Genomic DNA, 144,179 nt, shown 5'->3' with positions numbered 1-144,179 from the left:
TTTTATTGAGAAAATATTCCTATGTTTCCATTTGCGATCGACGGCACGTCCACTATGTGGCATTCCTTTTCTGGTCATCTTCAGCTGCCTGGCTCCACCTTCACTCTTTCTACAGTTTATTGCAGCGCTGCATAAAGATCTGAGCTACTTCGAGACCCTTTATTGCTACACTTGCATTTTCAACAGCCTTTCGGTTTGTTAAAATTCCCTGAATGCTTACTTCTCTCGGACCCTCATGTAGCCCCGACATAAAACTAGACTTATATCATTGAGCAGTTTTCTCATTATTAAATGGGCAGACGTTTGTGGACACAACCATTCAGGTGATTATAAAAACGTAATTGGATTTGCGGAAACGAATCTTTAGATAGTGTTTCTGTGATGGTGCATTAGAACATAGGCAGACGTGATTTCAACGTAGCATTTGATAATCTTCAATGAAGAGTAGTGATTAGAAAGAACCTCAACCAAGGGGCTGGAAGCGAGAGCTTTGACACTCAGCTCTGATTCTTATTCCTTTGAAAACTTTTAGAAAGGTAAGGAAGCCCTCGAGCCTCAGTTTCCCTATCTGTGAAATGAGCGGTGATGAAGATGAAATGAGTTAAGCAACTAAAATTTTTGGTTCTTAAGAGAATTTACTTTGTGAATATAAGGCATTGCTAAGAGAGAGCGTTTGGATCATTGGAAAGAAATCTAAGGTCTAGCACGAATTTTATGACTGACCGTTTAAAAAATTATCCCTGAGTCTCAGTTTTCTTATCTATAAAATGAAGACAATTATGATATTGGAAGCTGTTGTGAGAATTAAAGGAAATAATGTATGTGAATACTGTAAGATAATATCAGCTACTCCAAAATGGTAGCTGTTATGTCCTTGTGATTATTACTATTTGCTTTACTTTCTCAGGGGTAGATGTGGCTTGTTAACATGTAGATTAGGTAAGTGGTTGAACAATACTGAAAAAAGTTATTAGTAATGTATTATCAACCTAAAAGAGCATATTAGGTGCAAAAATGCACGCTCAGCCAATATTTTTTACTAAGGTATACGTGAAGATAAATTGTGATTATTATATTTGACGGTTGACAGAATGGAGCAATAGAACCCATTGAGTGAAATAATGTAAAGAACATTGGTTTGGATGACTGATGATTTTGCTTAGAGAAGAAATACGATGACTCATTGTCCTCATTTGTAAAATGACAACTCTAACAAGAATACCAAGCAGATACATTTTATGGGATTATATGTTTAAGAGATCTGATATAATTCCTGACTCACTCTGAGAAATGAGGAGTGTGCTTGATTGTGATCTAAAGTAGTCTCCAAGTGTGGCAATTGGATAAGCATGGTTCAGCGTTACACAATCATTGTGTAAGTAGATTCAACATTGTGCAATGATTGCAATCTCTTTAAAAACTGGGGACATTTTCAATTATTTCTAATTTCATGAACAAAGTCTTCCTTCACCCACATTTCAAATTAACATAATTAAACGCTACACATGAAGTTTCATAGATGCAAATAAATTAATGTGGGCTACAATCTAGGAGGGGCTCCCTGGTGGTACAGTGGTCGGCCACTGGGCTGCGACCCGCATGGTCATCAGTCGGAAACCCCAGCAGCTCCGCGGAGAAAGACAGAGCTATCTACTCACGCCAACAGTCGCAGGCTCTGAACCCGCAGCGGGTCGCTCTGAGTCACCATGGACTTGATGCTTAGTGAAAGTGAAAGCCATTCTGAGAGGTTGGCTCTTTGAGAAGACCCGAGAAGATCAATTTGAGGCAAACCCCAAGAAGAAGCCTCCTATAAAGAGTACTGATCATAAAAGCCTGCTGCCAGTCAGCCCCTCTCTCTGAGACTAGGGGCCGGGCCACTGTGAGGGCGAAGCAGGCTGCAAGGGGCTCTCTCCCTGCTGCCGAGTTGATTCTGACTCTTGGCCACCCCGATTCTTACAGGACAGGGTCAAAGCGGTCCTGTAGGTATCTGCGAAGATAACTCTTTATGACCGTAGCCAGACCCATCTTTTTCCTGTGGAGTGGCTGCTGGTTCCGAACAGCTGGTTTTGCAGTTAGCGGCCCAACATGTCATCCCAAGTCATCAGGACTCCTTTACAACTGATTAGAAAGACGTGTTTTGTTAGCGGCTAGTGAGTCCGTACAAGAAAACGGAACACTGTCTGGTCCTATGCTTCCTTCACAATCTTCCCTATGCTTGTGCTCAGTGTGGTAGACACCGTGTCAGTGCAACTTGTTGGGGGTCTTTGGGGTACATGACACAACTTAGGAGTGTCTAGGAGTAAACGCCTAATAAAGCAGGCCAGTTTTCTGATGAGTAGAAGCTGGGAGTAAGGAAGGAAGACAGAGCATTTCTTTCTTTCCCTTTAATGGACTGCTCTGACTCCTGGTTTTTCCAAATCGTCTTCCCGGACCTGCTTGTGGGAATGTCAGTCAAGTGATGGCTGTGTCTTCTAGTGGCTTACCAGAGAAATGGCTTACCTCGCACTTGCTTCTCCTCCTCTCATGCCTCCAGTTGTCTTTTCCCTCACTCTTGCTGCGGTGGAACTGCATGGCCAATAACAGCCTGGCATCAGACCGTGAATCCAGGGAACTCCAACTAAGGCACCACCTCTGGGCAGTGAATTGAACTAGGCTTTAAAGGTCCATATTTGGGGCTACAATTTAGGTCAAGAAACATAAAGCGAAGCATGAACTACAACACAAAACTATACATGATAAGTGTTCACAAACTCCTGTAGGAGGAGGTCCTCCAATACTTGGGTAGTTATATCTAATTCTTTTTTTTTCTTAGTCATATCTAATTCTAATGACTTGTTTTTCTGCTCTTTGTCTCGAACATCTTGATTTACTTATAACATTGTGGTTAGTCTTCCATTATTAATTCACCATATATGGAGGCAGCATTTTCCTTGCATTTCCAGTAAGATAAGAGGATTTTGAATAAGCTCATGTTTCTGTACACATTTTGGTTTTGAAAATTCAGTTTTTCTTTAATAAGAACATTTTATCATAATTTTCTTCTCCTAAAATCAAATTACTGCTACATTACTTTTTGCCTCCTCTTGCCAGTCAGATAATTGAATATAATGATGTTGTTTATTCATAGATACTGTCTAGACTGAGTTTTTGCCTGCTTGTTTGAAATCCATTTAGCAGACTTTGCAGCCTAGCTGGCTACCTACGTGTTCCTCTAGTGGGTGTTTTGCACATAAATCTAAATGTTTTAGAAAAATATATTGCCTGTAAGTGGTGACAAAGAGGTGACTGAAGTTGAAAAGTGCCAGACATTTGCCTTAGTAGAGTCTAAAGGTAGAAGGTGATTTTTAAAAAATGAGTATTTTCTTTCTGTTTTGCTGATTTGCATTGTTCATGTGGATATAAATTAAATATATGAGTTGGCAATTTCTGTCTAATAGTTATTCTGTTTCCAAAGCAATGTTGTTGACATATGCCAGTGCATTGATGGAGACGCATCGTTCCCCTTCAGCAACCTTACAGGACAGTGTAAAATCTAGATTGTAATCTTTATGGGAGAAGATTACGAGGCCTTTTCTCTTACGAAGCCGGACTATCTGGTTATCAGCTAAGCACGTAACCACTGCACCACCAGAGCGTGTTTCCAAAAATAACACTAATTTACTACTTCATAGGATTTCTCGGGGGGGGGGGGGGAAAGAGCTGGTACCAAGGGCTCAATAGAAAGTAAATGTCTAGAAGAGAATGAGGGCAACATATGGACAAACATGCCTGATTCAGTTGATGAATGGCTTGTGATAAGAGTTGTACGAAGCCCCAATAAATTATTACCAAATATAAAAAAAAGAGATTTCTGAAAGTTAGGAATTTGGGAGCAGCCTATCTAGGTGGTTCTGGCTGCAGAATGCTAGTGCGTTTGCAGTCAAATGGCTGGTGCTCCATTTTCCAGATTACTTCCATGGGGCAGAAAGGTAAACATTCAAGGTGTTCCTATTAGGCACCATTGAGTTGCTTCTGACTCAGAGTGTTCCTATGCACAACAGACACACCACCGCCGGGTCCTGCACATCCTCAATTGTGCCTATGGCTGAGCCCATTGCTACAGCCAGGATGCCAATCCATCATATCAAGGACCTGCCTCTTTGTTGCAGTCCCTCTGCTTTCCCAACCTTGATGTCCTTTTCCAGGGACTGGAGCCCCTGACAACTTGCCCAAAGCATGTAAGGCGAATCTCACTCTCTTAACCCCTAAGAGCATTCTGTTCACACTTCTTCTAAGACAAGTGTCTGTCCTCTAGGCAGTCCATGGCACTTTCAACCTTCTTCTCCAGCACCACAGTTCAAATGCACCAGTACTTCTTCAGTCTTCCTTATTCAATGCTCGACTTTCTTTTTTTTAAAAAAACATTTTATTAGGGGCTCATACAACTCTTATCACAATCCACACATACACATACATCAGTTGTATAAAGCACATCCGTACATTCTTTGCCCTAATCACTCTCAAAGCATTTGCTCTCCACTTAAGCCCTCTGCATCAGGTCCTCTTTTTTTCCCCCCTCCCTCCCCGCTACCCCCTCCCTCATGAGCCCTTGATAATCCACAGATTGTTATTTTGCCATATCTTGCCCTATCCGGAGTCTCCCTCCCCCCCCCCCCCTTCTCTGCTGTCCATCTCCCTGGAAGGAGGTCACATGTGGATCCTTGTAATCAGTTCCCCCTTTCCAACCCACTCACCCTCCACTCTCCCAGCATCACCCCTCACACCCATGGTCCTGAAGGTATTGTCCACCCTGGGTTCCCTGTGCCTCCAGCTCCCATACGCACCAGTGTACAACCTCTGCCCTATCCAGTCTTGTGAGTTAGAATTCAGATCATGGTAGTTGGGGGGAGGAAGCATCCAGGATCTGGGGGAAAGCTGTGTTCTTCATCGGTACTACCTCGCACCCTAATTAACCCATCTCCTCTCCTAAACCCCTCTATGAGGGGATCTCCAGTGGTTGACATTTGGGCCTCAGGTCTCCACACTGCACTTCCCCCTTTATTCACTATGGTATATATATATATATATATATATATATATATATATATATATATATATATATATATATATATATATATATATATATATATTTTTTTGCATGATGCCTTATACCTGGTCCCTTTGGCACCTCGTGATCGCACCGGCTGGTGTGCTTCTTCCACATGGGCTTTGTTGCTTCTGAGCTAGATGGCCACTTGTTCACCTTCAAGCCTTTAAGACCCCAGACACTCTCTTTCGATAGCCGGGCACCATCAGCTTTCTTCGCCACATTTGCTTATGCACCCGTTTGTCTTCGGCGATTGTATCATGGAGGTGTGCAGCCAATGATATGATTTTTTGTTCTTTGATGCCTGATAACTGATCCCTTTGGGACCACACGATCACACAGGTTGGTGTGTTCCTCCATGTGGGCTTTGTTGCTTCTGAGGTAGATGGCCGCTTGTTTATCTTCAAGCCTTTAAGACCCCAGTCACTATCTCTTTTGATAGCCGGGCACCATCAGCTTTCTTCACCATATTCACTTGTTCACCCACTTTGGCTTCAGCAGTTGTGTCGGGAGAGTGAGCATCATAGAGTGCCAATTTAATAAAAGAAAGTATTCATGCATTGAGGGAGTGCTTGAGTAGAGGCCCAAGGTCCTTCTGCCACCTTAATATTACACCTATAAATATAGACATATAGATCTATTTCCCCATCCTCATATATATATATTTGCAATGCCCAACTTTCACAAGCATATGAGGCAACTGAAAACACCACGACTTGGGTCAAGTGTTCTTTAATACTCTAACGAGGTCTTGGGCAGTAGATTGACCTAATTCAGCACACTCATAGGTGGCACACTCATGTGACTAGCACATTGTTGCTGTTGCCAGAGACCTCACTTCCTCACCACTTGGGCCTCTCTCATGGGTGCACTGGTGTTCTCATGGTTGGGCTCCCCTGTTGTAGTGGTTGTAAGGTACTGTTGAGTTGGTTTTGACTCATGGTGACACTAATTACAACAGAAGAAATCACTCTCTGGTCCTGCACCATCCTCACAATTGCTCTTATTTTTTAGCCCATTGTTGTAGCCACTGTGTCAATCCATATTGTCGAGGGATGATTCAAGAGAAAAAAATGAGGAAGTGCTAGTATTTTTTATAGCAGAATTTTGGAAGTCCCACACCATCACTTCTATTCTATTCCATTGGTTACAAGATCACCCCTGACTCACTGTTGGAGCAGACTATCCAAAGGCATCCATAGAAGGAAGTGAGAATCATTTAGGGAGTCAGTTTGTATGCTGATCACCACATTAAGGAGTATTAGTTATTTTCTTGAAAGCCTTTAAAGTGTGGAGTAAACCAAATGTAAACATGCCAGACGGAGATAAAGGATATTTTATTTAAGAATAAAATTCTAAAAACTAAAAGTGATTAGATATCAGCATGATAGATAGGTCTGCGGAAATTAAGTTTGGGGGACAGACCAGCTACAGTGGGAACTGAAGACCTGAAATGGGAGCTGCTCATTGGAAGGACTCATGGAGGTGGGGAAAGACCTTAACTTCTTTAACTCAAAGTTTCAGTAGCTCGTTCTTCTGGCACGGCTCCCCACAGAAAGCTCAATACCCTTACATGTGCCTACAAGCCAACTCATAATGCAGAATCACTGTACATATGACTTTGTCTTTCTCCTCTGCCAGTTTCGGCAGCCTCCTCTTGGCCTATGCTGATAGAGCCCATCATAAGAATAGCAGTCTCTCTGGAATATAATTTTACCTCTTAGATAAAAATACTCTAGGAACTAGACAGATGCTGCACCAAGTGCAGAGATGGGGAACAGTGACTCTCTCCCTAACTCTGTGCCCACTTTATTGCGAGGGCCCTGGCGCTGCACACTCTGTGGCCATGTCGTTACAAAGGCTCTCAGAGACATTCAAGTGGAAGCAAAGGTGTTTGGCATAGTTCACTCTAAAAGCACAACCGCCAAAGAAATAGTCCTCTTACGGAAATGAAGATTATGGAATATTATCTCCTCCCGTAGCACTGACAACCTTTTCTCTTTCCATTCGAGCATTTCTATTTCCTTTGAAAGGCAGTGCCGGTCTTAATTATGTAGTGTGGCTGCAACAGAAATAGCCTAAGTGTATGATTTTAACAAAAGGAGACTTATTCTCTCACAGCTAGCAGGTGAGAATTCTGAATTCAGGGGCCGGCTTTAGGGAAAGGCTTACTTTCTCCGTTGCCTTTGGAGGAAGGTCAAGTCTGAGCTTCTGCTCCTGGATGATCTTCCCGTGGCATGCCAATGCTCTTCTCTCAGCTCTACAATTTAGTTTACTTGTTTAACCTCTTTTAGATCTTAAAAGAGACGGACTCATCAGGGGCCTTAAAAGTTTTGAGTGGACACTTAAGTTTCAGCTATTGGTTTCTCTGACTTAGAGAAAACAAAGATGAATGAAATGAAAGATCATGGAAACAATGAGTCCAATGGCCTAATTGGGCTAACTAGTCCAACCTCCATGACTGTGACATCAGAAGAAGTAAAGGGAGCCCAGCCCCGATGAACAATTACATGGAAAGGGACCACATTAGAGGGTCCTAGATAGAGTGAGAGAAAAATGTGGGACAAGATCCCAAATTATAACAAAGACCAGGCATAATGATCACATAGACACTGTTAGAACTCCCTGACTTGCCACACATCAGGCACTGAGCTCACTCTATGGCTGACCGGTAATTTTCAGCCAAACAATAGACCTTTAAGGGGAATAATACTGCCAGGGAGGTATGAACCCTTCAGCATAATCAGTCCTGTGACATAAAAAGGGCTGCATTTGGGAGGAAGTGAGATGATATTGCATTGTGGGGATTGCAATGAATGAGGTGAAATAAAATGTGTATGAATTTTTGGATGTAAAACTGATGATGTGCTCTGTAAACCTTCATTCAATTCACAATAAGAAGTTGAGAAAAATAAAGAGATTGATTCAAGATGCAACCTAACCTTGCCACTTTAACATAGCAAACAACCCACTCATAATAATTTTCTAACCATAGACAGGGGTTAGATTTATAGTATGCCAAACAGCAGAGGATAGTTACATCAGATGACAAAAATGATGAGAAACACAATTCTGAAGATAAATGCTTAGCCAAGTTGACACAAATTTGGGGAGACACAAATCAGTCCATAACAGTGTCTCAAATGTTTTGTCTTTTAAAAAAAAACATTTTATTAGGAACTCATACAACTCTTATCACAATCCATGCATACATCAATCGTGTAAAACACATCTGTACATTCTTTGCCCTCGTCATTTTCAAAGCATTTGCTCTCCACTTAAGCCCTTTGCATCAGGTCCTCTTCCCCCCCCCCTCCCTTCCCGCTCCTTCCTCCCTCATGAGCCCTCAATAATTTATAAATTATTATTTTGTCATATCTTTCCATGTCCGACATCTCCCTTCACCCCCTTTTGTTTTCCGTCCCCCAGGGAGGAGGTCACATGTAGATCCTTGTAATCAGTTCCCTCTTTCCAAACCACTCACCCTCTACTCTCCCAGTATCGCCACTCACACCCCTGGTCCTGAAGGTATCATCCACCCTGAATTCCCTGTGTTTCCAGTTCCTATCTGCACCAGTGTACATCCTCTGCTCTATCCAGACTTGCAAGGTAGAATTCGGATCATGATAGTGGGGGTGGGGGTTGGGGAGGAAGCATTTAGGAACTGGAGGGAAGCTGTATTCTTCCTTGGTGCTACATCGCATCCTGACTGACTCATCTCCTCCCCTAGATCCCTCTGTGAGGGGGTCTCCAGTGGCTGACAAATGGGCTTTGCGCCTCCACTCTGCACTTCCCCCTTCATTCACTATGGTAAGATTTTTTTTTTCTGATGATGCCTTACACCTGATCCTTTCGACTCCTCATGATCGCACAGGCTGGTGTGCTTCTTCCATGTGGGCTTTGTTGCTTCTGAGCTAGATGGCCGCTTGTTTACCTTCAAGCCTTTAAGATCCCAGACACTATCTCTTTTGAGCCGGGCACCATCAGCTTTCTTTCCCACATTTGCTTATGCACCCGTTTGTCCGCAGCAATCGTATCATGGAGGTGTGCACCCAATGATATGATTTTTTGTCCTTTGATGCCTGATAACTGATCCCTTCGGAATCACGTGATCACACAGGCTGGTGTATTCTTCCATGTGGGCTTTGTTGCTTCTGAGCTAGATGGCTGCTTGTTTATCTTCAAGCCTTTAAGACCCCAGATGCTATATCTTTTGATAGCTGGGCACCATCAGCTTTCTTCACCACATTTGCTTGTTTACCCGCTTTGGCTTCAGCGGTTGTGTCTGGAGGGTGAGCATCATAGAATGCCAATTTAATAGAAGAAAGTATTCATGCATTGAGGGAGTGCTTGAGTAGAGGCCCAAGGTCCTTCCACCACCTTAATGCAAAACCTATAAATATAGGCATATAGATCTATTTCCCCATCCTCATATATATTTGCATATGTACATGTCTTTGTCTAGACTTCTATAAATGCCCTTTGTCTTCCAGCTCTTTCCTCTATTTCCCTTGACTTTCCTCCTGTCCCACTGTCATGTTCCGTCCCCACATGGTTTACAGCTATACCTCTTTGTTACTTTACCCTCGATTATTCCCTACCAGGCCTGCGACACCCACCTCACCACCAATTTAGATCCCTTATTGTTCCCTTGTTCCTGGGTTTGTTAACACCACTTCCTTACCCCCCACCTCCCCCTATCCCATGACCCCTCAGGTACTCTCGGTGCTGTTGTTTTTCCTCCAGATAGTTCATCCAGCCTATCTTATTTAGACAGACCTGTGGAGATAATAACATGCACGAAAACAAGACAGAGGAAAACAAAGCAACAGTATACAATAAAACAATAACAACAAACCACTGACAAAGAACAAAACAAAACACATCAAGAAAGAAAAGCTTGTGGTTAGTTCAAGGATCGTTTGTTGGCCTTTAGGAGTGTTTTCCAGTCCAATCTGTTGGGGCACCACACCCTGGCCCCAAAGTCCACTTTCAGCATTCCCTGGGGACCTTGCCGCTCCATTCCCTTGCTGTTGCGCTGCACTCCCCCAGTGCTTTGCCTCGGTGTGGTGGGATCATGTCAGGCGCAATTCCCACACTGTGTCTCCGGTGCTGCACCCTGCAGGGCCATAGGTCAGTGAGGGATGTCATGTCTCATAGTGGGGCTGGCCATGTGGATGTTTTGTCTTTCATCATGGCTTGCACCTTGTGAACCCAAAGACCCAATCTGGTAGGCTAAAGAGCAAGTCTTCTGAAAAGGCCTATCAAAACCTCTGTTTCTTGCAAGTCATAAGCTTTTGCATATCTGGATTAAAACCCACTTGCTCATGGTATTTTCTCTTTAAGTCATTTTATTGGGGCCTCGTACAATTCTTATCATAATCCATACATCCATCCATTGTATCAAGCACCTATGTACATTTGTTGCCATCATCATTCTCAAAACATTTGCCATTTACTTGAGCCCTTAATATCGGCTCCTCATTTTCCTCCCTTCCTCACCACTCCCCCTCCCAGTATTTTCATATATTGTTGGATTTGATTCAATATTATCAATTTGTTGAGAATTTTGTATCTAAATTCTTGAAAGATATTAGCTTATAGTTTCTCATTTCTTCTTTGCTTTCTTCATCCTTTCTTCCCTTCATACTTTCCTCCCTCCCTTCCTTTCTCCCTCCCTCCCTACATTTTTTGTGCTGTCTTTGTCTAGTTTGGGTGTCAGGGTAATACCTCATAAAATGAACTGGGAAGTGACCTCTCCTCTTCTGTTTTCTGGAATAGATTTTGTAAAATTGGTGCTAGTTTAGCTATTTGGTAGAACTTGCCAATGAAACCATCTGGGTCTGAAGATATTTTTTCCAGAGTTTTAAAACTATGAACTCTATTTATTTGAATGATTATAGGTTTATTTAAATTATACATGTCAGCTGGGTCCAATTTTGGAAGTTTGTGACTTTCAAGGAACTGGCCTATTTCTCTTCAATTGCTAATCATAGGTGCATGAAGTTGTTTGTTATTGTTGAGTGCCCTCAAGTTGATTTGGGGTCAAAGCTATTCCATAAGGCAGAGTAGAGCTGCCCCATCTTCCTGGGAGGCTTTCCTAGGCTGTCGTCCTCAGAGGAGCAAGTCATCAGGCCTAACTCCCTTGCCGCTGCTGGATGGATTCAAGCTGTCAACCTTCTGTAGTCTTCCTTTATAATCCACTTAAGTGGGTTCTGAATATGTGTGGAATCTTCTGTTTGTTGACACTGCTAATTTGTGCTTTTTCTTTTTGGCAGTCTTACTAGAGGTGTATTAAGTTTATTGATTCAACTGGTTTTTTATTTAATTGATTTTCTCTACTTCCCTGTTTAAATTTCATTGATTTCTGTTTTTATTTTTTTATAATTTCTTTCATTTTGCTTATTTTGGGTTCATTTTGATGTCATTTCGTTTAGTTTCTTGAGGAGCAAATGAAAAATATTTATTGACGATTTTCCTCTCTTCTAGTGTAAGCATTCAAGTGCTTCTAAATTCCCCCTCAGTGTTGTTGTAATTGTGTACCACATATTTTGATATGTTTTGTCTAATTTTATGCAGCCCTAGTGTTTAAATTTTTAAAAAATTCAAGTTTGTCTTTGACACATGGATTCTCTAGAAATGTGTTGTCTAATTTCTATATGCTTAGGGATTTTTTTTAATCCTTCTGATTTTATTATTTAAATTATTTTAAATTTGTTGAGGTTTGTTTCATGGTTCAAGATATGGTTGGCGTGTTAGACTGGGTTACCTGGAGAAAAAAACCCAGTGATTCTTATACATCACTGTATATATAGAAAGAAACATGTTGAGAACATGGCTCACACAGTTGTAGAAGTGGGTAAGTCCAGTCAGGTTTCAAGACCATGGGGCAGATATTAAGCTTGAGGCTTCTCCTGACTTGCGTAGCTTTGAGGACTGATGAATCCAGGGTATCAGGAATACTGCTGACTGCAGAATTGGATATATCCAAGGTCAGCAGGTTAGCTGGCAGGTCAAATGGCAAGTTAGATGACAAGCTGCAGATGGTTCCCAGAATTGGCGGGCAGACAATATGGCAGGCTATTGGCTCAAATACAAAAGACAGAGGTTGATGAGCCAGGTGCAGGATCCAGACCCAGCAGAAAGCAAGCAACCTTCCTCACAGTATCCATTTACATAGGAATTAGGCTATGCCCCTGAGGAAACCTTTCAATTGTATCACACTGGGGACTTGAGCACTCCACCCCAGGGCTCCTCAACTGCTTGGCTACTCATATTAGATCCTATCACAGAACTGATTACATTGTGCTGGGTCACATAATGGGGGATTGCTAGGGCTTGATTGCCAAACCACTGAGAACTGTCCAGCCAAATTGACATCACACTGAAGTATGACAGTGATTTCAGTGAGTGTTTCACGTATTTAAAAAAAAATAAAACATATATTGTAGGTTGTTGAGTGTAATGCATTCTATACTCATCTCTGTCAATGTGATGTTCATCTCTATATCATTAATAATTTTCTGCCTAGGAGATCTATCAGGTGCCCTGGTGGCATAATGGCATCATGGGTACAAGTTGTACTGCAAACCATAGGTCAGCAACTTGAAGGCACCAGCCAGCGGCTTTCCACTCCTAAAGAGAGTTATGATCTTGGAACCTCACAGGGTCTATTCTAACCTGTGCTATAGGGTCATTATAGACTCGGTGGCACTGAGTTTGCTCTTTTGAGGTTTTTGAACAATTAAAACGAAAATTGAAACGAGTGGTTTTTTTTGTTTTTTTTTGCAGAACCATCATTCCCAATAAGCTTTCAGCTGATGCCCTATTTCAAGGTGACACATGCATCTCCTCCTTCTAGGAACTTGGTGTTGTTTCCCAACACAGGCTGGAATCAAGCAGCAGTCACTCTCATTTTGCTGACAACCCAAATTATTTTTTCAAGACTCTTTTCATCTTGTATGAAATTGCCTTACATCCCACCCTCACATATTTCCAGGCTGCTACATCCTTCCTATATATTTATATAGCCCATTTGTTTCTGCTCAGACTGCCAAATGTCTTCTGAAACAATCAGCTGTCAGCACTATAAAAATCTTTCAGCACATGATGTGTCGCGTAGCACAGAGTTGTGATAAGAATTAATTTCAAGTATTACAAATTCAAGCTTCCCTTTTCTATCTAAGCTTTGAACAAGTGCTAATCATCTGCCCCAAAGTCATTCCTGCCAGATACGGCACTGTCAGCCCTCCTGTAGTACCTCTCACTCAGATGCCATTTACACAGGCCTCTTCCCTGCTGTCTATAATCTATGTGAAAGGGCTAAGTCTCATATCTTGCCTTTGTCCATTGTTGCCCGAGCCAGAACCTTGGAAATCTCTAGTTGGTTACTGTTCTACTACTGTGTATATTGCACCTATGGCCTGTGGATTCTGCCACGTGCATCCCTTTGAGACCGGTCCGTCCTATCCTCCTCAACTCCACCGCTACAGGATTGGTTCAGGCCCTAGCAGTTCTTTTCTGGCTCACTCCATTAGTATTCAAACTGAACGTGTCCCCCTCTAATTCCTCTTTCATGTTACCCATGGAATTGTTTTTCTAACTAGAAATGAAATCAAAGTTTTCTCCTGCTTAAAGTCTTCCCATAGGTCTCCCTGTAGGCTGTCTTGCTGCTCTCGTCAGTTCTGACTCAGAGCGACTGACTGTATGTACAACTGAACCAAACACCATCCATCCTGCGCCGTCTTCACAATTGTTTTCATGTTCAGTCCATGGTTGCAGGCTCTGTGTTAATCCATCTAATTCAGAGATCTTCCTCTTTTTTCACAGCCCTCTACTTTACCAGGCACGATGTCTTTCTCCAGGGACCGGTCTCTCCTAAAAATTGCCCAAAATCTGCCATGTGAGATATGCTAGCCTCTATGGAGCTTTCTGACTGCACTTCTAAGACAGATCTGTTTACATAGGGACTTTGGATAAAATTCAATCCAAAAGTCGACCAACAGAGTTTTCCTTCTCCGATCTCATCTTCTACCTTCTGTCTTATTTGTTGGCAGCCACAAACCTTACAATGACATTGACATTATGCAGTTTAATGCCCTGCACTTCATCAAATAGTGCTCATTCTGATTGAGATTTATTTCCTCTCTTTTAGTTCCTGTGCTACATTGTTAATCATCCTTCCAGACTGAAGTCAGGTGCATCTCCTTTACGAAGTGTTTGTGATCTGAGGAAGATGTCTCTCCCATGTTCCATAGTCTGGTCTACATGGTTTCCTACATGTGAAGCACAGCTTTACATTGTGATTTAAATTGTGGGCTCAAGCCAGAATATGTAAGTCCAAATACCTGCATTTGAATTACTGTTTGATCTCTAAAAAGTTTCTTTCCTTTTTCTTTTTTTAATGCATTAGCTTCCCTGACTATAAATTCATAAGAATACCACCTCATTGATGTGGTCTTGAAGCAGTCCCTGGGTGATGAATATCTGACTTAACAGATAGAGTTCAACTCATAATTACAAACTCACCTCTGTAAATTCTATTATATTAAACATTTGTGGTAAAGACAATGGTTTATAATAATAGCTGCCACTCGGACATGGTATAAAACCATCATTAGTGTACTATTATTTTACAACTATTTTAAAGGAGCCCTGGTGGTGCCATTGGGTTGTTGGTTCAAATCTATCAGCTATTTCTTGGAAGAAAGTGATGCTGTCTGTTCCCATAAAAGTTCACAAAGCCTCAGAAACTCTATATATGATTGCACTTTGAGTCAAAATCCACTTGATGACAGTAGGCTTATGACGCTAAAGATGTTTTCATGTATCTGGAAATATTTAATGATTTTTATGCACAGAGAAGTGTATACTATATATAATATACTAAGAGAAACACTTGGCTGAATTTAGATATAAATTGTACTTACCTGTTCTGACTTCTATACCAATCTGCCTTAAAGAGAGTTTTAGTTAATGAAACTGGTTTATAATCTGGGAATTGCTTGTATGGAGTTTTGGAAATATTGTCTACCTCAGAGTAAACATTCAAATGCATGCCAGCTGTTCTTAATAACTTATTTTATTTTTAGTTGTTCTCTAAGTGCCTACACTTTTAAAGGGTTGATTTTTCTCACCTCATCTCTTTTTTCTGAGCAACAAGGGTAAAGAAGTCATTCAGTGTTCTATGAGTGTATAAGCAATCTATAAGCTGCTAATATATTTCATGGTAGTTCCAGACACATTTAGTTCACAGAGGAGCAAGATAATGGTTTGTATAGCATGTCTTCAGAAAATTATACTAAATGATAGTATGTACTTCTACATTATGTAAGAGATTACACAATTTGCTAATTTTCAAAGTAAGGTTTCTAAACTCTCATTGCTATTCAGTTGATGCTGACTCATAGTGACTCTATCGGACAGGGTGTGTTTCTGGGACCGTAACTCACGAATTGTGTAGAAAGTCCCATCTCTCTCCTGAAGAGAAGGTAGTGGTTTCAAACCGCTGATCTTGCAGCTAGCAGCCCAAGAATAACCACTATGCTACCAGGGCTCTATCATCTCAACTTCCTAGAATTTTGGTGATGTGTATTACAAAATTAGAATGATTGCTTTCTTATTGGCGTGTAACAAGCTTTATATCACCATGGTCTACCAGCATGAAAATGTCCACAAAATTCACATGTTGGTCATGTTGTGGACTCAGATGAAAATTATCTTTCTGGTCTTCTTTGACTCACTCCAATATTTGTAGTCTCCTATTTTAAATAGTGTTTCAAAATTACATCATGCGGCCAGTAGACTACTAGCAAGAAGCTCTTGCCCTCTCTGCATTATCTGTCTCTGGGAAAGAGCTGCAAAAGATCATGAGAGGTCATTTTGCAGCTCCTTGTCTGGGCATTCGTCACCCTCCACTTCTAGACTGTTACATTTTTATTTACTAAATGTGCTAGCATGTTGAGACTAACTGCAATGTTTAGTTGTAAATAATCATTTGGATAGCTATATTAAATTAGGTTTAATCCTGAATAATAGAAACCTCAAATAACAAGAGATTAAAGAAAAGTTTGTTTCTCTGTCCTGTAAACATAGGCATCCATCAGCTGGAATGGCAGTCCAGTCGTCGGCAATCAAGGATCCTTCGAGCTGGCTGTCCCCCACCCCACTGAACATGTAGCTTTCAACTCCCAGTTTCAAGATGCCTGCTGCAGCTCCAGGCTTCACAGCCTCAGTCTAGTCAGAAAGAAAGAGGAAAAGGAGAAATACGTATTAATTCATCAGAATTTGGTTACACGCTGATAGAGAGGTCTGAGGGACCAGGCCTAATTCCCCCCCCCCACACACACACACTCCTTGCAGAAGAATTTACTTCAGAGGACAGCATTGAAGCTACAGCTCAGGGAGAGGGACATGTCTGATCAGAGCACACGGGAACAAATGAAGAGGGAGAGAGAGTGGAGCACATCCTGGCCCACCAAGCCCCGAGGACTATATTCCTGCTCAGAGCAGTCAATGCACAGAGAAGATCATGGGGCCAGCCCCACCATGAGACACGAAGTCCCTCATTGACCTATAGTGCTATGGGGACAACACTGGAGACACGGTGTGGGAATTGTGCCCCATCTGATCCCACCACATTGAGGGGAAACACTAAGGGTGTGCAACAAAGCAGCAAGAGGAGCAGAACAATGAAGTCCTGGGGAATACCAAAAATAGACTTTGGGGCTAGTGTGTGGCACCCTATCAGACTCGACCAGAAAACACTTCTAAAGGTCAACAAACAGACCTTGAACTATTTACAGACTTTTTTTGTGTCATTTTTTGTTGTTTTGCTTTTTGTTGCTTTGTTTTGCTCTGTCCTGTTTTTGTGCATATTATTATTTCTGCATGTCTATCTAGATAAAATAGGTGGAATAAACAATCTGGAGAAGAAAACAGGACCAATGGTTGGCGAGGAAATGAGAGAGGGGGAGATGTGGGAAAGGAAATGGGTGTTAACAAACCCAGGGACAAGGGAATAACAGGTGATCTAAAATCAATGGTGTAAAGGGTGTAGGAGGTCTAGTAGAGCTTGATCAAGGGCAATGTAACTGAGAGGAATTACTGAAACCCAAATGAAGGCTGAACATGATAGTGGGACAAGAGGAAAGTCAAAAGAAATAGAGGAAAGAACTAGGAAGGAAAGGGCATTTATAGAGGACTAAATATAAGCATGTACATATATACATATTTATGTATGATAAGGAGGAAATAGATCTATGTACATATATTTGTAGGCTTAGTATTAAGGTAGCAGATGGATATTGGGCCTCTACTCAAGTACTCCCTCAATTCAAGAACACTTTGTTCTACTAACCTGGTATTCCATGATGCTCACCTTCCCAGCACGATCACTGAAGACAAAGTGGGTGCATAAGCAAATGTGGTAAAGAAAGCTGATGGTGCCTGGCTATCAAAAAAATATAGCCTCTGGAGTCTTAAAGGATTGAACATAAACAAGTGGCCATCTAGTTGATAAGCAACAAAGCCCACATGGAAGAAGCGCACCAGCCTGTGTGATCATGAGGAGTCAATAGGATCAGGTATCAGACATCAAAGACCCAGAACAAAAAAATCATATAATTGTGAATGAGGTGGAGTGCAGAGTGGAGACCCAAAGCCCATCTGTAGGCAACTGAACATCCCCTTACAGAAAGGTCGCGGGGAGGAGATGAGATAATCAGGGTGCAATATAGCATCAATAAAACATATAACTTTCCCCTAGTTCTTTAATGCTTCGCCCCCTGCCCCCATCACTATCATGATCCCAATTCCACTTTACAAATCCAGCTAGAGCATAGCATGTATGCTGGTACAGATAAGAGTTCACAATACAGGGAATTCAGGTCAGATTCATAAGGGGAAGCTGGGGGGAGAAAGGTGGAACTGATCACAATGAGCTACATATAACTCCCTCCCACGGCATGGACCAGAAAGTGGGTGAAGGGAGACATTGATCAGTGTAAGACATGAAAAAATAATATTTATAAATTATCAAGTTTTCGTGAGGGAGGGAGGGGAAAAATGAGAAGCTGATACCACATGTTCAGGTAGAAAGAAGATGTTTTGAAAATGATGGCAACAAATGTAGAAATGTGATTGACACAATGGATGGATGTATGGATTGTGAAAAGAGTTGTATGAGCCCCCAATAAAATGAATAATAAAAAAAAAAGAAGTTGGTTACACGGTTGCTGCTCCTTCCAAGGAAGGTTTGGGAGTCTCCTCTTTCCTCTGGCTAGTGTGCACACACGTCAAAGGTAGGGGTTCTGTTTATGAAGAGGGATAGATGCACATCAAAGAACTCCTGCCAGTCTGTGTTGCTTCACCTAGCAACTGGTACAGTAATAGATATGAAGACCAATGGATTAGCATTGACAACCCAGAAACACAACCAAGTACCGACAGGCACCAAATTTTGATAAAGGACCAAAACACATGGAGTGGCGGAAAGACATTGCTTTTTCAGTCATTACTATTTTGTCTTTGACATTGAACTGTCTCAGGTTGCTAATGACTAAGGCTGAAAAACAGAAGAGTTACTAAACGAGTCCTACTGACACAGAAAAATGCATTGACACAATTTTGATCCTTTCCAAATGTGTAGCAGGCCACAATATTTAAATCGCAAAAGCGATGCTGATTTCATAAATGGATTCCAAAGTATTTAAAAAAATTACAAATAAATTTTAGTGTAGCAATAAAAGAATTAAGTATTTTTACATAAATGCACTTATATCATCATACTTCATACTAATTCTAGAGAATATTTCCCAGGAATCTGGGTCTTATTTTGAAGTCTTACAATTCGATTACTTTAAAATTTACCAAAGCACACATAAAAAATAGAGAATTTGCCATTTCCTTCACCCAAATTTAATACTTCAATTTACAACTTTTTGTGTGTGGTTAGTTGTCCAATTGTTGAGTACATCCATATTAAGTATTCTTATACCATTGATTCTAAAAAGTAACTATGGATTTTCCATCTTTGTGAACTCTGTGTAGACATTGAGTCGATTCTGATCCATTATAACCCTGTAGGATTCACAGGCTGGCCAGCAGCTTCCATCTGAACCAGACTTGAATCAGATGAAAGGAGCCTATTTGGCCTTTTCCTGAAATAATAAGAAGCAAGAGGGAGCATGAATGGAAAACAGAAAGCGGATCTTAATTAGAGACAAAAGGAGTAGGAGTTTGGTCCTGGTTTGTGGTTTGAACTGTGGTAAGCAGCCCAACAGGTAACCCATTTCTTCAGCAGAGCTCCTTAAGTAATACACTTATCAGAAGAACCTAAATTATTCAAGCCACTGCTCATAGGTAAGTATATTATCACCAACATTTTGGAAGACAAGCTGGCATTATTTAGCTGAATGTGGGCCTACCAATGACCCAGAAATTACACTCTTGAATACTTTTCCTAGAGCAATCCTGGCACGTGTGATCCAGAGTGATGTACGGGGCCATGAACAGCATGCAGCATAGTGGACCCGTGGGCTGTGCTATCCAGCTGCAACCTTGCCTTAGCCATTCACCTTCACTATGTGATCTTAGATGAGTTACTCCTTTTCTTCTGTGGTGCATGTCCCTCCTCCATGGATGGGGAAAATGACTTAACCTATACAAGGTCCTTGGGATGGTTATATAAATTAACCTATGTAAAGTGTGGGGTGCATGCCAACCAGTCAATTAAATCTTAGCTAATACACTACTCTCATTATTATAGAAACATTGTTTATGAGAACAAAGAAAACCCCAAACCATATCAAATCAGGCAAACCTGAAGTCAAAGCTCCCTAACAACAGAGGCCAGATAAATGTCGGGGGCATGAACCACTCTCCAGGCATATTTTGATCGATTCTTCTCCGCAGATAGTGCACATTTTAATGAATTGCAGGGTGTGCAACCTGGCTATAAACAAGCCTATTGGTGCTACTTTTCCAACAGCATGTGCGACATGTCTCCACATAACTTATATGCGCACTGCGAAACTAAAAATAATATAAAAAATCATGGTGTGGTTCATCTTATTGTGGTGCTCTGGAACCAAAGCTGCAATCGCTCAGAATTGCCCTGGTGAAATAGAGGAAAGAGCTGGGAGGCAAAGGGCATTTATACAGAGGTCTAGCTAAAGACATGTACATAGGCAAACATATTTATATATGAGGAAGGGGAAATAGATCTATGTGCCTATATTTATAGATTTAGTATTAAGCTAGCAGAAGGACATTGGGCCTCCACTTAAGTACTTCCTCAATGCAAGAATACTTTCTTCTATTAAATTGACATTCTATGATGCTCACCTTCCCAACACAACTGCTGAAGACAAAGCGGGTGCATAAGCAAATGTGGTGAAGAAAGCTGATGGTGCCCGGCTATTAAAAGATATAGCGTCTGGGTTCTTAAAGGCTTGAAGGTAAACAAGTGGCCATCTAGCTCAGAAGCAACAAAACCCACATGGAAGAAGCACACCAGCCTGTGCGATCATGAGGTGTTGAAGGGATCAGGTATAAGGCATCATCAGAACAAAAAAAATCTTACCATAGTGAATGAGGAGTGCAGAGTGGAGACCCAAAGCCCATTTGTCAGCCAGTGGGGTCTAGGGGAGGAGATGAGCCAGTCAAGGTGAGATGTAGCACCGATGAAAAATATAACTTTCCTCTAGTTCCTAAATGCTCCCCTGGCCCTACTATCATGATCCCAATTCTTTCTTGCAAGTCTGGCTAGACCCGAGAATGTACACTGGTACAGATAGGTACTGGAAACACAGGGAATCTGGGGCGGATGATCCCTTCAGGACCAGTGGTGTGAGTGGCAATACTGGGAGGGTAGAGGGAGAGAGGGAACCGATTACCTGGATCTATATGTGACCTCCTCCCTGGGGGACGGACAACAGAAAAGTAGGTGAAGGGAGACATCGGACAGGGCAAGATTTGACAAAGTAATAATTTATAAATTATCAAGGGCTCATGAGGGAGTGGGGAGAGGGGAGGGAGGGGAAAAATGAGGACCTGATGCCAGGGACTTAAGTGGAGAGCAAATGTTTTGAGAATGATGAGGGCAATGAATGTACAAATGTGCTTTATACAATTGATGTATATGTGGATTGTGATGAGTTGTATGAGACCCTAATAAAATGATTTTAAAAAATTTTCCCTGGAACACACACAGCTGTGCAACGAGCATACTAGAGCCACACCACCACACCTCCAAGCATAACGTGAAAAGTGCAAGTGCAGATCACCCCACGCATGACGATCGCTGGATGGTGGAATAAGCACACTCTTTCGACACACATGGTGGCACAGTGGTTAAGTGCTAACCAAAACGTTGGTGACTTGAATTAGCCTGAAGCTCCTCAGGCGAAAGATGTGGCAGTCTGCTCCCACAAAGGTTATATTATAGCCTTGTAAGCCCGTCAGGTAGTTTAACTCCATCTTCTAAGGCACACGACAGCAGCGTCACCCAGGTAGCCACAGTGCAAAGGGAAGCAAGTAAATAAGAAACAAAACACAGATAGCAGTCAGGGAGATAGATGGTTTGGGCAAAGACTTTCCGTGAAATTTGTGAAATACCTTTTAAAAACTCTGTAGCAGATTCCTGGGATTCTTCTGATTATAAATGTAGAAAAAGAAAGGAAACCTTGAAGATAAAAATTACATGGAGAACTGAAATGATCTTGCTGACAGTAAAGTTAGGAAATTCAACTAGAGCCATCAAAGGAATTAGTCAAAGTGCCTTATAGATATCCTTCAGTAAGGATTGGTTGAGTGGAGTTTGCTCTTGGAAACACATTTGCGATAAAACAGATTGTGCGCCCAGGGAGCTACAAAAAGTTCATGGGGAAGATGCCATTATCTTTTAATTCCATTTTTCCACACGCTTTTTGAAGCTCTTAGATATCTTGTGTTCCCATGGAGTCAATTCCAACTCATACCCACCCTACAGGACAGGGTCTAGTGCCCCGTGGGAGTCTGAGACTGTAGCTCTTGACCGGGGTAGAGAACCTCATCTTTCTCCCTTGAAGATTACTGGTGGTTTCAAACTGCTGCCTCTGGCTGGCGGTCAACCATCAGGGATCCTCCACATATTACAATCCTGATTAAAATGTTTATTTCCATAAAGTCAGAGTCAATGCGACCGATGGGTCAAGTGAACTGCCTCAAATCACCCTGGACACAGTTCACCATACCTTTAACTACACAATAAACATTGAATTTATATAGTAAAATTTACATATCTATAGGAAAAACAAAGGAGGGAGTCTGGACTGGCAGTGGACTTACACAGTGAAACAATTAAAAGGTAAACTAGCAAGCAAGTAAATCAGCTCTCGAAATGAGAGAAGTAGAAAAATATCAGGAAATACCGCTAGGTTATAAAAACAAGACAATTCAATCTTCAGGTGATGGTTTGTAAGTTTAATCACTTTCCACCCGATTCAGGTAAGTTGGTGCATGGAATTTAGGAGTGGACATATCTGTTGACCGCTTCACTTCCAAAACCCACCGCATTCTTCGCTAGTTTCCCAGGAACCAGTAAATACACTGCCCTCTGGATATCTTCTGGAGTGAGGGTACAGCGATTTCTGTAATACATCATGTTGCAGGCCTCTGTAGCGATGCGCTCGAAGATGTCGTTGATCAGAGAGTTCATGATGCCCAAGGTGCGAGATGATATGCCCCTTTGTGGGACCACTTCCTTTAAGACCCTGTTCACATAGAGAGAGTAATTTCTGTGGCCAATGGTACTGAAAAGCGAATTCTTTCTGGAGATTGTGTTTAGATGTCCTTTGGAACATTTAAGGTTTTTGACGGTGGATCTGGCCATCGTAGATGTTGTTCCCCTGGTCAGTTCTGAGTGGAGAGATGAAAGGGCAATGAGTGGAGGGTGCTCTCCTATTTATAGTGGCAGGTCACAATCAGACTGCTGGGCTTCTTTCTGATTGGAGGCTACCCGTCTTATGTCATAATCCCCTAGCAGTGGTACTGATGGGTTGTTAAGGACACTTTTTCCCCTTGGTTAACCAGAAGATAAAAGGAGAGTTGCAGAAGGACTGAAGCTGACTTCAGGCCAGAGAGAAGGCATACTTACTTTTCTGCTTTGTTCCTTAATTTCAAGCCTAATATACAATGTTCACAGACTGAGACAAAACCTCAGCTAATGTGGGTGTTGGTGGTAGGAATGTAAAGGAAATGGGACAAAACCTCTTACAGGGGCTTGCTATGTTCAAAAAAACATTCAGGAAGTGAATTATAAGCAAATGGAAAATTAAATGGATATTTAAGATATACAAAGTGATCAATTTACAGTAAAATACATATGAACTACTGATCTTTAAAACCATGACCTTGGTTTTTGTGTTGTTTTTTTTAAACCCTACATTTTTTTCTCTGCATCTAATTCCTGAGTTATGCTATGTGGACTATTTTCATTAACATTGTCTAATTTAACATTTTTTACAAGTCTTACTATACTGCCTGTCGTTTACTTGTTATGTTGTTCTTTGGTTATTATTAACCCCAAATGTTTGTAAGATCATTCTTGCTCATTTATCATCTTGATATTCATGCCCTTAAAAATATCCACTTGCCTCTTTAATCAAAGTTGCCCCTGAGTAAAATAGGAAAAATAAAAAGTAGAGCTTCAGAAATCATGACTCAAGAGCATTTCAATAACTCATAACTGCCACAAATATTAATACTTTGAGTTCCTTCACTATCAATTCCTTCATAGAGAGAGGGGCTTATATGTAATTTCTGAAATGCCCTGGTGACCCAGTGGTGAAGTGCTTGGCTTATAACTGAAAAGCTGATGGCTGAAACCCATGAGCCTCTTAGAAGAAGGATGTGGCAGTCTGCTTCTATAAAACATAAGCTTGGCACCCCTTTGGGGGTAATTCTACTCTGTCCTCTAGGGTCATTTATAAGTTGGAGCTGGAAGTGTCACAGCAATGGGCTCATCTGTAATTGTTCCCTCTGCTCTCCCACTCAGAAGCCCTGGGGCAGAGTGGGTTACAAACTCCAGGTCAGCAGTTCGAAATCACCACCTGCTCCTTGAGAGAGAAAAGAGGGTTTCTACTCCTGCAAAGTCCCCATAGGAGCAGTTGTCCTCTGTCCGGGAGGGTCTCTATAAGCTAGAATTCACGCCATGACAGTGAGCTTGGTTTTGGAGTTTCTCTCCTACTCAAGAAAGAAAATCTGAAATAAGAAGGGTAATAATAGCATTATTACAGGACTAATTTTGAATGAGCTCTAATTTCTAAAAACAATGAATGTCTGGATACTTTATCATGAGTGACAACCTCAATACTAAGATGGAAGCTGCTGCTTGCAGATTTGTTTTTGGATACTAAGTCTTCAGTCAGCTCTTGCTAAATTTACTTTCAATTTTCTCTACATATAATTACTTAGTTTGCTTAATTATAGCGTAGCTTTATTTGCTGCATCTTAGAGGTAGTGATCAGGTGAAAAGGGCTTATTCCTCATCCTTCAGGCATCCACACTGATGAGCATCCACTAATGTGACATTCCTGGCCGCTCTCCCTCACTTCTCCTTCCTGGGCTGGGTGACTTACCTGACTGGCAAGGTGACGAGAACCCAGGCAAGACTATCTCGGCTTTCTCTTTGCTCTTATTGGGATCTGACTGTGGGAAACTGTCTCTTTGGGCAGAGCACGATGCACCAGCTGCCTTTTATGGGGGTCATCTTGCTTAATCACACAGTGTCATACTCACACTCATTGTTGGCCCACATCAATAGTGTGCAGTAACAATGCAGGCACGCTTATCTCCATCTTGCTGAATCTTGTGACTCTTTTGATTGGTTCTGAGCCTGGGTGGGGAGAAAGCAAGAGTGTAATATGTCACCGTGGAATCCCTGGGTAGGGTAAACTGTTACTACATGCAACTGCTAACTTGGAAGAAAGTCCTGGTAATCGACTTCTGAAATATCAGCCGTTGAAAACCTGTGAAACACACCTTTATTTTGACACACATGGGGTCACTGCCAGGCGTTGAAATTAATGCATGGGTGACTACTTGTATATACCATCGTAGCAAAGAGGCCACACTCTTGAAAGTACAGCCAGATCACTGTGTGATACTCACCTTCCAGACATGATAGCTGGAGACAAAATGGGTGCATAAGCAAATGTGGTGAAGAAAGCGGATGGTGCCCAGCTATGAAAAGATATAGCACATGGGGTCTTAAAGGCTTGAAGTTAAACAATTGGCCATATAGCAGGGAAGCAACAAAGCCTACATGGAAGAAACACACCAGCCTGTGTGATCATGAGTTGTTGATGGGATCAGGTATCAGAAGATCAAAAAAAACCATATCAATGTGAAGGAGAGCGGTTGGAGTGGAGACCCAAAGCCTGCCTGAAGACAATTAGACATCCTCTCATGGAGGGGTCACACAGAAGGGTGATTCAGCCAGGGTGCAGTTTAGCACCAATGAAACATATAACATTCCTTTGGTTCTTTAATGCTTCTCCCCCCACTATTATGACCCAAGGTTTACCTCACAAATCCCGCTAGACTGGAGTATGTACATTGGTATAGATAAGAGATTTTTGACACACGGAATCCAGGACAGATAAACCCCTCAGAAACAGTAATGGGAATAGTGATATCATGGAGGGACGGGGAGAGTTTAGGGTGAAGGGGGAGAAAGGGGGAACCGATACCAATGGTGGTTGTGTTAACACCCCCTCCATCCCCTGTGCGGGAAAACAATGGGACCATGGGTGAAGTGATACAGCAGGCTGTGTAAGATATATATATACAATTTATCAAGGGTTCATGAGGGCGGAAGGGTGGGGGATGGAGGGAAAAGAGCGGAGCTGAGAATAAAGGCTCAAATAGAAAAATAGTTTGGAAATGATGGCAACATATGTACAAATTTGCTTGACACAATTGATTTATGAATTGTTATAATATCCATAAGAGCCCCCAATGAAATGATTTAAAGTAAAATATAGTAAAAATAACTATTATTAAGAATATAAGAATAGTACCAACTAATGGCAATCACATGTGTGTCAGAGTACAAAGAAGTATGGCCAGAGTGTTCCCTAGAGGCAAGGAAGACGAGACTTCACCTTGCATATTTTGGAAATGTAGTCAGAAGAGACCAGTCCTTGCAGAAGGACATCATGCTTGGTAAAATAGACAATAAAGAAGAGGAAAACCTGCAATTAAATGGATGGACACCGTGGCTGCAACAATGGGCTCAAGCATAGGAACAATTGTGAGGCTGGCGCAGAACCGGGCACTGTGAAGTTCTGTTGTACATAGCAGGTTGCTATGGGTCCGAATAGACTCGATGGTATCTAACAACTACAGCTAAGAGGGAAGGGATTTATAAACAAATGAGCATTCTGTGTGCTAAAATATTGATGGCTAGCAACAGAAAAACAGCACTCAACACTCAGAAAATAAGGAATGCCGATTCTGCAAAATTTCTGGCCAATTGACCATTAACTTGAATTCTCTTTAAAAGCTCAATAAATCATTGTAAACTGTGTATGGATCACAATTGATTTGGTGGCTTTCTTTTCTTTCTCTCTAGCCCTGGACAAGAGACAGACACGTTTTAGCCTAATTGCCCTCAGGAGACGCCCATTGCACTCTTCCTCTTGGCAATGAGGCAGAAGGCTGGAGGCATAATGGGTTACAAATTGGGCTGCTAACTGCAAGGTCAACAGTTTGAACCCACAAAAAACCGAGCCATTTCATTTCTGTAAAGATCGACAGCCTCAGAAACTCAAAGAGGGCAATTCTGCTCAGTCCTATAAGATTGCTGCAAGTCAGAATCGGCTGGAGGACAGTGAGGTTGGACGATAGGGAAGAGTGAGGACTCCTTTCTCCTCTGCTCCCTCCCTCAAGGTGCTGCTAGCCTTTGAAAGCACCTGGTGCCCTTCAGCAGGAAACAGGGCATAGGAGAGAACTTCTGACCAGTACACTGACCTCGCAGACCTCCCAGCTGGTCACGGGGCAACTGGAGCTCCAAGTGAGAAAACGGTATGAGGCCTGCTCCCAGGCTATTGTTTTGTGTTTGATCACATCGTCTAGTGGGACACAAATGATGCAGTCCTTTTTTTTTTCTTTCTTAAATCATTTTATTGGGGGTTCATACAAATCTTATCATAATCCACCCATCCATCCATCCATCCATCCATCCATCCATCCATCCATCCATCCATCCATCCATCCATCCATCCATTGTGTGTCAAACACATTTGTATATTTGTTACCCTCATCATTCTCAGAACATTTACTTTCTACTTGAGCCCTTGGTATCAGCTCCTCATTTTGCCCCTCCCTCCCACCCCCTCCCTTGTAAACCCTTGATAATTTATAAATTATTATTTTTTCATATCTTACACTGTCTGACATTTCCCTTCACCCTCTTTTCTGTTGTCTGTCCCCCAGGGAGGAGGTTATATGTAGATCCTTGTAACCGGCTCCCCCTTTTCCTATCTCTTACATGATAGGGGTACTGAGTTAATCTTTCATTAATTACTGACAATCTTGCAATGAGCCAAGGTCGTCAAGACTATCAGTGACTGCTTGCACAGTGATATATCTGCAGCGCAGGTGACATCAGTTCAAAGCAGGAAGCATGCACTGATTCGTGGGCATGAGTCTTTTCTGAGAACACTTTGATAGCCACTGCGCTACTTCCTTATTGCCGCTGTAACAAATCCACAACCTTCATGGCTTCAGACATGACTTTATTATGTTTTAGTTCTGGATGTCAGGAGTCTGAACAGGCCTTACTGGCTAAAATCAAGACCTCTGCGTGGCTGCATTCCTTCTGGAGGCTCCAAAGGATAATCTGTCCCATTGACTTTTCCAACAAATGGAGGAGGCTGCCTACGTTTCTTGGCTTATAGGCCCCTTCCATCTCCAAAGCCAGCAATGGTCGCTTGAGTTTGTCGCATGCTCTATCACAGCAACACTGGCGCTTCTGCCTTCCTTGTGATTTCATCAGGCCCACCTACATAATCTAGGATCACCTCTCCTTTGCAACATTTTAAATTAAATCCTATCTTCAGAGTGTCTTCCCCCAAAGATAAAAAGTTTACAGGTTTCAAGTATTAAATGGATTATCTGGGCCACCAATACTATAGAAGAAGAAGATGATTACTATCCTGAGAATCTAATCAGAAAAACAAAGCAAACTAAAAGCCCTCTCTTACAATTTGCTTCTTTGGACTAGAAATGAGCCATTGTCTTGGATTTTTTTTACTTTCTGAGCGGCTTTTCTACATTATCATTTCAAATTGTGGTGAATGAATATATATGTTAACCTTAGACAGTTGGAAGATAACCAAAGAGAGGAAATATTTCTTTACGCTTTCTCTTCTCAAATTGCTTCCTCTGTCTATTCTCTCCTGCGTGCTCTCTGTTTCTTGCCCAAGCATTTATTGAGTGTCAACTACAAAAGTTATATTGTGCTGCTACAGAGAGGAACTAGGTATAATTCTTACTGACAAGAGGAAGTCAGACATGAAAATAGTCCATTATTGTGAACTGGGTGATAAAGGATATTATGGGGGCACATGTAAGGTGGTAATCAGAAGAGAGCAAGGTGTCTTTGATTGATTTTGAAGAACAAAAGTGATTAAGGAAGTGGAGGTATGGAATGTATGAATAAAATTCTTTCAGGGAGACATAAATATATATGCTTTTTGTTTGCTTTTGTTTTTGTACAAAGATGAAAGACCTGTGGTCTTATGGAGGCCGAGTGTGGTGGCCCTTTTTTCTCTGCTGGAACTCAGGTGTGAGAGAGGCATGACTAAGGGAGACTAAGGCAGCATGTTGTCTGGGGATAATCCAAGTGTCCCTCAACTCTGGAGAAACCTTAAATGTGTCTGTTGTTGGGAAGTGCCAACTAGATCGTTCCGACTCAGTGCATAGCTACCCTATGTCAACAGAATGAAGCATTGCTCAGCCCTGCCTTGTCCTCACCATTGTGTTTATCTTTGAGCTTATTGTTGCAGCCATTGTGTGAATCCGTTTTGTCAAGAATCTCATTTTTCCCCTGACTGTTGTAGTTGCATAATCTGTTGTGAATTTCAGGCTTAAGAGGAAAGGGGTGGAGTTTAGCCTGTCAATCAGGTTGCAGCTTGATGACCTCATTTGGACGCACTAAGGAGATAAATAGCTCGCTGGAGGCAGGACACATGCTCACTCCCTGGAAGACATTACTGATGGAGCTACTCTGAGGCAGCCAGAGCCCTGGGAGATGGATGAGCCACGTGGAGACCCCTGCCAGCACTGAGATGCTTCTACTGCCACTGGATCTGAAAGACTTTCCACCCACTGGCCTGTGATCTTCCTGCTTTTGGCATCACTGCATGTGTTTTGTGAGTCTGAAGAGAACTTTATAGATTGGTATTGAATATATGGGCTAATATCAGACTTATGGACTTGTTCTGAACTGGGCTGGAAGGTTTTCTCAATAGTCAATTGCTCTTGTATATAAAGCTCTTTCTTAGACACATGAGTGTCTGAATTTGCTTCTCTGGTCTACCTAGACTAACACACTGGCCTTGCACTTTTCCAAGCACGATATCCTTTCCCAGGAACTGTTCTCTCCTGATAACATGTCCAAAGTAAGTGAGATGAAGTCTTCCTTGCCACCCTTGATTCTAAGGAACATTTTGATTATATTTCTTCCAAGATAGTTTTTTCCCCTTTTGGTAGTCCATAGTATTTTTAATATTCTTCACAAGCACCACAATTCTTCATTTGTTTTCCCTTAGTCAATGTCCAACTTTCACATGCATAAGAGGTAATGGAAAATGCCATGGCTTAGATTAGGTGCGCACTAGTCCTCAAAGAAGCATCCTTGTATTTCAGCACTTTAAAGAGGTCTGGCGCAGCAGATTTACCCAGTGCAACATGTCTTTTGATCTCGTGACTGTTACTTCCATAAGCATGGATTGTGGATGCAAGCAAGACAAATCTTTGATAACTTCTATCTTTTCTCTATTTATCATTATATTACATATTGGTCTAGTTTTGAGGATTTGAGTTTTCTTTACACTGAATTGTAATCCACATTGAAGGGCTGCAGTCTTTGATCTTCATTAGCAAGTCTTTCTTGCTTTCACAAACAAGGCTGGGTCATCTGCCTGTTGTAGGTTGTTAATAAGCCTTCTGCAATCCTGATGCTATGTTCCTCTTCCTACAATCCAGGTTCTCTGATGATTTGCTGAGCATACAGACTGAATAAGTATGGTGAGTGGGTCCAACGCCGATACACATCTATCCTGCTTTTAAGCCATTCAGTATTCCCATGTTCTGTTCACACAACTATCTCTGGCTCCATGTACAAGTTCCTCATGAGGACAGTGATGTGTTCTGGAATGCCCTTTCTTCTCAGAATGTCCACAGTTTGTTATGATCCACACAATTGACTGCCTTTGCATAGTCAATAAAACACAAGTAAATATTTTCCTGATATTCCCTGCTTTGAGCCAATATCTACCAGATATCAGGACAAATATTATTTGTTCCACGTCCTCTTCTAAATCTGATTAGAATTTCTGGCAGCTCTATCGATATGTTGCTGAAATAGTTGTTCAATGATATTCAGCAACATTTTACTTGCATGTGAAATTAATAATATTGTTGGATAATTTATGCATTCTGTAGGGTCACCTTTATTTAAAATGGGTACAGACATGGGTCTAATCCAGTCAGTTGGCCATTTAGTTGTATTCTAAATTTCTTGGTATAGATGCGTGAATGGTTCCAGTACTTCATCAGCTTACTGAAACATTTATTTATATTTTTATTTATTAATTTTTTTACTGAAACATTTAAATTGGCATTCCATCAATTCCTAGAGCCTCGTTTTTGGCTAATGCCTTCAGTACAGCTTGAACTTATTCCTTCAATGCTATTGATTCTGGATCATCTGCTTGCTGTCTCTTGTAATGGTTGAAGGTTAGCTGGTTCTGTTCAAACAGTGAGTCTGTGTATTCCTTCTATCTTCTTTTGATGTTTCCTGCATCATTCAATAGTTTTTCCAGTCTTTCACTATTGCAACTCGAGGCTTGACCATTCGTCAGCTTTTTTTTTTGCTTGATATGCTCAATGTTTTCTTCCCTTTTGGTTTTTAAACTCCAGGTATTTATACAGTTACACACACACACACACACACACACACACACACACACACACACACACACATTACTTTGTCTTCTTGAGCTGCCCTTCAAAAATTTCTGCTCAACTCTTTAACTTCATCATTCCTTCTATTTGCCTTAGCTAATTTACAATCAAGGGCAAGTTTCCGAGTCTCTTCTAAGTTCACTTTGATCTTTCTTTCTTGTCTTTTAAGTGACATTTAGCTTTCTTCAAGCATGATTTTCTTCTGTCATCACACAGCTTGTCAGGTCTACTGTCATTAATGTTCAACGCAGCAAATCTATCTTTGAAATGTTTTCAAAATTTAGATGGAACATACTTAAGGTCATATTTTGGCTCTCATGGACGTGTTTTAATTTTCTTCAGCTTCAACCTGAATTTACATACGAGCCATTGACTATCTGTTCTGCACTCAGCCCAGTATTCCCTCTGGAGAAGGCCACGGGTCTGTTGTTGTAAAGGGTATTTGAAATGAAGAAGTTATTGGTCTTGCAAAATCTATCATGCAATGTCTAGCTTCATTTCTATCATCAAGGCCATTCCAATTGCAATTCCTTCCTTTTTGTTTACCACTTTTGCATTCCAATGGTCAATAATTGTTAATGCAATGATCTCAGACTGAAGAGGTTTGGTTAAATGCTTCAATTTCTTCCTCAAAAGCTTTAGTGTTTGGCATGTAAATGTTGAAAGTACCATCGACTGCCAAAAGGACAAACAGATCTTTTTTGGAAGAGGTTCTGCCTGAGTGTTTCTGGGAGGCAAGGATGGTGAGACCTCATCTTGCATAAATTGCATGTTGTCAGGAAAGACCAGTTCTTGGAGAAGGACATCATGTGTAGTAAAGTAGGACAGTGAAAAAGAGGAAGGTCCTTCAGGAGATGGATGGACACAATGGCTGAAACAATGGGTTCAAACATGGGAACTATTGTGAGGATGGTGTAGGACCAGGCAGGGTTTCGTTCTGTTGTGTGCATAGGGCTGTTATGGGTTGGAACCAATTCTGTGACATCTAATAATAACAATGACAGCATGTAAATTTGAATAATAGTTGTACTGACTAGCTTCCCTTGTAGGAATATAGATATTGTCCTATCAAAGATAACATTGAACTTCAAGACAGAGTTGAGATGTCCATTTGATAATGACTCTGGCGCCATTTCGCATGAATATTATTCTCAGTATAGTATGACTGCCTGATTTAAAATGGATAATACCAGTTTATTTCAACTCAATAATTGCTATGATATTGATCTGTATGTGATTCATTTCATTTTCATTACTTCTAATTTTTCCAGATTCATACTTTGTACATTTCAAGTTCCAATTATTAAATGATGTTTGCAGCTGTTACTTCTCATTTTCAGTCATGTCTTATTGATGAATGAAGCTCCCAGAAGCTTACTCCATCCATGTCATTATGGTCGACTGTATTCTAAGGAGGCATCTCTTTCTCAGTCATATTTTCCAGGCCTTCCATCATGAGGGCTTGTCTTCTGGCACTGTATCAGACAGTGCTCCACTACTCTCACTGCCACGGACACAATGCTGATACAGAGCCACTTGTTGGGACACAATGGAACAACCCTCTTTGGGTTTCTTAGCATTTAACCATCTATGGGAGTTGAAAAGCCTCATATTTTTCTTGAGAAGTGGCTGGTGGTTTCAAACTGCTGACCTTGTGTTGGCAGTCCAATGTGTACCTGACTATGTTACCATAGCTCCTGTCCCACTGACATTCCTGAACTTTTAAGTATCTGACAATGTTTCACTGCTAATCTTAAGGTTTTTGCTGACTCCTTCCTCAGAATTGAGTAGTCTCTTCCTTCTTCATAGTCTCTTCTTAGTCTAGAAACTCTGCTGAAACCTATTCACTTTGGGCAACCCTGCTGGTATTTGATATACCAGTGACATAGCTTCCTGCATCATAGAAGCACACAGTATGACAACATGACAGACGAGTGGTGGAAAATGTCTAGGCAGTAGTCCTCATCCTTCCTAATGCCATGGCCTTTTAGCACTGTTCCTCATGTTGTGGCAACACCCCCCCTAAACATAACATCATTTCATTGCTACTTCATAACAGTAATTTTGCTACTGTTATGCATCAGGCGACTTCCGTAGGGGTCACAACCCACAGATTGAGAACCGCTGGTCTAGGAAAATGACAATTAAAACAGAAATGCAGCCCAGTCTAGGACTGAAAAACCCACTTCCATTGAATTGATTCCGAATTGTAGTGACACTTTAGGGCAGAGTAGCACTCTGGAGGGTTTATTGGACTACAAATCTTTACAGGTGCAGAAAGCCTTATCTTCCTTCCTCAGAGTGGCTGGTGGTTTGAACTGCCAAGATTGTGGTTAGCAGCCCAATTCTTTTTAAAAATCATTTTATTGGGGGCTCGTGCAATTCTTATCACAATCCATACATCCATCCGTTGTGTCAAGCACTTATGTACATTTGTTGCCCTCATCATTCTCAAAACATTTGCTGTCTACTTGAGCCCTTAATATTGGCTCCTCATTTCCTCCCTCCCTTCCACTCCCTCCTCCCTCATGAACCCTTGATAATTTATAAATTATTATTATTTTGTCATATGTTACACTGTCTGACTTCTCCCCCTGTCCTCTTCTCTGCTGTCCATCCCCCAGGGAGGAGGCTTTACATAGACTCTTGTAATCGGTTCCTCCTTTTCACCCTACATTCTCTCTATCCTCCAGGCATTGCCACTCTCACCACTGGTCCTGAAGTGATCATCTGTCCTGGATTCCGTGTGTTTCCAGTTGCTATTTGTACCAATGTACAGATGCTATCTGTACCATTGGTCTAGCTAGATTTGTAAGGTAGAATTGGGATCATGATAGTGGGGCGGGGGAGGAAGCATTTAAGAGCTAGAGGAAAGTTATATGTTTGCTACCCTGCAGCCTGACTGGCTCATCTCCTCACCACAACCCTTCAGTAAGGGGGTGTCCAGTTGCCTACAGATGGACTTTGAGTCTCCACTAAGCACTCATCCTCATTTACAATGATATATTTTTTTGTTCTTTGATGCTTGATACTTGATCCCTATGAAAGCTTGTGGTCACACAGGCTGGCGTGCTTCTTCCATGTGGGCTTTGTTGCTTCTGAGCTAGATGGGCACTTGTTTATTTGCAAGCCTTTAGGACCCCAGACGCTATATCTTTTGATAGCTGGGCACCATCAGCTTTCTTCACCACATTTGCTTATGTACACGTTTGTCTTCATTGATCATATCGGGAAGGTGGGCACTCACTGACATAATTTTTTGTTCTTTGATGTCTGATAATTGGTCCATTCTACACCTCATGGTCAGACAGGCTGGTGTGCATCAGCCCAATTCTTAACCCACTATACTACCAGAGCTGGGCTAGGCCCCACTAATTGATTCAGATTTCATGTAGGGGAGGGACAGAACCTAACCACCCTGTCCACCTCCCCTGTACCCATAATTTCCTCAGGTGCTTTTTCTGTGCAACCAGGGTTTAGAATCATTGGTTGTGTTGAGAGGATTGAGCAAAAACATTTGCAGTTGTTTAACCATCAGAATGGTAATTTTAAGGGGGAAAGGTGAAGAGGGAAGAGAGGCGAAGAACACATGATCAAAGGTGAGTAGATGAGGGGGTGAAGACGTGAAGACATGCCCTACTGCCACTGGACTCCAGGTCTAGGGTCATGAAGAGACTTGATATGAACTTATTTTTGCGCATTGACGTCAACTCTACTGAGAAGTTCCTTAGCGCATTGGCACAAAAACAAATCTTGGTGGTAATAGATTGGTGCCATCTTTGCTATTAAGTCATGTGCTTGGGAGAACAGCGTAGCATTAAAGCAAACCAACACACACACACACACACACACACACACACACACACACACACACAAACTTACTGCCATAGAGTCGATTCCAAATCACTGCAACCCTCTTTACAGGAGTAGAAAGCCCCAACTTTTTCCTGTAGAATGATTTTGAAAGCCTGACCTTGTGGTTAGAAGTCCAACATATAACCTGTGATGGTCTCTCTTATATTTCCATGTTTGAGGGAAATAAAGGAAGCAAGGAAGCAAGCAAACAAACCAACCTGACACATTTTTTCTTGCTTTGCTAACAATTCTCTGGTGAAGGTCATTTCTCATTGACCTTATTCTGCCTCCTTATATTGGATTCCCAAGGTGGGCACATAATGTCATTGATACAAAGCTCTCTCTCATCTATTCCAAAGTCCCTGTACCTGCCTTGGCTAATTTGAAATCTGGGTCATTGTTCTCTGGTGACCCGAGAGCGAGAGAAAGAGCGAGAGAGAGATTAATTAGATTAGGTTTGCGCAGAGTGAGAATGTAATAAAGGAATTAACCTTGAAAGTAAGTAGAATATTGTCAATCCCTGATGAGGTTGCTGGTGAGTCTGATACTATTTAGCAGTAAACAGAAAATATATTGTGGCAATAGAGGGAAGAAAAAAATCTTAATTTTTGTTTTCAGTTCTGGTTCACATATTGTAGTTAATAAATAAATAGAAATTTAAAAATATACATTTAAAACGTTGATACCATATAAACCTGGAACTGTAAAAGGAACACATGAAAAAACATGAGTAGAGGGAGTCAGACAATACTAGTAAGGTTTCTTTAAATTTAACTAAAAAGCAATTAAAAATACCATGGACTCTCTAAATATACCATTCTAAATAGATTTTTCTCTAACACTAATAAAAAGTTGAGAGTGCCCATAAAAAAGAAATGAATTTTTAAAAATTTACTCAATCATTTATTATTATTATTAGTTGGAATTTAATGCATATATCATTCCAAATTTCAACGAGTCCATGTAGAAAAAGAATATTTGGGAACTGATTATGGTAGAAATTGTACATTCTAGTTGACGTGATTGAAATTTGAAAAGAAATCGTTTTTAGGAAAATAGAACTGATTATTCTTTGCTCTATCTTATAGTTAATGAATAGTCTCTTTCTGTACTAGCCTTGTTTCTGTTTTCCTGAAGAAAAAAAGAAAAAGAAGACTGCTGAGGACCCTCGATTCATCCCTTCATATTCTCTATACCTTTCTCTTCGTTGCTCTTTGCTCTTGGAGATGAGCCTATGTGGATTCTATCAATGGCTCCTTTGTCTCTGGTATCTGGCTGGGCTTTCTAGCTGCAGATCAGATGGGAAGAGAAAAGAGAGGTTGCATCCCTCAGCTAGATGGCATACGAAAACCAGACCAACTCACTGAGTTGAGTTGTGTTAAATCTTTAAGGGAGTAGAAAGCTCTGTCTTTCTCCCTCAGATTGGCTGGTGGTTTCCAACGACTGGCCTTTCAGTTAGGAGACCACGTCTTAATCACTATGCCACCAGGGCTCCAACTAAATGGTATGGCTCTTGTCAAAGGGGCACTCTGCACACCACTTCGCCCATCCTCTCTGCCGCGACAGTTCTGCTCTGCTGTTGTTGTTGCTAGGTGTCATTGAATCAGTTCTGATTCATGACAATAGAATGACACACTGCTTCTTCCGCACCACCCTCAAAATTGTTATATTTGAACCTATTGTTAAAGCCACTGTCTCAATCCATCTCTTTACTGACCCACTACTTTACCCAGCATGCTATCCTTTTCTGGGGACTGGTTTCTCCTGGCAACATGCCCACAGTACGTGACACAAAGTCTTGTCATCCTTGTTTCTTTCTTTCTTTCTTTTTTAATACTTTTTTTCTTTCCTATATTTTAAAAATCATTTTATTGGGGGTTCATACGACTCATCACAATCCATACATACTTCAATTGTATAAAGCACATTCGTACATTCATTGCCCTCATCATTCTCAAAACATTTGCTCTCCACTTAAGCCCCTGGCATCAGCTCATTTTTCTCCTTCCCTCCCCACTGCCCGCTCCTTCATGAACCATTGATAATTTATAAATTATTATTTTGTCATATCTTATGTTGTCCAACGTCTCTCTCGACCCACTTTTCTGTTGTCCGGGCCCCAGGGAGGAGGTTGTATGTAGATCCTTGTAATTGGTTTCCCCTTTCTACCCCTCCCTCCCTTCACCTTCCCAGTATCGTCACTCTCACCACTGGTCCTGAAGGGATCATCCATCCTGGCTTCCCTGTTTCCAGTTCCTATCTGTACCAGTGTACATCCTCTGGTCTAGCCAGATTTGCAAGGTAGAATTGGGATCATGATAATGGGGGTAGGGGGGAGGGAAGCATTTAGGAACTAGAGGAATGTTGTATGATTCATCATTGCTACATTGCACCTTGACTTGCACGTCTCCTCCCCGTGACCCTTCCATAAGGGGATGTCCAGTTGCTTACAGATGGTCTTTGGGTCCCCTCTCCACATTTCCCCTCATTCACAATGATATGATTTTTTTGTTCTGATGGTGCCTGATACCTGATCCCTTCAACACCTCATGATCACACAGGCTGGTGTGTTCTTCCATGTGGGCTTTGTTGCTTCTGAGCTAGATGGCCATTTTTTTTACCTTCAAATCTTTATGACCCTAGACACTATATCTTTTGATAGCTGGGCACCATCAGCTTTCTTCACAACATTTGCTTATGCACCCACTTTGTCTTCAGCGATCATGATGGGAAGGTGAGCATTATGAAATGCCAGTTTAATAGAACAAAGTATTCTTGCATTGAGGGCGTACTTGAGTTGAGACCCAATGGTCATCTGATACCTTAATACTAAACCTATAAATATATACACATAAATCTATTTCCCTATCCTCATATATAAATATATTTATATATGTACATGCCTTTATTTAGACCTCTATAAATGCTCTTTGCCTCCTAGCTCTTTCCTCTATTTCCTTTGATTTTCCTCTTGTCTCACTATCATGCTCAGCCTTTATTTGGATTTCAGTAATTCCTCTTGGTTACATTACCTTTGATCACACCCTACCAGGCCTCCTACATCCTCCTCACCACTGATTTGGAATACTTCTTGTTCCCTTGTCCCTGGGTTTGTTAACACCATTTCCTCCCCCCCCCCTCCACTACTTCCCTTTCTCCCATGTCCCCCAGGAACCATTGGTCTGTTGTTTTCTCCTCCAGATGGTTTATCCCACCTATCTTAGCTAAGTAGACCTGCCTCTTTGAAGTTTTTTATGCAGTTCTTTTATTCATCATTTCTCCCATTTGCCTTAGTTAATTCTAAGATTAAGAACAAATACCAGAGTCTTCTGACATCCATGCTAATCCTTTCTTTCCGTCCTATCTTTAAATATACATTTGTTTCTTCATAAATGATGTTCTAGATTTCTCCCCACAGCTCACCAGGTCTTCTATCATTAGTGTTCAATGTTTCTACTCTTGTTATTTTCTTAAAATTCAGTTGGGATTTATTTTCATAGACTTTAATTTTCTTCAGCTTAAACCTGAAATTTACATATGAACAATTGATGAACCGTTCCACGGTCAGTCATGTAGAAGGCCATTAAGACTCAGCCTTGAAACGGCTGAGAATTCTCATGACCTATGTGTCAGTGTTTGCTGATTTCTTCTGTCACTTAACGTTTTGAACAGACTGTCAAGAACAAGAAAGTATGCAAGGTCTGGAAAAACAGGTTGTTTAATTTTCTCAAGGATGTCTGACTTGGCAGAAGATAGAGTTGCTATGTGTATCAAATGTGCTTGCTTAACAATGAGATAATTAACCCCAGGTTGTTTCTGCATGGATAAAAGGAGTATGTAGAATAAACTCAGAGCTTCAGTATTCACTGTTGCCCTCCCAATACTTTCTCTCTCTCTCTCTCTCTCTCTCTCTCTCTCTCTCTCTCTCTCTCTCTCTCTCTCTCTCTCTCTGTTTTCCTTAATCCTCACTCCCCCTTTCAGGACTGTTAGACTCATCAGCTGGCTCCAACACAGTCACTGATCTGGTTTTAGCTGCTGATAGTGAGCTTCTCTGTTGTGTCTTCCCATAGATGCTGTGAAATTGATTTCTGTGTACTCCAACTGGAGAAGTCCATGTGTATGGTCCACTTTTTGTGCTGTTGGAAAAATGTATTTGGTATGAAAATTTCATGGGTCTTGCAAAATTCCACCACGCAGTCTCCAGCTCAGTTTCTATCAGCAAGGACATTTTCCAACTACAGTTCCTTCTTCTTTCTTTCCAATTGTTGTGTTTCAATTGCCAGTAATTATCAATGCATTCTGACTGCATGCTTGATCAATTTGAAGACATTGGTAAAATGCTTCAATTTCTTCATCACTAGCTTTAATGTTTGGTGCATACATTCGAATAATAGTTGTATTGACGGGATCACCTTGTATGGGGATAGAGATAATCCTATTCCAGAGAGCATTGTACTTCAACACAGATCTTAATGTGTCCTTTTTGATGATGCATATAATATAATTCCTCTTGAATATGTCATTCCTGGCTTAGTAAACCATAAGACTTTCTGATTCAAAATGGCCAATACTAGTCAATTTCGGGCCACTAATACCTAGGATATCAATCTTTATGCGTTTCGTTTTTGGCAGCTTCCAGTTTTCCTAGCTTGATACTCCTATATCTCAAGTTTTAATGAATATATCATTGAAGCTGCATCTTCTCATCTTGAGTTGTTTCCCATCAGCAAATGAAGTTCCTGAAGGCTTTAATCTGGAAGACTTTACTCCATCCATGTCATTATGCTAGACTCTATTTTCAGAAGGCAACTTTGTTCAGTCATATTTTGAGCGCCTTCCAATCAGAGGGGCTCCTATTCTGGCACCATCTCTGACAATGTTTTGTGGCTCTACATGAAATTTCAGTATCTGAAAATGTTACACTCCCACCCATAAGGATTGGGTGGCTAATTCCTCCTCGGTCAGCAGTGTCTTCCTGGAGCTCTGCTGAGACCTGTCTACCTTCGTGACTGTTGTATCTGAAAACCCCAGTGGCATATAGCTCACAGCAGCACAGCAACACACAGGCCGCCACAGCACTACAAAATGACAGACAAGTGATGGGGTTGTAGGTCTTAGAAAGATGTTACATTCAACAGAAGCCCTACAGCTAGAATTAGTATATATGAAGAAGGAATTATTTCTCTTGTCAATTATGAACAAGATTCGGACAGCCATCACACAGCTTTATGCTCTAGGCAAGTCAGAGAGAAACCATCGCTTTGCCTATAGGAAAGGATGATTGGTTCCTAATTGGGGGGGGGGGACATTTAAGGAAAGGAGCACACACACCAACAAACCTAATAAGATTTTCAACTCATATCCCTTCTTCAGTGGTTTCACAATGTCTTTTTAGTTGCTGTTGTATATGGAAAAAACTAGAAGGACCTTAAACACCACGAAATTATAGACTGAGTAACATCACACAATTACGTTCATTGGAAAATAGCTGGTTCTAGAACTGACTGGGGTAATGATTGTACAATTATTCTGGATATTGTCAAATGATGACTGCTGCATTGTATGAGATGTGGAATAGGTGCTAATAAAAATGTGAAAAATAAAGGAAGAAAATGTTCTGAAATTAATTAATTAATTTTAATAAAACATTTTGTTGGGGGCTCTTACAGCTCTTATAACAATCCGTACATCAATTGTATCAAGCACATTTGTACATATATTGCCAGAACCATCTCCAAAACATTTTCTTTCTACTTGAGTGAAATTTATTGTGGTAGTGATTGTACAACTCTTCTTGATATGATTGGACTATTGAATTGTATGGTATGGATTATGTCCCAATAAAATTGTTTTTAAAAAGTATATAGAAAAATTCCATTATCTTTTCATAAAAAAGAAAGGAAAACAACTGCATTAGAAACCAGGGCTACCAAATAGCTTTCTTTAAGTATATAACATTGTTCCACATTCTCAGTGATACAGTTAAGTCTTACCTTGGGAAAAAATTAAATAAACCCAAACTATTCAATGTTGTTGGATTTAATAAAATCCAAATACCTAAATCTGTTATCTCTTCAGGGCTCAATAAAATAGCATATCTCTCCAAAGCACAATCTAAAGGCATTCACATCAAGACCAGTTCCAGTGTTGCAGTGGCTGAGTTTTATTTATAACTAGCCTCCCATGTAGTGTAGTCTCTCTAATCTCTTCTGAGCAAGGCCGTGCCACTACATACCTCTTAGAGGAATGATAAGTGAGGCAAACTGGCTTTGGAATGTGCTAGAGATACACCCATACTGTTGCCCCTTGAAAGGGTAATGTATGATTAACATTTGCCAGTATTTCCTACTGTTCAAAGTTCTAGGAATTTATGAATTAAAACAATAGTACTATAACTTGTAGTCATTTGCATTAAAGCACAAAGAAAATGAAACAACGCAAAATAGTCAGCTAATTCCTGGGTTCCCTAGGTGTGATGTCCAAATTATTGTTGTTGTCAGGTGTTACCAAGTCAGTTCTGACCCATAGTCACCTTATGCACAACAGGACAAAACACTGCCCGGTCCTGCACCATCCTCACAATTGTTCCTACCATTGAACCTATTGTTGCACTCACTGTGTCAATCCATTTCCTTGAGGAGATTCTTCTGTTTTGCTGTCCCTTTACTTTACCAAACACGAGGTCCTTCTCCAGGGACTGGTCTCTTCTGACATCATGTCCAAAGTATGTAAGATGAAGTCTCGCTATTCTTGCCCCTGGCCATACTTCCAAGAAAGATCAGTTTGTCCTTTTGGCAGTTCATGATACTTTCAATACTCTTCTCCAGCACCAAAATTTAAATGCATCAATTCTTCTTCAGTCTTCCTTATACAATGTTCAACTTCCCCATGTATATGAAGCAATTGAAAATACCATGGTTTGGGTCAGGTATACCTTAATCCTTGAAGTAACATCCTTGCTTTTCAATACTCTAAAGAGATCTTGTGCAGCATATTTACCTAGTGCAACTTGTCTTTTGATCTTTTCACTGCTGCTTCCATGAACATTGATTGTAGATCCAAGCAAGACAAAATCCTTTACAACTTCAACTGTTTATCTTTTTCATATAATCTAGATTCTCTGATTATTTTCTAGCATACAGGTTGAATAAGTATGATGAAAAGATATAAGCCTGATGCACACCTTGCCTGATTTGAACCATGCGGCATTCCTTTGTTCTGTTTGCACAACCACCTCTTGATCCATGTAAAGGTTCTGCATGAGCACAATGAAGTGTTCTGGAATTCCCATTCTTCTAAAGGTGATCCACACTTTGTTATGATACAGACAGTTGAATGCTTTGATATAGTCAATAAAACACCAGGAAACTTCTTTCTGGTATTCTTTGCTTTGAGCCAAGATTCATCTGACATCAGCAATGATATCCCTTGTTCCATGTCATCTTCTGAATCTACCCGAACCTCTCGCAGATCTTTGTCAATGTACTGCTGCAACCATTGTTGGATGATCTTTAGCAAAATTGTACTTGCACATGATATCAATGGTATTATTGTTCTATAATTTGAGCATTCTGTTGGGTCAGCTTTCTTTGGAATGGGTAGAAATATGGATCTCTTCCAGTCAATTGACCAAGTAGCTGTCTTCCAAATTTCCTGGCATAGATGAGTGAGTGCTTCCAGTGCTTCATCAGCTTGCTGAAACCTTTCAATTGGTATTCCATTAATTACTGGAGCCTTGTTTTTGGCAAATGCTTTCAATGTAGCTTGAATTTCTTCCTTCAGCACCCTTAATTCTTGCTCATAAGCTACCTCCTGAAATGGTGGAATGTCAAACAGTTCTTTCTGGTCCAGTGTCTCTGTATTCTTTCCATTTTCTTTTGATGCTTCCTGCATTGTCCAATATTTGTCTAAATTAATGTTCTCTATTTTACTTCTCTGGCTTATAATATCCATTCCAATGGTTACAGAGAACTGAGAGACAAAATTCTTAATGAGAGGGTTTCTTAAGTAAGTTAACAAGTTGTGACACCAGTGAGAAATGCTCACGGTGGAGTTAGTTAGCAGGATATATTGCAAAATTCTTTCATGTCTGCTAATAAATGCCCAAAGGAGCATACTACTCTGCTGTAAGCCTATAAGCCTCAAACAAAAGGCATTTAGCTCAAGCTGATCCATGTGTGTCAAAGTAGAACTGTGTTTCACAGGGCTTTCAATGGATGGCTCTGACAGTTTGATAATTTCATATCAACTTGAAGATGTATGAGAGTGCAGGGGTGGAATCCAATCTATCAATCAGGTCACAGCCTGATGGTGCTCCTTTGGGGGGTGTGGCCTTCTCATAAGGAGGACCCTGGAAACCTTCTTCTTTGTCTCCCCTTTGCCTTCTTGCCTGTTGGGATTGGGTCACTGACCCTAAGAGCTTCCGAGCCTTGCCATGTTTCCACCAACCTTGGATTCACATGATGCTGAACCCATCATCTTGTGATCTTCCTGCATTCTGCATCATTGTATGTGGGTTACATCTCAAAATAAAGCTTTCTTATACAAATGCAAGTGTTTCTGGATTTGTTTCTTTAGTCAAGCCAGCCTAACACATTGACAATTCAGAAGCAGATCATTGTGTTAGTCTGGGTTGACTAGAGAAACAAATTCATAGACACTCATAAAGAAAGAGCTTTATATAAAGAGTGATTGTACATTAAGAAAACATTCCAGCCCAGTCCAGATCAAGTTCATAAGTCTGATATTAGCCCATATGCTTAATACCAATCTATAAAGTCCTCTTCAGACTCACGAAACACATGCAATGGTGCCAAATGCAGGAAGATCACAGGCCAGTGGGTGGGAAGTCTTGTGGATCCAGTGGCGGTAGAAGCATCTCAGTGCTGGCAGGGGTCTTCATGTGGCTCCTCCAGCTCAGGGCTCTAGCATAGTTCCATATGTGTTTTGTCAGCTTCAATGTCTCCCAGGGAGTAAACCAAGAGACAATACCTCTCCCACCTCCAAGGAGGAATACAGGAGTTCCCAGAATCGACAGGAGAAGGTCACACCCACACAGAGGCCTCATTGGCTATGACCTGATTGACAGGCTAGACTCCACCCCTTCACTCTTAATCCTCTCAAATTGATAAAAATTATATAATTACCCCAATCATCAAGTCTTTCTTCTGAGGTACCTTTGGGTAGACTAAACTCCCAACCTTTTGGTTAGTAACGGAGTGTATTAACCATTGGTACCATCCAGGTGCATACTCCTTCAGTCTGGTTAGGTTCCCTGATATAGTAAGATTGGATTTGTGTGTGTGTAAGGCTGTGTTTTTTTCCCAAGAAGGGGTGGAGTGAGGGGGATTTAGAAACCACCTGCATTTTTTATTCTCTCTAGGATCCACAAAGTGCTTTTATCAAGGGTCTCTGGTCAATGGCACACCTTAGAAGTGCTTCTTACTTTTCAGTATACTGATGATTCAAGTTAAAATAGAAGACTGAAATAACATTATGGTTCTCTGAATGCAGCTCACAGCAGAACTAGTTTAGGCAATGCCTTGTCTTTATTATTTTTTATATTCACAAAAAATGCTTTAAAAAACCTTGTTTGCTCTTAAGACTACCAGCTGATTGGATGAGACCCACACAAATTATTGAGGATGATCTTTATTACAGTCATTTTATTATAAATGGTAATCACATCTACAGAATTCCTTCACAGCAGCACCTAGACTAGTGTCTGACCCAACAGCTGAATGCCAGAGCCTAGCCAAGTTGATGGCATAAAATTAACCATCGCAAGTAAGAATTCTGACATATGAATGTTGTTGTGTGTCACTGAGTTAATTCAGATTCACAAGGACCCTATAGGACAGAGTAGAGCTGCCCTACATGAGTTATTAGCAAGACTGCAGTCATTTTGATTTCAGTATGCCACATGTAAATATAATACATTTTGTTATACATTTATCACTGTATGTTTTGACTGTTTTAAAGGGCTCAAACATGAGTTTGGAATATTAATTAGTATTTGAATTCTGCTTGGAGTTGAATTGACCCTTCCAGTTGGAAATAGATGATATGATAATAAATTATAGAATCTTCTTTTATGTACTTACTATGTTTTTTTGTATTTACTGTGCTTTATGGTTTTGTGTAGCCTGTCATGTGTCCTATGAGTTACAGCACACCTGCTAGTTATACATGTGACTAATATGGTTAGAAGAAATCAGTATAAATAATCACTGGGAAATGGGATAATTTGAATGTTCACTAAATAGCCATTATTCTTTTTCTTGGAGTAGTTATTAATTAGACTTGATTACACCAGGGCATGGATCCACTATTTGGGATAATACCTATAAGCTTTTATAGATTTTAATATTTACAGCAGCCAATTGTCAGATTTCTTCTATTTTTGCCTTCATGTAGCCACTGGTGGATTTAAACTGATAACCTTTCCATTAGCAGTGGATTACTGAACTATTGTATCAGCAGGGCTTATTTATACATCAATGACCTTCTCCTCCCTTAAATATTGGTGGTAATAACTACTCAAATAGAATTATTGATTGGGATTTCTGTTTTGTGGCTTTTTCATGGATGAAAGTCAAAGGGTCTTAACAAACAAAAAAGGATTTTTTTTAAATGGGTCGTTCAGAAAATACACAACAAAACACACATCAACTGAACAGTTTCTATATGTACAGATCAGGAACACTGATTACATTCTTTGAGGTGCACAATCATTCCACGCTCCTTTTCTTAGCACAAAGTCACTGCTCTGTAATGCTCCCATCTAATCTTTGGAGTTGCTGTTATCCATTTTATCCCCTACGCATAGTTCTTGTGAGAACATATGCACAAGGCAGACCTTTTTTATTGGTTAAGTCAGTGGTTCTCAACCTGTAGGTTGTGACCCTTTTGGGGATGACCCTTTCACAGGGTTTGCCTAAGACCATCAGAATACTCATATTTCTGATGGTCTTAGGAACCGATACACCGCTCCTCTATCCCTCTCCAGGTGGGTCCACTCACAGGCAGATATGCCCACAATGATTACCCAGCATGATGACATCATCGTGCCAACCCCATCACATACACGCCATCCAAATGCAGGTGTATGTGACAGGATTGGCACCATAATGCACTTATAGGGACCAGTCACAGATATGTAGAGAGCAGCTACTGTGTAGAGAGCAGCTGCTCTGTTTGAAAGTAGCTACTCTGTTAAAAGTAGCTACTGTGTTGAAACCAGCAGTATTGGAGGTAAAATGACACTTCATGAATTATAATTATTGGGTAAATTTAAAATCATCAACTACTGCAAAAAAATCTGTACCATGAGAACTTAATCTGGATGTTGATTGGTCTTTTTATATTCAGCTGTGGTTGATGTGAATACTGCCCCCTTGTGATAGTAACAGGTATGTAAAAAAACCCAAACAACCGGACAGAGTGGTGAATCATAGGAAACTTTAATGAACTGTATTGACTGAACTATGCCATGTACCATCTTTTGTATTATTAAAGCTATTGCTAAATATTATTTTCATTAGCAAACCATCCCACAACAATGGATTGTGTAGAGAAGAACTTTAAGAAAACAAAACGTAGTAAGGATTTTTTTACAGTATAGTTTTACCTCAATAATTACAGCAGGAATTGAGACACTGCAATGTTCATTTGTTGTGAAGTTCTATCAGCCTATTCTATGAAGCCAAATAAACTAAAATGCCATTTTGATAACAAGCAACCAAGCTTTGCCGGCAAGGATACCAACTATTTTAGAAGCAAACTGATGGACTCAAGAAAGCCACTCTTGACACTGGTGGAAAGTACCACAGACAAAATGTAGCAGCCATTGAAGCTTCAGATTTGGTGGTGCTCAGAATGGCCAGAACTATGAACCCTCACACCATTACTGAGGATTTACTGTTGCCAGCGGCCAAAGACATTGTTCGAGTTATGATCGGAGATGAATTTATTACAAAATCGAGTACAATTTCTTTATCTAACAACACTGTCCACAGAGGAATAGATGACATGTCTGCTGATATTCTTGATCAGATAATCCAGGAAATTAAATCTGCCCCACTTCCAATATTTAGCATCCAGCTTGCTGAATCTACAGACATTGCAAATTGTTCACAGTTACTGGTTTATGTGAGGTATATTAATGATGGAGACTTTAAAGATGAATTCTTTCAAACCTTTTAAAATGACAACTACTTCATGTGATATATTCGACACAGTTGGTTTATTTCTGAATGAGCGTAAGATCTCTTAGGAAAAGGTTTGTGGTGTTTGCACAGATGGTGCTCCAGCTATGCTAGGATTTCAACGTTTGGTACTGAACGAGTCGCCAAAGTCATCAGACCTCATCAGCAAATTGCCAATGATTCTTCAGCAAATTTTAGCAATGAAGACACTGCCACAAGAGTTACAGGAGGAAATGGAAAGCATCATAAGTTCTGTAGATTTTATAAAGGCGAGCACTTTAAACAGTCCACTGTTTTCACAGCTGTGCAGCTAGTTGGATGTGCTGAATAATACTCTGCTATTTCACACTGAAGTGAGATGGTTGTCGAGAGGAAGTTTTTTTTATATTTACAAATCCTCTTTCTTTCTTTCTTTCTTTCTAACATTTTATTAGGGACTCATACAACTCTTATCACAATCCATACATACATCAATTGTATAAAGCACGTCTGTACATTCTTTGCCCTCATCATTTTCAAAGCATTTGCTTTCCACTTAAGCCCTTTGCATCAAGTCCTCTTTTTTCCCCTCCCTCCCTGCTCCCCCCTCCCTCATGAGCTCTTGATAATTTATAAATTATTATAACTTTGTCCTATCTTGCCCTGTCCAGCGTCTCCCATCACCGCCTTTTCTGTTGTCCGTCCTCCAGGGAGGAGGTCACATGTAGATCCTTGTAATTGGTTCCCTCTTTCCAACCCACTCACCCTCTACCCTCTCAGTATCACCCCTCACACCCCTGGTCCTGAAGGTATCATCCGCCCTGGATTCCCTGTGCCTACAGCTTCTATCTGCACCAGTGTACATCCTCTGCTCTATCCAGACTTGCAAGGTAGAATTCGGATCATGGTAGTGGGGGGGGGGGGGGGGGAGAGGAAGCATTTAGGAACTGGAGGAAAGCTGTATTCTTCATCGATGTGACATCGCACCCTAACTGACTCATCTCCTCCCCCCTCTGTGATGGGATCTCCAGTGGCCAACAAATGGGCTTTGGGTCTCCACTCTGCACTTCCCCCTTCATTCACTATGGTAAGATTTTTTTTGATGATGATGCCTTATACCTGATCCCTTCGACACCTTGTGATTGCACAGGCTGGTGTGCTTCTTCCATGTGGGCTTTGTTGCTTCTGAGCTAGATGGCCGCTTGTTTATCTTGAAGCCTTTAAGACCCCAGATGCTAGATCTTTTGATAGCCGGGCATCATCAGCTTTCTTTGCCACATTTGCTTGTTCACCTGCTTTGGCTTCAGTGGTTGTGTCAGGAGGGTGAGCATCATAGAATGCCAATTTAATAGTAGAAAGTATTCATGCATTGAGGGAGTGCTTGAGTAGAGGCACAAGGTCCTTCCTCCACCTTAATACTAAACCTATAAATATAGGCACATAGATCTATTTTCCCATCATCATATATATTTGCATATGTACATGTCTTTGTCAAGAGAGAGGAAAAGTTGTAAAATGTGTTTTTGAGCTTTGCGATGAACTCAAAATGTTTTTTAATCAGAAAATAAGACCACAGTTTGAAGCACTTTTCAGCGATAAAGTGAACTGCAGAAAATAGCTTACTTGGTTGCCATCTTTGCCATCTTGAATGAGTTAAATTTATCACTGCAAGGACCAAATGCAACATACCTTGATTTGTCTGAAAAGATCCCATCATTCCAAATGAAACTTCAGCTTTGGAGAAAAAAATTGAATGAAAATAAACTTTACATGTTGCCTACCTTATCTGCTTTCTTTGAGGAACATGACATTGAACCAGGCATATGATGATCATTTCTGTGAAAGCACACTTACACATGCTTGCAGATGAAATTTCATCGCACTTTCCAAATCTACCTGACACCCATTTGCACTTGCCAGAAGCCCATTCATAGTTAAAGTTGAAGATGTTCCTGAGACAGCACAAGAGGAGTTCATTGAACTTATTAACAGCGATGCAGTGAGAACTGGTTTCTCTACAATGCCAGTTTCAAAATTCTGGACCAATTGTTTATAGTCGTATCCTGTTCTCTCTGAGACCGTGTTGCACCTTCTTCTTCCATATCCAACAGTATTTCTTTGTGAAACAGGGGTTTTCCATCTTGTTAGTTATCAAGTCTAAATACAGAAGTAGATGTGTTGTGGAAGATGATCTTTATCATGCTCTTGCAAAGACTGCCCCAAGAATTAGAGGTGAGAAAGAAGCTATCTCAACCTTCGCACTGATGTTAGCTTTTTAAGCATACTGTTGCAAAATGTAGCAATGTAGTTTACTGTTGTTATATTAAGACTGTTACCCATGCTACACTATTCTTCAAGACAAAATTTCATTTTTTTGTAATTAGAAATAGATATTTCACAATATATAATTACATATTGTTTTTGTAATTAATTGCTATGCTTTAATTATGTTCAATTTGTAACAATGAAAGTACATTCTGCATATCAGATATTTACATTATGATCCATAACAGTAGCAAAGTTACAGTTATGAAGTAGCAATGAAAATAATTTTATGGTAGGGGGGTCACCACAACATGAGGAGCTGTATTAAAGGGTCAAGGCATTAGGAATGTTGAGAACTACTGGATTAAGGGAATCTATTTTAAGAAGACTACAGGGGATATTTTTCAATTAAGTTTTAAAGATCATCTTCTGGCAAGTAGTTTCAGAGGTTTATCTGGCTCCAGAAAGTCTGGAGTCTAGGAGGATTTGAAGTTGTGTTTTGCATTTTCCCTCTTTTGATCAGGTCCTTGTGTAGAACCTTTGATCAAAAACTTGAGTTCTTTTGGTCTGATGACAAAGGAGGCAGTTGTTCACAGTGGTTAAAGCTTCACATCCATGCCCTCCTCTTAGTCCTGGGTCTCCTTCCTCTTATACTTGGTTGTAACTTGGACAGCCACTTTAACAAATAACTTTTTGTAGAAAAAGATCCAGTTTTCTTTGAAGTTGTTGGAATTTCCATGGTCTTTATTTTATTTTATTATAGTGATTTTCTGTACTTCTTGAAGCTGAATGTTGCTCAGGGACTATTTATCGAGCGCTACCTATGTGTCAGGCACAATGCTGGCCTGGGAGAAGCAGAGAAATGACATGCTCTTTCCCTTGAAGGGTTGTTGAAATCATTTTTAAGGAGAACAAAGATCTTGGTCAGGGTAATGGCCAGATTGAGGAAGCTGATTTAGGACAGATAAATCCCGGTAAATACCACAGACCTTTAGAAAAGCTTCTATATATCACACTCTGATGAAGAAAGAATTGGATTGGAGAAACTATAACCCAGAATCCTGGTTGTGTGAGGGTGGCTATAACCTGAAAGTTCAGGTAGCCACACTTGCACTTAAGCCAGTATCAAATGACAGTGGTCCCCCTTATTGTTTCTTAATATCTGCAGAGATGGAGTTTCCACATTTTTCTCACAAGGCTTATACTTAGGATATTTTCTAACGTCTACCCTAAATCCCTCCTATTGGAAGTTAAGCCCATCCCTTCTTGGAGAACAGCTGTCAGCTGTTTCTTTAAATAGCATGAATGATTCGAAAGAGCTTCTAAGTCCTCTCCCTTTCCCCCATCTCAGGCCATTTCTAATCCAATGGTTCTCACACCTCTGGTTATGTTTTTTTTTTTTAGATTTTTCACTTCTCTTTTAATCACTGATTTTCAGGGTTCTTTTTTCAAAAACAAGTACATCTTAGAACAATTCAGATAACTGAGGTTCTCAGGGACTGGTCATGGATCTTCTCATTCCTTTTTCACCTTCCTGCATTTTTTTTTTACGCCCCAAATAGCTGCACCATTTTCACCATGCTTCCTTCCAACTATCTAAATATTAATTCCTTTTGATTTATTGTCTGCTTCTACCAAGTTTCAAATTTCTCAGGGCTCACCTTCTCCCTTCTGGTATATTTCATTTCTTATTCACATTTCCTCTCTTATGCAGTCTGTATTTTCATGGCGTTTAAAGTTCACTTTTTTTTTTTTTTTACTTTTTAGTTGAATTTAATTTCCCTCTTGGGGAAATAGTACTGCTTCTTTTTATTCCATGTCTCGAGTATGTTTATGCATATGCATAGCCTTCTCTTTCTCCACCAATACCTTCAGAATTAGACTCGAAGGAGAAAAGTCTTGGCTTAATGAAAATGAACTATGACGGAAATGAACATGCTTTGACCAGGGCCCCTGTTGTCCTTGGAACAGCACATTTGGGGCTGTTATTGGGAGATTTCTTAAAAACAAACAAACATGAACCCCACGTCAAGCCCTACTGCCACCGAGTCAGTTCAGACTCACTAACCCTAGAGGACAGAATAGAACTGTCCCCTTTGAGTTTCTGAGGTTATAAATCTTCTTTATGAAAAGCAATTAGATTATTGTTAAATACCTGGTTTTAGAGAAAAGAATAAATTCACTTGAACAGGAATAATAAGTCAAGAGAGAAAACAGTTGCTCATCATTAGAAAATCTGTGACCACTGGGGCTGTCTTGTAGACATAAAAAATTAGAGGCCAAATATTAAAGAATATGTGTCCTCATATTAATCCATATGGAATATGAGTTAGTCTATTGTGCCAACCTGGCCAATAAACACATGTGGGGTTAATTGAAGGGCAGAGGGATAAATGGCTCAGTGAGCCTCACCTTTCTAGTTCTTGGGTCTCTTGCTTTGTGATGGTCGCACCAGGCTGCAGCTGCCTTAGCAGTTCCCTGCTTCAGCTTGAAATGCTGACTTCCTGCAAGACATCTCCAAGGAGAAGCCACATGGACCTAGCCCGATGAAGCCCTGGGTTCTGGAGCACCCATGTGAAGACCCCTGCCAGCACTGAGATGCTTACACACTCACTGACTCAGCTTTCCTCCTGCAGTTGGCATCATTGCCTCTGTTTTGTGAGATGGAGGAGGACTTTGTGGATTGGTGTTGTTCATATGGGTTAATGGGCTAATGTTGGACTTGTGGGCTTGGGTAGCACTGGGTTGGGATATTTTCTTGATGCACATTAACCTTTACATGAAACTCTCTCTTATACATGAGTTTCTGTGGATTTGTTTCTCTAAAGTACCCAGACTAACACAGACCAGTCCCATAGTACCTAGAATCAGGGAATTCTGTAGATTATCACCTTCTAACCAAACATGGCCCATTGGCACATATGGCTTTTAAAGAAATGTAAAGAACAACTGGTAAGGAGTTTGTCTCCTTCCACACCAAAATAGTCTTTTACAGATATTTGATTTTGGATCACTTGGATTTTTTGCAATCACAATGCCATCTCTTTGGGTATCATAAAAAAGTGTCGACTAAGATTTTCTGCCAAGACAAGATCTGAATTCTGAATTGAGGTTCCACTGATGGGTCCGAACACATGCCAACACCACCAACAAATGTATCTGAATGCACAATGAGGTATGCAATCACAATGAATGGTAGACCCAACAAGCCAATCAATTTTTCCCAGAACATCATGAAGCCTACTTCTATGTAGAGTCTGACACCATTGACCTTCATGAAGAGATCACTGAAGATAAGGGTGCTACAGCAAGTGTGGTGAAGAAGGCAGATGGTGCCCAGCTATAAAGTGGAGTAGTATCTTGGATCCCAAAGGCCTGCCTCCAAACAAGCAGTCATACAGTGAGATGTCAGCCAAGTCCACCAGTCTGCAATCATCTTCAATATATGTCAGATTTTTAGACATCATAGTTCTATTCTACCACACATTCACTTTTGAACATAGTTGCAAGGCCTCCAAAAACAAACAAACAAACCTCAACCCCCCAAAAAACAAAACATCTAAAGCATATCTCAAATCTTTTGACCCACAAAGAATCCAGAATCACCCTCACCCAGGACTCAGGTAGCCCTTTCTCACCTGGGCCCTGCTGAAGCTCACTAGTACTCTATACATCTTTAAAAGAGCAGACAGCCTCATTATTCTCCCTCAGATCAATTGCTGACCTTGACCTGGACAGGGATGGGATGTGGCAGTCTGCTTCTGTAAAGGGTAGAGCCATGGAAACCTTTCAGGCCACTTCTACTCTGTCCTATAGAGTCACTGAGTCAGAATTGACTCAGCAGCAATGAGGTGGGTTTGGCTTTGGCATTCTGAGGACTTGGGGGTCACATCATTGAGTGTGTGAGATTCAGAGGGAGAAAATTACACCTCTGTAGCCATGAGTACTTTCCTGGGCTATAATTTTCAGGAGCTAGGTCTTTAGGGGAACATTAATGTGCCTGCTAGCAGGTAGGGAGCAGATGGAAAATAAATATACTCAAGGGCTCCGAGGCTATTATTGATGTTGGAGGCTAGGTAGTCAGGCAACAGGAAATAAATACAACTAAACAGTAGGAAAAAGACTTTTACATTTGGTCCCCTAAACAACACCTGGGGAAAAGCTTGATCCAGGGAGTTGGGGGACAATTGGTCCCAAGGCTTCTTAATGTAGGGCAGCCTTAACAGCTGGCCTGTAGAACCTTCTAACCATAAGGTGATTAAATCTGAGCAGCTGCATCTTACAGACCTGAAAATTAGATTTTCATACCCAAATGCTGCATAAGACAGAGCTGGCGAGAGTGATGACAGCTGGACCTCACTGTTACTTGAACTGTTCTTTACAAAGTGCTGTATGCTCATTGCCCAAAGGGGACCTCAGAGCAACCTCACGGAGAGTGAAGGGAAGAAACCATTAATATTCCTATTAAAGTAGATGAAGCAACCATGACTCCGGCAGGTGAAGCCCACTGCCCCAAACCATGCAATCCCGGGCTTCCCAGAACACAAGAGCTTGAGGGTAGATTTGGATCCCAACTCTGGTTTCTTAGCAGTATTGCTTTAATCTTTATTCTCCAATTTTTTTTCAGTTTCAGTTCTGCTATAATTTCTTCATGATAATAATGTTGTGAGTTGTTATTGTTAGGTGTCCTCCAGTCAGTTCCAACCCATAGGGACCTTCTGAACAACGGAACGAAACACTGCCAGGCGCTGCTCCGTCCTCACAATTGTGCCTGTGCTTGACCCGTTGTAGCAGTTACTGTGTGAAGCCCCTTCTGGAGGACCTGCGTCCCCTTTATGCCCTGCTACTTTACCAAAGCATAGTGTCCTTCTCTAGGGACCGGTCTCTTCATCTGACGAAGTGTGTCAGATGAAGTCTCGCCATCCTTGCTTCTAAGGAGCCATTTGGCTGTACTTCTTTCCTTTTAAAATCATTTTATTGGGGGCTCATACAGCTCTTATCACAATCCATTCTTCCATCCATTGTGTCAAGCACATTTGTAGATTTGTTGCCATCATCATTCTTAAAACATTTTTTTTCTACTTGAGCCCTTGGTATCAACTCCTCATTTTTCCCCTCCCTCACGAAACCTTGATAATTTATAAATTATTATTTTGTCATATCTTACACTGTCTAATGTCTCCCTTCACCCACTTTTCTGTTGTCTGTCCTCCAGGGCGTGTGTTATATTTAGATCCTTGTGATCGGTTCCCCCTTTTACTCCACCTTCCCCTTATCCTCCTGGTGTCACTACTCTCATTATTGGTACTGAGGGATTTATCTGTCCTGGATTTCCTGTGTTTCCAATTCTAATCTGTACCAGTGTGCATCGTCTGGTCTAGCAAGTTTTGTAAGGTAGACTTGGGATCATCATAGTGGGGGGAAGGAAGCATTAAAGAACTAGAGGAAAGTTGTATGTTTCATCAGTGCTATACTGCATCCTGACTGGCTCATTTCCTCCCTGTGACCCTTCTGGAAGGGGATATCCAGTTGCCTACAGATGGGCTTATGGTCCCCACTATGCACTCCCCTCATTCACAATGATATGATTTTTTGTTCTTTGATGCTTGATAGCTGATCCTACGAACACCTTGTGATCACACAGGCTGGCGTGCTTCATCCATGTGGGCTTTGTTGCTTCCCAGCTAGATGACTGCTTGTTTATCTTCAAGCCTTTAAAACCCCAGATGCTATATCTTTTGATAGCCAGACACCATCAGCTTTCTTCATCACATTTGCTTATGCACCTGCTTTAGCTTCAGCAATCATGCCGGGAAGGTGAGCATTATGCAATGCCAGTTTAATAGAACAAAGTGTTTGTGTATTGACGGAGGCTGTACTTTACTTCTTTCAAGACAGATTTATTTGTCCTTTTGGCAGTCCATGGCGCATTCGACACTCTCCTCCAGCACCACTATTCAAATACATCAATTATTCTATTATTAATCATAGTAATCATAAAAATAGTAACTATGATTTTTAAATACTTACCTACCATGGGCTACTGAAACCTCACAGCTATCCTACCATCTATCAGTGAGGATGTGTTATCGATAAAAAGCAGAATAAAGAAGAAGAAGCAGCAGCCCAGAAAGGCTTAGTCGTTTGTCCAAACTAATGCAGGTAGTAAGTAGCTCATCTAAGATCATACTGGAAGCATATATAATTCCATTGGAGTTTTACCGGCACAATAATTAAGGTCTCCATGGCTAACTGAAAAGTTGGTGGTTAGAAGTCGCTTGGGGGCTCCTGGGAGAAACACCCAGCATCTATTTCCATAAAGATCACACTCAAGAAAATCCCATCGGAGAGGCTTATTCTGTCATATAGGGTCTCTGTAAGTCACAATCGAGGAAATGGCATTTGACAATAGCACACACAATTTCAAAGCCTACATTCACCACTCGATAACATTTGCTTCAGCAAAAATTTGGGGATTCATCCCCAGAGTGTTCAGGGGTATTTCACTCTGCTCACAAGCACAGCCTTTGGGCACAATAGCAATTCCTTCTGTTCCCCATCCTGGGAGGTCGGGCTGCGCTGCCTTGGTCCTTGGGAGTTGTGAGTCTGTGTTCTCAGGTGGCTCTGGCTGCCTCATTCTTCTCTGCTACCCTGTGCTCCAGCTACCATTCTCCTGAAGGGGGCCCACTGCGCAGCACTTCTGGAGTGATGGTGCTTGCAGAAATGATAGCGAGTAGTATTCCTTATCCATTTTCTAGTTTTCACATGCATCTGAGACCATTGAAAACACCAAGGCTCGGGACAGGTGCACTGAAGTCCTGAGAGTGACATATTTGCTTTTTGAACCCTTTATGCAGGTTTGTTTGCAGCAAATTTGCCCAATGTAATACGTTGTTTGATTTCCTAATCACTGCTTCCATGGGTGTCTACTGTGGATCCAAGTAAAACGAAATCCTACACAGTGAAATTCAATATTGTCTCCATTTACTATGATGCTGCTAATTGGTACAGCTGTGAGGACTCTTCTTTTTTCTTTCCATTGAGATGTAACCCAGACTGCTTTTGATCTTCATCAGTAAGCACTTGGACTTGTTTTCATTTGTAGCAGGCAAGATGGTGCCACCTGCATATTGCAAGTTGTCGATGGGCCCGACGCCACATCCTTCATGTAGTTCACTTTCTCAAGTTGTTTGCTCAGCATACCGATTGAGTAGATATGGTGAAAGTATCTGTGTTGGACAGGGTTCTCTAGTGAGACAAACCAGATTGCTAGTAATTATATATAAATATATTTATAAAGATAGATATATAATTCAAGAAATGAACCGTTAAATTATATACAGATAGATAATACAAGAAATTAACAGTTAAATTATAAAGCAGTGAGACACTAGCAGTCCTTTAAGGCTTGAGAGTCGCCAGTTGCCAGTCCCCTGCTGTAGAGATAGCTGGGCTATGTATACCCAGGCAGCAAACAGCAAGGCAGGTCCCCAACTGTCATCAACTGTCGGTCCCCAGCTCCAGAGATGAACATTCCAATCGTGTGGGCTTAAAGGGACCTCAACTTACAGCGACGCAGTCCACAGGCTAGGCATCCCACAGGTAGTGTATCCCTTTAAACTGAGGCACAGAACAACCAAGGTGAGGCTCACCGAGCCATTTATCCCTCTGCCCTTCAGTTAATCCTACTTGTGTTTATCGGCCAGGCTGGCACAATAAACTATCGCAGTATACAACCCTGATCACACCTTTTCTGAGTGTAAACTGTACAGTCTTCCCTTGTTCTGTTTGAAGGATTGCCACTTGTTCTACATACAAGTTCAGCACGAGTAGAATTAAGTGCTCTGGAATTCCTTTTCTTCTCAATGTAATCCATAATTTGTCATGATCCAATTCATACAATCAAATGGCTTTGCATAGTCTATAATACATAAGTAAGCGTCTTTTTGGTATTTCCTATTTTCAGCCAAAGTCTCTCTGACATCAGCAAGGATATCCCTTATTCCATGTCCCCTTCTGAGTTTGGCTTGAATTTCTGTCAGCCTCCCTGTCAACGTGCTGCTGCAATTGCTTTTAATTACCTTCAACAAAATTTTACTTGTGTGTGTTATTAATTGTCGAAAAACACCCAGAAAATCTCCAGTAACGTGTCATTCTCCCAATGTTCTGGGCCAGTCTTCTTATTGAACAAGGGTTATTTTGTGAGAGTTCCGATGGGAAGCCATTAGACAACTACCTCCCAGCCTTGATTTGGCTCCTTCTGACTTCTTTTTGTTCCCTAATTCAAGTAAACATCTTCAAAGGGCACTCATTTTCCTCAGCTAATAGTTAAAAGAGGCCTGCATTGATATGGACAAATTCCCAGGACACTCAGTCCTTTCAGGATGGACAGAATGACTCGTACCACTGCTCTCAAAAGTGTGTTGCCCTTGATGGGACTAATGCTTAAGAATAAAATGAATATTTAAAATGTTTTATCTTGTGATTCCATTTCTATAAGCTGCTGGAAGAGCTTTTGTGTCGTATTTCTTCACAAAGTGGATTCCAGTCGCATCAGAGATCACGCCGAGCATTTCAAACAGCGCGTTGACCGTAGATGTTAGTTACTCAGGTGTCGTAAGGGTGAAAGAGCACAACGAGATGGCTGACACACACTAGAGATTAATAGCTACAAGAAGCAGCCCCCAATACTATGCTGGTATACAAAAGGGGAAAGGTAGAGATTGTAGAGATTCAGAGGAGTGGCTCTGCAGAGGGGCTGCATTGCTCTCCGCTGGTGGGAGAAGGCACCTCAAGTTTGGTCTTCTAAACTCTGAGGGGTCAGTGTTTTGGTTTCTGAGGGCGGGGCATTAGTGTGCTGGTACCTTTAAGAGGTGTGGTTAGGGTGGTGCAGGCAGTGCTAAATGAAGCTGGTGGGAGAGGAGGGCTGCATCTTAAAGGTGGAAGCAAGAAGTAAGCCTCTTTTTTTTTTTTTAAGCTTACCTTTCATTATAGTTTACGTCTCTATTGGGTGACTCTACCAGGTAAAAAAACTGGCACTCGGTTGGTTTGTGAGATTTGGTTTGAAATGTAGGATCCTGTAGCAGGTGGTACATCTACGTCCCCAAACCAGGAATTACGCTGGGTGGAGCAGAGCTTTCGTCGTACATTTTTCATAGTAGAGAGCATAGAGCAAATCACACTGAGTTAGTGCACCCAGTGGTGTCTCCTGGGAAGGTTCTCTCTGGTCACAATGAATTTTTTTTCAAAAAGCAGTTTCACTTGAACCTCATTTTGTGTGATGGTCGATTTAAGAGAACAGTGTGCGGCTGTGAAATTTTGTTTTTTGCTTGGGAAAAATGCACAGAAACAGTCGTGATGTTGAACACAGCTTACAAGGACAGTGCTATGGGAAAAACTCAAGTGCATGAGTGGTTTTCTCATTTCAGAAATGGTGAAATGCTGATTGATGACACCTTGTTCTGGGTGTCTGTCAACTTCCCGAAGGGAAGAAAATATTGACTTGTAGTGCATTTGGAGTTCATTCCACCAGGTCAGACTGTTAATCAATATTTCTATTGAGAGGTTTTGAAAAGATTGCATAACAGTGTGTAACAAAAAAGGTCCAATTTGTGGCAGACTGGGGAACTGGTTTTGCCACCATGACAATGAACCTGCTCATGCAGCCATCTCAGTTTGCCACTTACTCACCTGACATCACTTTGTGTGACTCCCCGCCCCCCTGCAACTTCTTTTTGTTTCCTCGAATAAAGAGGAACATGAAAAGACAGCAATTTGATGATGTAGAAGAGGTGGAGAAAAAAATGAGGGAAGTGCTGTCAGCTATCCAAACAGATGAGTTTGAAAAATGTTTCCAAGAATGGAATCACAGATTTGACAAATATATTAAGTGTAATAGGGAGTACTTTGTAAAAAATGTAAATACATAGCTTTGAAAAAAATTCTGTTTATTTTATTATCCTCTTTTAAAGGCTTAATTGATGTTTTCATTATTTAGTAAGAGACATTCCTTAAGTGTATGACTTTAATGAACAGAAATTAATTTTCTTATAGCTTGTTGTTGTTAGGCGTGGTCTAGTTGGTCCTGACTCAGCAACCATATGTGTGCTAGTCTGGGTAGACTAGAGAAACAAATTCATAGACACTCATATGAGTACAAGAAAGAGCCTTATATAAAGAGTAATTGAATATTGAGAAAACACCCCACCCCTGTCCAGATCAAGTCCATAAGTCTGATATTAGCCCATATGTCCGATACCAGTCCTCTCCAGATTCACAAAACATATGCAATGATGCCTAATTCAGGAAGATCACAGGCCAGTGAGTGGAAGGTCTTTAGGAGCGAGTGGTGGTGGGAAGCATCTCAGCGCTGGTGTGGGTCTCCACATGGCTCCTCCAGCTCCAAGGCTCTGGCTCCAACAGCGTAGCTCCATGTGACTTGTCAACAAGAATGTTTCACAGGGAGAGTGTGTGTCCCACCTCCTGGGAGGAAGACAGGTGTTCCCAGAATCCTAAGGAGAAGCCATGTCCACACAGAGGCCTAACTGACTATGTCTTGATTGGCAGGTTAGATGCCACCCCTTCGCTCAAGTTGACAGTAGATTAGGTAACTGCCACAATGTGTACAACAGAACAGACAAGATACTAGTCCTGTGCCATCCTCACATTTGATGATGTTTAAACTATACTTGAGCCACTGTGTCAATCCACCTTGTTGAGGAGCTTCCTCTCGTATAGTGATCTTCTCCACTTTACCTAGTATGGTGTCACATCTTCCAGGGCCTGGTAGTCTCCCGGAAATGCATCCAAAGCGCATGAAACAAAGTTTCACCACCTTAATGCTAAGGAGCATTCAGCTGCACTTCTTACAAGACATACTTCCTCATTCCCTGGCAGTCCATGGTATACTCAATATTCTTTCTCATATCATAATTCAAGTGCATCAGTTCTCCAATTTTTCTTATTAAGTGTTCCATTTTCACATTCGTATAAAGTGATTGGAAATACCATGACTTAGGTTAAGTGCACTTTAGTTCTGAAGGTGATCTTAGCGCTTTAACACTTTAAAAGTATGCTTTGCAGCAAATTTGCTGAAAGCAGTAAGTCATTTGATTTCTTGGCTGTTGCTTCCATGGGTGTTGATTGCAGATCCAAGTGAAATGAAATCCTCGACAACTTAAATCTTTTCTCTGCTCATTAAGATGTTGTTGATCCAGCTATGAAGATTTTTGTTTACTTTACATTGAGTTGTAATCCATACTGAAGGTTGTATCATTTTATCTTCCTTAAGGTTTACAAGTAAGCAAGGTTGCATCATGTGTATATTGCAGGTTGTTAATGAATCCTCTTCCAATCCTGATGCTCCGTTCTTTTTCATATAGTCCAGCTTTTCAAACTATCTCCACATACAAACTGAATAAGAATGTGAAAGGATACAACTCTACCATATACTTCTGGTTCGATGACTGCTTCTTCATCTATGTTCAAGTTCCACATAAGCACCATACAATGTTCTGAAATTCACATTATTCTCACTGTTTTCCATAGTTTGTGTGATCTACCCAGTAGAATGCCTTTGCATAGTCAATAGAGTAAACATCTTTCTGATAGTCTCTGCTTTTAGCCGAGAGCCAGCTGATGTCAGTCATGCTGTCTTGTGTGCCACATCCTTTCCCGAAACTGGCCTGAATTGGTGGCACCTCCCTGTTGCATTTCTGCTGCAGCTATGTTTGAATTATCTACAGCAAAATTTTACTATAAATGGTATTTATAGTTCCATAACTTCTGTATTCTGTTGAGTCACTTTTCTTTGGAATGGGCTCAAATTTGGGTCTCCACCAGTCCACTGACTTCCAAATTTCTTGGCATAAAATGCTTCCAATTCGTAGTCAGTTTTTAAAAACATTTCAATTGTTTTTCCATCAATTTCTGGAGCCTTGAGTTTTTGCCAGTGCCCAGGGTAGCTTGGACTATCTTCTTTAACACTCTTAGTTTCCCACCAGATACAACCTCTTGAAATGGTTGAATGCTGACCAGTTCTTTTGGGTATAGTGACACAATGTAGTCTTCCCATCTTCTTCAGAAGCTTCCTGCATCAGTAAATAAGTTGCCTGGAGAATCCCTTAGATATGTATAACTGGAGCCATGAATTTTTCCTTCAGGTATTTCAGTTTGAGAAATGCCGAGTTGTATTCCTTTGGTTTTGGAACGCCAGCTTTGCACATGTCATTATAGTACTTAGTCTTTTTGAGCAACTCTTTGAAATGCTCTGTTCACCTATTTTATTTTATCCTTTTGTGTGTTGCTTTAGCATCTCTATAGTCAAGGTCAAGTTTCCGGGTCTCTTCTTGACTTTCATCAGACGTGAAGGAAACAGGAAAGCAAGCAAGGAAAGAGCAAAATGGATGTCAGAAGAGACTCTGAAACTTGAGCTGGGTTCTAAATCCAGGCTGAATAAACTCAAGGTTGAATTTTGATTCTCTTGGACTTGTTGTCATTTTCTTCTATTTCAACTAGAACTTGAATATGAGTAATTGATGGTCTGGTCCCCAGTCAGTTACTAGTATTTTGGCTGATGATATTGAGCTAATTCACTGTTTCTTTCCTTAGATGTAGCCAATTTGAGTCCTGTGTATTCCATCTGACTGTTTATGTTACTGAAAAAAGGTAATAGTCAGTGAAGAAGTTGCTGGTCCCCCAAAATTCGATGGTGCTATCTCTCCAGCTTTGCTTCTATTACCAAGGCCAACTTTTCAACTACTGATCTTTCTTCTTTGTTTCTACCTTTTGCATTCATTCTAATTATTATGTAATCAATGCATCATGATTATATAGTCAAATAATTTCAGATTGCCCAAGTTAGTCCAATTCTTCAATTTCTTCATCATTGATTTTAGTAATAAAATTCATTTGAATAATAGTTATATGAATTTGCCTTCTTCTAGGCATATGGATATTATCCTATCACATACAGCATTGTACTTCAAGAGAGATCTTGATGATGAACGGAATGCTAGTCTACTGTTTGTGATTTGCATCTTTGTAACCATATGATTGTTTGCTTCAAGATGGTCAATATCAGTCCATTATAACACACTAGGGATTTGGATATTGATCTTCATGCATTCCATTTTTTTGACCACCGATTTTCTTACATTAGTACTTCTGTTCTGATTCTAAAAGGACAGTTGCAGCTGCTTCTTCCCGTCCTTAGTTATGCCACAATCAACACGTGAAGATTTCCAAACCTTCGCTGCATCCGTGCCATCAAGATTGTTCACTCTGTTTTGAGGAGGCAGCTCTTCCCCACGTGTACTTTGAACATCTCCCACCTGAGGGGTTTGCATTCTGGCAGGATAGCAAAGTTCTGCTTTTATTGACAAGGCTTTCAGGGATGATTTTCCAGAAGCGGACCATCAGTTATTTTATCCTCATCTGTGTGACTCTGGAAGCTCTGCTGAACCCTGTCCACCATGGGTGACCTTGTTGGAATTTGAAATACTCGTGACATAGCTGCCAGCAGCACAGACACACGCAAGTCACCACACTATCACAAACTGACAGAAGAATGGTCAGGTTAGGTTTTGTAACACATAGGATGATTACATCAGATCACCCCCCAAAATGGAGGATAATTATATACTATTGAGAATAATGACTAATGAGGTTGAAATAAGGTTTTGGAGGGCACAGTTGTATCATAGTTGGTAAATTGGTAAGTATTCTCTGGTCAGTGAATGAATTTATGAATGGGCCATAAAATAAGTCTATAAGATGAAATATGCTAACACTACATTTTCTAATCCCCATTTATGAGTTGGGAAGATGGTGAGACTTCATCTCACACATGTTAGCCATATTATCAGGAAAGACCTGGACCTGGGCATCATACTTGGTAAAGTAGCAGAGGGTTAGAGAAAAAGAGGAAGAACATTGGGGAGATGGAAGGACACACTGGCTTCCCCAATGGAGGCAAGCCTGGCAACAATTGTGAGGATGCCACAGGACCCAGTAGTGTTTCTTTCTGTTGGGCATGGCTTGCTCTGAGTCAGAACCCAACAACAACAACACCACGAGTGAGTTGCTGATTTCAGTGTTTTTAAGGTGGGCTCCTCTGCTGCTCACGGTGATGGGGTATTAGAGCCAGGGTTCTGAGGCTTTAGTTATATTATTTTGTGGGCATCTACACGTCACAGAAGTGAAAGGAACAGCAGTTCGGTTGCTGTAGAAATAGCATGCACTTAACGCCAGGCATCAGAAAATTGGAATCATTTGTGTTTGTCAAGCAGAGACCTAGAGGTTTCTACGTTTCCTTTCCTCCTCTTCACCATACTAAAAATTTTTCAATATTTCTTGTGTCTCTTTGAATGAGCAAGACTCTCCCCGCAGGTTCGATGGCAGCCTCCCATATATCTTTTCTGGGAGCAAGCATGTTACTGGTATATGTAGTGTCCAGATAAGCCACTGATTTGGGTTTGTAATATTTGCTGGAACGTTGTGCCACGGATAAAACATAAAACCACACTAAAATGTGACTGTAAAATGATCATGAACGAGAAAACATAATGTAATTATTCCCCACCCTGCCCCCCATGGAGTATGCAAAATGCAGAAGGCTAAGTCTAGAGAATGACTTCATATTAACAAGTGATATGCTTCAAGACATGTTATTTTAGGAATGAATGATGATGTTGTTTTTAGGTGATTTTGAGTTGGCTCTGACTCATGGCGACTGAGGAAATGGCATGGAGGTCACATGTTACCCCTCTGGCTCTAGTAGAGAGAAACGCCAATTCCACACCAGTTCCATGCTGATTCCCATACGGCAGCAGTCACACATACTGGCCCCCTCCAGTTTTCTTCACTTAATCTGACACCGACTGTTCCTCCCTCAGCTCTTTACTTCTCTGTTGACTTTGAATCCATTACAGCAGCCACACAGAACTCACAGACAATGCTCACAATCATGGGGCTTATATTAGGAAAGTTAATCTTGATACCTCACTTCTAAGGATCTTTCTGGCTGTGTTCGCAAGACAAAGTCTGTTGGTTCTGTCAGCCCACGGTGATGAATACTCTTTCCCCAAAGCATAATTAAAAGGTCAGTGCTTTTCAGTCCAGTTTTCATATGCATGTGAACTGATTGAAAGCACCATGACTTGGGTGAGCCTCATCTTAGTTTTCAGTGACATCTTTGCTTTTTAACACGCTGAAGATGTGTTTCTCAGAAAATTTGCCCAATATAATATGTTGTTTGATTTATTTACTTTTACCCCCTCAGACATTGATTGTGGATCTAAGGAAAATGAAATCCTTGAAAATCTTAATTTTTTTCTTCATTTATCATGATGTTGTCTGTTTTATTCAACTGGGAAGATTTTCCTTTTTTTTTCTTTGAAAGCACCAGTCACAACACATGATTTACTTTTAACTTGCAGAATCAAAACTAAAATGTGAAAATGTTAGGAGTAGGGATGAGAACACAGACAACCGCATTTTGTTTTTTCACTGCCATGAGGAGAAACCTGAGGGGACATTTCCCTAAACCTTTTAGATTCTCTTGGAGTTCAGTCTTACAGACAAGTTGAGCCTTTATCTCAGTACTACTCATGGGAGGGAGGGGGAGGAGGAGAGGGAAAGGGACAAAAATAAATAAAAAAAGGAATAGAAAAGAAAGGCACCAAGACAACCATTAATGTTATTAAAACCAACTGTGACTACAGGGACCAATGCAGCTTAGGAAAGGGCATTCTGAGGACAACATTCATTCCAAGAAGGTCATACATATCTTAGCTCAATACAGCTGTTGGTTTTCATTTTCATTTTTCAAAAATATGAAGCAGTAACACAAGGCTTTGGAGTGGGAGCAGGGAATACCAGACAGGAAGTGACACTAATTTTATCTTTACAGTTTCCCCTCCTCCAGGCAGTTCTGCGGATACCAGATCTCTAGTTCTCAAGGAGGGTTGGCTTTGATTCTCGTAAAGGGGGCTGGCTCTTTAAGCATGTGGAGCACGGAGCTTCCAGGATGGTTGACTCCTCCCTTGCTTTAAATGCTGTGGACTTGAAAGGAGTCCACTTTGCTAAAACTATGCATCGGTGTCCCAGGAGACCCGAGGCTCTGCAGGCTCCTTGGGAAGACTTAAAGGACGGCCCAGAAACACGTCTCCCTGAATGTGTTTTCTGAAGGCAGGACTGGGGTCGGGAGGGGACCTGCCTTGGCATGTGCTTCTCAATAGGCCGTCTAGTCTGCAGCTGCCTTGGGTACCTTTATCCTATCGATGCTGGCTTCCATCTTCAGCTGTTCTACCAGCTTCCTGGCTTGTGCTATGAAGCAGGTTTGCTGGCCATCAGAGCTCTGCGGTGCTTTTCAGATACGCTTTCCTATTCCCAACGCCCGAGCCGCGCTGACAGATCTGGCTTATTTCCTGGGGCTTGGGCAGAGCTGGGTGGCTTTTCTCCTATCTTTAGAGTCGATCTTTGATTTTTCACTTTCTTTATGTTGTAGTCTCCTTTCACCCACATTTTGGATATTTGTCCCGCTGGGGGGTGGGCTATATAACTAACCTTGTGATGGGTTCCCCTTTTCTTCCCAACCCCCATTCCCCTACCCCATGATATTGGTACTCCCACTACTGTTCCTGAGGGTTTTCTCTGTCCTGAATTCCATGTGTCGAAAGTTCTTATCTGTACTGATGTGTGTTCTCCAGTTTAGCCAGATTCGTAAGGTAGAACTGGGTCATAGGGGAGAGGAAGCATTCAGGAACTAGAGGAATGGTGTGTTTTGTTGTTGCTATGCTGCCCCTGGTTGAACCATCCCTTCCTTGTAACCCTTCTTTGGGGGGATGTCCAATTGTCTACAGATAGGCTTTGGGTCTCCACTCCTAAGCCCTCTTTCACATCGATATAATTATTTGTTTTGGATCTTTTGATACCTGATCCGGTCGACACCTCATGATCACACAACAAATGTTTTGAGTGACATCAGCAATCCAATCAAATGTTCTCAGATATTGAAAATTATGAAGAACATTAGGATTATCTTCTTTTAGTAACAATTCATAAATAGTTGATTTTAACCATTTACCAAAATGTTTTCAATAGATTGCTATAATATTTTTAGCAAATAGTTGGTTGTTTACAATTAGTGTGCACTGGTTCATTGGATAACGATAATCAGCATTATTTTGCAGGGTCTATTGGTCTTTGGCTTATCTAATATACATTATGAAAGCTTCTCTAAATTAAAGTGAGAGATATTGTTATTATATAATCCAGATGAAATATCTGACGTTAGAGAGGTTTAGTAAGTGATTCAATGTCCTTCTGTATACTGGTAGTCTGTATACTGATTTATTCATTTTTCATAGCCTAATTTGCGGACATATTATGCTGATTAAACACTATATTTCTAGGAATTGTTCAGTTGATCAATTTCTATTTTGTCATAGAAATCTATCAATCTGCAAATAAAGAATACCTGCTAAAGGACCTGCAAGGGACTTACAGTTTGGCTGAGGAGAGAAATTTTATTACACATGAGCAGGGACATAGCCATGCTTTATTCTGTGTCATTAAATAAGTGAAGTAGTATCGTGAATGAAGACTAAAGAGACTCTTTAAATAGTGTAGCTCTTAGATAGGTAGACTAGAAAAGAGGATGGCATGAACATATACATGAAGGCAGGGACAAACTCTGGGTGTGCCAAGGAAGATGGACTGACAAAAGGGAAAAAAATAACAGTTAAGTTGAAGCAACATTTAGACTTTATTTTTGTGTGGGCCACAGGATGATCCTCCCCTGCCCTCATTTTACTGGGAGAACCTAGTTTGGATTATTATTTTATTTTTATTTATTTATTCATTGATTTGGAACTTGCTTGGCCACCTCAAACCAAAACTCACTGTCACTGAGTCAATTCTGAGTCATAGCGACCCTATAGGACAGAGTGGAAAGGCCCTGTGTATTTCTAACACTGTAAATCTTTATGGAAGTAGAAAGACTTCTCTTTCTCCCTAGGAGCAGCTGGTGGTTTCAAACAGCCAACCTTGAAGTTATCAGTTCAGTGTATAAGCCACTGTGCCACCAGGGCCCAGATTCTTATTTTAACTTTGGACTATTGCAAAGACCCGTCTCCTATTCTTACTCCATTCCACATTCACCAAATTTGCCTTAATAAATATCATGCCTCTTTCTCCACCCTTTAAGATCTTTTAAACTCAATCCTAGCATGGTATCCAGATTTTCTAAAATGACCTCTAAACAACCTCTAGTTGCTCAGTTGTCACTACTCCTCACTTGGACCTGAACTCCATACAGACTTTCACTGAATGCTCACTCTGTGCAAGAGTGCTGAGGATACAGAGATGGTCAAATATGGCTCAAATTCACTCAGAAGATTAAGGCAATTGGGACGCAAACAGGTATGTGACTTGGCCACAAGCATGCAAATGACAAACACAACAAAAACAAACCCAAACTCACTGTCATCGACTCAACTCTGATGCATAGAGACTCCATAGGACGGCATGGAACTGCTCTCTAACATTTATGAGGCTCTGAGGAGCAGTTCTGAAACTGCTGGCCCTGCAGTTAGCAGCCCATGGATTAACACATTGCACCCCAGGACTCCTTCCATCAGCCCATTGGCCGAAACCAGACTCACTGCCATTGGGTTGACTCTGGGCAGACAGGATGGACCTGCCCCTGTGAGTTTCCAAGACTAACTTTTTATGACAATAGAAAGCTTCAGAATACTTTGTTCTAGTAAACTAGCATTCCATGATGCTCACCTTTCCGACACAGCCGCTGAAGAGAAAGCGGGTGCATAAGCAAATGTGGTGAAGAAAGCTGATGGTGCTCAGCTATCAAAAGATATGATGTCTGGGGTCTTAAAAGCTTGAAGGTAAACAAGTGGCCATCTAGCTCAGAAGCAACAAAGTCGACATGGAAGAAGCACACCAGCCTGTGCAATTACAAGGTGTCAAAGGGATCAGGTATCAGGCATCATCACAACAAAAAATCATATCATTGTGAACGAGGTGGGGAGTGCAGATCGGAGACCCAAAGCCCATTTGTAGGCCATTGGACATCCCCTTACAGAAGGGTCTTAGGGAGGAGACAGCCAGTCAGGGTATGACGTAGCAATGATGAATCACATAACTTTCCTCTAGTTCCTAAATGCTTCCTCCTCCTCCACTATCATGATCCCAATTCTACTTTACAAATCTGGCTAGACCAGAGGTTGTACACTGGTACAGATAGGAACTGGAAACACAGGGAATCCAGGGCAATGATCCCTTCAGGACCAGTGGTGGGAGGGTGGAAGGAGGGTGGAGTGGAAAGAGGAAACCAATTACAAGGATCTACATATAACCTCCTCCCTGGGGCATGGACAACATAAAAGTGGGTGAAGGGAGATGTCGGACAGTGCAAGATATGACAAAATAATCATTTATAAATTATCAAGGCTTCATGAGGAAGGGGGGAGCAGGGAGGGAGGGGGAAAATGAGGAGCTGATGCTAGGGGCTTAGGTGGAGAGCAAATGTTTTGAGAATGATGAAGGCAATGAATGTACAAATGTGCTTTCCACAATTGATGTATTAATGGATTGTGATAAGAGTTGTATGAGCCCTTAATAAAATGATTTTAAAAAAAGAAGAAAGTTTCAGTTTTCTTCCTTGGATCAGCTGGTACTTTTGAACTACTTTTGAACAATATGAGAAGTAAGTTTCCACATAGCCTGAGCTCAAGGCATTTTATTCTCTGTTTCTGATAGAGAAAATGAATTGTTTTTAAATCCATGTGAATGTCAGTCTGGAGGAGGGATGTTCTGAGGGAAAAGATAATTCAGACTTGAGATTTTTCTGTTAGCCAGTGTATATTGCACACACAGGAAGAGGCAATTTCACATACTATTTCTAGGCTTTTATGGATCCTTAACAAATACTTATGGCAGCAAGATAGGACATTTGTAAAGGATTTTGATGTGAAACTGCCCTGAAGGCATCAAATAAAACATGGAGTTTATGACTAACCAGGAATTCAAGAGAAATTGAGATCAATAAGATGCTGGTGAAAAACGGGCCCCCTTTGACTTAGTATTTAAATTCATCTTCAATCTCTCAACTTCGTGGATAACAGTTCAAGATAAAATTATTTAAAGATTAGTACATGATTACATTTTATGGACTTGATTAGGAATGCGGAATACATTTTAATCCAGTTCTACGTGATTGGAAATGTCTTCCTGGAGCACTTCGTTAAAAAGTTCTGAGAGCAAATCTGAGCACAGTTGGAAAAAAGGATGTACGAGGGGATTTCAAAAAGTTGGTGGGAAAATATAATTCAAAGATAACAGAACTAAAAATTTTTTTCTATGAACTTTTTGAAGCCCTCTGTGATAGCTAGATCTTATGACAACGTGGCTAGGCCAGAATTCTCAGTGGTTTGGCCATTGAGGCCTTGTAATCTCCCAAGATGTGACCAAATTCAATGTAATCAACTCCATACTGGGATCTTCGGTGAGAGACAAGCAGATGTAAGGTTAGGTGGAGTGCGCCCCCATTGAGGCATATCCTGATGCAATCGAGGTTTCGTGTGTGTGTGTGTGTGTGTGTGTGTGTGTGTGTGGCCTATGTGACAAAGCTTGCTTGTGTTCTGGCTGGGTCTGGATCCTGCATCTAGCTCATCAACCTCTGGTTATGAAGACTTAAGCCAACTGCCTGCCATGTTGCCTGCCTACCTGGGGAATCTTCAGTGGTCTGACATCTGTTTGGCCAGACTCGGATTCACTCACCTCTGCAGTCACCAGTTAGTTGCCCCTGCCAATCTTGGGTTCATCAGCCTTTGCAGCTACCATGAGTCAGGAAAAAGCGCCAGCCTAACATCCGACCGACACATTTGAACCCTGCCAGGATTTGAAAATGGCCACCTCTACAACTGTCCAAGCCATTTTCTTTATTAAAATCTCTCTCTACATATACACATATAGAAGTGTCACTGGTTTTGCTTCTGTAGAGAGCTCAGCCTAACATACCCCCTCATAATGGCTACACATTTAATTGTGGACATAGTATGAACTGTCTCATATAGATAATTTTCTTTTGAGGAGAGCATATCAATTCATATTCATCCTTCCACTAACCATTTCTGAGTATGGTAAGAGAAGGAAGTCACATTATAGGTATGGACTTATTAGGATAATATTTACCTTTAAAATTTTCTTCAGTTTGGGTAAGTAGATGATCTAACTTGTTTTTACTAATTGCCATTGAGTCACTTCTGACTCATGGGGACCTTACATGTAACAGAACAACATGGCTTAATCATTATTGTTTAGGGTGGTTTCTAAGCATATGATAGAGTTTAGATTCAAAAGCTAGTCTGGGTTTGAATCTTGGCTCTGCCACTTACTAGCTTTGTAATCTTGGGTAAATTATTATTTAGCTTCTTTGTGTTTCACTTGATCTGTGAAACAGGGATACTATCTACTTTATAAACTTATTGAAAATAATAATAACATGTAGTATTTAATCTCTGCATTAGAATAACTCAAGCCCACTGCCCTCAAGCAGATCCTGACTCAGTGATGCTATAGGACAGAGTAGAACTGCTCTCCAGAGTTTGTAAGACTAAATTTTTACAGAAGCAGCCAGCCTCATCCTTCTTCCATGAAGCAGGTGGTACATTTGACCCACTAGCTTCTCAGTTAGCAAGTCTATGCTTAATTCATTACTTTATAATGAATGGTACCAATTATCATGCTTGTCATACATTTCCGTGGAATGGATTAAGTCAGCTATTTTTTTGTAATGTTTCTGTGCATAGGAAATTCAACTACTCATGCTTTTAGAAAGCTTACTTATATAAGAAACCACACTAATAATAGACACAACAGTGGATCAAAACATACCAGTGGTTATAAAGATCAGATATGAGGTCACTGTGAGTTGCCATTGACTAGACGGCTATTAACAAAAACAATTACACTACTTAGTATCTACTTACCGAAATTGCAGAAATCTGAAAAATAGGTATCAACCTTGTAAACCCATAACTGTAGAGTAAGTGGCCTTTCCATAAGCACTTGAGACGACTAGTGGGGGCATGAAGTGTCGTGTGCTCCTGAGGAGAGCAGCTAGCTGTCAGGTATGTTGTTGTTGATAGGCCCATTGAGCCAGTTCCGACCCAAAGGACCCCTTCTGCACCATTCAAGCATGATTGTTGTTATGCTTGAGCCCAGTGTGACAGCCACTATGACAATGCCTCTCATGCAGGGCCTCCCTCTCTTCAGCCACCCCTCCACTTTACAAAACACGTCCTTCTCCTGACAACATGGTTGAAAGTGTGTAAGACGACGTCTCATCATCCCTTCCCTTAGGAGCATTCTAGCCATACTTCTTCCAAGAGATTTAGTTGTGCTTTTGGCAGTTCATGGTATTTTCAATATTCTTCACCAGCACCACAATACAAATGCATCAGTTCTTCCCCAGTCTTCCTTCTTCCTTGTCCACTTTTACATGCCTATGAAATAATTGATAAGAGGACCCTAATATCATTTATTTTTGACATTTGTCTCCAAAGATGAATCTTTGGCTGGTAACTTTCAAAAAGGAGTTAAATAATAATGGAAATCTTATTTAAGTATGTCATGTTTCAATGAACACAGCAGATACCATAGAGGAGCAGATGAGCTGGGATCCAATTCTCAGAAAGAGGATTTTAGCAATAAAGAGAGAATATTTTTATTTGTTTGTGTGCATTTACTGCAAGGAAAAAGGTAGTCATCAATAGTGCAACTTGGATTGAAGCTTTGCTTTAAACAAGTTTGTGTTCTGTTTTGAATCACTTCCTCAAATCAATATCCTTATGCTTAGAGGATCTCTTTGAGATCTAAAAAGGTGTCAATCCATGCAGCTAGCATTTAGGAAGGCTACTGGTTGCATTTTCAAGATTCAATACTATGGCAAACATACACTAGTGAACAACTGAACATGCGCAAACAGCAGAATGCACTCTCCTAAAAATTAAACACGTATGTACATTAAAGGCTGTGTTAGTCCATGTAGACCAGAGAAACAAATCCAGAGACACTCAAATGTGTATAAGAAAGAACTTTATATACAGAAGCAATTGTATATTAAGAAAACATCTCAGCCCAGTGTAGTTCAATTCCATAAGTCCAATATTAGCCCATATGTCTGATACCAGTCTATAAATTCCTCTTCAGACTCATGAAACACATGCAGTGATGCCAAACGCTGGAAGATCACAGGCCAGTGGGTGGAAAGTCTTGTGGATCCAGTGGCAGCAGAAGCATCTTAGCACTGGTGTGGGTCTCCACGTGATTCCTCCATCTCCAGGGCTCTGGCTACATCAGCGTAGCTCCATCAGGCTCGTTGTCAGTAATGTCTTTCAGGGAGTGAGTGTATCTGGCGTCCAGTGAGCTATTTATCTCCGTGGCACCTTCAAATGAGGTCATCAAGTTGTGGCCTGATTGACAGGCTAGACTTCACCCCTTCATAAATTGACACCAGATTAGGTAACTACCAAAAAAGGCTAAACACTAAAACAGCAAAAAGAGAGCCTACAGACCAGTAGGGAAGTTTGCCTACTACATGTTGGACAAGGGAATGATCTCTAAAATTTTTAGAAAACTTCAATACCTCAACAACAAAATGATAATCTACATTAAGCGTGAGCAGAGGACATGAACACATATGTCAAAGAAGAAATGTAGGCCATTAAAAAACACATGAAGAAAGTCTCATGATCGTTAGCCATTGGAGATATGTAGGTCAATGCAATGAGATCATTTCACTCCATCACTAAGAGTGAAGTTGTTTTGTTTTGTTTTTAAGGAAACAAATGCCTGTGAGGGAATGGGGAGATGAAAACCTCATACATTGTTGCTGGGACTGAAATATGGTTCAACCACTGTGAGAAATGGCATGGCACTTCCTTAAGCAGTTGAAAATAAAAATACCAATTGATGCGGCAGCCCCCCTACCAGTATATAGATGCCATAATAATAAGAGCTCTGATAAAAACATATGTATCTGCCCATCCAATGTAATTCACAGCACTGTTCACAATAACAAAAAGAAGAAAGCATCCTAAGTGCCCATCAATGGATGAGTGGATACACAAACTCTGGTGCATACACACCATGGACTACTCCATAAACCAAACTCACAGCCACTGAGTCACTTCTGACTCATAGTGACCCTTGGAGTAGAACTGCCCAGGTGGGTTTCTGAGACTGTACATTTTTATGGGAATAGAGAGCCACATATTTCCCCCAGTGGGGGTTCTGACACTATAAATCTTTATGGGAGTAGAAAGCCTCATCTTTCTCTCAGCGGCTAGTGGTTTCGAACTACTGGCCTTGTGTTTAGCAGTCTAACATGTGACCCACTACACCAATGTTAAAGAATAATGATGGAGCTGAACAACGTCCCATAATGTGAATGAACCTGAAGGCAATTGGGCTGAGTGAAATTGTGGTTGGGTGCCATGGAGACAGTTTTGACTTCCAGCAGCCCTATGCACAACTGCAGGAAACACAACTCCAGGCCTCACCATTATTGCCAAGTCTGAGCCTATTGTTGCAACCCCGGTGTCAATCCATCTCATCGAGGGTCTCCTTCTTTTTCATTGACCCATTACTTTACCCAACATGATGTTCTCGAGGGTCTGCCCCCTCCCGGTAACATTTCCAAAGGATGTGATGCCAAGTCTTGCCATCCTCGTTTCTAAGGGACATTCTGACTGTGCTTGCTTAGTCTAGATAAATTCCTCTGGAAGTCCATAGTACATTTTATACTCTTCACCATCATAACTCAGAGGCAGCAGTTCTGCTTCAGTTGTCTGTAGTCACTGTCTAACTTCCATCTCAATATGATTTGAAAAACACCTTAGTCTTCAAAGAGACATCTTTGCATTTTAACACTTTAAAGAAGTCTTTTGCAGATATGCTGAATGCGATGTACTTTTTGATTTCTTGGAGCCTGCTTCCAAGGCCATTGATTGTGGATCCATGTAAAGTGAAACAGAATTTTTGACAGCCTCGATATTTTCTCTGTTTATGATGATGCTGTTTATTGGTGCAGTTGTGAGAATTTTTATTTCTTTATGCTGAGCTATAATCCTTACTGAAAGTGGTAGTTCTGGATCTTTATAAATGAGTTCTTCAATTCCCCTTCCCTGCCAGCTCTCCAGGTTGACTGTGTCATCTGCATATCTCACGTTGTAAAAGATTCTCCAGTCCCGATGCTGCTCTTCTCATTGTGTAGTCCAACTCTCCCGATTATTGTGACATCGATTGGCTAAGTGTGGTGAAAGGATGCCACTCTGACGCACACCTTTTAACATCTTAAACTGGGAGATACCTCCTTGTTCTATTTGAACAACTGCTTCTTGTCTATGTGCATGGTCTGAATGAGCACAATAAAGTATTCTGGAATGCCTGTTTTTTTTTTGCAATGTTATCCTTAATTTTGTATGGTGTATAAAATTAATGCCTTTGAAAAGTTAGTGAAACAGGCAAATATCTTTATAGCATTCTTTGATTTCAGCTAAGATATCCCTTATTTTTTATCCTCTTCTGAATCCAGTTTGAATTCCTTGCAGTTATCTGTTGATATACTGCTGCAACAATTCTTGGATTCTCTTTAGCAAAATTTAGTAATATCTCCTTTTGTACAGGAGATATTGATATTATTTAATAATTTCTGCATTCTGTTAGAGTACCTTTTTTAAAAAAAATAATGAACACATATATGGATCTCTATTTGAGTGAAACAAACAGTCCAAAGAGGACAAATATTGTATGAGGCTACTATTGTAAAAAATCAAGGAACAAATTTCATGCAAAATGAATAATAGTTGGATTACAAGGGATTGGAGAAGAAGTGAGGGCAAATCACTAATAGAGAGTTCTTGGGGTTAAGACTTTCTTGTTGTACAACTAAAAGACGTGTAGCTGGTGTTTATCTTTTTCTTCAAGGATTGGGGGCTGGCAGTATTGTAAGGCCAGCACAGGTCATAAACCCCAACTGTAACCTCTACACCACCAGGTACTATTAATCTGGTTACTATCTCTATAGATTTACTTATCTTGGATTTTATGTAAAGAACTTCTCTCTGAAATGAATTACTATTATCTTTTTGGAAAATAGGTTCTATGGACTCTTATGAAGGGGCTTCAAAAAGTCTGTGGAAAAATTTATCAAAAGATAATGAAAAATTTCCATGAACCTCTTGAAACTCCATCTTATAACTTTTATTTTCCCTGTTGAAAATTTTAGAGTCTATTACCAAGGCGATCTATGGCTGGTGTAGAAACTTCACCCTAGCAGCATCCAAGTCACCTGTGAGGGTGGTAGAAATACAGACTCTGGTTCCTCACTCCAGATCCAGCGCATCAGAAAACCAGAATCTGCATTTAATGAAATTCTCAGATGGACCACATGATGCGTAAATGCATTAAGGTCTGTGCAGCCCTGCTCTCTACAGTGGGCTGTCTAATGAACGGAGACGTTTGCGAAGCATCTGGTCTGTGGGCTAGTCATTACATTATTGAGGCTGGCAGTCACTCAGCTATAAAGAAGTTGGATATGGCAGGAATCAATGTTTGTTCAGAGGGCATGTCAGTTTTTTGGACAAGAGGTCATCTGAGGTCTTAAAATGACATGGGCCTGGTTTCTGATCACTGTGTGTCAGGCTGCTTTCTGTGCTGGTACTTGCAGGGTGAAAAATGTGTATCTCTCCTCTACGCATCTAGCAGATCTGTTCAGTGATTCAGGAGTTGGGTTTTCATGGGAGAAAGTTATCTCATTACTGGGATACTGAACTCACGCTAATTTCTCAACATTCCTTTTCCAGCCCTCTTGGTGGGGGAGAGGCGGGGAGGGGGAGAGAGATTAAGCAACATCCTGAAGGGCCTGTCAGGTCTGCTGCCTCAAGCCTGTGATCACTGGCTAATTGAAAACAAAACAGCCATGCAATCAATCAGCCTGGTTGCCTTCTGCGTTTTTGTTTTTTGTCAAAACTGATGTCCAAGGACATTTATCCTTCCTTCCTTCCTGGGCTTAGAGCACTGGCGAATTTAAGCTTTCTTTTCTATGATTTGTCTCACGATAACGGTGGATCTCGCTCCTCTCAGACACAGAGGAAGCTAATGAGATGTGATGGCAACCTTTAGACGCAGGCTCATGCATGCGCTAGTGACTGCTGACCCCAGGAAATGGATTTTTATTGACATCCTGTTGACAAAACAAACTAAGGGTTTGTGAGTGGTCCCTAAGTCTTTTAAATAAATAAGGTCTTTCCTAATAGTACTTATTTATAATTTGTCTCCATTAAGCACAGCCACCACCTCCCTGAGAGCTAGCTCCCTTACTTGCTTCTTCATTCATTAACAAAGTGGGCCTTTCTGGGAGAATTTTACAGGTACTGTGTGCGCGCGCATGCGCATGTCCTTCCTACAGAACTTGGCAATATAAAACCGGGTCCCGTCATTGATTTTTCAATTTCAATGTTGTTGGGAGACGGGAATGAAAAGATTACATAAGACCCTATCTAGAAACATTCTGCACTCAATCACACGTCGATGGTGAGGAACAGCTGTGGCCTGGGTGAGTTTTATTGCCATCTGCTGATTCAGCTTGCTCCAGCCAACCGACCACAAGGGACCTAGAGTAGGAGCCCTGTTTCAAGTCCCTCTTGGAAGAAATCCATAAAAGAGCAGAGATCCGATCCCAGCAATAAATCCTAGAGGCCTTTGTGCTAGGGCCATGAAATAAGATCAATAACTCCTTAGTAACACATTATAAGGGCAATAAAGGGAATAGACCAATATTCTAGGGTTTTGCTTTTTGTTTTTGATGGACTATGGCTATTTTTAATCAAAACACATCGGAGACACAACAGAGCAGCAAACAGCCACTGCTTATCCGTTGCTTGTCATCTATTTCAGATTTCTCATTAATTCTATTTACATTTGGCCACTGAACAGCTTATTACTCAGACCAGCCTTGAAGCTGGATGCTGCCATCGTCAAGGACCTCTAAGCGGATCCGTCAGCCTGTAACAAGCTCTACACTAGGACTCCCCGCTCCAAACTCCCTTTTCTTGATTACATCTGGTCTACCTCAATACCTCGGCTGAGTGGTTAGTCATTCACTATTGACAGCAAAGGGCCCTGGTGGCACAAAAGGTTAAGCACACACCTGCTAACCGAAAGGTTGAGATTAAAGCCATCCAGTGGCTCCATGTGTTTATAAGAAGCACAACAAGAGCATCCTATGGGGGCAGTTTTACTCAAGCCCCTTGGGGTCGCCAGGAGCTGGCATTGACTCAACGGCATTCAGCAACATCATTGTCCAGGACCTTGCTGCTTCAGTGGCAGAAGGTGGGAGGCTTTCTTCGGACCTTCTGCCAATACATCTCATGCACAGTAAATTCACCCATGGAAACCCTAATCACAAAGATCTAATCTAGTTGGTAATGAAGTCGCCGTGAGTCGGGGGTCGAATGGAAGGCACCTAAAACAACATGTGCTGAGCTGTGTACCTGCGCTGGGTCTAGCATTGTGATATGTGTTACAAAGGCTATGAGGAACATATTCAGAGATTCTTAGAATCAAGGCCTGACACTGTCATCGAGTCGATGCCACTCGGTGTCTGGGACTGTAAGTCTTTAGGAGAGTAGGAGGTCTCATTTTCCCCCTTCAAGTGGCTGATGCTGTTGAACTTTCCAACAGGTAACCACTAAAGCCCCAGGGCTCCCAAATACAGCCATCTGTGGAAGATACCGCAAGGTAAAGTTAAACTAAATGGGAAACCATTTAAGGTGGGGATTACATAGTTAGAAAAGGCCTCTCAGAAGAGTACGCCCTACACTGGACTTTGAACAGGAGGCAGCGTAAGGGTCGCTGGGAGGCATTGCAGTCATGCCATCAAAATAGACTGGCCTGCCAGAAGCAGAAGCTTTATGTAGAGATTGGTGGGAAACTTCCAGGGACTGGGGTGGGATACAGGTGCCGAAGGGAATGGTATAGAAGCGCTTCACTTGGAGAAGCCAGGCAGGCAGGCTTTGTGCGAGACTAGTTTTCCATGTGCGACATGATTATGGTAATGACAGTGCAGACGCAAGGGTAAGGACAACTGAGCAGATTTAGTCAAGGGTTGGGGGCCCTTCTGTTTATTCGACACATTCTTTAGGTTTCTTATTACTCTACTTCTCAGAATATTCTCTGTAAACCAAACCCACTACCATTGAGTCTATTCTCGTGAAAGGGGCAGATCGATCTCTGGGTTCTACCTTGGATCTGCTAAATCTAGTCCGTATATGTTTTACACATGTGGAAGCAGAGTCTCAGGGAGTTGCCCAGTAATGACAAAGCTCAGCAAGTGATGGAAGGAGTTTGCACTCAGACTCTGAAGTCTCTTCTGTGACCACCTCACCAGTTCCCTCTTGTTATTCTTTGGTGTAGGGAGATGCTAGGCTGGCAATGCTTTTGTGTTCTTACCTTTAAAAAATGTTTTCTTTAATTTGCTTTGTGTTTTTGCTGCATGACAAGCTGTATTCCTACATTAAGAGAATAAAAAACAATCAAACATTCATCTCATCAAGCCAACTGCTTTCATTTGTAATGGTTCTAAATGGCTGGTTGATCTTCTCTTTGTGTTAGTGAGGAATAGTCCCTTTTGTAACTTTCGCTAACTGGGAAAATATCTTTGGATATTCCTCTGTGTATACATATTGAAGCCCCCTCATATGAAGAGAGATGTAGCAAAATGTGCCCAACATCTAAATCTAAAAGAAGGGCTCTTTTGTTCTATTTTTCATCTATAGATTTGAAATTTTCAAAATTAAAAGTCGCTAGGACTCAAACATCAGTTGGGTTTCTATGGACCAACAATAAGAAATCTGAAAGGGAAATTAAGGAAATTATTCTATTTTGCTATAGCAGCCAAGAGAATAAAATAGGAATAAATCTAGGAAGGCATTTCAAAGACTTATATAATAAAAACTTAAAACGTTGCTCAAAGGGATTAAGGAAGAATTAGTGGAAAGATGTTTCGTGTTCATGGATTGGAAGACTTAACATTGTTAAGATGTCAATACAAATCAAAGCTATGTGGAGAGTCAATGAAATAAAATTCCAAATTCCAACAGTCTCTTTACAGATGTAGAAAAAATAATTCTCAACTTTATATGGAAAGATAAGAGGTCCTAAAGAACCAAGACAGTGCTGACAGAGAAGAATAAAGTAGGAAGTTACATTCTTCTTGATTTTAAAACCCATTATACAGATATACAGATTAAAAGTGGCTGGTATTGGTATAACAATAGACACAGGCCAATGGGATAAAACCAAGAATCCAGAAATAAACTCATACATTTGTGGTAAACTCATTTTTAACAAGAGTGTTAAACTGATTCCATGGGGTGGGGTGGGGAGATTGGGGACGGGGGAGAGAATCTCTTTAATAAACAGTGAAACTTTAGATTTTCACATGTAAAAAAAACCCGGATCTTTGTCTTATACCATGCATAATTATAAATTCAAAATGAGCAAAGAACACAAATGTGCACCTGAAAACCACAAAACTCTTAGAAGAACAAGCAGAGGTGTGCTGTTAGGCCTAGATTTGAACAAGGGATTATGAAATATAAGACCAAGTAAACAGGCAAAATATGACAAAAATAAATAAAGATGTCCTCATAAAAATAATTTAAAACCTTTGATCACCAAAGACTTTACCAAAAGTGAAAAACAAGCTACCACTGAGAGTACATCTTTGGAAACTAGATATATGACAGAATCTAAGACTTCAATAACTTAAACAACAAAAAGACAAATAACCCGCTCAAAAATGAGCAAAGGACTTGAACAGACATTTCTCCAAAAGAGAACCTTCAATTGACCACCAAATAGATGAAAAGATGGTCAGCATCAGTACCGCAAGAGAGGTACAAACCAGACTACAATGGAGCCCTGCTGGTGTAGCGGGTTACAAGCTGGACTGCTAACTGCAAGGTCTGCAGTTTGAACCCACCAGCTCTGAGGACAAAGATAAGGCTTTCTACTTCAGCAAAGAGTCACGGTGTTTGAAATCCATGTGGTCAAAACTACTCTACCCAGTAGGGTCACTCTGAGTCAGAATTGACTCAGTGGCAGTGATTTTGAGTTTATTTGTTTGTTTGATAATGACTAAGATAAAAATCACCACCACCATAAAATATAGTAACAAATGTTGCTGAGATGTGGGAATGTTGCTAAGATGTAGGGAAATTAAAATCCTATCTATTGCTGGTAGTCGTGCACAATGGCACAGCCACTTTCCGTATTTTGGAAAACAGCGTGACAAACTACACATGACCCAGTGTTCTGCCGTGAATTACTTGATATGCCTCTTCTAGGCAGAGTCTTTGGGTGGCAACATACAGACTGGGTGCATTTCCTCTTTTCCTGATAGAGGTGAGGAAAAGAAGGTAAGGGAAGATGTTGATAGGACTATATGACTCAGTTGTAATTTTTAACAGGGTTCATTGTGATTGTAAAACTTGGAACTCTACATGAGGATTGGTCCATTTTGCCATTCTGCTGGCTATAAAATGAGCCATCTTAGGAAAATGAGAGTGGGATTTCAGTACCACCAAGGAGAACCAGGAAGAAGCCTTATCATTTGGGTCTCGAGATGCCTTTGCACTGAGCCTTCTCTGACCAGGCACAGAGCCCCATAACACTGAGGAATGGAAGCAGCAGAACGAAGAGTCAAACCACAAAATAGAGATGTGAGCTTTCCGATACATGGAGTGAGGAAAGGCTTGCTTGAGGACTTATTCAATCAGGATTGGAGGAAGGCTTATTACCAACCTTTGATATGCAGGTGACACAATCTTGAAAGAGAGGCAGACTTGAAACTCCTGCTGATGAAGATCAAGCATTGCAGACCAAAATCCTCACAACAGGCCCGCTAGGTAGCATCATAGTAAATGGAGAAAAGATTGAAGTTGTCAAGAATTTTGTCTTGCTTGGATCCATAATCAATGCTCATGGAAGCAGCAGTCAAGATATTAAAGGATGCATTGCCTTGGATAAATCTTCTGCACAAGACTTTACAGTGTTGAAAAGCATGGATATTACTTTGAGGACTGAGGTGCCCCTCACCCAAGCCATGATATTGTCCATTGTCTCAAATACATGCAAAGTTGGACCAAATGCTTGTGGAAGTTGGACATTGAAGAAGGAATATTGAAGAACAATGGAAGCATTTGAATTGTTCTGGAGAAGAGTATTGAAAGTTCCACAGGCTGCCAAGACTAATAAATCTGTCTTGGAAGAAGGATGGCCAGAGCTTTAGAGGCAAGGATGGCAGGTGAGACGTTGTCTTACCTACTTTGAATATGTTGTCAGGAGAGACAAGTCCTTGGAGAAGGACATCATGCTTGATAAAGTAGAGGGACAGTGAAAAATAGGAAGACTCTTCACAAAATGATTTGACAGTGGCTACAATACTCACACATAACAACTGCGAGGATGGCGCGGGCCTGTGCAGTGTTTGTTTCCTTCTGTTGTACATCAAGCTGGTGTGAGTTGGCACTGATCTGATGGCACCCATCAACAACAAGAGGTTTGCTGACCCATGAGGCTTGAGCTATACACTTTGGAGCTGAGACTTATATTGGAGTGGTGTGACCTTTGGGCATTTATTGGCATGCTGAAAGAGTTTTGTATCTCTTGCACAAGCAGGATGCAAACTAAGGGACAATGTGGCCGATAGGCCAAGGACCAGAGAATGACTTCTGTATGGGTATGGCTGGGATGAGGCTGTCCTGACTGAAGGACTGTGTCTTTATTATTTCTGATTTATAACCTGTTAATTTCCTCAATAAAATCATAATTATGAGCATTGTCTATAAGCACTCTGTGGCCATTGCAATGAACAATCAAGCCCAGCAGAAAAGAAAATGCCATGAGAGGAATGGTTGGTGTCAGAATGGGTCAAGTTGGAAAGAGAACAGAGGGAGGCATATGTGACCCCTGCCTCATAGAGATAGACTTTGGACTGATTTTGAGTATCCCTCCCCGTCATGAAGACAGAGGAGGGCAGATGCTGCCTTCATGCTCTTTCAACACCTGGCAATTCAACCCCTAGGTAAATACCCAACAAGCGTGAAAGCAGAGACTTAATAAGACTTGTCCACCATGGTTTATTGCAGTACTATTCCCAATATTTCTAAAGTGGAAGCTGCTAAAATACTCATAAAGAGATGAGTGGGCCAACAAAATGTGATACTTACACACAATGGAATACTACTCAGTCAGTAGTAGAAATGAAGGCTTCAAGTATGCTACAATATGTATGGGGCTTGACATTATGCTGAGTGAGCTAAACCACCCCAAAAAAGATAAATATCATGACCTTATTTATATTAAAGTGCAAGAAAATGCAAATGTATAGAGAGTAATGTTTATTAATAGTCACGAGGGGTGGGAGACACCACTCAACAGTCAGTTTGTCATGTGGAGGTGGCTTGTGTGTTGCTGTGATGCGAGAAGCGATGTCACTGGTGTTTCAAATGCCACAGGATCATCTAAAGTGAACAGGTTCCAGAGGAACTTCCAGTCCAAGAACAGACTACTTTGGAGAAAGGAGCCTCTTTAACCTTATGCCAACTTGGAAACATTGTCAGATACTGATGGCCGAATGAATGGAAGCAGAACATTGCTGGAGACAGTGCTGGGGGATGGGTTGGAAGGAACTAGAAATGTAACTGAGGAGGAACTGCTTTCTCAAAGTAAAGTTGAGCACGATGACATGACTGGAGTAACCTTGTGTAGGGGGACTTCAGGGTGTTCATTTGCTGATGGGGCATGAAACAAGGTAAGAAAAAAGAATTACAACAACAACAACAGCAAAATGCTAATAACTGGAACTTGGGATGCGCCAAATTTGAATCTAGGAATATTGAAAATTGTCAGAAATTAAATCGAATGCATAACGATCAATTGCCTAGGCGTTAGTGAGCTGAAATGGACTGGTATTAGCCATTTTGAGCCAAAAAATCATCTGATTTAGGAAGTCAGAATGACACAATAAAGAGGAATGGGATTGTATTAATTGTCAAAAAGGCCATTTTAAGGTCTATTTTGAAGTACAATGCAATGTGATAGGAATATATCTATCTACATACAAAGAAATCCGATCAATATAACTATTATTCAAATTTATGCACCAACCACAAAAGTGAGTGATGAAGAAATTGAAGAAACCTGCCAATATCTTCAGACTAAATTGATCAAACATGCAATCAAGATGAATTGATAATTATTGATATTGGAATGTGAAAGTTAGAAACAAAGAATAAGGAACATGTGGAGTTACATAATCTCCTGTCAAATTGAGAAAGGGCGGGATCTAGCATGTCAATCAGGTCCAGCTTGATGACCTCATTTGGGGGGAACAACAAAGATAAATAGTTCACTAGAAGCCAGGCCTACTCTCCCTGCAAGACATTACTGTTGACAAGCCACATGGAGCTACACAGATGCAGCCAGAGCCCTGGGACTGGAGCCATGTGGAGACCCACACCAGAGCTGAGATGCTTCCATCGCCACTGGATCCACAAGACTTTCCATCCACTGGTCTGTGACCTTTCTTCCTGCATTCAGCATTATTGTATGTGCTGCATGAATCTGAAAAAGAAATAACAGACTGGCAATGGACATATGGGCTAATATCAGATTTATGGACTTGACCTGGACAGGGATGGGATGTTTTCTTAATGTACAATTGCTTTTTGATATGAGGTTCTCTCTTACACAAATACAAGTGTCTATGAATTTGTTTCTCTAGTCATCCCAGACTAACACAGAAAAATATTTTGAAAACATGGTCTTAGTGATAGAAATGAAGCTGGAGATTACATGATAAAATTTCACAAGACCAATGACTTGTTCATAACAAATACCTCTTTTTAACTACACAAATGGTGACTATAAATATACACTTCTCTAGATTGAATACACAGAAATAAAATTGACTACATCTGTGGGAAGAGATGATGGAGAAGCTCAATATTAGCCGATAAAACCAGGCCCTCCAAGAGAGGGATTGATACCATGGCTGCAACAATGGGCTCAAGCAGAGAAACAATTGTGGGAATAGTACAGGACTAGGCGGTGTTTCATTCTGTTGTGCATCATGTCCTTATGGGTTGGAAACAACTTGATGATATTTAACAAAAACAGCAAAACCAGGCCAGGGGTTGACTGTCAAATAGACCATCAATTGTAAATTCAGATTGAAGCGGAAGAAAATTAAAACCAAATTAATGAGAAAATTAAAATAAGAGCCAAAATATGACCTTGAATCTATTGCACCAGAATTTTGAGAACATCTTAAGAATGGATTCCTGCACTGAACACTAATGACAGAAAAGCCAATGAGCTGTGGGAGGACACCATGATTATCATTCACAAAGCAAGCAAAAGGTCGTTAAAAAGACCAAAATGTAAGGTCAAGGTGGATGTTAGAAGGAATTCTAAAACTTGTTCTTAATTGTAGAGTAGCTAAAGTAAATGGAAAAAAAGGGTGAAGTCAAGAGAGGTAAGTAGGAAATTTCAAAGAGCAGCTCAATAAGATAAAGTCAAATATTACAATGAAATACATAGAGACCTAGAATTAGAAAACTAAGAGGGAAAAGCATGGTCAGCCAATTTTCCACTGAGAGAACTAAAGAAAAATTCAGGGCTTGAATTGCAACCTTGAGAATTTCTAGGGCAAAATAATGAATGATGCAGAAGCATCAAAAGAAGATGGAAAGACTGCACAGGCACTGGACCAAAAAGAACTGGTCAACATTCCAATATTTTAGGAGGTAGCATATGAAAAATAATCAATGATACTAAAGGAAGAAATCCAAGCTACACTGCAAGCATCACCCCAAAACAAGGCCCCAGGAACTGATGGAACATTAATTGAAATGTGTCAACAAGCTGAAGATGCACTGGAAGCACTCACTCATCTATGCCAGGAAATTTGGAAGACAGCTACTTGGCCAACCAATGGGAATTAATCCATATCTGTGCCCACTCCAAAGAAAATGGCCCAATAGAATGTTCCCACTATAGAATAATATAATTGACATCACATGCCAGTAAAATGTATCTAAAGATTATCCAACAATGGATGCAGCAGTGCATTGACAGGGAGTTGCCAGAGGTTCAGGCAGGATTCAGAAGAGAACATGGAATAATGGATATTATTGCTGGTGTCAGATGGAGCTTGGCTGAAAGCAGAAATCCCCAGACAGATGTTTACTTGTGTTTTACTGACTATACCAAGGCACTTGACTGTGTGGGTCATAACACAATAGATATCCTTGGCGAGAATGTAGATTCCAGAACACTTCATTGTACTCCTGCAAAACTTGTACATGGATTCATCAAGAGGCAGTTGTGAGAAGAGAACAAGGGAATGGTTTAACAACAGAAAAGATGCGTGTCAAGGTTGTACCTTTTCATCATACTTATTCAATCTGCTAAGCAAACAATCAGAGAAGCCGGATCATCGGAAGGAAAACATGGCGTCAGGATTGAGGAAGGCTTACTAGCAACCTGTGACATGCACATGACACAACACAACCTTGCTTGCTGAAAGTGAGAGGACTTGAAACACTTGTTGAAGAGCAAGGATTACAGTCTCTAGTACGGGTTACAACTCAGTGTAAAGAAAAGCAAAACCCTCACAACAGAACCAGTAGGTCACATCATGATACATGGAGAAAAGATTGACGTTGTCAAGGATTTTGTCTTGATGATTGGATCCGAATATAACCCCGTGGACACTGAGCAAGCTCCTCTGACAGAGAAATGAAAGGAAGAAAGTGAGTTTCTTATTTGTTTGGGATTTGAGGTATTGCTACAATAAAACTGAATGTGGGTGGTAAAGTAGGTGTGGATCTATGTTTTGTGTAATTTCCATCTATAAAAAGTCCTTGAATAAAAGCAGGTCTATTCTTTATCTTCAGATGCTCACGCTATCAAAGTCATAAAAGATGGCTGGAGATAAGGTGTCAGGTGCTTGGGCTATCATGAAACACACTGGGCTCTGAGTGGCCTGGGATCCTGGCTCCTTCACCTACAGGCTATGGTTTCAGGTTCCTGATCTATAGCAGAAATTCTTAATTTTAAAATAATTTTTTTTAGTTCTGGCATTCTCAAGGCAGCACTGCCCTGAAGAGTTCTATGCATTTAGACAGAAACAGGAATGAACACTTTTCATTTCTAATACAGTTAGCAGATACTTATTGGAACCAGTCCTTGATGCTTTCTAACACAGGCCTGCCCTAATCTTTACCTTGATCTATCTGGTTAAGGACACCTGCTCTCTCGGACTGATCTTGGTGTGTGCGTTCATTAATTCATGTATATCCACAAGCCCTTGGGTGGGCCCTGGGCATACAGTCATGATATTGTTTGATACGTTCCACATTCCGTTAGATCACATTTCTTTGGAATAAGTACAGATATGGATCTCCTCCATTCAATTGTATTTAGGCCACTGAGAACAATTGGGTAGGTAGTTAGCATTCAACAGATTTCTAATGGTAGTAGCAACAATCCCTAATATCTATATAGTTATTACAACTTTTTCATTTTATTTTGCAGAAAGCATTTTCCATCAGTTTCTTTCAGTTTGCCATAATGTGGTGGATTCAGTGTTGCTTTCATGATGATATATTTCAAATACCAGCAGTCACCTATGGTGGACAGGTTTATTGGAGCTTACAGACTAAGACAGAGAAGAAAGAAGAGGAAGTCCATTTCTGAAAAAAATAGCCAGCAAAAATCATATGAATTGTAGTGTGACATTGTCTGATACAGTGCTAGAAAGTAAATTTCTGAGAGCCAAAGGCCCTCAGAATATGACTAGGGAAGAGCTGTGTGATAGTTACATAATCTGCTGTCAATTTGGGACTTAAGAGTGAAGGGGTGGAGTTTAGTCTGTCAAGCAGGTCACAGCTTGATGACCTCATTTGGAGGTGCTAAGGAGATAAATAGCTCACTGGAGGTGGGACACATGCTGACTCCCTGAGGGACATGCTTGCTAAGACACATGGAGCTATGTGAGAGCCCTGGAGCTGAAGGAGCCACGTGGAGACCCCTGCCAGTGCTGAGATGTGTCTACCACCACTGGATCCATGAGACTTTCCATTCCACCCACTGGCTTGTAATCTTCCTGCACGTGTTTTGTGAATCTGAAGAGGAATTTATAGATTGGTATCAGACATATGGGTTAATACCAGACTTATGGATCTGATCTGGACTGGGCTGGGATGTTTTCTTAATATATAATTGCTCTCTCTTATTCACATATGAGTGTCTCCCATGATTTCTTTCTCTGGTCTACCCAGACTGCCATATTATGGTACCGAGAGTGGGGTACGAGAGAAACAAATCATAAAGATGGAGAGAAGATGTTTATTTGACCGCTGCCTCATGGGAGTTTTTCTTCTTTGGCTAGCCAGAGGTCAGATATGCCAATGCAAGTTACTCTGTTGTTTTCTGGAAAGAATATGGGAGATTAAAGTTTTTATTCGTTTCTTGGTTATTTTCTGTGGCTATTCCTATTTGAAATAGTCAAAAGGATTGTGATAAATGTGAATCTCAAGCTCAGGTGGAAAAATCGTCCCTTGATTTTTTCAGAGACCATGTTGTTTAGTGAAAACGACTGACAGAAGGTCAAAATGGTTGACAGAAAGCCTGACTCTGGCTTGATGCAGTCAGCGTCCTAATCCTATATTTTGTATCAATAGGATTAAAATAAACCAAATAAGGATTGAATTTGACTGTTTTAAGGATTGAGATTAGCATCTGATTCTACTTTGTGTATATTGATTTCTTCTGCTTATTATTGTTGATATAAATTGTTATTGGGATGCATGAAAATAGAGAGTTGTAAGCCCACTTGCCTTGAGCCATTAAAATGTGAATCTTTGAATCACTTGTTGAGAGGACCTAGGAGTCCAATGCACTATCCATTGAGCCACAGAGCCCAGTTTAAAATGTGAATCTTTAAATGGGTTAAGATATGCCTGCAAAAAAGGTTCTGAAAAGACAATCCCCACCCAGTGCTTTGGAGTACTCAGTATATTTGCATCCCAAGAGACTCGCGTAGGGGCTGTTGACAGATTCAAGACTAAAAAGGGAACTCTTTGGACTTCTGAATTTTGAACTAGTGGTTTTTGTCAAAAGCTGGAAAAATATCTGGAACCATGAAGAAAACTCCTCTCCAGGACTGAAGGGAGCCTGTGGGCAGGCTGAAATGCTTGCTAGGTGACTAGAAATTCAGCAATAAAGAGATGGGTTGAGTCTGGCTACTGACACCTGTGGACCTGGTTCCCAGGGACTAGAGAAGATGAGAGCAGATTGACTGGTCTGAAGTTCATGACCTAGCCCAAGGGGGCTAGGATTGTTGAGAATGCTTGATGGGGCTCATGGTCAAAAGGTGAGGTGACTTATAGACACCCTGGTGAGACTGAGGAAGCCCACACTGAGTTGACCAGAACCAGGCCAGATGAAGAGATTTTTGAGCTTGTGAACTGGTGCATGTTGCTGCTGACATTATGGATGGCCTGTCCTTATTTTATTTTGCTTATGGATGTGGGCTTCACAAGGTTCCAACTGAAATGAAGATTCTTTATATCCAAGAATATGATTGTCTCCTCAGAGCACTGGGTTGATATAAGTGGGCAGTACAGAAATTTGATACCCAAAATGGGGGGATAAAAGCATGAAGTGGTTGGCTTACAAACTTTCATAGGTTGGGGAATATATTCATAGGATTATAGAATTATGGTGTAGGTATTACTTAACTGCAATTGGTAGACATAGATTATTGTATTTATACTTATAGAATATATTGTATTTATATGAGAGTGGCATGTATTGAATTGTATGCATTTTAGTTTTATCCTGTTAGGTACAAATATGATTTTATTATTGTTTGTCTGAAAATTGTATATGGCTAAAGAGTTGTGTGAAAGTGTCAAATTGACAAGGGGTGGTCTCATAGTTACATAAGCTGTTGTCAATTTGAGACTTATGTGTGAAGGGGTCACGTATAGCCTGTCAATCCTGTCACAGCTTGATGCCCTCCTTTGGAGGTGCTAAGGAGATAAACAGCTCACTGGAGGTCAGACACACGCTGACTCCCTGAGGGGCATGTTTGCTGACAAAACACATGGAGCTATGCGAGAGCCCTGGAGCTGAAGGAGCTACATGGAGACCCCTTCCAGCACCGAGATTCCTTTACCTCCACTGGATCAATAAGACTTTCCACCCACTGGCTTGTGATCTTCCTGAATTTGGTGTCATTGCATGTGTTATGTGAGTCTGACGAGAAATTTATGGATTGGTATTGGACATATGAACCTGACCTGGATTGGGCTGGGATGTTTGCTTAATATACAATTGCTCTTTCATATAAAGCTCTTTCTTATACCCATATGAGTGTCTATGAATTTGTTTCTCTAGTCCACCTAGACTAACACAAGTGTTTCCTCCAAGTGGAGTCAATTTTAATGATATGAATGGATCAAAGCTTTCAAAGCTCATTTGTTGATGTGGCAGGACTAAAAATGAGAAGAAATAGACTCAACTATCTATTAATAATTAGAATTTAGAATGTATGAGGGATGAACATTGGATATTGGAAATAATTAAAAATAATATGGAACATAGAAATATCTACAATCCTAAGTATGAGTGAGCCAAAATGTACTGGTGTTAGCCATTTTGGATCAGATAATCATTATGTGCCACGGATGACAAATTGAAGAGGAATGGTATTATATTCATAATTTAAAGGAATAGTTTAAAAACTTCCCTGAGGTACAATACTGTCAGTAATAGTATGATATCCAGAGGCGTACAAGGAACATAATCAATATTGCTATAATTCAAGTTTACTGTAATGCCAAAGATGAAGGAGTTAAAGAATTTTTTACCAACTTTTGCAGTCTAAAATGAATCAAATATGCAATCAAGTTTTATATATAGTTACTGGTGATTAAAATGTGAACGTTTGAAACAAAGAAGAAGGATCAGTAGTTGGAAAATATGTTCTTGGTGATACACATTACATCCAAGATCCCTTAATAGAATTTTGCAAGACCAATGACATATTCATTGCAAATATTTTTCCCAACAACATAAAAGGATGCTTAGACAGATGTACCTCATAGAACATAATTCATAGGAATTAACTTGACTACACTGGTGAGAAGAAATGACAGAGAAGCTCAATGTCATCAGCCAGAAAAAGGCAAGGGGTCAACTGTGGAATTGCTCATACTGTCAATTGTCAATTGCTCATATGCAAGTTCAGAGTGAAGCTGATGAAAATTAAAACAGGTCCACAAGAGCCAAAATACAACATTGAGTATATTTCACTTGAATTTTGAAACCATCTCAAGTACAGATTTGATTCATAGAACACTATCAAAGACTAGACAAATTGTGGGCTGACAACAAAGACAGCATGAATGAAGCCAGCAAAAGGTAATTAAAGAGAAAGAAAAGACAAAGTGATGGCTCTTTCCTGCTGCTCCTCTGCCTTCTGCTCGGCCATTCTGTGGTCTCTCTCTCTCTCTCTCTCTTTCTCTCCCCTCACCTCAGGACACCACGTGTGTGGGGATGCAGTCTCCTGTTTAGTTAACTGTAAATCCTGAAACTTCTTTCCTTTATAAAAACTCATTTGGATTACAGGGGATAAAAAAAGAAAAGATAAAGTGATGTCAGAAGATACTTTGAAACATGTTTTTGAATATAAAGTAGAGTGATGGAAAAAATAATGAAGTAAAAGTGCTGAACAGAACATTTCAAAAAGCAGCTTGAGAAGATAAAACATTATGGTGAAATGTTCAAAGATCTGTGGTTGGGAAATCAAATAGGACAAAAATACTATTTCTCAAACTGAAACAACTGAAGAAAAAGTTCATACCTAGAGTTGGAATATGGAAGAATTTCATGGGCAACACATTGAACAATTCAGAAAACACTAAAATAGTATGGAAAGAATACACAGGGTCACTGTACCAAAAAGAATAATTTATATTTAAACATTTCAGGTGGTAGCATATGGTCAAGCATGGATGAAATTGAAGGAAGAAATGCAAGCTTCACTAAAAGCATTTGTGAAAAAGAAGGCTCCCAAAATTTGTGAAATACCAATGGAAATGTCTCAATAAATGGATGCAATGTTGGAGGTGTTCATGTGTCTATGCCAAGAAATTTGGAAGAGAGCCACCTGGCTAATTAACTGGAAGAGATCCATATTTATGCCCATTCCCATAAAAGGTAACCAAACAGAATGTAGAAATTATCAAAGAACATTATTAATATAACATACATCTGAAATTTTGCTGAAGACAATTATAATGTGATTGTACCAGTACTTTGCTAGGGAACTACCAGAAATTCAAGGTGGTTTCTGAAGAGTTCATGGAACCAGGAATATGTCATTGCTTATGTCAGATGGTCTTGGTTGAAAGTAGAATGAGTTATATGCAATTAACATCACCCAGCCATATCTTTAACTGATATGTTATAATTCTGGATTTCATATCCGTGAAACTATAGTCATATTTTGAAAGGCAGTTAACAAACAGGAATAGGATGAGATTCAGATATGTCCTTAGTAGAGTGTGTGAATCAGACCACAATTTTTGTTTATTATTATTGCTTGTAATGGAGTTAAGGAAATATGTGCTACAACTGAGAGGAGAAAAAAAATAGTTTCTATGGTGGTTTAGGAAAAAGCCTGGCTGATTAAAACACCAATGCCTACTGGAAACAACCTGTCAGAGGCCCAGATTATATGTGCATAAAGAAGATACTGTCTAGAGGTGGAGAGTAGATTATTATATTTGAGTGAATTTGATTTGATTCCAACTCCATGAAATGACTTTCCCCTGCATTGTTCTAGGCCATGTGGTAATTTTTAGGAGCCCTGGTAGTGTAGTCATTACATATTGGGCTGCAAACTGCAAGGTCAGCAGTTCAAAACCACCAGCCACTCCATGGGAGAAATACAGGGCTTTCTACTCCCATAAAGAATTAGTCTTAAAAAGAAAGAAAGAAAGAATTAAAATCTCAGAAATTCAAAAGGACAGCTCTAACCTGTCCTATAGTCACTATGAGTCAGCCTCAACTCCTTGGCAGTGAGTTTGTACAATCATTTCTACAAACAGTTCCAGAACTTTCCCCCTCTTCTTGTATGCATGATTAGCTCCCCCATTTCCTTCTAATCCTCTACCTCAGTGACCCAAGCAGCCTCTAATCCAGTTACTCTCTCTACAGCTTCACCCACCCTGGTCTTCATATACTAGAAAACATTCCCCAAGAAGGAAGACAACAACAACAAAGAGACCAGCAATAACAAAATAAACCAGAGAAAAAAAATCCGATCAAGTAAAAATCAGGGTGTATTAAAAACTAAACCAGGGGTCTGCATGTGACCTCCTCCCTGGGGGACATATAACAGAAAAGTGGGGGAAGGGAGACATGGGATAGAGCAAGATATGACAAAATAATAATTTATAAATTATCAGGGGTTCATGGGGTAGCAGGAGTGGGAAGGGAGGCGAAAAAAAAATGAGGACCTGATGCCAGAGGCTTGGGTGGAGAGCAAATGTTTTGAGAACGATGCGGGCAACAAATGTACAAATGTGCTTTACACAATTGATGTATGTATGAATTGTGATGGGAGGTGTATGAGTCCCTAATAAAATGATTTTTAAAATTCTAAAAAATAAAACCCCCAAAACTAAACCAGGCAGAGAGGTTACAAGAGGGCATCCAGGCATAATCACCCATCCAGTGTTCCTGCTGTGAGATTGGACAATTAGGTAAGGAGGCCAATCGTGAGAGGCAGTGTACCAGAAAAAGAATTCAAGTATACTGGGGTCTGTGGTTCAGAATTCCCCCCTGTGATGTTCACTCACAGAGCAATTTGAGGTCTCACTGAAATGTTCTATACTCATCCCGTCTGCCTGTGGGCTCCACTAATCCCTCGCCAGGTCCAGCGGATGGCTTCTCCCACCCCTTCCTGCACCCGAGATTCGAGACCCACAGCATGCTGTAGTTTACCCAGACTGCTGTCTAAAGGTGGTCATAATCTCAGGTACAAGGAGAACCTCAAGAACTAGCCACAAGGACTTACACTGGAGGTCTCCTCTCTGCAACCCTTTCTGCTCCTGCATTCACGGGTTTTGCATCTCCTCTCTCCAACCAGGAACAGAGCAACTGCATAGGCCATCCCTTTTCCTCCTCTGCTCAGTTGCTCACTTGCCAGCATGGGACACAACAAATAATTAGACACTAATATGTTGCAATTGGAGAGCCCCTAGGATATTCACCTGTAGCAGAGCACAGCCTGCAGAGCTGTGCAGGAGAGACCTGAAGGTGACTCCAGAGGCAGCCAGGACAATTCAGACCAAGTGGGCCCCAAACCCACTCGACTAATATGGTCCTCCTTCCCTGTGGGTCAACGCAAAACAGCCCTGATACCAGGGCACCCTACAAGTCATTTATAAAAAGAAAAGGAAAAAAAAACCTTTAAAAATGCTTTCAATGAGAGGCTGTGTTCTTTTATGTAACTGAATGTAAGCCACCAGAAACCTAGTCCATTAACAGAACTTTAACATAACAAAACATGTGGATAACAGATCTCCTGTTATCCACACAGCATTCAGAGCTTTAGCAAAGAAACAGGAAAAGCCAACATGATCTGAAAGTCACGGCCTAGGCCAAAAACTGGTTCTACCAGTTTGGGGCATGACAATGATTCTTTGAAAGACTGTTAATAGTGACTCGAACCAGTTCACCCCCAGCATGCTGTCCCAGGCCTTGCAGTGCCTCCACCAGGCTGTCCTTGGGGCCAAGGATACATCATCAGCCCTCTCTGGACCAGACACCATGATCTGCCAACTGGCACCATGATCTGGCCTCAATTCACCACCAGAGGCATCCATCCAAAGCTCTACACCAAACCACCACGACTCCTTGCCCAATCGGCCTACACAGTGCCACCCTCGCAACCTCCAACTGTCTGGCCAGCATCCCCAGAGAGGGCCATCCAACCGACCCTCCAAACAACAGAATGGGCTAGGGTGAAAGGAAAACCCCAGAGGGACAAAGCCATAGCCTGATGCCCCAGAGCAGTTGGCTACAGGCAGCCTGCAGAAGGATTCCTACAAACCTCCCAATGAGGTAGACTAGGGCTCTTTGATTCCCAGGAAAATGGTGACAAGCTCCTCCAAAAACAACATGCAGGCAGAAAACTTCCTCAACTACCTCAATGAAAAATCAAGAGGAAAAAAAAGGCAATGTTGGAGGAAGTCCTGAACTTAATGATGTTAATAGAAGAAGCACAAATTGATCTGCCACAGAAAGAAATCTTCAGAATGCTGCTTGGAGTCATACAGGATATGATGGCAGCAATACAGAAAAAGGATGAAATAGTAGCGTTGATAAAGGCCATCCACCAAAGGGAATACAACAGTTAAGGGATGTGGTAACAAAGCAAATAAATTGACACCTCACCAACAGACAAGAATAAGCAGAAAATCGTACCAGTGACCTCAAGAATAACCAGGCAGACTTCAATAACCAGGAAAGACAGTCAAACAAGATAATTAGAGAAGCTGAGGAAAACCTGAGAGCAATTTTGAATACTATGAAGAGGAAAACACTAGAATAACTGGATTACCAGAACAAGACAAAATGAAGAAGTCAATGGCAAAAATAGTGAGGAAATTCTTAGAGGACAACTTCCCCTGAGTAATGAATGAAAATCAGGCAACCATTGAGGAGGCTGCAAGGACACCAGGTAGACTGAATCCCAAGAAGAATTTGCCAAGTCATATAACAGTTAAACGATCCAACTTTGAGGAAAAGGATAAAATCTTAAGAGCAGTTTGGGGGTGGGGGCGGGGAAGGCAGTCACTTAAAAAGGTACCCAAATAAGAATATGCTCAGAACTATTTGGGGACACCACGAAGACGAGGAAGGAGTGGAGTAACATATTCCGAATGTTGAAAGAGAAGAATGCAAACACAAGAATACTCCACCCAACCAAATTATCTATCAAGATAGATGGAGAAATAAGAGTCTTCCCGGAGAAAGAAAAACTCAAAGAATATGTTAAAATAAACCCAGCTTAAAAAAAAAATCCTTACCTACCCATATGGGTAGAAGTACGACACTCACCAAGAACAAATCAGAGGCCATCACATAGAGCAACTGCACCCAGAGGTCAACACATTGAAAACAGTCCCCAAGATAGCATTGGCTCAACAGTGAAAAGAAGGGAAGAATGAACTCCCACCCTTCCCCCCGAAAAACACACTGATAAGACGCGAGATATGAAAACACTCAACATGAAAGTTATGAGATGACATCACCCAGGCCACAGATGGATGTAATAACCCTGAATATCAATGGACTGACTTGTCCATTAAAAAACAGAGACTAGTGGACTGTCTTAGAAAACAATATTCATTGATCTGCTGCCTACAAGAGACATATCTCCAGCTTGCAGACAAAAATGAGCTGAGAATCAAAGGCTGGGGGAAAAAATATACCTAGAAAATGGCAATTCAAAAAAAGCAGGGGTTGCAATCCTAATCTCTGACAACATTGATTTCAAGTTGCAAGCCATAACAAGAGATAAGTGGGATACTATGTAATGTTCAAGGGACCAATAGACCAAGAACCAGTGAGCATAATAGACGCATACATGTCCAATGAGAGACTTGAGAAAGTTGTCAAATGCTCTAAAAGTTGAAAAAGAAACCACAGGCTCAACAATCATATTAGGTGACTTTAATACACCACTCTCCAGGAAATATAGACCACAGAGATAGACGCTTAACAAGGAAGCTACAGAATGAAGTTTTACAGTCTGGCAACTTGACCTGATATACATTTTCAGAGCCCTCCACTCAAAGGCAAAATATTCACATTCTTTTCAAGCTTACATGGCACATACTAGAAGATAGACCACTTGCTGGGGTACAAAATGAACCTGTGTAAATTCAAGCACATAGAGATCACTCAGACTTCCCTCTTAGACCACCATGCCATAAGGCTGGAAATCAACAAAAGGATGATTAAGAAAATAAGGGCAAACAATTGGAGAATGAATAACTCTCTACTGCAAAATGAGTGGATACTGGCCCAGATCAGAGACAAAATTAGCAAGTTTTTAGAAGCCAATGAGAATGAAAATACAATATGCCAAAATTTTTGAGACACAGCAAAAGCAGTTATTTGAGAAAGTTTGATAGCAATAAATGACCACATGAAAAAGGAAGAGAGACTTAGTATTCACATGCTGCCAAAAAACCTCCAGCAGTTAGAGCAGAGTCAACAGGACAATCCTACTAATTGCAAAAGAAAAGAAATACTAAAAATCAGGGCTGAGATACTGGAGAGGGAAAAAATTGCAAAAATAAATGCTGCTAAAAGATGTTTCTTTGAAAGGATTAACAGCATTGATAGACAGTTGGCCAACCTAACCAAAGAAAGGGAGGAACAAATTTCAATAGGCGAGATGAGGGATGAAACAGGGGGCATTACAATGGACCCTAATGAAATGAAAAGGCCAATTACACAGTACTACAAAGGCCTGTACTCCAATGAATTCAACAACTTGGAAGACATGGACAAATACTTGGAAAAACAACCCCTTCCTAGATTAGCCCAGATGACCATTAAGAACCGGAACAGCCCCTTAGCAATAGAAGAAATAGACAAGGTTATCAAGGGATTACCCCCGTCCCCACCTCCCCCAAAAAGTTCCCAAGGCCCGATGACTTCCACAGGAGAATTCTCCCAAGCATTCAGGGAAGAACTGACATCAATCCTACATAAACCCAGAGCACAGAAAAAAATGGTAAACTCCCCAACTTTTTCTATGAAGCTAGTATAATACTTATAACTAAAGTGGGCAAGACTCCCACAAGAACAGAACTACAGACCGATGGCTCTAATGACCATGATGTAAAAATCCTTTACAAAATACTGTCCAATCGGGGAGGGAGGGGGATGGGGGAAGAAAAGGGAAACCGAGCTGATTCCAGGAATCCAAGTGGAAGGTGAATTATAAGAATGACGAGTGCAACGAATGTATAAGGGTGCTTTGCTCAATTGATGTATGTACAGATTGTGATAATAGCCTTATGAGCCCCGATAAAAAGATTTAAAAAAATACTGTCCAATATGATATAAAAGTATATAAAAAGAATGATTCACCATAACCAAGTGGGTTTCATTTAAGATGCAGGGATGGTTCAATATCCAAAAGTCCATCAGTATTATGCGCCATATTGAATTGGAAAGGATAAGAAGCACATGATAATATCGATAGATGCAGAAAAATCATCCAACAACATCTTACACCCATTTCTGTTTAAGACACTCAAAAAGATAGGAGTGGAAGGGAAAATCCTCAATATAGTACAAGCTATATCTGAAAAACCAAGAGCCATTGTGGTAGTCAGTGGAGAAAAAATGAAAACAATCCCACTGAAAAGGGGACCAGACAAGGATGCCCCTGTGGCCACTTTTTATTTAACATCATACTGGAGGTCTTAGTGAACCACATAAGGCAAAGGAAAGACATCAAATGTATTTGTCTGCGGAAAAAAGACGTGAAACTATCATTATTCGCAGATGATATAATTTTATATGTTTAAAACCCAAAAAGTCTCATAAAAGGAGTGCTGGAAGCGCTAAAGGAATATGACAGAGGAGCAGGATACAAGATCAACAAACAGAAGTGTATCAGACTTCTATATACATCGGACAAGACCACGGAAGGGGAGATCAAAATGGTAAGTACCCTTCACAATAGTCAAGCACAAATTGAAATATCTAGGGAAATACTTAACCAAAAAATCTGAAAGACTTGTATGAGGAAAACTACAGAACACTACTACAAGAAACCAAGAGTAACCTCCACAAATAGAAGCATATCCCATGGATCAGAAGATTTAATATGGTTAAGATGTCAGTCCTGCTCTAGGTACTATATAATTTTAATGCTGTCCTGATACAAATACCAACATCTTTCTTCAAAGTATCGGAAAAACTGACTACCAACTTCATAAGGAGAGGAAAGAAGCCCAGAATTAACAGACAACTCCTCAAGAAGAAGGACAAAGTCAGAGGGCTTCCTTTACCTGACTTTAGCACCTATTAGACAGCCACAGGGGTCAAAACAGTGTGGTACTGGTATAATGACAACTGTTCAGACCAGTGGAAAAGAACGGAAAACCTAGACATGAAATCTTCAGCGTATAGAAAACTGATCTTTGATAAGGACCCCAAAACATTAAATGGGAATCGGATGCCCTCTTCACCAGGTAGTGTTGGGAAAAGTGCAGCAAATTGAAGATAGACACTTACCTCAAAGCACAAGAATAAACTCAAACTGAATCATAGAACTTGAGGAAAAACCCCAAACTATATTAGGGCCATTAATGAGGGACTTGGGGCAAACCTAAGAACTTTGGCACAGGGATACATAGGCTATTGGAAACAGGGAAGGACACAAACACAGAGGAAACTCAAATTGGCAAGTAGAATATACTGAAGATAAACCATCTGTGTACATCGAAATACTTTGCCCAGTGAGTCATAAGAGAGCCCACAGATGGGAAGACACTTTGGACAGTGCCACATCAGACAAAGGTCTTAATATTAAAATCTACAATACTCTGCTAGCTTCCAAAAGAAAAAAAATACTCTGCTAGCTTCCAAAAGAAAAAAAAACGAATTGCCCACTGAGGAGGTGGGCAAAAGGCCTGAAAGAAGTTTCATAAGGGCAGAATCTGAATAGCCAATAAACATATGAGAAAATATTCCTGATCACTAGGCATAAGGGAAATGCAAATTAAAACAATTATAAAATACCACCTAACACCCCCAAAGATAGCCCAATTCAAAAATCTGAAAGCAACAAACATTGAAGGAGGTGTAGTGAGAAAGAAACTCTCATCCACTGCTGGTGGTCCTGTAGGTATGTGCAGCTCTTATGGAAATCGATTTGGCGATACCTAAAATAAATAGAAATTGACCTAACAACTCCCCCAACCCCCCACTAGACCTATATTCAGAAGAGGTAAGAAACAGACCAAGATTGATATTTACGCTCCAGTGTTCCTTTTTTATCAGTTCACAATTGCAAGGAGTTGGAAACAATCTAAATTTCCATCAACGGATGAATGGATTAAAAATCTCTGGTACATACATACAATGGAGTATTACCCATCCCTAAAAACAGTGATGAATGCATGAAGCACATTGCCACATGGGAAGAACTGGAGGAAATTATGCTAAGCGAAGTAAGCCAAGCACAAAAGGACAAGTACAATATGAGGCCACTGAGGTAAGTTTATAAAAGCACAATGGGTGTGGGCCAATAAATGCATAAATTCCCAGGGTGAGGCCCAGGCCCAGACCCAACCTAGGGGTGCATATGGCAGCCCAACTAAAAAGGAGGGGGATAAAAGAGGATGTGCATTATGGGAAAACAGGGAGGGTATTGTTTATGTCTCCACAGGAAAGGGAGGGAGGGACCAGACCTCAAGCTGGTACACCAAGCCTGGAGGGCAACGTACCCGGAATGAAGCTGTGCACTAACAGAGAAGTCTGCCGGCCAGCCTCAATTCCAGCTATGTCGACCCCCTCCCCAGAAGATTGCACTACAGGGACCAGTGCTGAAGATACAGCCTGGGGAGAATGGCAGGTCTGCCCAGACCACACAGGAGCAAACTAAAAGGGAAAGAGAGACAGAGAGGGGGAGAGGGAGAGGGAGAGAGAGAGAGAGAGAGAGAGAGAGAGAGAGAGAGAGAGAGAGAGAGAGAGAGAGAGAGAGAGAGAGAGAGAGACAGAGAGAGACAGAGAGAAGCACATCCTGGCCCACTAAGGCCCAAGGATGACACTTCTGCTCAGAGCAGCCAAGTCACAGAGAGGACCGTGGGACTGGCCCCACCATGAGACACACTATCCCCTCACTAACCCACAGTGCTGCAGGGAACAGCACTGGAGACACAGTACAAGAATTGTGCTCGGCCTCACCCACCACACTGGGGTGAAGCACAATGGGAGCGCAATAGAGCAGCAAGGGGAGCGAAACAATGAGCTCCTTGAAGAATCCTGAAAATAGACTTTAGACTCAGAGGGCAGGGCTCGGCACCTCATCAGACTTGATCAGAAAACATACATAAGGGTCAGTAGATAGACCAGGAACTATTTATAGGCTCTTTTCTTCTCCTCCTCCTCCTCCTTCTTCTTTTTCTTCTTCATCATCTTCTTCTTCTTCTTTTTCATGCCTTTCTATATAAGACAGGCAAGATGAACAGTACTGAGGAGAAAACAATGGTTCTGGGGTGAGAGGGGGAGATGGGTAAAGTGATGGGGGAGCCAACAAACCCAGGGACAAGGGGAAAACAAGAGATCTAAAATTGATGGTGAGGAGGGAGTAGAATGCCTGGTGGGGTTCAACCAAGGGCAATGTAGCCAAGAAGAATTACTGAGAGCTGAAGTGGGACAAGAGGAAATAGAGGAAATAAAGGAAAGAACTAGGAAGCAAAAGACATTTATAGAGATATAAATATAGGCATGTGCATATGTAAATATATTAATATATAATGATATGGATATAGGCCTACGTACATATATTTATATGTTAAGTGTTAAGGAAGCAGATGAACATTGGGTCTCTACTCAAATACTCTCTCAAGGCAAGAACACTGTTCTAATAACCTAGCATTCTGTAACACTTACTTTCCTGACAGGTGCATAAGCCAATGAGGTGAAGAGAGCTGATGGTGGCTGGCTATTAAAATATCTAGCGTCTGGGATTTAAAGGCTTGTAGTTAACAAGGGACCATCTATCAGGGAATCAACAAGGCCCCCAATGGAAGAATCACACTATCCTGTGTGATCACGAGGTATTGACAGGATCAGGTGTCAGGCATCAGAAGACCCAAAACAATTAAACCAATGTGAACTAGTGGGGTCTGAGTGGAGACTCAAAGCCTATCTGTAGACAATTGGACATCCCCATCACAGAAGGGTCACAGGGGAGAGACTAGCAGCCAGGGTGCAATATAGTCCTGACAAAACACATAACATTCCTCTAGTTCTTTAATGCTTCCTCCCCTCGACTCTCATGACCCCCAGTTCTACCTAACAAATCTGGCTAGACCAGAGCATATACACTGGTACAGATAAGAGCTCTCGACACACGGACACATGGAATCCAGATAATCCCCCCATGAACAGCAATGGGAGTAGCAATACCATTAGGGTAGGAGGAAGGAGGGGGAGAAGAAGGGGGGGAACTGATCACAATGACAATGTACAACAGCCCCCACCCTGAGGAGGATGAACAACAGAAATGTGGGTGAAGGGAGACAGCAGATGGTGTAAGATATGAAAATGATAACAATTTATAATTTAGCAAGGATTCACAAGGGTGGGAGGCAGGGGAGGGAGGGAAAAAAGAGAAGCTGATACCAAGGGCTTGAGTAGAAAGAAAATGGTTTGAAAATGATTATGGCAACATATGTATGAATATGCTTTGTGCAATTGATGTATGGATTGTCATAAGAGTTTTAAGAGTTCTGTGAAAACACAGGGAATCCAGGAGAGATGATCCATTCAGATCCATTGAGAGTGGAAATACCGGGAGGGTGGAGGGAAGGTGGGGTAGAAAGGGGGAACTGATTATAAGGATCTACATATAACCTCCTCACTGGTGGACGGACAACAGAAAAGTGAGTGGAAGGAGACATTGGACAGTTTGAGATAAGACTGTGTAGTATATAATAATAATTTGTAAATTTTCAAGGGTTCATGAGGGAAGAGGGAACGGGGGGGAGGGGAAAATGAGGAGCTGATACCAAGGGCTCAAGGAGAAAGCAAATGTTTTGATGATAATAGCAACACATGTACAAATGTGCTTGACACAATAGATGTATGTATGGATTTTGATAAGAGTTGCACGAGCCCGCAATAAAATGATTTAATAAAAAAAAGAGTTTAAGAGTTCCCAATAAAACAATTTATGAAAATAAAATAAAATAAAAACTAGACCATATTTGAATGGGTCAAAAGGGAGAGCAAATGATCAGGCACCACATTTTAACCTCATTACATAGGTAATAACTGTGTTACAATATTCTCTGTCTGATAGAATGGCTATTCATGTCCCTCAATTATAGTCAAAGAGCATTCATTATAGACTTAATCCGTACAGGGACCCTTAAAATGAATTTCAAGTTCCAACTATCACCCACTGCTTTCTGTAAATTAGGTGCTAACAACTTACGTTCTGATTTCACTCCTTTCTTCAGATTTGAATTTTATTATTGACCGTCCTTTGATCACACAGGCTGGTGAGCTTCTTCCATGTGGGCTTAGTTGACACCTCACTTAGATAGCTGCTTGTTTGAAGACAAGCCTTTAAGATCCCAGATGCCATTCTTTCTGATAGGTGGGCACCATCTGGTTTCTTCACCAAAATTAGCTATAGCACTCCCTCCAAACTTCAGGGATCTTTTTATGCATTGATCAGGACCTTGTCATTAGAACTAACTATTTCCAGCTTGGGGCTAGATTCAACTGTGAACCCAAAATCTATTCATATATTTTTGGTTTATATAGTCTCTGGTTCACTTTAGAGGTGTCACTATCATTCTATGTCAGAGGTCATTATCAATCATCCCCCACAGTTATAAGGCAATTATATTGGTATGTCATTTATTTATACAATACCTTAAAATATTAATTCCAGGGTGAATCAAAGACAATATTAAGGGAAGCTCGTTATTCCCCAGGGGCATGATTGGTAAGACTCTCTATCATAAATTAACAAGGAGGTTTTGAAAGGGAGTCAAAGGCAGATAAGCAAACAAACAAGCAAATATAGATCCAGGAATGGGTTTTGAGCTGCCACAAAATCCTCGCTCCAATTTAAGAACAATTAGTTTTTGCATCTTTTCCCTGCTTGATATTTGCCCCCAGGAAGGGAACACAGGCTATATGGGTGCTGGAGCAAAGTGTGGTGAAGAAATGAGAAGGTGCCCAGCTATAAAAGAGTATCTGGGCTCTTAAAGGCTTGTTTCCAAGCAAGCATCCAAATGAGATGTCAGCTAAGTCAACACAGAGGAAGCACACCAATATCAGCAGCTGAAGGAGCATAAATCATATAATGTGAAGTTGAGGGAGGGAGTAGTATCAGAGCCTAAATTGTGAGATTCTGGTTTGTAGAAGGCTATGGAGGACAGTGGAAGCACAAGATACATTTGTGGGATCTACACAGGAAATAAAGCTCTGGTGATTTCCCTCTATGCACAATAGAGGGATGAGAGGAAAGTGGTTACCAAATAGAAGCATCGGGAGATGAATACAGAAGATCACAATGATAAACCTGATTTGAATGGTTTAAACCTTGTGTGTTCATCCCCCCTCCCTCCCCTCCTCTCACCTCTATGCAAGTTAGGCCTGATCTGGTTTTCAACATTTTCTGTATTTGTTTGTTTGTTTGTTATGAACAACAATTGGGGTTTATCTCAGATGTGCTATGTCATTGGGGGTCATCCTCTTGAATTTTGTTACATGTTTTTCTGTTTTGTAGTAAATGAAACCCAGGATTGATGAACCTATGGAGACAGCAAGTAGAATAAGAGTTTCTGGAGAGCACAGTGGCCTAGGTGGAGTGGGGGATGGGGGGTGGGGGAGGTAAAAGGGAGCTGATGTCAAGGGGGAAGATGCTTGGGCTGGGTCTGGACCATGCAGCTGCCTCCCCCAGCTCTCCTAAAAGATGGCCTGCTGGACTTTGTGGCCCCTTCCCCCCACCTCTCAAGGCAGAGCTGGACTGTGCAGTCCCTGCCTCCAGCATTCCAAGGAGCTTATCTCTCCAGCCGGGTCTGTACAACTCCTTCCCTCAGTGTTCTGGAATGATTTACTCACAGACCACATCCTGACTCAGACCCTGCAACTGCAGCACCAGAAGGCCTTCCTGCCCCTTATCAGCACATACGTTCTTGGCTCAAGCCCTATATATGTCCCACCACCTCACTGCCGGCGTGATTTCCCTGACCTAACTCGTTGGGTCTAGGAACCCTCCCCTTCCCTCCTGGGAATTCATTCCCTGCCTCAATAAAGCCTTTGAACTTCATATTCCTGGCTAAATTCTATCTCTGTTCCACGCCTCCTTCTCCAACCTCTCAGAAGAGAATGTTTTGAAATGGATTGTGGTAACAATTGTGTCCAATACTGCTTGATGTGATTGAACTATGGAATGATATTATATCTGTATTAGCTCCCAATAAAATGGTTTTGAAAACCAAAAAACATATATGGAGTTTAACTAATTATTGAAAAAAAGGAAGTTATACAAGTATAGACTTGCCCTGAACCTAATCCCATGAATTGTTGATATGAACCGATTAAACTCTTAAATAATTGCATATCATTACATTGCCAATGGAGGTTGGTGATAGGGAAAAAGTTCTATTACCATTCATTCAGAAGGGCAGAACCATGCCTATCAGTTTAATGCATGTCATAGTAAGACAAGGAGGGCATTGAATGGTAAGTATATGTATGGTGCTGGCCCTCTTTCAGTGAGTACCGTTAAAGCCAAGGAACTGAACCGACGTCCATTGACTGTTCCTTCCATAGCCTTGGGGTGGCAGTGAAATGTTCCTTCTCAAACCAGGGAGTTGCAGTACAGGGCTAGAGGTGTGCCCTATGATGGATGCTGTGTGCCTTGCAAGGACAGAGTCTAAAGTCATGCTAGTGTACAGCATGCAACCTGGGCTACCAAAAGTGTCTACTTAGGGACATCGTACCGGGCTTAGTCTCCCTTGGGTCTTACAAAATTAGTACTGGTAAGCATGTTTTCCACATGGGAAATTGCTTCTCCAGATTTACCTTTCAACAGAAATGGAAATGCCTCCTCCAAAAAACATGGGTGCTCCCCTCCCTCCATCTTGATTTGATTTTCCAATAAGTTTCCCTTATCATTTTTATAGGAATATATTTATTGATTTGGCATGATCTTATCACAATGTGTATGGAAGCAAATGAATGACCTGAAGGAATGACCCCAGCTGATTAGATCTCTCATGTCAAAGCAGTTTTTATGATGTACATAAAAGGAGAGTGATATATGGTTCATGGATGCGAGGCAGGCTCTTTACCTCTCTGGGAGACTGGATGAGATTATAAATCTTTACAAGAAAAGAAAACCTCATCTTCCTCTCATGAAGTGAGAGGACGCATCAACCTTGCAGCTAACAGTCCCACAACTCCACCAGGGTTCCTTATTGTCAAATATACAATATAAATATAATGATTCCCTTCTAAAATATTAATATGCCCTCAAGTTCTAGAAATCACTGAAAAGCAACTGAACTGAAGCTTTCTGCAAAAGGAATTAACATGTTTTCCTCTAGCATATAAATTTGAACACAAATTTCAAGCCTGAAGCCTTATTGCTAGGTAGAACAAAGGGCCAGATAAGTGATCTATGGAAAGAGAGACAACAGTGGACGTGCCTTCTCTCCAGTCCTCCTCCTTGTTAGTCCTGTCTGTCAGAGCAAACTGATTACGTGAATGGGTTTTGATTACCTCATCTAAAATAGCTTGAGGCAAGCAGACACTCGAGACTTAATAATCAGCCTTCCAGGTTCCTAGAGCTCATGCTTGTACACAGATGTCACCTTTGACAGGCTTACCCGGATGCCCAGGTTTGACTGGGGATTAAGTTGGCCCATTAGTGTGTGCTGTTAGAAGGTTTCCCATCTGGGTTAGCAGATACTCATCGGAAGAGGGGAACACATATTGTTTTAGCAAGAATAAATTCCACGGACACTACTACCAAATAGCATTTCTGTAACACTTTGATATTGATCAAGAATTTTAAACGACCTGTGGTTAGAAACCCAATGTGTAACCCACCCTGCCACCAGTGCACCAGGAAAGCAAATCTTTCCAGTGCAGGGGTCAGGATTTTCTGCAACTATCTGTTGTCTGGCACACCAACCACAATTACCTTTAAGAACATGGACAGAATATGGAAATTACCACAGAGTGCTGAAAGGACAAAGAGCTCTTTCTTGGGAGGAGTACAGTTAGAGCGCTCCTTAGAGGCAAGGATGGCGAGACTGTCACACATACTTTGGACATGTTGCCAGGAGAGACCAGTCCCTGGAGAAGGTCATCATGTTTGGTAAAGTGGAGGGGAAGTGAGAAAGAGGAAGGCCCACAAGGAGATGGATGGACACAATGGCTGTCCCCATGGGCTCAGGCGTAGGCCCTATCGTGAGGACAGCTCAGGCCCAGGCAGTGCTTCGCTCTGTTGGGCACGAGTCAAAACAGGCTAGATGGCACTGAACAACAACAGCCACAGTAACAGACCTCTTTACTGAGTGGAGTAGAAAAGGAATTCTTTCATAAAGCAAAGGCAATCTCTCTCTCAAATTTTGATTACTCAAAGAGGAAATCATTCCATCTGTACATTCTCATGTGCCTTGCTCTACTGAGGTCTTTTGGTTCCAGGGCAGGGTTCACCTCATGGGCAACCTTGTGGATATCCAGGGGCTCCTCCGGCTTTGCAGAAGGCTATAGTTTAAAGCAGAAATCCGTTTATGAGATGCCACAGAAATTCAGGCTCCACTGTCTGATCATGAACCAGCAGCAAGCATAGCCTTAAGCTCGGACGGTGTGCCCGAGAAAGTAGATGGCTGTCACTCCCCTAGCCAGTCTGAGGAGGAAAAGCAGCATAGCCTTTGGGGACTTCACCCAGGTGTGCCTTGAATGCAATGTGGGATGCTAGGGACCACTGTCACCAGTCAAGCTTACTGGGTTGGAGGGCCCTGAATCAATCTGGTAAGTTCTTCTGTCTCATATAATATACGTGTCCCTATCAGGGTTCTGTTCTTGCTTCCGTGTCCCACCTGTTACTGTGATGTATTGGTCAAACACATCAAACCCTTGGATTCCATGAAGACCCCATGCTAATGGTCTTCCTCATCTGAAGGGTGTCTTTGTCTTTATATTTTTAATTGTTTAAGACTTAATACATGTTCTACTTAAATTATATTTGAGATTTAGGGGTCTCTTTTATAATCTAAAACAAATGGCTTCTTTAGTTAGATGTGAGATGTGAGGTCTCTTTCACACCATAAAGCACCACACAAGTGTCTGATTACTGCCTGCTCCCTGGGCAGAAGAACCTATGGGAAGGCCTTTCCTCTTCGTTAAACCAGCTGTCTTCAAGACAATTATGCCCCATGGTGACCCAATGTGTGCCCACATAGAACTGTGCTCCAAATGGTTTTCAATGGCTGACTTCTTAGAAATGAATCACCCGGATTTTCTTCTAAGATACCTCTGGATGGACTTGAACCATTAGTTTTTCAGTTACCAGGGGAGAGTGTTAACTACTTCCTCAACTCAAGTACTCTTTTTATAATATCATATATATACGTGCATAAGCCGAGTTTTCCAGTATATTTTTAAAAATCATTTTATTAGGGGCTAATACAACTCTTATCACAATCCATACATACATCAATTGTGTCAAGCACATTTGTAAATTCATTACCCTCATCATTCTCAAAACATTTGCTCTCGACTTAAGCCCCTGGCATCAGCTCCTCATTTTTTCCCCTCCCTCCCTGCTCCCTCCTCCCTCATGAACCCTTGATAATTTATAAATTATTATTTCATCATATCTTGCACTGTCCGACATCTCCCTTCACCCACTTTTCTGTTGTCCGCCCCCCAGGGACGAGGTTATATGTAGATCCTTATAATCGGTTCTCCCTTTCCACCCCACCCTCCCTCTACCCTCCTGGTATCACCACTCTCACCACTGGTCCTGAAGAGATCATCTGTCCTGGGCTCCCTGTGTTTCCAGTTGCTATCTGTACCAGTGTACATCCTCTGGTCTAGCCAGATTTGTAAGGTAGAATTGGGATCATGATATTGGGGGGAGGAAGCATTTAAGAACTAGAGGAAAGTTACATGTTTCATCATTGCTACTCTGCACCCTGACTGGCTCAGCTCCTCCCCACAACCCTGCAGTATGGGGGTGTCCGGTTGGCTAAAGTCAGCACATTTTTAATGCAGTTTTTGTGGCAAAATTAGAATCCTCTGCTGATATTCATGTCAGCTTATACTTGAGTATATAGGTATTTATTATTGTTGTTATTACTGGTTTCCAAGTTGTCCTTGATCTGAATTAGTTCTCCAATCATGGGTCTTGGAGTGATTGATTGCCAGGGGTCTGCGAGAGGATGACTCAGCAGTGAACTTGGGAGAGATAAATGAAATGTCTCCCTTGTGTTACTATTTTCAAGTAAATGAGGCTGCTATTGGGCTTAATTAACATAGAAATTAATTTAACTCAAATAGAAAAAGCTCAGTAGCTTTTTGCCATGATGTATTTTTGTAATCAGTAGTTACAAAAACTCCAGCCATTGTCATGTGGGGAACCACCCTATATATGTACTCACTGTCATCAAGTTGATTTCAACTCATCACCCCTGTAAGACAGAGAGAACTTCCCCTGGGGGGTTCCGAGGCTGTAAGTCTTTACAGGACTAGAAAGCCTGGTCTTGAATAAGGAAGACTGAAGAAGATTTGATGCATTTGATTTGCGATGCTAATGAAGAATATTGAAAGCACCATCGCTTGCCAAAAGGACAAACACATTTATCTTGGAAAAAGTAGGGCTATCCTTAGAGTCAAGGATGGTCCAATTTCATCTTACATGCTTTGGACATGTTGTCAGGAGAGAGACCAGTCCCTGGAGATGGACATCATACATGGTAAATAAAGTAGGACAGCAAAAACCAGAAAGGCCCTCTGGGAAATGGATGGACACAGTGGCTTCAACCATGGGTTCAGGCACAGGAACAATCGTGGGAACAGTGCAGGACCCGGCAGTGTTTCCTTCTGTGATGCATAGAATTTGCTATGAGTTGGTGGCAATGGAACCGACTTAGCAACAATGATAACTCTCTACTGGATAGACTAGAAAGTCTTCTCTTTCTCCCATTGTGCAGCTCTGAAAGTTACAAACCTGCAATTCTCTGCTACCAGGTTTCCTTTTGTAGGGAATCACAGAATTGTTCAAGGAGAAAATATTCTCTTAATCAGAGGGTCTGGGAGCAGCTACTGACGTCGGAGCAGCAGGAACGCAGTACATGCTTTATGATGCTCTTTAGGTCACCTTGCTTATGCCCGTCTCCCTTTATCCATCACTGACATGACATGGGTCCTAGAAGGTGAGATCCATAAGGATCCTCATTTTAAAGATAAGGAACTTAAAACTTGGAGTGATTAAGTGACTTGCTCAAGGTCACACGCTCAAGGTCCGCTTGATTTGAAAATCTTTTGTCATCATTAGGTGCAATCAGGTTGGTTCCAACTCTCAGTAACTACGCACAGCAGAGATGAAACATGTTCCGTCCTGCGACCTTCTCGCAGTTGTTGGAGCCCATTGCGGCACCTAATCTTTTTAGTAGTTGCCATGTCTCAGATTAAAAATATTTTCTGTGTTAATGTTTTTGCAATTTAAATACAGTTTTATTTTGAAGGCATTGAATTTTCCACTTACAATAACAGTACTGATAAAGTGCAATGTTGACTTAATGTCTTTCCCTATGCATACTGCATGTTCAAGTATTGAGAATGCCCAGAAATTTAGGACAGCAGCTTTAACTCTATACTGCTCTGTCAATGTGCTACAAATTTGGGTCCTTCAGTTTCTAAATGTGAAACAATGCTGTTTCTATTCTCATTACTTGTTTAATCAACCTCTTCGATGGTGGGTCCAGACTCTGCTGATTTCTTAATACATTTTAGTAAGGGTAAATAGAAAACAAGTTTTTAAATATTTGCAGGTTTGGTTCTATTATATGGTTTTTTTTCTTCATTCAAATGAAAGGTGGCTTGTGTTTGTGTGTGTGTCTGCGTGGTAGAGATTTTCCTTGGGATTCTTAGAGTTTTGGTTTGTCATTGTAAACCTCTAGGAAAGATATGTGTTTACTTTTGTCAAGTGGCTGGGGACACATAAATGAGGGATCATGCGGAACCATAGTTCTTTTAGTAAAATTTTAAGACTAATACCTTAAATCCACTTAAGGACTAGCCAGTGGACACACATTCCCCAGGCAGATGTTTTTTATTCCCTGTTTCTACAACTAAGGTAGAGGCTCTACAGTGCAGTCAATTATTTAATATGGCTCTTCTCCCTCACTCGCTCCCTCCCTGCCATTGACTGAACCTGACTGCTCATGACCCTGCAGGACAGAGGACATTTCTACAAGAGCAGAAGGCCTCCTAGTTCTCCTGGGTGTGGTCTCAAATGGCTTTTGCATAGTTAGCAGCCCAATGCGTAAACCATTGCCTTTGCTACTCCCATCAAATGACCTTTTGGTCCCCCCCCCCCCCAGCTCTGGTAAGAAGGTAGGGAAAGGCACTGATTGGATTCTATGATTCTCTAACAGGCTTAATTGTGGTTGCCTTCTTGCTGGATATAAAATGAGTCATCTCAGAAGCAGAAAGGGGGTTCTTACTGCCAGGAAAAGAGAAGAGTCAGAAGTGGAGGGTGTTTTGGGACCCACCCCACCCCCAATCCTAGTGAATTGTACTTTCCGGATCCAGGAGACAGCTCTGATAGCAGAGAAGTAGCAGAGGGGCAGCAGCAGTAGAAGTAAGAGCCAGAGCATTGGGCTTCCCAGCTCACAGAGCAAGAAAAGCTGAGTGCTTTCAGACCGGAGGCTGGCTGGTAAAGTGGGGTGCCTCTGGACACTTAATTGGGGGAGCTGGTTTGCTGGCCCATAAGCTGAGCCTTAGTGCCTCCAGACTGAGGTTTATGGTGGGGTGGTATGCACTGTGGGCACTTACTCAACTTCATTCACCTCACTGCCATCGAGTTAATTCTGACTCATGGTGTCCATATAGGACAGGAAGAACTGCCCCTGTGGATTTCTGAGACTTTACCTCTCTTTATGGGAGGAAAAAGCCTTGTCTTTCTCTCAAAGTACAGCTGGTGGTTTCAAAACATTGAGCACGTGGTTAGCAGCCCAACACATAGCCACTATCCCATCAGGGCTCTGTGGGCATTATTGGCAGGCCTAAAAGAACTTTGTCACATCGTCTGAGAGGGGCAGGTGCCAAGTGGCCAAGGGCCAGAGAGAGCCCTGCCTGTGGACACAGCAGAGAATCAACTGTCCTGACTGTACAACTATATCCTGAGCATTTCTTGCCTGGATTGTAACCTGTTAACTTCCTAGTAAACCCCATCATCATGTAATCTGGGAGCTCTTTGTGATCATGGTAATGACTTGTGGAAAGGAGGTAGGCCTTGAGGCTCCACCATGACTGACTCCCCTAAGTTGCTGTGTGACTGACTGCTACAACTCGACATCTCATCTTCCACTCCCTATCACTTCACGTAGCTGCATACACCTGAAAAGGGATTTATGGACTAGTAGCAGACTTATGGACTTGATTTGGACTGGGTTGGGATGTTTTCTTGATATTCAATTACTCCTTGATTTAAAGCTCTTTCGTACACCTATAAGCGTCACTGGATTTGTTTCTCTAGGCAACCTGGCCTGACACACCTACTCTATCCAGTAGGGTTGAAACAATTTGGAATTGATTTGACAACAGTGGATATCTATTCATTTAAAATCTATCCTGAATCTTCCTATATTTATACCTATCTATCTATGGCTCATGGAGCCCTGGAGGTATAGTGGTTACGTGGTGGGCTATGGTCCTCTTGGTCTGCAGTTCAAAACCACCAGCAGCTCCTCAGGAGAAAGACTGGGTTTCTACTCCTATAAACAGTTATGGTCTTGGAAACTCATGGGGGTGGGGAGATAGTCACTATGAGTCAGCATCGACTCAGTGGCAACGAGATCCATGGCTCCTTTGCATCTAATTGAGCATTCTATGGTGTGTAGCAAAGGGCTTCAGGACTTCCATTCTGCCAGACGCACTCAGTCACTTCTGAACCTTCCATTTGCTTAACGTTTCTTCTTTCTCTTGAGTTCTTCTTCTTTTACCGCCTCTGAAGAAATATAATAAGGTACAGACAGAGTGAAGAGAGCAGAACAGTTCAAATGATAAAAGTAGTTGTCAAAAGCCACCACTTGTCATCTGAACTGCCAGTTTCCTGTACCTCAGTTTCCTCATCTCTAAGGGCCAGTGTTGCACTAGGAGATCTCACGGGCCCTTCTAGCCTCCAGATTTAATATAGAGCACAGATTTCTTCAAACACCCAGCCTCTGTGGCCATCAATTCTTAATGAATGGCTCTGCACATACTTTCCCTTAAGCACAGAAATTCCCTGTAAGCTTGAGAAGACTGAACTCTTGGGTGGTTACTCCGTTAGGTCTTGCCTGGCCTGACCTTGGAGATTCATTGAAGTGATCACCGCAGGAAGAAAGGCTCTAGGAAAATTTTCGGGGTGTACAGAAAAGCACAGTAGAAGGGTGTTTGTTAGAAATTAGAAGGCTTGGTGTTTCCACCATTATCATAACATTTTCTCCTTCCACCTCTTTGCCCTCCACCTCCTTTCTCCTTGCCTCCTTTCTCCTTCTGTTCATTGAACAAATGCTTACTGAGCACATGCAGGATGGTGGGGGATGTAATGCTACACAAACCAAATGTAGTTTTTGCTGGTTAAAACTTTACAGTGTAGTGAGGCAGGTATTAAATGTAACCTATATGAATTTGTGTAACATTTTAGGTCAGGAAATATCATATAATTGAAAAATTTAATTAAATTCATTTTTCATTTGGAAAATCAATATTTGGGCCAAATATATAAAATAATTATTGGATAACCTTCCCCTGAGGCTTGCAAAATCCAAGGGTTTATGAAATCTAGGGACTTGAGCAATCTACAAATTTTGAGAAAAGACCTCTGACTTCAGCCCACTGATTGCCCACATACAATCAATTTCTCAGTCTACAGGGTCCATTTGGAGGTGGGGGACATTGTTGTTCTTTGCACCCACTCTCTCCAGAACCACGTTAGCATTAGATTTTTGGTAATTTCTGTGCAGAATGTACATGTGTGAACAAGTTAATCTGAATCTGTCCCCTGAAGTTGGTCAAGAAACAAGAGGGTCACTAGAAATGAATTTTTGATGAGCGACAGTAATAGTCTTCCAGACACATCAGATCCTTCAGTGGTTAGGAACAGTGCAATAAGAGCCGCCACTCACCACCATCGAGTCAATTTTAACTCATAACGACCCTACACGACAGAGAAGAACTGCCCCCTGCGGCCTCTGAGACTTTAGGAAAGAATAAAGCCTTCTCTTTCTATTTCAGATGGGCTGATGGGTTTGAACTACTGGCCTTGCAGTCAGCAGTCCAAATGGAATCCATTACGTCACCAGCGCTCACTGCCATCGCGTCAATGCTGACTAATAATGACGGCCTGTGGATTGCTGAGACGGTAACTGTTTCCTGGATAAGAAAGCCCAATCTTTCACCTGTGGAGATTCTGAACAGCTGACCATGCAGATTGCATAACCACACCACCCGGGGGGGGGGGGGTTCCAATAAAAGCCGTGACCCAGGTGTAAATATGGTATATAAACTCAAGTCTGATAATTTAAGCTGATGGTTTCATAAAGGGTCCTCTGGACAGCCTCTAGCATTCATAGTCATAAAACAAAGCCAAAAAAACAAAGCCTCCCTGCCACTGAACCAGTTCTGACTCATAGCAGCCCGAGAGGACTGGGTAGAAGTGTCACTGTGGGTTTCAAAGACCAGAGCTCTTTAGGGGAATATTAAGCCTCCTCTTTCTCCTGGTTTCAAAGTGCTGACTTGGTGGTTAGCAGCCCAACTTGTAACACATAACACCAGCAGGACTCCATTGTTGTTGTTGTTGTTGTCAGGTGCCATCTAGTTGATTCTGACTCATAGCTTCACACCGCCTCGTCCTGCACCATCTTCAGAGTTATTCTTCTGCGGGAGCACAATGTTGCAGCCACTGTGTTAATCCATCTCCTTCAGGGTCTTCCTCATTCACTGCCGCTCCACTTTCCCAGCACGATGTCCTTCTCCAGGGACTGGTCTCTTCGGACAACAAAGCATGTCAGATGAAGTCTTGCCAGCCTTCCCTCTAAGGAGCATTCTGGCCTAGCTTCTTCCAGGACACATATATTTTGTCCTTAAAAAATGTCATTTAAAAAGTTATTTTAAAAGTCCATGACATTGTGGTCTGGCCAACCTGGCTAGATATATTTCCTGTGTGCTTACCTGTAGTTTGTTGGCTGGGGCCCACAAGGCCGGCCAGCGTGCGTGGAGTTCAGCTCCTGACTCCACACAGACTCCCCACAGGAGATTCTGCTAGCTTGAAACTGCAGTGTAGGAAGGGGCATGGGTTCTGACTTTCCTGGACTGGCCACTCCTCCACCCTTCCTCACTTGATCTTTTCATCCCTCATTCTCTACATATTGTGAAATGTAAGATTTATCCCAAACCCAAAAACCCACTGTCATTGAGTTGATGCCAATGCCCAGAGACCTTATAGGACAGAATAGAACTGCTCCATCGAGTTTCCAAGGCTGGAAGTCTTTATGGATGCAGACTACCTTATCTTTCTTCTTAAACAACCAATCTTCTGCTTAGTGGTTCAATGCTTAACCTAAATTCCACTAGAGGTTCTTAGAATTAATTCAAGATGGAATCAAAACCAAGGTCTCTGGTGTTTGTCCTTGGGAAAAGGAAGATCTAAGCACTTTGAGAGGGGGTGGAAATGCAACACTCAGACTTTTTCACGAGTTGGTTGATGAGACAAGATGGCTGTGGTAGGCCAGGTGGACTAGAGAAACTCCTCCAGGGTCACTCATATATGTATAAGAAAGAGCTTTATATAAAAGTGCAATTGTATATTAAGAAAACAGCCTAGCCTGGTCCACATCAAGTCCATAAGTCCAATAAATCCCTCTTTGGACTTATGCAGTACATGCAATGATGCAAAATGCAAAAAAAATCGCAGGCCAGTGGGTGAAAAGTCTTGTGGATTCAGTGGTAGTGGAAGCCTCTCCAGGGCTCTCACAAGTTTCAGCGTGGCTCAAAGTGTCTGGTGAACAGGAAGGTAAACTTCCTGACCCCATCGCTGAATACAAAAATGGGTGCATAAGCAAATGTGGTGAAGAAAGCTGATGGTGCCTGGCTATCAAAAGATATAGCGTCTGGGATCTTAAAGGCTTGAAGATAAACGGCCATCTAACTAAGAAGCAGCAAAGCCCACATGGAAGAAACACAACAGCCTGTGTGATCATGAGGTATCAATGGGATCAGGTATCAGGCATCTAAGACCCAGAACAAAATGTGAATGGGGGTGGGGCATGGAGTGGAGACCCCATGTCCATCTGTAGACAATTGGACATCTCCTAACAAAGAGGTCACAGGGAAGAGATGTGCCAGTCGGGGTGCAGTATAGCATCAATGAAACCCATAACTCTCCTCTGGTTCTTTGGTGCTTCCTTCCCCCCACTATCATGACCTCAATTCTACCTTACAAATCGGATTAGACCAGAGTATGCACACTGCTACAGATAAGAGTCGTCAGCACAGGGAATGCAGGATAGATGAACTCTTCAGGGACAACAATGAGAGTAGAGTTACCAGGAGGATCAGGGGAGGGTAGCGGGAGAAAGGGGGAATCGATCATAAGGATCAATCCAGAACCCCCTCCCAGGGGGATGAATAATGGAAAAGTGGGTGAGGGGTGACGGAGGTGATGTAAGATAGGGAAATAATAATCTATAACTTATCAATGGTTCATGAGGGAAGGCGGGAGGGGGAGGGAGGAGGAAGAAATGGAGAGCTGATATCAGGGACTCAAGTAGGAAGAGAATGCTTTGAAAATGATGATGGCGGCATATGTGCAAAGGTGCTTGACACACTGGATGAATGTATGGATTGTGATAAGAGATGTCAAAGCCCCCAATAAAAGTATTTAAAACAAAACAAACAAAAAACCCAGGAAGGTGAAGCGGAGAGAGAATGAGCCCAGCCTCCAGCGAGCCATTTATCTGGGTACCCTTCCAATCAAACTGCAACCTGATTGACAGGCTAAACTCTGCCCACATGTTCTTACAGGAGCCATGTTGGCACAACAAGTCCGCCCCCACTCCCCCAAATGATCACAATAGTCTCATGTAATTTCTCAGTCAAGTTATTCTGCCACCCAAGTAATTATAAAAATAAAGATTACCCTTTCGCTAAAGCAGCACAGAGGCCACACCTGGCCTCCTCTGGCTTCATGGGGAAGAAAGAGAATCCAGTTCCACACAAACCCCAGGCTGGCTGTCATCAGGCAGAGGACATGTTTCTACTCTCCCTCCTTCTTTTTCCCTCTTCTGACACCAACCGTTCCACTCCTGACATGCTACTGCTCTGCTGGGTTCTATACTTTGTTATTGCGGCCACTCAGAACTAACAGATGACACTGACCATGAAGGGGGTTTATGAGGGAAGTTAGCAGGTGACCACAAGCCAAGATCAGAAAACAGTAAGGACATAGTCATGGTCCACAGCGACAACTCTCAGCAGACAAGTCTTTCTCTAGTCCTCAGCCTCTGAGCCACGTGACCCCTTGGCCCCTGCCTCTTTGGGCCAGGAAGCCAGTCTGCCTGCTGTTCAGCCTCATAGTCTCACCTCTGCTCCTCTGTTATATCTTACATCTCCTTCCCTCAGCCTCTGGGCTCAGCCTAGCTCCTTCGCTCCATGCCACGGTCTCTGAACCACAGTCTCTTGTGCCTCTGCCCCTTCAGATCTCAAATGTGCTCCACTGGTGCATCTTCTTCTGATGGTCCTGGGATTGCTTTCCCTTCTCCCCAGGTGCCTCTTATACACAGAGGAAAGGCTTCGATGGAGGTGTGGGTTTTGTCTTTTAGCAGCTCGTAGTGCCAAGGAAACAGAGGGTGGTGATTTGGGTCACACCTTAGTTCTAGTAAGGTGAAAATTCAGAAAACATCCCACCTTAATCCTGTCTATTAGCATACCAGAGAGTTTCCAAAATGGGAGAATAACCATAAGCACAGAGGCTAGAATTTATAATAATCTGGGATTACAATACATCAGGAATTATAATACATAGGGTTATAATACATAAGGGTTTATGACTAGAAGGGCTATATTAACTAACTGCAGCTTAACCTTCAATTCTGATTTCTCTGAATTGTCCACTCAAGTTGAGTTAGTTAGCTTATAAGGACTGATGAAATGTATATGCTAGTAGGAAAGGTGATGAGAGAAATAGCAAACAAAGTCCAAGACATAAGCATTTGGTTTGTTTAGGCACATACACCTTGAATGATCCTGGGTAAGCATATTTCAAAGAAATCACCAGAGTCCTTGACATAGTGATGACTGATTTATGGAGATTAGTGCAGAAAGTTGAGTCTCATATGCATTTATTCTTTAAACAATTGGTCTAGCATGGTTCTGATGAGGTGTTTTGCTCTCTGAACCTACAACCGCTCTCTATATGGTCCTGGGATTTCTCTCTCTTCTCGCGAGATCGCTCTTATACGCAGAGGACTGGATTTGGTGGAGGTGTGGGCTTTGTCTTTGCCACATACCTGTATTTCAAAGTCCAGAAAGAGCTTTGATGGGCACATGCTTTTCTGTGCGTGGGTGTGTGTGTTTTACTGTAGTTTTTTTCTTTAGTGCGTAGAGATAGCTTTTATTTCTTTTGGCCCTGCCAGCTGAGGGAAGCCTGGTGGTGCAGTGGTTAAGTGCTCAGCTGCAAACAGAAAAGTCCAAGGTGCAAGCCCACCATCCATTCTATGGGGGAAAAAAATAAGCCAGTCTGCTTCTGTGAAGATTGACAGCCTTGGGAGCCCCACGTGGAAATTCTACCCTGTCCTATGGAGGCACTAGGAGTCAAATGGATTCCATGACAGCAGGCTATGCAAACAGCAAATATCTCGTGATGAAAATGCAGTATTTCTTCTCTGCACAGAGCATATGACTCTCCTTTGTGGATGCGTACTCAAATTGGCCTGATTAAAAAACATGAAACCAGGAAAAGAAGCATCCATTTATGTCCTGCAAAATGGTGGCTGGCGTGAGTACAACACGGATGCACCAAATTGAACCAAGTAGATACTAAACAGAACCGAGCTTTCATATTAGTATGTAGAACATTATGATATAGTCCCCGATTTACAACATTTGCATAATTCATTAGGAGCAAGACGTTCAAAATTCTATTGAGGATTTCATTTCACTCCTTTTGTGCAATACGTGGTTTCCAAGAAATATTAATGAGACAATCTCATAAATCTCCATTTACTGAGCTTCGTGTCCTCCCTGAATTCGCATTTGCAAACGATGATTGCATTCTGCTTCTGGCCGACTGGGAGATTGCATGTGCAGACAGCTTTGTTCAAACCTCCTTCATGAGGACTGCTGCAGGAGAACTAGCCACGGATAAAGACATATTTGAAATTCATCTGAGCACATTCTTTTGTAGCAGCAACAAAATCCAAACCTGCAAAAAGATTACATTTGTACATGTGTATCTTTTCCACTTCAAAGACACTTCCTTGAGATTTCTTGAGTTTATGCCTTTTGGAATATATCTACACTCGGTTAGTTCTAAAGGCCTTCTTTGAAGAGGTGAGCTTTGAAAGGAGAGAATAAGGAACAGAGCTCTCGTCATTCCAGTGTCCTCTGGGGAAATCACAACTTTCCTTCTCAGCACAGCTGCATGTGGCGGTGGCGATCATGTGTGTGCATAATTTGGAACCACGTTCTTCTGGATCCTCAGCTTCTCATGAGCTTGTCCCTATTTACTGGGAGGCCAAGAGGTTCATCCCAACAGTGGAAAATAGACTTGAAAACAACAACAACAGCAACCCCCCTCCCAGTCTTAAAGGAACAAAGGGCACCACAAAGAATTGCCAAGGACTGAATTATACAAGTAGTTGTTGAACTTGAGAATGGGTTGTTGTGCATACTTTTGTCACAGTTGCAAAAAAAAAAATATAATGACGTGAATAATAATGAGTACCAGGAAGAAGAAAGTGTTCTAGAACTGATTGTGGTGATAGACTGACAACACTTCTTGGGATGACTGAGTAACTGCACTGCACGACGGGGCACCCCCAAACACCCGATGCACTTTGTTTTAATGTGACGGGGATAGGGTATGTGAAGTTTGTTTCAGCAGGTCTGACTGTTAATCAAGCTTTCTACTTAGAGGTTCTGAAAAGATGGCATTACAACGTGTGACCAAAAAAAGGCCTGCTTGGTATAAGGCATCATGCAAAAAAAAAAAAAAAAAAGAATATGTGTATATATATATATATATATATACACACACACCATATTGAATGAAGGGGGAAGTGCAGAGTGGAGACCCAAGGCCCAAGTGCCGGCCACTGGAGATCCCCTCATAGAGGGGTTTAGGAGAGGAGATGGGTTAGTCAGGGTGCGAGGTAGTACCAATGAAGAACACAGCTTTCCCCCAGATCCTGGATGCTTCCTCCCCCCAACTACCATGATCCGAATTCTACCTTGCAGGGCTGGATAGGGCAGAGGTTGTACACTGGTACATATGAGGGCTGGAGGCACAGGGAATCCAGGGTGGATGATACCTTCAGGACCAAGGGTGTGAGGGGCGATGCTGGGAGAGTGGAGGGTGAGTGGGTTGGAAAGGGGGAACTGATTACAGGGATCCACATGTGACCTCCTCCCTGGGAGAGGGACAGCAGAGAAGGGGGGGGGGAGGGAGACTCCAGATAGGGTAAGATATGACAAAATAACGATGTATAAATTACCAAGGGCACATGAGGGAGGGGGGAGCGGGGAGGGAGGGGAAAAAAAAAGAGGACCTGATGCAAAGGGCTTAAGTGGAGAGCAAATGCTTTGAGAATGATTGGGGCGGGGAATGTATGGATGTGCTTTATACAATTAATGTATGTATATGTATGGACTGTGATAAGAGTTGTATGAGCCCCTAATAAAACATTAAACAAAAAAAAAAGAAGAAGCTCTAGTGTTTTCATAGGTCTCAGTTGTCTGAATTCCACTCACCTGGAACTTCTTTTTTTTTCATTTGTTAAAAAAAAAAAAAAGGCCTGCTTTATGGCAGACGGGGACTGGCTTTGCCACCACGGCAACGCACCTGCTCACACAGCCATCTCAGTTTGCCACTTTGGGGCAAAAAATGTCATGCCTCTCTTGCTCCATGAATCTTACTCACCTGACTTTTCTCCGTGTGATTTCTTTTTGTTTTGTGAATGAAGAGGGAGTTGGAAGGACAGTGGTTTAATGACGTAGAAGAGGTGAAGTAAAAACTGAGGGAGGTGCGGTCAGCCATCCAAACAGATGAGTTTGGAACATTTTTCAAGAAAGGAATCATAGATTTGACAAATATATTAAGGGTAATGGAGAGTACTTTGAAGGTGATAAGGTTGTTTTGTAAAAAAATACAAATATATAACTTTGTGGGGGGCAGAGAGGAGAGGAATTCCATTTGTGGGGGGGTTACACCCATGTATGACATGTGGGCAAAGTATCAATAAACTGTTAGTTAATAAATAAATGGATAAACCTGAAAACAAAAAATGCCAAGGGAGTAAACAACATCCATGCTCTTGAAACTCACCGTGTTCAGGGATGTTTTCCTGAAGATGGTGATCTCATTACAATAGTTGTGCAAAGATTTTGCCGTTCCCATTGCTGTTCACGATCCTAGATTCATGGCCCTCCTCACAATGGAATGAAATGATGCCCGGGCTCATGCCATTCCAATGGTCAGTTGCAATGGGCATCATTGCAATTCATAGGGTTTGCTTTGACCGATTTTCCAAAGTAGGTCAGTTAGACCTTTCTTCAGAGGCCACGTTAGTCCAGAAGCTCCACTGAAATATTCTCAGCCTCATAGCCATAATCATTTTATAGCTTTTTGAGTCATAAGCCTTCGCTGAGAGATGAGTGGTGGTTGGGGTAGGCATTGAGCCTGACTCTTTTGCATGGACTTTGAAAATTCTACTACTGAATCACCGCTACCTCTCACACCTACTAAGATGGTTGTAGTTAAAATAACTAACTAACTAACTAACTAACTAACTAACTAACTAACTAACTAACTAACTAACTGAAAGATAGTCTTGATGAAGAGGTGAAGGGACTGGAGCCTTCGTTTATTGCTGGGGAAATGTAACATGGTGCAGCCAAAATCAGTGTGCCACTTCCTCAAAATATCACTGTCTCCATGTTCAATGGTTCCTGTAATTCCACTCTCAGGTACATGCCCAAGAAGAATGAGAACATATAGACACCCCAAAACCTGTACTCCAGTGTTTGTGTTTACCAGCATGGCTCATAACAGTCAAACAGTAGAAAAACCTAAATGTTCATCAGGTGGCAAATAGATAACTAAAATATGACACATCCACACACTAGAATAGTCTCAGAAAAAGGACTGATCCATGCCACAAAATGCATCGACCCTGAAAATATTAAGTGAGGACAGGCCAAAAAGTATGCGTATGAAATCATGTTGGTGGTGGTGGTGCCAGGTGCCCTTGACTCCGTTCTGACGCATACCAACTGCGGTAGTTACTAATCTAGTGCAGAGGCCCTGAAACGTTTTAAACAGGGGCCAGTTCACTGTCTCTCAGACCCATTGGAGGGCCGGACTATAGTTTAAAAAATCTATGAACAAATGCCTATGCACACTGAAGTAGAAAAACAAACGGGGCAAAAACACCCGGCCGTCTGGATAAATGTTCTCTGCAGGTTGCACGTGGCCCACGGGCCGTAGTTTAAGGACGCCTGATCTAGTGTCAAGTTCAAAGAGGTGAAGTCTATCCTGTCAATCAGGTCACAGCTTGATGGCCTCATTTGTAGGTACCATAGAGATAAATAGCTCACTGGAGGTCAGATATATACAGACTCTCTGCTTCATCTTCCTGCTGACAAGACACATGAAGCTTCAATAGAGCCCTGGAGCTAGAGGAGCCCTTTGCCAGTGCTGAGAGGCTTACACTACCACTGGATCCACAGGACTTTACACCCACTGGTCTGTGACTCTGCAATTCGGTGTCATTGCATGTGTTGAATGAGTCTGAGAGGAATTTATAGATTGGTATCGGGCATATGGGCTAATATCAGGGACTTGATCTGGACTGGGCTGGGATGTTTTCTCAATATGCAATTGCTCGTTGACATGAAGCTCTTTCTTATACACATAAGAATGTCTATGAATTTGTTTCTCTAGTCAAGCCTGACTAACACACCCACCATATACATACCTTGCACCATCCTCAGAATGATTTCTGTGCTGGAGTTCATTGTTTCTCCATGCTGTCAGGCCAGCTCCTGGAGGGCCTTCCTCTTTTTCAATGCCCTTCCACTTGACCAAGCATGATGTCCTTCTGCAGGAATTTTCTCCTGACTATATGTTCAAAGTACGTAAGATGAAGTCTCTGTAAATCAAAGACACTTTTTATTAAACATAAATGGAAAAATATGAGACTATTGTTTCTCAACATACTTTCCATGCAGATCTAACTCTTCTGAAGACAGTGTTTTACATCTTTCTAACCCTTCCCCACAGGGGAGCCCTGGGTTGGATTGGTTACATGTTGGGTTGTGATCTGCATGGTTGGCAGTTGGAAACCCCCAGCAGCTATTTGGGATAAAGACTGGGCTTTCTACCCCTATAAAGAGCTACAGACTAGGAAACCCACAGTGGGTCACTTAGTCAGCATTGACTTGGTGGCGGTGAGTTTGGGTTTTGTTTTCCCTGAAGAGTTCTGGGCTTTTTTATTTACAGCACATCAAAATCCCTGAAGGGCTCCAATCATGTTCCTTTGAAATGGTCTTTGAGTATTGGGAACAGCAAGAAGTTTAAAGGAGTAAGACGAAGGCTGTAGGGTGGATGAGTCAGATTCCCCAATATCATTCCCATAGGACAGCCCTTGCTGCCCTTGACAATGCATTTTTGGACATAATCTTCCTGATTTTCCCACTCATGCAAATGTCAATTTTCTTAAACTATTTTCATTTGAAATCCCCATAATCCTACTGTGTTCTTGGAGAAAATCTTTCAAGATGCCATCATTTCTGAGCTGATCTCCCAGCCTCGAATGGAACTGGCCTGGCAGATGCCCTCAGAAGTCACCGGTTTGATTGGACTTATTTTGGGGAAGACACTCTAATGAGACTAAGACAGTGTATAACTGACAAAAGTTATCTGTAGTCTTTCGCTGAATCCAGAGACTTTAATAACAGCTTCGTTTGACAACTTCAACTTTTTCTCCAATATCATGGTATTGTCGTGAGGATTTTAGTCTCTTTTTGCATTACTTTGTGGTCCATTCTGAGGCCATACTGATCCAATCCTTGATCTTCATCAGCAAGTGCCTCAAGTCCTCCTCACTTTCAGCAAGCAAGGTTGTGTCATCTGCACACCACAGGTTGTTAATAAGCCTTCCTCCAGTCCTGATGCCACTGTTTCTGTTAGGTTCGGTGAATAGTGTGTTTCTAGACCTGTGTCTAGGTTTTCAAATTTGTTAGAATACACTTTTAAAAATAATATTCTGCAATGACCCTCTTTTTTCCAGTTTTAATGTTGTTTATTTCATTTGTTTTATATATATATATAAATCCACTGAGGCAGGTTTTCTTAGTTCTCATGGAGCTGTATCAAATAGAAGATCCATTAAAAAGGACAGGCCAACTGGCTTGATAGAGAGTGACAGAACTCTTGAGCTTATGACCTTTAGTCACCCTTGAAGCGTGGAAATGAATTATCCCCCATGGCTCAATTTTCAGGCAAACCCAATTCTCCTTACAGGCCTGTAAGGAGAACAGTTACACTAGTGACGTACACACACCTTAGAATAATCAGTCATTAGATATCAGAAGAGTGGCATTTACCCAAGGACAAATTCAAAAACGGCTAGGGAGGAAGGAGGACTAGAGCAGGAAACATAGGGAAGAAGTGGGATAAGCGATGCTACATTTGGGGGAGGGGATTGTAATCAATGAGATGAAATAACATGTGTATGAAATTGTTGAGTGGAAAAGTGATCTGCTCTGTCAACCTTCACTCAATTCACAATAAGAAGTTAAAACAACAGCAGCAACAACAACGAACCCCTAGGGAATACAGCTCGACTTTAATCCTCCTGGGTTGTCATGACCCAGGGGCAACTCAGAGGCACCCAGCACTACTAATATAATGCTAGCAATGTGATCAGTTCATATAAAAGACTCGGAACAGAAACTATCTATCAGACAGGTCAATGCCCAATAAAGGCTATCTATGTTTAAAATAAAATAAAATAAAATAAAATAGGAGATTCCCTTTAAAATATTGACCCGACTTACCAGATGCAGGCGTTGACAGCCAAAAAGATATGTGTGCAGAAGAATCTCAACAGCTGTGGCCTGAGACAGACCCAGGGCCTGTATCTTTAAATAATGAAAGTGTGTATGTATAAGGGTGTGTAAGCATGAGAGGGGGAGGAAAAAGAGAGAGGAAGCACACACACACACACACACACACACACACACACACACACACCCTGAATTCATCTACATTACAGATAGTAAATAATAAGAATATAGTTAGTCCCTGGAAAAGAAATGTCTTCTTTTCTCATGGACTGTGTTCTTTCGGCATCTACTTCTGCTGAGTTCCTATAAAAATGTTAAGGATAAGTGCCATGAACACTTTATTCCCACTTTGGCTTCTGCTTCAACTCCTGCACGGCTTTCCTACTTTGCTAAGGTGAATCGACTGTGTGTGAATCGTACGGCCCTCCCTCCCAGCAAGGCGTTCCTCAGGACAGTCTTTCTCGTTGAAGGCGCCCTTGCTGCTTCAGACATGCATCAGTTGAGAGAAGGAATTTAATTTGGACTTTAAAATAAAATCCAGCCATGAAACATTTGATCTGTAATATGGAAGTCCCACTGTGTGTCCTTGAGGGTAAAAATGTGTACTTGACTAATTCTCTGGATGCTGTTGATGGAGCCCGGAAATAAGAGAAAATAGCCAGAAACTCATGGCTTTGTATCAAATCATACTAATTATGTTCATCCTCCAGGTAGCACAGTGATTGTTTGTACTGGAAAATTCGAGTCAGATTAACTTTATTTGCATTTTGAGTACTAACCTCTTTCCTCGAGTGCTCTATTTTTAGAGCACATGGTCATGCCTTCATGCGGCTGAAAACAAAATTACAGGACATTATTGTGTGGGGTATTTTTGACTCAATCTTAGATTTCTTCTTATCCAGTGATATTTCAGGATAAAGTCTCTAAAATGGCCTGATTAATACACTGCTTTGTTCCTAGGACAGGAATGGAAACAGAAATGGACTCCAGTTTATAAATTTCGACGGTAGTTACAATCTGTACCACATAATGGAACTAAGGGGTAGCCTACTTAGAAAATGCATTTGTGGGGATAGATGCTGTAAGTGAAATCAGTGCTATTTGGTGCTCTTGGCACATTCCCAGTGAATGCATTCTCAGTGGGGCACATAGGCCATCTTTCTCCCATTCTTGTCCATCCTTCCTGCTAGTATTGATCAATCCTCTCAGGCTACAGCAGTATTTTAATGTTCTTTTTCATATAAAAGTACTTCTATTACTTCCTTATTTCCTGTTCATCTGTACCCTTAATTTCCTAACCATTTATGTAAAGGAGTCTTGAGCTGCCATTAGTCTTGCCGTTATTATTATAACCTGTAGAACTTTTCCCCCTTAATTTATCTCACTTGGACACAATTTTATCAATCATTATTAGTCAAAACTACAAAATAGTGTTGGCAAGAGGTAAGACAGGAGTAAAGGCGTCAGCTGAAGTTTCTCATACTAGGGAAAGTTGACTATGTCATGGGTGTGATGGTTAGATTTCATGTCAACTTGATAGTACGTGTGTGGAGGTCGGGGTGGAGTCCAGTCTGTCAGGTGGTAGCCTGGTGATGTCTCCTTGGGGTTGTAACCTTTTGACAAGAGAGACAGTAAGAACTTCTCTCTCTTGCCTTTCACCTTCCTCCTTGCTTTGACTCTCTGTCTGCCTCCAGGGGTGAACTGATGTTGGCTACCAGATGGTGGGAGATGTTGGTGCCCTGCTACATTCCCACTAACCTTGGATCCACACTACTCTGCATCCACCGACCTGTGATCTCCTTGCTTTCCACTTCTGGTTCATCAGTCTGCAGTCTGACGCGGGCTCCAGCTAGCATCAGATCCATGGACTTGAGTTGGACTGGGTTGGAACACTTTCTCGATGTAAAATTGCTTCTTGTTATAAAGGTATTTCCTATACACATATGAGTGTTACTGGTTTTGTTTCTCTAGACAACCCAACCTAAAACAATAGCAGAACTTATTCTCGCAGTGTCAAGAACTTTAAGTGTCTTAAATTTTACCTTACTTTCAAGCTCACAAATTATCTGGCCACAGTTTAATGGATGGTCATAGAAAACATGAGACCCCCTGGCCTGGAGACAAAATCTAGCATATTACTCAGTAAGAATAGTAGAGGATTATCAAATTTGAGCGGGTTCCCTAGACTCTAATTCTCGTGGCCTGATGTGAATAGGGCCAGATGACATTTGCTCAGCTGTGAGCTGTTTACAGAGAGGAACTCTGTCTGGGCGTAAGGAACCGGAATATTTATATATATATTTAAACAATTAGAACCAGGCCGGAATATTTATATATATATTTAAACAATTAGAACCAGGTTTTATGTTCTCATATTTAGTATTTGAAATATTCTTCGATAACATCCTTGGCTCTAGATTCTTTGCCATAATCTTTAAGGGCCATGCAACTGCAACCAACCACTTTTCGGGGTTTTTCCTCTCTGTCCGTTTTGCAGTGGCCTACCCACTCCCTTAGCTCCTTGCTGCCTTGGCGTTCAGCGCATGGGGCCGCCACTCACTCGACGCACATGGGCTCATCACAGTGGGATGCCAGCGCACAAAGGTGGGCTTGGCCCTTGTCTAAGGCTTTGGCAGCTTCGAGAATTCCACTTGCTAGGCCATGGTGGCCGAGGGTTTCTTTAACACCTATTGTAAATCATGTTGCCATCGATGACACCTCCAGCAGTAGTGCCTTCCTTCGCCCATAGGTGGGAGTGAATCTGGAGTGCAAGGAAAGGCAAATTAAGACCCTGATTAAGCAATTCTGTTCATTCGCAGGTACTAAATGCCACTTGGAACCTGAATACTTTATAACGGGCTGAAAGCCTGCTTGTCTTTTGCTCTAGAGAGAGATATTACATCTTCCAAGGCTGATTGCCATACAGACATTCTTAAAAAGACAGTTCAGATCAAAAAGCAGTCAGTGCCTCACTTGTAAGATATCCAGAAACACAAGAGATTTTTTGAGAATGAATTGTCTTCCAACATTGAGAATGTACCGTAGCATGCTCTTCAGTGTACCAACTGACTGAGAGAGGGGAATGATATACTAACTGTATGATTCAGCACTATAATTAAATAATACAAACTATTTTTAGCTAATTAGTGCTGTAATGATTTTGTGTTATCAGGTGATGTTAGCATACTCTGGTTCTTTTTTTTCTTTCTTTTTAGTGAATGAATGAGTGAGCAAGTGAGTGAGTGAATAAGCGAATGAATGAGTGAGTGAGAGTGAGTGAGTGAGACAGTGAGTGAATGAGTGAGTGAGTGAGTGAGACAGTGAGTTAGTGAGATAGTCCATACTCTAGTTATGTGGTAGAATTTTCACAGTCTTCGTAAGAGATCCAGGTTTGATACCCAGCCATTGTATCTCATGTGCACCCCCCCACCCATCTGTCTGTGAAAGTTTGCATGTTGCTATGATCCTGACCAGGTTTCAGAGGAGCTTTCTGACTAAGGCAAACTAGGGAGAAAAGCCTAAAGATCACTTCCTCGAATCAGTCACTGAAAACCCTGTGGATCGCAGGGGCCCCTTCTGCAGCTGACTGTGGGGCTGGGTAGGGCCACTTTTCACAGGCCACCGTGAGTTGGTAGCTGACTCACTGGAGAAGCAAACCACCACAAACAGTGCTACGTGGCTTCCTACTTGTCCGGTGCCTGTCTGGTCTTCCCAGTTGACTTGTAAAATCCCTGCGTATCTTCCACAGATGAGAGTATGCGCTCAGTTGATTTATAATATCAAGAACAGCACTGAGAACGAATGATGGCTTATTCTTTACATTTCAGAAGGCAAATCTGAGACTGAGGAGATGTTGGCCTTTTCGGGTGAATGTTATTTTTTACTATTTTGGAAAGATCTTTCTCAAAGGTTGACCACCTGGTCACTCTGGCCTTGTCAACTAGTCTTCCAGCCATCCACATCCTGGGGGACTTGGCTGAGATCTTCTTCAACGGAGGCAATGACGGACTTGTTTCTCTAGTCAGAATAAGGAGGCTGCTCCCGAGGGGTGGGGAAGTGGTATAGGGCTGTATGGTGGGGAGTAGCAGAGAGGGGAAGCTGGGGAGCGGGCATGGAGGGTCTCTAGAGGGGATGGAGGGCACAGTGATCTCAGGGTCTCATTTTCTCATTGTAAGATGATGGAATCAATTGTTTTGGAAGTATTTTTTTCTTATTTACAACCTGCTTCTTTTTATTTCTAGCCACATTTCTTCACGGATTACAAAAGGATAAATGCTTAGTGAGGCAAAGTTGAACAACAGAATAGTAAAAAGCAAAGTCTGAACCTAACAGAATATTATCATCCTAAGATCCCTGAAGCGAATCCCTGGGCCTTTATGGAGGCTGGGTGGTGGACTGGTGATGTGGACAGTGAGCAGTAGAGTGCAGTGAATTATTTGATGTGACTCTTTTAGCCATAATTTCTGTAACTCCCACCAAAGAACCTTTTCGTGATGAGTCTGGGTAAGAGCAGGTGTGGGGGATACCGAGAGGATTTAGTTGTGAGTACTGATTAGCAGGATTCCTTGTGATTGCCACCCTGCTGGCTACAAAGGCAGCCATCTCAGAAGCAGAAGCAGAGATCTCATTACCAGTCAGAGCTGGGAGGAGAGAGCATCCTCTGGACCCTGAGTTCCCAGTGCAGGGAACCTCCTTGATCCAGTAGGCAGCCATGGCATCAGAGGAGAGGCAAAGGAGCGGCCACACCAGGAGCCACAGCAGGAGACAGAGCAGCGGAGTTTCCAATCTGTGGAGCAGGTGCTTTTAGGGAGGAGGCTGCCTTGTGGAGTGGGGAATCTCTTGGTGGTACTTAATTCGAGGGGCTGTCTTTGCTGACTCACAGATCTGGAGTGCCTTCAGACTGAAGCTTACAGCACAGAGGTATGCCCTTTGGGGTTTTTTGGCAATCTCCAACCCCCCAAACAAACAAACAAACAACCTTTGATTTAACACCCAAATCCTGAGCATTTCTGTCTTGTGAAAATTGTAGCCTGTTAATTTCCATAATAAAACCAATAATCATAGGCATTGTGTGAGTTCTTTGTGGCCATTGCAATGAATTATTAAACCTAGCCGAAAAGTAGAGTGTTTTGTGAGAGAGAACAGGGCTATTGTTAATAAGCTTGGGTTTAATTTTTGGTTTTTCTACTTACAGTTTGGATGAATTATTTATTCTTTTTAAGTCTCAAGAGCCTCAAATATACCTCACAATTGAGTAGCCCTGACGGTTAATGAAATAATGCCGCACAGGGCTTGGCACACAGTAACGACTCAACACACGTGTCCTCATTAGCTTTCCTCTGCCAACGCTGTCACCACTTACACACTGTTGTGCAACCTGCTCATTTATTTAAGGAATTTGGGGAGTCTTCCTTCAGATGGGAGAAAGAGGAGGCTTTCTATCCCCATAAAGAGTTACAGTGTTGGAAACACAGGGGCAGTTCTACCTAGCCCTGTAGGATCATCGACTTGATGGCCATGAATTTGGTTTGGATATTTTCGGCTCTTCATGTGGACTCCAGGACTCCCCATCAATTGGGAATGGGGTTGATCAGCAGAAGTGTCCCGAGAAGAAAAATGTTCACAGTCCAAACACAAAAGAGATCTTCTGTAGACTCTTCTTCGAGTTGACACTACTCAAATTCTCCTCGGGGGAGTGACGCATGCTCTTTCACCCCATTCACATCATGTCACATAGTGCTTGGCACGCAGTAAGGATTAAAGAAAATTGTTGACCTGTGTGATGAAGTGGGGTGACATAATATCTTTAAAGGTGACCCTGGCATCAGAAACTTTTGCGTCTGAGATGACAGGCTTTTTCTATCTAGAAATGTGGGCGCTCTCTCCACAAAGCAGTCCTTTGGACCCGTAGGCGTCCTCTGGACAAAACCCAGGAGGCAGCTTAATTCAAAGGAAACCAGTCCTCATATTCTACAAAGTCTCACAACCCTCCACAGCTTCATAATTCTCAGCTCCAAAGGTGCCCTATCCAAATGTAAGGACCGGTGCCTTCTCTGAGTCATCTGTGGTGTCACCCTCTGTTCCCTTAGCTGCTTAAATCTCCTCCAGTTTCCCCTAGGCCTCCTGGGTTCAAATCCAGACCCTTGGTTTGTCCGTGCCTTATTTTTCACACCTGCAAAAAGGGGGTAATAGTACTTAGCTAGCAGGGTTATATAAAGTGCATATGTCAAGTGCCTGGCGTGTGGTACATGATGATGATACTGATGATTGTTTTAAGTGATCGTCATCATGGTATGTGAGCACCAGTGTTCTCCACCTGGTCAAGGCAGTCATGGTTCACCATCTGCAAGCTTCTCTAGCGCCAGTACACACTAGGTGAAAGTCTGTCACGGTCTTGTGGTGGTGGTGGGGGACGGGTGGGGGGGTGTTAGGTGCCATCGAGTCAGTTCTGACTCAGAGTGACCCTATGCACAACAGAAAGGAACACTGTGTGGACCTGAGCCATCCTCACAATAGGACCTATGCTTGAGCCCATGGTTACATCCATCATGTCACTTCATCTCTTTTGTTGCCCCTCTACTTTACCAGACACGATTTCCTTCTCTAAAGATTGGTCTCTCCGGTCTGTGGATCCAAGCAAGACAAAACTCATCGACAACTTCACTCTTTTCTCCATTTATCATGGTGTTACCTATTGGTCCAGTTGTGAGGAATTTGGTCTTCTTCCCATTTAGTTGTGATCCACACTGAAGGATACAATCCTTGATCTTCATCAACAAATGTTTCAAGTCCTCCTCACTTTCAACAAGCAAGGTTGTGTCATCTGCATACCATAAACTGTCAATACGCTTTCCTCCAATCCAGGTGCCATATTCTTCTTTATATAATCCAGCTTCTCTGATGTTTTGCTTAACATACAGCATAATATGGTAAGAGAATACAATCCTGACTCACATCTTTCTTGATTTTAAAGCACTCCTTGTTCTATTTACACAATTACCTCTTGATCTACGTACAAGTTGATCCATGAACACAATGAAGTGTTCTGAAATTGCACTGTTTCTCAAGGCTATCTGTAGTTTGTTATGATCCACACAGTCAAATACCTTAGCATAGTCAATAAAACACAAGGAAATATCTTTCTGGTGTTCTCTGCTTTCAGCCAAGATCTATCTGACATCTTCTTCTGTAAATGGCCTGAATCTCTTAGCAATTTTAGAAGCTTCTTAATATTTTGACACATTTTCAGAAGGGTGGCTTTGTTTCTTTTGCCTCTGTGTTGGGGTTCATAATCTCTCTTAATAACAAAACTCACTCGATTTTCTATGGGGCCCATTTATCATTCCAGACTTGTTAATTTATCATTCCTTTGTCATCTTGAATATAGGATGGCGTGACTACTCCCCCCTTTTTTATTAAATACTTTTATTGGGGCTCTTATATCTCTTATCACAATCCATACATTCATCCAGTGTGTCAAGCGCCTTTGCACATATGCCACCATCATCATTTTCAAAGCATTTCTCTTCCCACTTGAGCCCCTGATTATTTATTTATTTATTTCCCCTCCCTCTCCCACTCACCCACCCTCCCTCATGAACCCATGATAAGTTATAGATTATTATTTGCATATCTTACATCATCCTCCAATGCCCCCAACCACTTTTCCATTGTTAACCCCCCTGGGAGGGGGTTCTAGTTGATCCTTGTGATCTGATTCCCCCTTTCTTCCTCCACTCTCCCCTGATCCTCCTGGTGTCTCTACTCTCATTGTTGGCCCTGAGGGGTTTATCTATCCTGGATTCCCTGTGTTACAGGCTCTTATCTGTAGCAGTGTGCATGTTCTAGTCTAATCCAATTTGTAAGGTAGAATTGAGGTCATGATAGAGGGAGAAGGTAGCACCAAAGAACTAGAGGAAAGTTGTGGTTTTCATTGGTGCTATACTGCACCCTGACTGGCTTATCTCTTCCCTGTGACCTCTCTGTAGGGGAATATCCAATTGTCTATATATTGGCATTGGGTCTCCACTCCAAGCACCCCCCTCCCCATTCACCTTGGGTATAATTTTGTTCTGGGTCTTAGATGCCTGGCACCTGATCCCATCGACACCTCATGATGACACAGGCTGTTGTGCTTCTTCGATGTGGGCTTTGTTGTTTCTCAGCTAGATGGCCACTTGTTAATCTTCAAGCCTTTAAGACCCCAGATGCTTTATCTTTCAATAGCTGGGCACCATCAGCTTTCTTCACCACATTTACTTATGTACCCATTTTGTCTTTAGCGATCGTGTTGGGTAGGTGAGCATCACAGAGTGCCAGAGTTTTAGAACAAAGTGTTCTTGTGTTGATGGAGTACTTGAGTCGAGGCCCAATGGGAGTGGCCCCCCTTTATGGCAACTTCTGTGTGTCTGGGAACCTCAGACGATGCCTACTCATGTGACCCTACGTGTAGCAAAGCAGAACTGATTTTTCAGAAATAGAACACCAATTTCATCATATGCATTTGAAAGTTGGACATTCGATAAGGAAGACCAAGAAAGAATCGATGCATTTTAATCATGGTGCTAGCAAAGAATATCAAAGTACCATGGCCTGCCAAAAAACCAATCAGATCTATCCCAGAAGAAGTCCAGCCAGAATTCTTGTCTCATTATTTGGACACATACTTTGGACACTTTTTCAGGAGAGACCAGTCCCTGGAGAAAGATATCATGCTTTCTAAAGTAGAGGGGCAGTGATTGAGTGACACAGTGGCTGTAACAATGGGCTCAGGCATAGGAACAGTTGTGAAGATGGTACAGGACCTGGCAGTGTTTCTCTCTGTTGTCTAGGGTGGCTATATGTCAGAACTGACTGAATGGTGCCTAGCAACAACTAACAGACCACCAACCTGCCTTTGGAGGCACCTTTGGTGGAATTGAACCCGCAACCTTTCTTTGAGCATTCAACTCTGTTAACTATCTGCACCACCAAGATAATGCCTCCTCACTCAGTTCCAACTGGTAAAAGGGTCAAGGGCTGTCTAGAAAAGCATTCCTGTGCCCATGGGCTTCGTGCTGTTCCACAGTAGGAGAGTTTGCTGTCACCCAGGAGGGCTCCACAGACAGAAAAGCAGCTTAAGCCAAGCAGTCATTTACAGCAAGCATCAGCCTCCCCTGGACAATTTGAACAATTCTAGCCAGATGTATTCTACTAATGCCTTTTGACTACATAGCAATAATGACCCAACCCTGGAAGCTCCGTGATGAGGCAGGGCTTGGCAGGGTCTCTTGCCTGCTGGGGGAGAACTCACCTGCCACATTTGCTGTGTGTAGGTAGATAATGTGTCTTCCCCTCTTGTCTGAAGCAGAAGGCAAACCGGAACAATGGAGGGTAGGCCGGGGGTGGGTGTGCAGAGCTGCTTCCCAGAATAGCACCGTGCTGTGGTATTTTATTCCGAAAGAATAGAGCTGCTGAAACGAGGATTTCAGCTCTGTCTGCCTTATGAAGCACGCGATGTACCTCCCAGTAGTAGACTTGCGGAATGATGGCTGTTGCATTCTGCCCACAGCTTTGGGGCTGTCTAGTTAGACAAAGCCCAGTGTTCAAGACTGGAGTCCTATATTTCTTGGCAGAAATAAATAAAAGAACGGGGGAAAAAAACAACCAAACCATTTGCCACATGTGTCAGAGTAGAACTGTGCTTCATAGGAATTTTCAGTGGCTTATTTTTCAGAAGTAGATCACCAACCCTTTTTTCCCTGAGGTACCACCCTTGGATGTATTTGAATCCCCAACTTTTGGTTGCTAGCCAAGTGCTTAACTGTTTGTACCACCTAGGAATGCCTAAATAAATGCCTCCCCCCACCCCCAACTCCCAACCCTTGCTGTCCACACTCTTCTGACTCATAGCTACCCTTTAGAGCAGAGTAGAGCTGCCCCTCATAGTGTTTTCCAGGCGGAATCTTTACATTGTCAGATATAGTACTGGAAGATGAGATTGCTCGACCCCCTCCACCCTCCCATGGTTGGAAGGCACTTTAAACACAACTTTGAGGCCGCTGCCTCCTAAAAGGAGGGTTGACCATAACTCATGGGTAGAGCAAAACTTTCAGAATCTTAATTTTCTGATGGGCACCACTCAGAAGGAGACAAAATAGCCACTAATAGTCCCAGTGTAGAATGCGTAAAGTATGACTCAAGGAAAATTGGAATTCTTCAAAAATGAAGTGGAATGCATAAAGCTAGGTATCTTGGGCACTAGTGAGCTAAAATGGACTGCTACTACCCATTTTGAATCAGACAATCATATGGTTTGCTGTGCTGGGAATGACAAGTGCATGAGGAATAGCATCACACTCCTCAGTCGTTGTGTTAGGTCAGGTTGACTAGAGAACCAAAATTCAGAGACACTCATATATAAGTAAGAGAGAGTTTATATCAAGAAGTAATTACAAATAAGCAACAGTACAGATCAAGTCTGATACTAGTCCATAAGTGCCTCTTCAGACTCATGCAGCCACATTCAATGATGCAGAATCAGGAAGATCAGAGACTGGTGGGTGCAGTCTTGTGGATAGATTGGTTGTGGCTGCATCACAGCGCTTGCTCAGGTCTCAGTGTGGCTCCACCTGGCTTTTCAACAGGAAGGTGAAGAAGAGAGAGGGGGAGGTTTCCCAGACTGTCCTTATGAGAAGGTCACAGCCACAAGGAGGCAACATCAGGCTGTGACCATGATCGACAGGCTTGACTCCACCCCTTCCCTCATATCTTCAAGTTGACCTGAAATTATGTAACTATCACAGTCTTCAAAATGAACATTTCAAGAACTGTCCTGAAGTACAATGCTTCTGTGATGGGATCATAGCCATACACTTACAAAGAGGTCCAGTTCACACAACTCTTATTCCAATTTATGCACCAAACACTAAAGTTAGTGATGAAGAAATTGAAGATGCCTATCAACTTCTTCAGCCTGAAATAGATCAAACATGAAATCAAGATGCATTGATAATCACTGGCACTCCTCAGATCATAGAAGATTAATAAGATGAATCCCAACTGTCCAAATGAACAAGGCCATGTTTTGAATGATATACTTATTAATTACTATGGAAAAGGACATCATGCTTGGTAGAGGGGTAGCAAAAAATGAAGGGCCTCGAGGGGACTGAATGACACAGTGGCTGCGATCATGGGTTCAAACACTGGAACAACTGTGAGATTGATGCTTGGCGGTGCTTCTTTCTGTTGTAGAGGGTTGCTATGGGTCAGAATCCACCACTTGTCTGTCATTTGTCATTCTGGGGTCGTTCATGTGTTGCTATGATGCTGGAAGCACTGGTCATTCAAATGTCAGCAGGGTCAACCAAAGTGAACAGGTTTCGGTGGGATTTCCACAATAATAACAGACAACGAAGAAGGAATCGTCTGCCCACTTTGGAGGAAGTAGCCACTGAAAACCTTAGCACAGCTTTGCCACGTTGTTAGGTATTGAAGGCCTAATGAACGGAAGCAGAACCTTGTTGGAGATAGTGGTGGAGGATGTTTCAGAGGGCACTCAAAATGTGACTGAAGGAGAGCCACTTTCTTGGAGTGGAATTGGCCATAATATTGTGAATGGAGTAAAGCCTGTTGGGGGCGGAGCCTTCAGAATCTTTGTTTGCTGATGGGGCAGCATCAATGTAAGTAAAAACAGCTGCAAAAATCTGCTAATGATTGGAAATTGGAATGCGCAAAATATGAATCTAGGAAAATTGGAAGTTGTCAAAAATGAAATGGAGTATTTAAAGATCAATATCCTAGGCATTAGTGAGCTTAAATCGACGGCTATGGAACATTTCTACTCAGAAAACCATGTGGTTTATAATGCCAAGAATAACACAATCTAGAGGAATGGCATTGCATTCACCGTCAAAAAGGAGACTGCAAAATCACTTGTGAAGTTAAGTGCTGTGATAGGATTATATCGATCTGCATTCAAGGAAATCCAACTAATACAACTATTATTCAAATTATGGACCAACTACCAAAGCCAGTGAGGAAGAAATTGGAGAATTCCACCAATTGCTTCAATTTGAAATTGATCAAATATGCAATCAAGATGCATTGGTAATTGTTGGCTATTAGAATGCAAAAGTTAGAAACAAAGAAAGAATGGTAGTTGGAAAATATGGATTTAGTGATAGAAATGATGCTGAAGATCCAATGATAGAATTTTAACAATGGCTTGCTCATAGGAAAAAACACTTTTCAACAACACAAAAGGCAGCCGACTATTCACATGGACTTCCTTGATGGACTACACCAAATCAAATTGACCTCTGGGGTGAGGCACAAAGGAGAATCTCAATAAGAACAGCTAAAACTAGACAGGGCTGATGGAACCACAGAGCACCCAAGGCTCACATATAGCTTCAGACTGAAGTTGAAGAAAATTAAAACAAGTCTATGACTGTCACAACATGACTTAGAGTCTATCCCATCTGAATTTCAAGAACATCTCAAGAAGAGATTTAATGCATTGAACACTAATGACAGAAGACCTCATGAAACAAAAACATCCTTCATGAAGAAAACGAAAGGTTGTTTAAATGACAGGAAAGAAAGAAAAGATCAAGGTGGATGTCAGAAGAGACGGAAACGTTCTCTTAATCACAGAGTAGCTGAAGCAAAGGGAAGAAATTATGAAGTAAAAAAGCTGAACAGAAAAATTTTAAAGGGAACCTCAAGTAGACACAGTCAAATACTAAAATAAAATTATAATTAGAAAAATTAAAAGGAAGGACACACTGCATATTTTCAACGGAAAGAACTCAAGAAAAAATTCAAGTCTTGAGGTACAATATTGAAATATTCTATGGGCCAAATATTGAATGATGCAGGAAACATTCAAAGAAGATAGAACACATACACAGAGCTACTGTAACAAAAGGAACTGGTTGACATTCCAATATTTTAGAATGTAGCATATGACCAGGAATCAGTGATAATCTAAAAAGAAATCCAAGCTGCACTGAAAAAAACAAGGCTCAGGAATTGATGGAATACCAAGTGAAATATTCATGAAGCTGATAAAGCACAGGAAACACTCATTTATGCCAGGAAATTTGGAAGAAATCTACTTGGCCAACTGATTGGAAGATATCCTTATTTGTACCCATTCCATAGAAAGGTGAACTAACAGAATGCTCAAATTATAGAATACTGTCACTGACATCACCTGCCAGCAACACTTTGCTTAAGATCACTCAACAAGGGTTGTAGCAGTATATGGACAGGGAGCTGCCAGATGTTCAGGCCAGAATCAGAAGGGGAAGTGGAACAAAGGATATCATTGCTTGCATTAGATGTACCTAGGCTGAAAGCACAGAATCCCATAAAGATGTTTGTGTTTTATCGACCCAGGCTTTCAACTTGTGTGCAACATAGCAAGCTGTGTACAGCCTTGAGAAGAATAGAAATTCAAGAACACTTCATGTGGTCATGCAAAGCTGGGCCATGGATCAAGAGGCAGTTTTGTGAAGAGAACAAGGGAACACTGCATGGCTTACTATCAAGGGAGATGTGTATCCTCTTACCATTCTTTTCAAACTGTATGTTGAGAAAGTAATCAGAGATTCTGGATAACTTGACTATGAATGTGACTTCCAGATTACAGGAAGGCTTATTTACACCCTCTGATGTGCAGATGACACCACCTTGCTTGCTGAAAGTGAGGAGAACTTGAAGTACTTGCTGCTGAAGATCAAAGACCATAGCCTTCAGTATGGATTATGACTCAATGTAAACAATACCAAAATCTTAACAACTGGAGGAACAGGTAACATTATGATAAATGAAGTAAAGATTGAAGATGTCAAAGATTTTGTCTTGCTTGGATCCACAGTCAGTGCTCATAAAAGCAGCAGTCAAGAGATCAAAAGATGCATTGCACCAGGCAACTCGTTAGACTCTTGAGAAACAAGGATGCTTCTTTGAGGACTAGAGGGCACCTGACGCAAGCCATGGCATTTTCAATTGCTTCTATGCATAAGAAAGTTGGACATTGACTAAAATTGTGGTGCTGGCAAAGAATATTGGAAATATCATGGATTGCTACATGGAAAGACAAACCTGCTTGTAAGAAGTACAGCCAGAGGGCTCCTTAGAGACAAGGATGGCAGGGGTTTGCCTTACATACTTTGGACATGATGTCAGGAGAGACCGATCTCTGGAGAAGGCCATCATGATGCGTTAAGTAGAAGGGCAGGGAAAAAGAGGAAGATGCTCCAAGTGATGGATGGACAGTGACTGCAACAGCGGGCTCAGGAATGGGAACAAGTGTGAGGATGGCGTTGGACCCGGCATGGAGTCGCTATCAGTGGGGACTCACTCAGTGACACCTAACAACTACAACAACAAGAAATGGTCAGAGTCCGCTCCATGACACCTAAGAACAACACGCGCAATCCACGACTCCTTGTCTGGACTTCCTGTACATGTGGGAGTTCTAAGAATGGTAGTTCTAACCTTCATTATGCTATAAAATATGGAGTGGCCCAATGAGACCTGGTCCCCACATGCTGCCACAGGCATGGAAGGTTCAAAAGTTTGAGGCTGTGATCGGGTTCATGGTGGGTTGTGGTCTTAGAGGATTTGATGGTGGAGGAAGGGCTTGAGCTAGGTCTTAGAAGACGGGTAGGATTTGCCTGGGATGAGAGACGATAGAGATTATTTTCACTTATCAAGTCCTGCTTGGAGACTCTGGATAAGAGCTAACAATCAGTCTCATTCAATTCTCCACAGGCCTAAGCAAGTCTCTATATTATTATTTCCATTTTAAAGATTAGCAAATAGAAGCTCAGAAAACTTGAAATCGTTTTCATATCAAAACAATTATTAAAAGCAGAGTCAGGCACTCTGTTTCCAGAGCCTGCTTATTAGCAGCCATTCTGAGCCACTCTACTGCTGCTGGGCTATTTCTTTGGGGCTTGACGGAATTCTGGTAATGCAGCTGGCAAAGCGTTGACGTAACCCAAGCTATTTTACTTAATGGAGTTAGAAAAATCCTCATTACGAAATGCAGTTAGCCTAAGCACTTTGTTTAATGCAGTCTTTATGGAAGATATTTTTCTAACTTTCTACATTGCTCAAATGCAGGTTAGATGCAGATGCCACCTCAAAGGGCCAGATAACGTTGAGTGTCTTCTCTTGTTTACCTATTAGTGATTAGAAGCTAGGTTCTGTTACCTAGTCAACAAGGACATTCTGAGACCGACCTAAAACTTACAGAACCTTATTGTGCTGTTTTGCTTGTTCGTGGTTAACAGTTGTTTCCTGAGGTCACCCTGAAACCCGAGTTAACGTAAAACATCTATCCATGACCCCCCCAAAGTGTAAATCCCACAGCCGAGGGTAAATGTTCGCTATGTGTTCTGATTTCAAACGGGACACCACAAAGGACAATCTAGTTTACACTGCGGAGGTCTCCTCACCGGTCTACCGTCTACAGAAAAACTTCTCAGCAGAAAAGTGGGTGAAATGAGACAGCAGTTGGTATAAAACATGACCAAAAAGAGAATAATTTATAAATTAGCAAGGGGACATAGGGGAGGGAGGGTGGGAGAGGGATAGAATAAGTGACGGTACATTGAGGAGGTTGTAATGAACGGATTATAACGAACGGTTGTAATGGGGAAAATGAGGAGCTGATGCCAGGGGCTCAAGTAGAAAGGAAATGTTTTGGAAAAGACGACGACAACATATGTAAAGATGTGTTTGACAAAGTGGATATATGTATAGATTGTGATAAGAGCCTCCAATAAAATAAAATAAACAATTTTTAATGAAAAAATAAACCAAAAATCCCCCCAACTTCTCTTCCCTCCTCTGTCTCTGAGTGGGTAAATTGGCTGCACCCCTTGAGGAGAGCATGCGTATCTCAGGGGACACAGGGCTGCGCGCTGAAAGGGAGTGGTACAAACCCACCAGCCACTCGGCGGTCGAAGGAGGAGGCAACCTCGTCCCATGAAGACCGACGGCTTTGGAAACCCCATGGAGCCGTTCTCCTCTGTCATGCAGGGTCGCCATGCGTTCGGATCGACTCGACAGAAGTGCATTTGTGGCGTATGGAGGAAAATTAGAAATGAAGAGAGACCAAAACCCAGTGATGGCAGCCTTTATGTTCACTATTTCTCTGAGGTCAGCGTCCTTGGAGGTGCGGCCGGACAAGTCAGAGGAGAGTGGGACAGTGCTTTGACCCTGCCATTCAACGTGTCAGCTCCCATAACGTTAGTCTTTGAAAGTGGCGAGGTTTTTTCAGTTGTGTGTTCAGATGTCTTCACTCTGAGTTAAAGGAGAACCAGATCCACGTCTTCTGCCCGGCCGGGAGTGGAGCAGCGGGCTGTGGAGGAGAGCAGACCCCCCTCTTTGTAAGGGTTGAGCCCCAAACACAGGTGAGTATCCAGTGCATTTTGTGCCAGCATCTCGGCCTTGTTGCCCCTAGCGTTGGGACACAGGCAAATGCCATCTGCATAGACCTTGTTTTCCCATGTCCCGCATCTACTGCCATCATTCTTTCTTTCTGTCTGTGAGCACTTTTATTTGCAACCAGTCTTACCTTCAACAATTCATACACATCTTGTTTCAACTCATCCGTTCGTTACAACCCCCTCAATGTACCGTCACATATTCTATTTTCTCCCCGTCTTTCTTAACCCTCTGGTTCTATCATTCACAACACCTGCTTTTCCAGCTACTGAGTTGAACAATCCATTGCAATGGCCATGCAGAACATGCAAATAATATTCATAATTAAAGGGTTTATTAAGGAAGTTAACAGGTTGCAATGAAAGTGAGAAATGCTCAGGATACAGTTGTTCATCAAGACATGCTACAAAGTTCTTCCAGGATACTAATAAATGCCCAAGGGCATGTCCCTCCACTATAAGCCACAACCCGAAGGCACTCAGCTCCACCTCCCTGAGTCAGCAAGCTCAGTAAGTATCCCAAATTAAGTTCCCAGAGGCAACCCAGCCCACAAGCCACCCTCCTGTCTAAAAGCACTCAGCTTTCCTTGCTCTGTGGGTTGGGAAGTCACCACTCTTCCATTCTTTGGCTCCTGTTTCTGCAACTGTTCTTCTGATGTCACAGCTGACTTCTAGACCAAGGAGGCTCACTGCTCAGGTTCACAGGATATGCTCCATTCCTGGACCTTGCTGATAGTGAAATGCCTCTCCTGCTTCTCAAAGGACTCCTTCTATACCCAAAGATGGCAATCCAATGACCCCTGTTAACAATTACTCAAAGGTGAATCCTATCACCATCTTTCCCCACGTCCTTCCCAGACCCTTGCAGGAAAAGGTGCTTTGGTGGGAGTTGCAGACACTTGGCTAGAACAACTGCATCAGATAATCCACCGTCCCTACCCCTTTGAACTTGGTGGTTGGGTAAATGCTGCCCTTTTGACCTTAGTGGTTGATCATTCAATCATCGGGGTGAGTTTCCTTTTAGACTTGAATAGTAGCTAAGGGCCATAGTCTCGGGGGGCCTGCCTGTCTCTTTTACTATCATCATTGTGTCTTATGTGTCATGGCTATGTTCGAGGGAAAGGAAGGGGGACACTGCATAAAAAATGTGAAGCGCTACATACAGCTCATCTCCGGCTGCTTAAAAAGCCATAAAGACAGTCCCACAACCCAGTAAAGGGAGATGGAGCCCCAGGCATCAAAAGCCGTTTCAGACATGATCTCTGTGCCCAGTGGGATGACCGGAGAATCTGGAGATGCCACATCAAGTCCCCCCATGAGTTCTTCGTGACGGCACGTGGACTCTGGCTTGAGCAGCTGTATCATTGGGACTTCGTTCTGATGAAGAATTATACCCGGATAGGAAATCTTATAACCAACTATTCACAACTCTGTTGCAGAAACTTAGAGAGGAGTCAAGCCTTGGAAGAGCTTATCTCCTGACCGTGGTAAGCAAGCCTACGCCTGTCACTGGAGCCCGGCTGTGCACCGGCTGTGCTCTCAGGGAGCCTGGGTGGAAGTGTGGTTGGTTTACTCCTGCCTTGCTATTTAGGGCTCAATTCACGACAGACACATAGGCCATATGGACCCCTCTCTCTGCTGTGAGAGAGAGGGGCTGCTCCAAGTACCCTCGGTCCTTAAAGGGGAGAAACCTGGTGGGCCCTGACGTAGCACGGTGATGGCTTTCTGTCCAGAGTTCAGTGTACCTCTCTGATGTCTTCCTCTGGATATCTGAGCTCAAGTGTGAGATTGTGGCTAACCCCAGGAAGATGGGGAAGGGCAGAAGCCAGCCTAGGACTCAAATCTTTGTGTAGAAGAAAGCCCGTTGCCCTTCGGCACTAAGGGGACTCTGGCTGGCAGTGCCTGGGGACTAAGTAAAACAGGCCTGGCAGGAAACTGGCCTGGAATGAGGCATGGCTCTCGTCCTAGAGGCTGCGGGCTGGGTTCCCTGGCTTCAGAGGGCCAACAACTCTTTGGGGAATTCAGACGAGCCTGTCCTTAAAACTCTGCAGTGGTGGCCCTGAGAGTCTCTGGTCCGGCCAGCCATTGAGTCGGCCAAGTGAAGTGCCTGGCCCCACGCCACAGTGTCTAAGGGAGTAGATCCAGCAGTGGAACCCTAAGTTGCTTTCTCCTGTACTGCAGGACCTCCCCCAGAAGTCTCAGCCAGCAATGCAGTCTCAAGTGTGGCCAACCAACTGGAACACACACACATTGTCAGCAGGAACACGGAGACCACATACTCCTTGGAGAGGTTGATAATAGGTGCATTCTCGCGCCAGAACCTTCAGCTTTGTCTAGTTTAGGAGATGGGGCTTTCTGAAATCTCTCTGCGATGAATTAGCTCTGTGAAGGATGCCCTCCTCTCTTTCCCTCACAGAGCAAACCTATAAGCTGAGGTTCTGTTTAATTAACCTCTCTGGCTGAGCAAACATCCTCTCTTATGGTCACTCATGTTCTCTTCTGAGACTGAGATTCAATAAACGTAAGAAACCCCTTTCACTTTGTTCATCTGCCTTCTCTCTGTGTCTTTGTGTTAGGCACGGTTTTCTC

General features: G+C 41.7%; 1 pseudogene; it reads right to left on the bottom strand.

The window, feature by feature from the left end:
• Window positions 1-22,592: 22,592 nt before the first annotated feature.
• LOC142440009 (uncharacterized) lies at window positions 22,593-142,955 on the bottom strand (annotated as a pseudogene).
• Between the last annotated feature and the right edge of the window lie 1,224 nt (window positions 142,956-144,179).

This window comes from Tenrec ecaudatus, chromosome 2 (assembly GCF_050624435.1).
Source record: "Tenrec ecaudatus isolate mTenEca1 chromosome 2, mTenEca1.hap1, whole genome shotgun sequence".
Lineage (NCBI taxonomy): Eukaryota > Metazoa > Chordata > Mammalia > Afrosoricida > Tenrecidae > Tenrec > Tenrec ecaudatus.
This window is presented reverse-complemented; position numbering and strand designations above follow the sequence as displayed.